Source organism: Zonotrichia leucophrys, chromosome 2 (assembly GCF_028769735.1).
Source record: "Zonotrichia leucophrys gambelii isolate GWCS_2022_RI chromosome 2, RI_Zleu_2.0, whole genome shotgun sequence".
In the NCBI taxonomy this organism is placed as follows: Eukaryota; Metazoa; Chordata; class Aves; order Passeriformes; family Passerellidae; genus Zonotrichia; species Zonotrichia leucophrys.
In genome coordinates, this window is record NC_088171.1 from 32,827,897 (window position 1) to 32,943,742 (window position 115,846).

The 115,846-nt window shown below is 40.4% G+C and overlaps 3 protein-coding genes, 1 long non-coding RNA gene, 1 other non-coding gene and 1 pseudogene across 9 annotated transcripts; 3 read left to right on the top strand and 3 right to left on the bottom strand.

Moving 5' to 3' along the window:
* Positions 1-430: 430 nt before the first annotated feature.
* On the bottom strand, positions 431-6,208 carry LOC135442900 (uncharacterized; annotated as a pseudogene).
* Positions 6,209-19,033: 12,825 nt separating this feature from the next.
* IL6 (interleukin 6) lies at positions 19,034-22,309 on the top strand. Its single transcript, XM_064703178.1, has 4 exons — positions 19,034-19,288; positions 19,387-19,500; positions 19,721-19,867; positions 22,118-22,309. The coding sequence occupies exons 1-4, from the start codon at positions 19,034-19,036 to the stop codon at positions 22,307-22,309; spliced, it is 708 nt and encodes a 235-aa protein (XP_064559248.1).
* Positions 22,310-30,317: 8,008 nt separating this feature from the next.
* On the bottom strand, positions 30,318-35,653 carry TOMM7 (translocase of outer mitochondrial membrane 7). The gene is made up of 3 exons (XM_064704464.1): positions 35,472-35,653; positions 31,744-31,792; positions 30,318-30,536 (listed from the first exon to the last, which is right to left on the bottom strand). The coding sequence occupies exons 1-3, from the start codon at positions 35,572-35,574 to the stop codon at positions 30,521-30,523; spliced, it is 168 nt and encodes a 55-aa protein (XP_064560534.1). The 5' UTR covers positions 35,575-35,653; the 3' UTR covers positions 30,318-30,520.
* Positions 35,654-35,713: 60 nt separating this feature from the next.
* LOC135443802 (uncharacterized) lies at positions 35,714-46,945 on the top strand. Of its 2 annotated transcripts, none has more exons than XR_010439116.1 (3): positions 35,714-36,058; positions 36,647-41,162; positions 42,735-46,945. It is a non-coding gene; the product is annotated as an uncharacterized LOC135443802 (long non-coding RNA). The 2 variants fall into 2 exon arrangements; XR_010439115.1 differs by having other exon boundaries at positions 41,127-41,162.
* Positions 41,423-41,510, top strand: LOC135444740 (small nucleolar RNA SNORD93). Its single transcript, XR_010439268.1, has one exon. It is a non-coding gene; the product is annotated as a small nucleolar RNA SNORD93 (small nucleolar RNA).
* A 16,336-nt stretch (positions 46,946-63,281) lies between the features above and the next one.
* HYCC1 (hyccin PI4KA lipid kinase complex subunit 1) lies at positions 63,282-106,333 on the bottom strand. 4 transcript variants are annotated; one of them, XM_064704469.1, is made up of 12 exons: positions 106,266-106,333; positions 86,797-86,876; positions 85,810-85,911; positions 82,006-82,185; positions 79,282-79,362; positions 78,638-78,753; positions 78,219-78,314; positions 76,448-76,564; positions 75,635-75,722; positions 74,984-75,143; positions 68,593-68,807; positions 67,500-67,657 (listed from the first exon to the last, which is right to left on the bottom strand). In XM_064704469.1, exons 2-12 carry the CDS (start codon positions 86,845-86,847, stop codon positions 67,643-67,645), a joined length of 1,221 nt encoding a protein of 406 aa, XP_064560539.1. In that variant the 5' UTR covers positions 86,848-86,876; positions 106,266-106,333; the 3' UTR covers positions 67,500-67,642. The 4 variants fall into 4 exon arrangements, with proteins under 4 accessions (XP_064560536.1, XP_064560537.1, XP_064560539.1 ...); XM_064704468.1 differs by having other exon boundaries at positions 67,527-67,657; positions 68,513-68,807; XM_064704466.1 differs by lacking the exon at positions 68,593-68,807 and having other exon boundaries at positions 63,282-67,657.
* Positions 106,334-115,846: the final 9,513 nt, after the last annotated feature.

Sequence of the window (115,846 nt, forward strand, 5' to 3'; positions counted from 1 at the left end):
ATTTCTCCAATGTAAGCATGAGGCAACGCATCAGAAGCACGAAGTGACACAATGGAGGATTCATCTGGCACTTGGGGTGATGTAACTGTGTCTCTGCTGGGGTGCATAAGAAGGGCAGGTCACAGCACTGTGCTCCAAACACAGGCTGTGTATTCCAGAGGTGTGCCTGGGCTACTGTGACCTTGGAAAGCTGTGAGTACCAGCTGTATTTGGCACAACTGGTCAGAAAAACAAAGAAAGGCTGTGGCAGTGCATGGCAAAGGAGGTAAATAGAGATCTGGCTCTGGGTAATTACAAGGTAGGATCCAGAGAAGTCATCACTCAGTGGAGTAAATTGGCTCAATAGAATTAGAGAATTATGGAATTAATTAAGTTGGAAAAGACCTTGACATCATCAAGTTCAGCCTACTACCAAACACTACCGTGTCAACTAGACCATGACACTAAATGCCACATCCAGTCTTTCCTTAAACACCTCCGGGGATGGTAACTCCACCACTTCCCTGAGCAACCCACTCCAATGCCCAATCACTCTTTCTGGGAAGAAACTCTTCCTAATTTCCAAACCTCTCCTAGTGCAGTTTAAGACTGTATCCTCTCCTCCTGTCGCTGGTTGCCTGGGAGAAGAGGCCAATCCCCATCTGGCTACAATCACCTTTCAGGCACTTGTAGAGAGTGATGAAGTCTCCCCTGAGTTTCCTTTTCTTCAGGCTAAACAATCCCAGCTCCCTCAGTTGCTCCTCACAGGACTTGTGTTCCAGACCCCTCACCAGTTTCGTTGCCCTTTTCTGGACAAACTGGAGCCCCAAAATGTCCTTCTTGAGTTGAATGCTCAGAACTGAACACAGGACTCAAGGTGTGGCTTCACCAGTGCCGAGTACAGAGGGACAATCACTGCCCTGGTCCTGCTGGCCACTCTGTTGCTGACACACGCCAGGATGCCATTGGCCTTCCTGGCCACCTGTTCAGCTTCTGTCAACCAGCACCCCAAGGCCCTTTTCTGCTGGGACACTTTCCAACTACTCTGTCCCCAGCCTGTAAGAACTTCATGCCCAGGATTTCCTATTTCTTAGGCAGTTCGGCCAGGATTTTCTTGCTCTGATTTATGTGTCAGAAACTTTACTAAATGTCTAATGCCTCAGCATTGCTAGTGAATTGTGACTAAAACCATTCTCAGGCACTGAAGCTCATATTCACATTATTAAAGCCTCTCACCTTCCAAACTAGATTGGGTGCTCACAAACTACCTCTTAGGAGTGGCCATGGATTGATCTTGACCCCCAAACCATGCCCAAAAACTGTTTTGGAAAGGGATATTTGTCTTAACCTGAAGTGGGGACACGTATATTCTGGTAACACAGAGGTCTGAGTGTCCTTGTCCAGGGATACCCCAGCACCTTCACCAGTAGAGATACAGCCCACCATTGATTCATTTCATTCATTTTCTTTCCCTCAGTATTTAAATCTCCCCTTCTCCTGAGCAATATTGGCCTCTCCCTATAGTAAGTGAACATCAGGAATACAACTGCCATCTGTAGAAAATATCCTTTCTTGTCAGATGTGCCTGAGGTCCCTGAGATCCATCCACCATGCAGTCCACAAGAGGCTGGTGGTGCTGCCAATGACTGATTCTTCATATAGTTCTTGAACAAAATCTCTCCCTGTTCCTGTGACCTCTCTACCAAACAGCTCCACAGTCACTTCCCATCCTTTGCTGCCTCCATACACACTAATTTCAAACACCTCCCTCTCTTCTTCTCCGTAGTGCACCAGCCATGACCCTTACCTCCTGAGGAGGCACTGGTCTTTGCAGGCACTGGAAGTCAGGTCCAGCACTGGATTCAAGTTCCTGCAGAGGAGTCCTTGATGTCCTGGAAATAGCACAGCTTTCTTTTCACTGTTTTTTGGATGTGCTGCAGTAGCACTGCCTTCAAGTGACATGGTATCCTCCACCAAGACAGACAAGCCACAGCCAGATTGTCCACCAAAAAAGGTGGATCAGATAACAGAAAGTCTTTGGGATCCAAAGCAGGAGATAGGCACAGAAACCACACAGCAGGAGTCAAACAACTGAGTAACTGAGTGCTCCTAAAGCTGAAAGGTGATGTTAGAAGGCATAGTAGCAAGAATGTATTCAAGAGGTGATTTTCACAGACCAGAAAGTTTAGAAGAGGCTGCAAATCAAATTTTCAGCCATTCAGAGTACCAATCCTACTCACTATAGCTGTGGTGAGAAAGACAGTGCATCCTGACAGGAAACATGCAGTATAAAGACATTGTCAGAGGCACAAATCTGCAGCTGATTGAGGTAATTGCTTTTGAGACAGTTACTCCTCTATGACTATAACGGAAAAGGGAAACCTGAGCATAAGAGAAATGAAAGAAAATATCTGAGAATCCCTCTTTCATACAAGCATAGACACATTTCAGTTTTCACTTGGCCTCTCTTGCCAAGCCACCACATTTCTCTGTCGTCACATCCTTGGGTGCCAGGCGATACATTCAAAAGTGGGTAATGTTTTTGCCAGAATGAAGTGATGCTTTCCCCAGCATGACACATCTTCCTTCTGCAAATGAGCTACGAAATCCTTGAGTCACTGGGGAAAAACCTGTCCATCCACTCTTGTCTGCCTCTGGGCAATGAATACAGAGTACTTCCAAACAATCAGAAACGTTCTTTTTTTCCCTGGGGAGGTTTCTGTTTCAGTTCTCAGAACTGTGTCCCTGCCCATGCTGTGCTGGGAGAGCAGGGCATCTGCCACTTCAGCAAGCAGCCCCTGTACACGCTCACACAGAACAGGTGATGTGTGCAGAGCTCCCAGGGGAGGCTGAGAGCAGCAGTACAGTACTGGTGTGTGTGCTGCCAGCTACCTGCTGAGCCACCGGGCCCCCAGGATGGGCACTGAGAGGCAGCACACTGCAGGGTGCCCCCAGAGAGAGAGCTGTGCCCTGGCTCTCGGTGCAAGGCTGAAACAACACAAAATCAGAGAAAAGCCGGGGAGAGGATGTAGAACCATATATATCTTGCATGTACAGCTGTACTGCACCTCATAAAGGCCAAGACTTGCTTGCCCGTACAAGGAGAATTGCATCATGAATTAATGAAGGTTTATACTTATATTTTGGGTCCAGAGTTTAGATTAAGCTGAGCCTTAGTACCTCTTTACAGTAGCTCAATCCAATTACCAAAAGCATATTAAATTTTTCCTTTCAGATTAAAAAAAAATGCAGTGAATAAGATAGCCTTTCACATAAAAATATCTTTTAAATTGCTTATGTTTCCCCTTGTATGTTTATTTTTTGCCTGATACTTCAATGTTAAAAAAAAGGAAAGTAATTTAAAAATTTTTCCTGGGCCTCAAATTATAATATTTCCATTTAGTTCAGAAAAGTATCAGCCCAGTACCTGCACATGTGTTTCTGTGGTAGTGACATGTCTAATCGACTAAAAGCCAAATTGCCTGCATTTATTTCAGTGGAATACATTGGTAGAAAACTGAGTTACAAACAAGAAATGGATATTTCCTACTGGTCTCAGGGATGGATGGGCCTGAAGAAACAATTGCCTCTTTCTTCTAGAGATGGTCCTACCAGCTCATATAGCTTTACTGGGGAAGACGAGGAGTTAGGGAGAGAGGGCTGAGTAAAAATGTTGTTGCTATCTCTGTCTAGGCTACAGCCCCATCTTTTACAAGCTCTGTAATTCCACCACGCAAAATAAAGACCAGGCCAATCTGCTTCCCCACTTCATTTCACTTTCTAAATGATTTAGGAGAGGCTGAACTATTGAACTTGCCAAGCAAATTCAATTTTGCAGACCTTTTCAGCTCTCATCACCTCTTTTTTCATTAAATGGCCATTCTCTGCTCTCTGGTAAAATATTATGAATTTTGTGGAACCTATATTGGGGTCTTTTGCTTCTTCCTCATGTGCTGTGGAAGGTATCTGGGAACTTTTTGTTCTAATGGAGCATGGGATCATTCAGGTAGGAGGCACCCCTGGAGGCCAGCTAGGCCATCCCATTACTGAAATATCTGTTTTGAAGTAGGATCAAGATGCTAAATTCTTTATCCAGTCAAGTTTCACACACCAAGGATGGAGGTTCAGCAGCCTCTGGGCACCTTTGCCAGTGCTTGAGCAGTCCCACTGTACAACATTTTCTGGTTAGAAAATTTGTTCCATGGCTAGGAAGCACTTTCCTACTTGAAAAAGACACATTTTTGTTCAAGGCTAGATTAGTCAGTCCCCTCAGTTTGTTGGTATCCTCTCTGGTACTTACACTGCTAATAAGAAGCAGTCTTGGTCCTCTCTGAGGCCTTCTTTCACTAGACTAAACACAGTATCCATTTCCCACTTCCTTTCCAGCACAAAGCCCTCCATCCCTCTGACCACTATTGGCATCCTTCAGTTATAGTTCATGTTTGAAAGTTCATTGCTCTATGTTTGACATAGAGCAATCAGAAGCATATGCAAAATTGAAGTGAATTCTCACAAATGTCTTTGAATTAGAGCAGGAAGATTCTCCCTTTTCTGCAGGGTATACTTCAGCAGACTACTCTAAGATCACCTTAGCAGCACACCTGCCATAGACACCACCATCCTTCCCTTCCACAGTTATTTCCATAAAGCATACTTGCTGCCTTTAGAACACCCAGCTCATTATTCCTTCCTCACCATCTGCTTATTAACACTCAGCAGCGCTCTCTCTCCCCTTCAGCCAGCTCCATACTCCATGTTTCCTTTGTGTAGGAAATAGTTTCTCAGTGAGTCTATTGGGTTGACACAATCCAACATTGCAAAGCCATGTTTAATCTTATCTACCTCCCAACCTCTATTTGCCTTTCATTCAAAATTTTCCTGAGAGCTTTGCATACTATTGCAGCCAACCACTTAAGGCTGCCTGGGTCACCTCCTCTCCCCACATTTTTGACTAAAGGGCCCAGGTTTGCTTTTCTTCATATGTGTGTTACTGTCCTTATATAAGAGGTCTGAAACTAGGAATACTTGCCACCAGAGCTGTGCTTTTATGTCCAGTCCCTGCCAAATTCAGATCACACTTTGTCTCACAATAATCCAGGAGTTTTCTGGGGAAAAAAAAATTATACATTTGCTGCATCTTGAACAGAAGTGCCAGAAAGATAACCACAGAATCTCAGAATCAGCTGAGTTGGAAGGGACCCACAGGCCTCAGTGAGTTTAAATCCTGGCCCTGCACAGCACCATCCTCAAGAATCACACCAGGTGCCCATGAGTATTGTTCAAATACTTCTTGAACTCTGTCATGCTGTTGCTGTGAACACTTCCCTGGGGAGCCCATTCCAGTGGCCAAACACTCTCTGGGTAAAGAACCTTTTCCTAATATTCCTCCTAAACCTCCCCTGAGTCAGCTTCAGGCCATTTCTTGTTGCTGGTCACTACAGAAAAGAGATCAGCATCTGCCCCCTTCTCCCCTCACAAGGAAGTTGTAACTGCAGTGAGGTCTCCCCTCAGTCTCCTCTTGCCCAAGCTGTACACACCAAGTGTCCTCAGCTGCTCCTCACACAGCTTCCCCTCAAGGCCCTTCACAACTTTGCTGCCCTCCTTTGCCTCCCTAACAGTTCAATGTCTTTCTTACATTGTGGGCCCAAAACTGCCCCCAGCACTCAAGGTGAGGCTGCCCCAGCTCAGAGCAGAATGGGACAATTCCCTCCCTTGCCCAGCTGGGGATTCTGTGTCTCATGCACCCCAGGACAGGGTTGGACCTCTGGCTGCCAGGGCACTGCTGAGTCACGTTTATCTTGCCATCTTACCTGGACCACCCAGGTCCCTTTCCACGGCACTGCTCTCCAGCTTCTCATTCCCCAGACCGTACTTACACCCAGGACTGCCCCATCCCAGGGGCGCAATCCAGCAATCCAGCACTTCCCTTGTTGCCCTTCATGTGGTTGGTGATTGCCCAGGCCTCTCATTTGTTGAGGTCTCTCTGCAGGGCCTCCCTGCCTTTGAAGCTCCTCCCAGTTTTGTATCAACTGTGAACTTCCAGTCCTGCATCCAGGCCATGAATGAAGATGTTGAAGATCACAGGGCTGAGGATGGGGCCCAGTGGAACACCACTAGTGACAGGTCCCTGGTCTGATGTCACCCCACTCCCCACAACCCTCTGCGCCCGACCCATGAGCCAGTTGCTCACCCATCGCATGACGTATTTATCCAGCTGTGTGCTGGACATTCTGTCCAGAAGGATCCTGTGAGAAACAGTATGGAAAGATTTACTGAATTCCGAAAGAATTACATCAACTGGCTCCCTTTGATCAGCCAGGTGGGTTACCTTGTCATAAAGGAAATTGGGTTTGAAAAGAAGGACTTTCCTCTTGTGAAGCTGTGCTGGCTGCAACTGATAATGAAATGATTGAGATCTAAATTTACTTATGATTAATTATGATTAATCCAAAAACATGCTACAAGACAGAAATTGTGCAATAGCTGGGACTATGTCCATAGCTGTGAAGGCAGGAACTTCTTCAACTTAGAGCTTATCTGTTAGGTTACGGAGATGCAAAATGTTGCGATAACTCTGCAGTTTCATTTTGAGTTACTAGCTGGAAAAATAATGAGAAGAGGCAAAAATAATGGGAAGAGGCAAAATCATGAATGAGGAGTTAAGCACCAGTAGGAGAGATTTCAATTTCCTTCTAATCCCTTTCTTTGCTGAGACATGATTATCCCTGTTGTATTATCCTTTTCAGTCATAATTCCCAGCAATATAATTACCAGCACTGCTTTTACAATACCCGTAACTAAAATAGTTTTGCAATATGGAGAATGTCAACAATATGCATTTTGTTGGCATCCCTTCAGTTTTATTGAGCACTTCTTGAAGTGGCAAAACTCTATCCTGTAATATTTAAAGAATCTCCATGTAGAAATACATTTTTAAAGAAGATATAATGTGATATTCTACATTTAAATAGTTTCACTTACTAAGTTCAAATAGAGTTGTGAATGAAATCCCTGATCCTCTGCTCAAAAAATACTAAGAGCATCCTAATTCTGAAATTTCATCCTAGTAATTTAAACCAGACCCAGCTCTTTCATCTGTTTAGTCCTTTACAAAACCTTTATTAAAAAAATGCCTAAAACATCACATGAGAAAAACCTGCCAACAATAACAACCTCAACTTCTGTTGCAGCTCAATGGTAACAACACTTCGCTTAAAAGCTAAATTTTGTGCGTACTCCTATTTGTTTAGGAAAAAAACTGTATCTATATTGCATGAATTGTCAAAAATTTAATCTATCAGTACTGTAAACTAACAGTAATAAATAAAATGCAAAAACCTGGAAAGTCTTACGTCAGCAGAGAGAAATTACACAAACCATTCATATGTGAGTGGTTCTTTGAAATGGGAATTAATTACATCATTTATGTAAAACAGATTATTTGCTATGCCTAAACATGTTGTTATGTGCCAAAATATTGCATGGTTTTTTCTCCTGGTGCTCTATTGCTTAGTCTTCTGAAGTTTCCATTTGTTTTCAGGAAACATTTAACATATTCCTGCCATGTTGCACAAAATTGGCAAGGAAGACAATTAGATCCGCCAGCTCCTTGTGTGCTGAAGTTAAAGGCTCCAAACAGCATTCCTTAAAAAAGCTTTGTTGGAGGACAAAGGCCCAGCAGCCATCCTCACCTGTCCCACTGCTGTGCGAATTCATAGCCACCAGCACACAGGCTGGCTCAGAGACATGGGCCTAAACACCTCTGACTGGCTCAGAGACATGGCCTAAGCACCTCTTTGGGCTGGCTCAGAGACACAGGCCTAAGAACCTCTTTAGGCTGGCTCAGAGACATGGCCTAAGAACCTCTTTAGGCTGGCTCAGAGAAATGGGCCTAAGCACCTCTTTAGGCTGGCTCAGAGACATGGCCTAAGAACCTCTTTAGGCTGGCTCAGAGACATGGCCTAAGAACCTTTTTAGGCTGGCTCAGAGACATGGCCTAAGCACCTCTTTAGGCTGGCTCAGAGACACTGGCCTAAGCACTTGTTTGCGGTTCTTCCTCCACACCTAGGATTAGCCTGTGAAAGGAGCTGGGGAAATCGATCTGCAAACAGGGACACTTCAACAGTCAGGAACAATTCCAGACCATGTGAGGAGCCTGTGGCTGCTCTGGCTCCTTTCAGAGCCAACACTAAAACACACCTTGGATACCCCATCCCTCTGCCAGAGCTTCCCCACTGCAGAGAGGAGTGTGATCGCTGTGCTCTCAGTCCCATAGCAGGGAGAGGAGCAGCTTCCTCTCGGTTTGAGTCTGTAAAACACCACATGGTGTTTATAGCAACATCACTGTAAATCAGTGAAGGAAGCTGGAACCCAAGGAGTGGGAAGGCTCTCCCCTCCCAGAGGAGGAAACACCTATGTTACTCATTATAGCTGACATACAGTACATCTCACTATACCACAGTGCAGCACAACGCTGTCTACAGAGGGGGGATCGGTCAGAGCTGAAGAAATCATGTTCCTTTTTTACATCAGGAAGAGGACAGCTCTGTCACTGAGGACGACATTGCACACGTCAGGAGCTGTGGTTCAGAAAGTCTGTTCCTGTGGCTTCTGAGTCATCTGCTTTGTGGCAGCACTTGGTGCCAACCAGGCCCTGTGGCAATGCTGGCAGTCCCTTCCACAGACATTTGTGTTTGAGGTGTAACATCATCACTGAGCTCCAGAGCAAGGGACATCATGAGCCAGTGGTCCCCTGTAGTGATCACTTACACGTCACTGCATATCCATTCAATTTGTAATTAGCCACCTCATTAAATATTTCCCATTTTAGCACCAAAAAACCCCATTCTAGATTCTCATTCCTAATTCACTTTGTGGTCAAGATAAAAAATCTGAACAGCTATCACAGCTTTCCCACAATTTGGACATACCAGGAGCCATTCCTGATTTTTTAGGTCATCCACAGATAAAAAGAAATATTTTCTGTTTCATGTAAATAACACATGATTTACTAGAAGTGTTCCAGATTACTGAGAGGAAAAAGATGAAGGCGATGAAAACTCTTGCTGATATTTCCTTTGCAAGGCTGTAGAGTAGCCTTGGCTTGCAGTAGTGTAAAGATGCTTTTCACGTGACCTTGTTCTTCAGGATAAATTCTTGGTGAGAATGACAGGCTGCAAATGCTGAAGCAAGAAGCAAAAGTGAAAACACAACAGGAGAGAGCAGAAAGTAGACTAAATATGTGCACGAGCTGCTCCAAAGGACTTCACTGGTGTTTTATCAGAAAAATAAATATTGTCTGAGGTATCTGAGGAAATTATATTCCATGGCTTTTTCAGTCCAGGTCAAAGCCTAAAATTGTCCATACTTTGTAGTGTGATGCTGTTTTAAGACTGAAAGGAAGTCTATCATATGCAATACCACAAAAAGGAACATCCTGGGCAAACGGAGATTTTGGGGAAAACACATTTGGTGAAGCTTAACCTAGGTGCAGGAAAGGGGGTTGAGGATACAAAAAATGTACATATCAGTAGGGAGCTAAAAGCAAACTTCAGAAGTATCAAAGGACTGTGGGATTACAGATTCCTACAGATGTCAGGGGGAGCTATTCAGGGAAAGGCCTTTACTGAACAAATTAGAAGTGTTACAACCTCTTTTTCAAATTAAAAAAAAAAGTAATCTATTTCAAAATTTTTAACAATAAGTATCACTTCTGGCAAGTGGCCACAGAAAATCTATTTCAAAATAAAGCTTGTTACTACAGAAAACCTGTGACTTCATTTTGGAATTATGATATGCCATGATCCCATCATGTATTTTGAAACATTTAATCTTCACGCTCTAAGAAGGAGTTACTCCAGGCTACATCAAGATTACTAGTGCTTAAGGGACCAACTTGAAGGGACAAGTGGTAGAACAGGCAGAGTGACTTTGTCATCTGGCAAAGAAGTGTCCTGCGTCAATGGCAAGCAAGGGATTTCAAACAGATGTTATCTAATATTTGCAACTAGTAATTCCTCCTTTTCTGATATCATCGGACTTATTTTCCTCCTTGTGGTATCTCAAAAAAATTAGTATATTTTTTACTATGCTAGCCTTGGATTTGATGGTGCTGCTTTTAGAAGACTTTCCTCAATACTTGCTGAGAAGGAGCTCAGGCTCAGAAGAGAGTGAACAAATTATACAGATTTTAGGAGGGAAGGTAGGAGCAATTTCCCACTTTGTTTTTCCTTTACATATAAGAGTGCCAGTTTCATAATGAATTCAATAGAAATGTTGCCATTGAGTTCACCCTCTTGCAGTAATTTTACATTGTCTTTGAGAAAGTTTTAAAACAACTTTTCCTCTTTGTGACACTGATCTTACTCTTCTGAGAAACAGATATTTTCATTACCCCTGTGACCAACTCCCTGAAATTATTTACAAAAAATTTCTCAATAGGGACAAAATAGGGAAGATACAAAATGTGGAACAAAAAGTAATGGAATTCCAGAAATGCTAAAGAAGCCTTCCAACCATTTTTTTCATCTTCATCATAAGCCAGGAAAGTCAAGTTTTGTTTTCCTGACTGTTTGCAGGCTTTTTATTCTGCAGTTGTTCTCTGTAGACCCAAGAGCATGGAGAGCTCTGGTTAAACCATATGTCCACACATCAATGCTCCTTTCAAAAACTGTGTTTCCAGGGGTTGTCAGCTCTTGAAATTTGCTGTCTGAAGGGTCTTGCAACCACATCACATTGCTTAGCAGCAAAAGTTGACAGCTGTGGACTTACCCATCCAGATGGCAAAGCATGCACTGACAATGGTCATGTAGCTGCATGACTCTCTTTGTTCTTTCATCAGGCAATTGAGGTTCTAACAAAATCAATGTTGTTATAACACCTTAAAACATGTGCAATAGCTTTCCGTGGACAAGAGCATAGAGCTGACCAAAAAGACCAGTTAGGGATTAATAATAATAATAATAATAATAATCACAACAACAACAACAACAATTTGTCCTAAGTATTGTCTGGAGTTGAAAGCAGGTGAGGAGACAAAAATCCTCATGAATTTAAATTGACTTTAGCTACTAGCTTTGTTTGTTAATAAAAAATGATGCTCACATCAATGTCTTAAAACTTTCTCCTTTTTTAATCTGTTGCACTGAGCATGCACTGCTTTGGAGGTATGAGAGGTGACATTTATTTTGAGATAAGGCATAACATTTTTCAGGCTCAAAAAAAGAACACAGTGATTTTAATTAATTTGTTGTTGATACTCTCCCAGGAGTCAGGCATTGCAGCTTGCTCCATCACACTGACACAAGTGTTCCGGCAGACAGGCAGAGTCATTCAGATCACAGACTGAAACCTAATGAAAACTAATAAAATTCCTTTGGTGTCTTATTTTCCAGCTAGATCCTCCCTCCCAGTCTGACATAATGGCTCAAACACCAGTGCTGACACGCATGGGAAGTGGTGAGAAAAGGTGACTCGTGGCAGAAGTCAGACTACAGACTGGCGGCAATACTCCTTTTTGGTAGCATCCTCCCCTCATGTGTACCCATTTGATAGCATGTCCCCACTTCCCAGGAGTTAGCAGGGCTCATTGAAAGACAGTTAAACTAAATTCTAATAATAAATAAGCCCGGGGGCAGCACATTAATGTATGATTCTATGTTTCTATATTAGCTTATAACAGTTGTGGAACTACATGCTAAATGTTACGCAGAAAGCAACAGATTTCATTTCATTTCATAGTTGTGTGCTGCCCAGGCTAAATGGGAGATTTAATGTGCAGTTGGTAACAGCATAGGAGTCTCCATGGAGTCTTCTATATGACTTTAAAAAAAAAAAAAGAGAATATCACATTTTAGAATGTAGTTATTTTGCAAAATGTATAAAGTATGCAATTTCCCACAAGAAAAATTGCGTAGACTATTGCAAATGGATAATGAAAATCGTATGAAATGAAACAGAAAAGTTGAATTTAACCTTCCTTAAAAATGCCTGTAATTCTAACCAAGCCCTTTGCTCTCTGTTCATGTTTACCAATTGTTCCTGTATTCGTAGGGAATAAAAACAATACTCCTTGATGCCTTCACATCAGCATCTTTTGAAAGTCTAGGCACCTTCAAAATACTGACAAGTTCAGACAAGGAGTATGAGGGAAAAAGTACATGATAGAAATTTCAATATTTGAGCATTTGTGAGTAACAATGAAAATCTAAGTAAGAGCAGCAGGGAGTGATGGTTGATGATGCTGAGCTAAAGTACAAAGGGAGATTTTTAACAAGTTCCCTCTCCACACCAAAACTGCCATTGTCACAGTAGCTGCAGCTGTAGCGAAGGGCTGGGGGGAAGTGGATGTTTTCCTATCAGAGCAGTTCAGCTTGACTGCTTCTGGTTTTTATTTTTAACTTCTGGTCTACATGTAATTTTAACATCAGCAGGGGAAACTGAATAAATTCTGCATTTTCGACAGGCGATACCAGGGGACTTCACAGCGAGGAGCACCTGACCCAAGAGAGCAGGCAGAGCTGTGGTGTTCCCCTGCCAGGCATGTACAGAGCCCCTGCCAAGGAAGGGGTATGTGAGAGCTGGTGTGTTGCTCTTGAGAAGCTCTTGCACCAGTACAAAAGAAACTCCAGGGAGAAGAGCTTTTTCCCCTCAGGAAGCAAGTGTGACTCCCAGATAGCCAGGACCCTTTACCAGGGAGGACCTGCCACCCAATCCTCCTCAATTTCTCCACAGGAACCAGCTCTGCCTTCCAAAAAGCAGCCCATGGAGGAAGTGAGGCCTTCACTTCTGCCCAGGCTTACTCAACAGCTCTGGGGTCATAGTGTCCCTGGAAATCACTTTCTATATCTGCCCAAGGTCTGAATTTTTTGTCCTACATATTTGAGCAAACTTCCCTTGGAATCCACTAAGGTGGCACACAGGCTCCTGATCTTCTCTTTCTGACAAAAATAAAAAAGTTCACTTTAAGAGGAGCAATAGAAAAACATCTTGGCCAACATTCTTCTTGGGAGTTGGGAGACTTTCCTGTAAAGGAGTAAAAGTGGGTTCATAATCCATTTAAATAAGGAAGGGATGTGATTCAACATCTCCCACATCCTGGTTGAGTAATCTAAACAAAAAAGCACCAGACCATCTAACTGGCCATCTGAAGGAAAAAATTAGTTGGACCTAGACCACTCAGATCCTCTGGTGATGGGACCAAAGTCTTTATAGCTAACCTGGCCCCCAGGACACTTTTGCTTCAGGAACAGCACTGTGGGAAGAGTGACTATTACAAATTCAGCACAATCTATTAACCCTCTTATAGTGTGCTAGCATGCAACTAGAAAGGGCTCCTGCTGAGGTAAGTAGGCTCCCTTTCACAAATTCAGTTTAGAAAAATTAAGAAGTTTGCTAGAAGTCACCCAGAAAGGAAGAAAGACTCAAGTACCCCAATGTGCAAGGCACCACTTTCTGAGTAGGGATACCCAGTTTTCTCAACAAAATGGTATGACCAAAGTGGAAAACTCCACAACAATTTCACTGTGTCACTTCAGGATCCTTGAGCTAGAAAACCTTTATGAAAGCACACAACACTAATTGAAGGTGCACTCTGCATTTTGGTTTTCCAGTAACCCATCTGCTAAGAGAAATTTCCAACACATGTAAAGTGCTATTGAAAAGTGATCTCCCAAAAGGAATGTACTGAAGCCTTGCATCTCATTCTGACAATACTTTTACCACTGATACTATCCGGTTTCTGTTCTCACTACAGGGAGAAACCACTGCTTTCCAGGAAATAAACATAAAATTTTCATTAAGTGACTTGGCTTATGTGTAGGTAATTTACAAAGTCACAAATGCAATCACCAGGAAAGGCAGAATGAGAACACAAGAGAATGCACAAGTAAATGTCAACCCACGTGAGACAATAATCTGATAATGAGATTATGGGCACAAAATCATTGGGCATGGACAAGGGTAAACACAGTTAGATTTACAGATGTCTCATGGAACAATGCATGAGCTTTTATTTAAGAGTAGAATAGATCCTCTTTACTGAGGTGAGCTAGAGTTGGTATGCATTTATGAGTGGGATTATAAACATTGACACCCTTGAGTTTCCCTTGGCATTGAGCAAGTTCCTTGGCGGGAAAACCCCACTTTTGAATGCTTTGTAAAACACAATCTACATCTAATGTGCCATGTTAAAAATGGTAAACAATAAAGATAAATACTTACACCATTCAGTACCTCCCATACACTCAGGCTCCTCAGTGTGCTCTTTTCAGCTCTGTCATCTTCTCTGGTGACTGAAATATCTCTCTCTTCTTCATCATATAACTTCCTTGAATTTTCATCTTTCATGCTTAGAAAGCAAGCTCAATGGGAACTAAGAAGTTCCTTAAACACAAGTGGAACTTACAGTAAATTAATTTTTAAAAACAGAGAGAGATTTCTTTCAGAAGTACAACCCTACAATACACAGTGCTGACAAAATGGGATCCCTGTCAAAACAGTGTGTTGTCCTAGTGAGTGATGCTCACAAAACAAGCCAGATGACAACATGCTGCTTGTGAAAGACCCAAGGCCATCAGTATTTCTAACTTGACCAGCTCTCTGCTCTGGTGTCTCAAGCAGCCCTAAAAGGGATACCATCCACCCCACCAGGCACACTGTGCTATGACAGAGAGAAAGCAACAGCTGCCTTCCTTCCATGAGAAAAGTTTATCAAATTGCTTCCTGATGCCATTTAACAGTGCAGTCACAGAAGCAAAGTGCTCCTACTGAAAATCAAGTTTCACGGTCAGGTGCCACAACATTCCCAATCCAGCATTAAAATCCCTGCAATCATTTTGACTTGAAGGACTTGTACCATTAGATATGTCTTGCAGCATTCAGATATTCCCCAAGAACCATTCTATCTAGGACCTCTTTCACCTGGGACTGCATGGCTGGATGTTGTTGTCTGCTGGAAGTTGGCTAAAGAAGACCATAGCATTATTTATCTTCTTGAAATTAAGCAGATAAGCTGAAAACCAGAACATAATTTAAAGGTAAGTTAAAATTTTCTCTCTAAACCTCTGATCTAGCTTAAGGCAAGGAAATTCATGGTACTTGCATATGATGCACTCAAAAAAAATTTCAAGTCTTACCACACTTCTTAGCCTTTTTAAGTAATGATGCAAGTCTTCCTTTAAGAAAGAAAAACGAGTAATCCCCAAAGTTTTCACCAAAAAATCCCCAAAAAACTTTGAAGTTACTTGGCAAAAAACCAATAGAGAAGGAAAGAACTTGCCAAGCCACAAAAGCCAACAGGCTGTTAGGCAAGTGCACCAGCGCTCTTTGGTGACATGCAGCTTGTCAAAGCAATGTTTGCTTATGAGAAACAAGAACACGGTATTACTGACCTGTTCAACCTGTTCACTTCAAATACAGCACAGGGCAGCTTGGTTTGACATTACAAAGAACTCTGACACTCTTTACAAGATCTGTAAGAATTCGAGTTCTCTTGTTAACAAGCTTTGAGGAATTCAACCAAAACTATGTCAGGGGAATCAGACATCAGCTTTCCTCCTCATTCAAACTAATTGGAAGTTATTTGCTTAGTGATTGTCATGATCGCAGTTCTGACAATTGGCATTTTCTTCCACACACAATCTAACACTTCTATAGAAGAACACCACATTTTCAGTTGTATTTCTTCTCTTACTACCAACAGTACTATTTTAAGTCATAATCCCCAAATAAACATTACTGGTTTTCTTACTACTGTAAAATAGTGGAGATTATTAGAAAGAAAGACAGTCAAACCAAACACACAGATTGGAGTGGAACTTAACTGCACCCTAGTAATTCTAATTCATTGAAAGACCTTATTTTTCCATGTAGGAATGCCATTTATGTTTGACTCACAACACTCAGCAAGCAAGGTCCCCTGCTGCTGCCAATGGCACTGGGTTTTGCCCCTGCACATGGCAGGGCTCCTTGTAGACATGTGCCTGATGGCTGACAAGAGGGAAGACAAGCTTTGACCATGACAGCTTTGGCAGTTTGTTGAATACTTCAGTGGTAATAGCGTTTCCATGTTGGTGTCATCCACCTCTCCTGAAAACAGGCTCCTTTCTCCAAATTTCCCAGGTTATCAAGAACAAAAGTGGCACAGGCTTGCTCCCAGGCAGACCAATTCTAGAAGAAAAAGAACCTTTTCCAGAATAGGTCAGTGAGTTGCACATTGATCCTAGAAAACACACATGGGATGATCCTGGATTGGCTATAACTTGACTGGAACCTGGAACAATTTTCATGTGCGACAATCAGAGAGGAGAGATTTTTTACAACGTTCAGAAATGGTCTCTGCTCCTACAGAAATGTGTGGTAGTAGTGTTCATTTGTCAGACAGAAGAAAAAGTTGGGTAAACACTGAGAATTTCTGAAATCCCACCTTAGGAAGTTTTTACATACCAGGATGCAGCCATCTTGTTGACAGTATAAATGAAAAGAAAAAGAAAAAAATTGTACAGTGAGATATAGTGCAATAGAAATAAAAGGATGCAAGAACAGTAATCTACTGTATTACAAAGATGCTATGCAGGAAAGAAATTCCTTGGCATCTAGAAACTATGCCTCAGTGTCTCAGTTATAATACTCCTACATTTTAAGTACCAGGATCTCCTGATCTGTAGGTAACTCATGAGCATGTGCTGTTTGTTCAGAGCTTATTAAATTTGGAACAACGTGACTACTGATGAATCAGTGTAATTCAGTGCAGTACAGTGCCAACTAATTAATAATACAGTGCAGATCTCCTTTAAACCCTTCCCAAAATTTAACCATTATTACAGATAGATGAGTGCAAATGTATTTCTTCTATGTACAGCACCAATTAAATAAGTGATTTTCCATAAGAAACTGTCCAAAGCAATAAAAGTATTCTAATGCTATTGTGTAAATTCCAGTTCCTTCCTCCTTTGAATGCTATGCTTTGTCCTAGATTATCAAATGGAGTTCCTAAGCCATTAATGAGTACCTTTCACTGGAGCATGTAAGTATACTTTGTACTTCTGAAAAGTCACATGGACATTCATATTAAAAAAAGTAAACAAAACCCCAAAATGAGAAAACAGTAACTGAAGGCTTAGCGACTTTTAGATGAGGAACAGTGGAAACTTGCTTTTATTTCACTCTGCAGATGCAACTACATACATCAGCAAGATTGAATAACAGTGATCAGCACAAAAATGTTCTCTGAAAATTTCTAAGGAATGGAGGCTTTCACAATACAATGAGGTATGTATAAAATAAGTTTACAAAATTAAGAATTACAGAGCTACAGAGAAGACTAAATTACAGAATGCTTGCTGAAAAGATATTAAGGAAACACAGCCTTCTACCAAGTTTTCCTCATTTTAAGAATAGTACTTTCACTTAGGTTAGGTAAAGGAAATGTTTGACAGTCTGCAGGGAACAGCCTATGAGTCGTCTGGCAGCGGAAGGAAATCCCTGAGACGTACATCCATGTGCTATTGCAAGTGGAAAAAGAGGTAGGCAGGAGTTCCCTCCCTGATGTATCTGCCTCTGATGGTTATGCAAAAGCAAATACCAAGCTTTGAGCTCATCTGGCCTGACTGTTTTAATCCTTTAGCACATTTCAGTTGGATCTTTTCATTGATAGAAGTACGATTGTCAAACGTACTGCTAGTGGCATGCTTTCTTCTATGCCTAATGCCACAGATCTGACATTACAGCAAATACTGTTATGGCAATATCCCCCTGCTGTACTCAGGGACCTGGGCAGAGATGGATTGCTGCTGTTGAAAACTGCTCTCTCACACTTGTGTTCCAGTTCTAATATCTCTCCACTGGGCAAAATTACCACAGCTGCTTTTCTGCTACTGACAGAAAGAGACATTAAATAAAAACCGGTAGTACTCTGCTTCTTTCCCGAGGCTCTCTTTTCAGGTTGTGCTTAGAAAATGAAGTATCTGGGATATTTTCAGTTTCTGTGTTGTCTCTAACACCTCTCTTATGCCCCATGTTCTGTTCTCCCAACTCTGTACTCTCCTGTTAGGAGTTCCCAATGCAGCCTCTGATCTTTCTTAAGTGAGAAAACATAACTAACTTCATACTAAAGAAAGAAAAAGAAAAAAAAAAAAAGGGAGTTTGGCCAAAATCAGTTCAAGACATTCCACAAGTTCAATGTCAGCATGCCTTAAACAGTTTGACTCAGCCTGCATGCTACAAGATTGATCCCAACAGGAACTCTTGCCCTGGGTGAAGAGTCCCCCTGAAAGATTAAAATTCCTGCAACAGCTACAGGTAGGCAGAAAGAGATAAGGCAGCAGATAACGGGGAACTTCGTGGCATTTCCTGCAGCCAGCCTCCCGCAGGAGCTGGCTTTGGTCCATTCAAAGCATTTCATGTATTTAATCCTACCCACATGTAGTTCACTCAGAGAGGCAACTTGCAACTTGTACTATCCAGCGCCTAAACAGGGGCATTTAGTTTCACATATACAAATAATAAAAATAGCTAAAATATAGGGATATTTTAACTATTTTTTTCGTATGATGTATATAGATATACATCATACGATATTGGTAAAACATTAAACCATGCTAAAATATTAAAACACACGGAAGTGTATCCCATATATAAAGTATGCGTGTATATAGGCAGGTATGCATGTATAATTTCCAGGTTTTGTGCGGCTGGAGCAGGCAGGCTCCGAGGAAAGCCGGACCGGGGGGCAGGTGAGCCGGCGGTGGATGCGGGGAGCAGCCCGGGCCTCAAGGAGTTACGGAGCACGATTACTTCATGTTCCCACCGGCTGCTTTCGGCCGCCCCCCCCGGCCCGTTTCACAATCCCGGCTCTCGAGCAGCCCTGTCAAACCCGGCGCGCTGCGAGAGCACACACCCCTCGTGTGTGTGCTTCATTTGCCGGATTTTCCCAAGGCCATGAATAATCTCGAAGCCCCCTCAATAAATACACGTTCAGAGATGCCCGGAGCTCATTCAACCCTCCAGCCTCGCCGACGACAAGGGGCCAGGGCCGGAGCCGAGAAGAAGCCGCACCATGAAGTTTCTCCGGGACTGTGGCTGCGACCGTGCCCGCGCCGGCCGCCGCCGGCCGCCCGCCCTCCGCGCCGCGCTGCTGCCGCCGCTGCTGCTGCTGCTGCTGGTGCCGCGGGCCGCCGCCGCCCCGCTGCCCAACGCGGACTCCTCGGGGGAGGCAGAGCTGGAGGAGGCGGCGGATCGGCGGGCGGCGCTGCCCAACAGCCTGAAGCTGGCGCGGCTGCTGCACGACCGGGCGACACAGCTGCAGAACGAGGTGGGTACGGCCGCACCGCGGGCAAGCACACGCTCGCTCGCTCGCTCACACGGCCGGCCTGACAAGGTGCGACCAAACCTCTCCGTGTCTCTCCCCAGATGTGCGAGAAGTTTACCGTCTGCCAGAACAGCATGGAAATGCTCCTCCACAACAACCTCAACCTCCCCAAGGTGACGGAGGAAGATGGGTGTCTGCTCGCCGGCTTTAATGAGGCAAGGAACAGCTCTCCTTTCCCATCTAACCCTGTATACCTGGGGCAGGTTCTACCTGCTCAAAAGAACTGTGGAAGTTGACCTAAAGATTTGTGCCGGCTCTAGCTGGCTTTGGCCAGACCTCCACACTACAGAAGCATCATCTGCTAACCTGCACACAGCATTGCAATCAAGGCACCTTGAACTCTAAATTGACTTTCTCACCTTTCTCTCATTTCAGGATAAATGCTTGAGAAAAATCTCCAGCGGGCTTTATACATTTCAGACATACCTCAAGTACATACAAGAAACTTTTATTAGTGAAAACCAAAATGTTGAATCGCTATCCTACAATACAGAGCACCTGGCACAAATCATAAAACAGATGGTGAGTTGGTTTTAAATTCCCTCATGATTTTTGTGGCTTAATACTGATGTGAAGTCAGAAATAGAAGATGCTATGTGAAACAGAGGATGCTATGTTTCAGTTCCTTGAAAAAATAGGTGACAGTTCCTTATGGTCAGATCTTACCCTTATGACTTAGAGGTTTTACCAAGTTTTGCTTTCTTTTCTTAAAGAAACAACTCTTCTTCCTGCTTTCTATTGGTAGTTGTAATTTCCAAACCACCTAAATCCATCATTGTTTTAAGAACAAATATACTAAACCAGCTGATAGAAATAAGATTTCTCAGAGAGCTTGTTTATAATTGCAGAACTGCAATTCAGCCTGTACTAATGTTGGAACTCACTGAGAAATAGAAGTCAGCAACTTTTTTTTTAAAGCCCACATTAAAAAAAAAAAGAAAAAGAAAGAAAGAAAGAAAAGAAAAAGCCAAGTGTATTTTTACAATGTTATTTCTCTTTAAAACTCTCCAAACCAAACTTCTAAGCCAAGCTGTATGGTATACTGAGATATTGCTGTCAGTATATCAGATAGCTCCCTACTGAAAAACACATATTTTGCTTACAAATGATCTTTCACAAAAATACCAATTTCTCTCTTGATCTGGTAAACTTCAAATGCTATTAATTTCTGACAGACATTTTCCATGTTTTGGAGAGCTTTGAAAGATCACACTTCAAAACTTTACTTAATTCATGTAGTTCTTGCTCATTTTAATAATCCTTAATATGAACACATCCCTTTGTCTTTGGTGAAAGCATTTGCCTGATAAAAAATCACCCAGGTAAGGACTGCAGAAGTCTTGGGGCATTATTTCCTTCTAGGTAATTTTCAGCATGTGAAAAGCCTATTGTGCATTGTGTGTTTGCCATACCTTTCCTAACATATTTACTTATGCCCATCATTCTTTATGTGAAAGGAAGCTGAACTGCTTTTTTCACACTGTGCTAGCTGAGAATAATAGTCCTGTCATAAGACAGCAACTGATTACTGGCTTCCAGCTTGATACACGAGTTTGCAGAAAGTTTGTTTCATAACTGAGAGAGACTAGGTTTGTTGGGTTTAGGGCTTTAGTTTTGTTTTGGTTTTTTTTTTTTGACCAAGGTAATCAAAACAGGCAGAATTAAACACAGTGACCAAAACCAAAACTTGCACTTGCAGAAACTGTGGAGTTTTTGAGAAAAGGCCTTGAACTTCAGGTTGGAAATTTTTCTTTGTGAGAGAAAAAGCTGCTATTTAAGGACAGCAAAGCCAGAATCCACCACTTGTGGTTAAACAGATCCATCAGCATGATACCTGTCTGGATATCCAGATACAAACTTTACCAGTGCACAAGCAGCTGGGCATACCAGGAAAAGTGGGTGTGATCAGAACACACTCGCAAGTAGTCTGGATAGGAAGAATATTTCTCTCTTATATTTCACAAAAAAGATATTCCAAAAGGAGGTTGCATCTTTTTTGCCACTTGTTAAAGGGTAGGAGAGATCCTAAACACAGGATTAAGCAGATACTTGCTAGAACTTTGGACTCCAAATCACCTAAAACAGCTCCATGATTTGGGTGTGTAATTCCCGTTTTCAAAAGTCCCACTTCTTGGGACAAGTTCTTCAAAGGCCTTTAGGTACTGGGTGCACAGTGCTGTGAGTCAGCATTAGATAAATAACTCATTAGATAAATAACTTTTACTCATCTTGTAGTTACGGTCCCACATATCAGTGAAAGTTGGTGGCACTTAGTCTCATATGTGACTAAATGCCTGGAAAGTAAGAATTAAGCAGCTAAACAAGTCTGACATCTTTGGAAACTTGTTAATCTGCTAAAAAACGTGAGAGTACTCCAATGTCAGCCGATTAACTTGTGACTCAGGATGGAGCAGTGCAGGTTAGAACAAACCATGATCAGCATCCCCCTACCTAACCAGCCATGTGACTGCCAAAAAGCAGGAGGAGTGTATTGATCTGCTCAGAGCCTGTTGGACCACGATGCCACAGGCTGCATTCAAACCAAAACACTACAGCCCAGATTTCCACACAGCAGTCGTAGCAGGCACCAGCATTCCTCACACCTCTGCACAGAAACAGGGCTGGGGGAAAGCACAGTCCCAGGAAGTGCTGTTGACTGCAGTACAGAAAAAGTAGAAAAATGCAGCAGGCTGGGAAAACACAAATGGATGCTCTCCAAGAGGCTCAGTGACAGTGCTTTAACCAAGGCTCCCAATATTGTCCTTCTCACAGGTGATCAATCCTGAAGAAGTGATCATCCCAGATGCAGCTACCCAGGAATCCCTCCACACAAAGCTGAAGTCCACTAAGGCCTGGACAGAGAAAATCACCATCCATCTCATCCTCCGAGACTTTACTTCATTTATGGAGAAGACAGTGAGGGCCGTGCGCTATTTGAAAAACACCAGGAGTTTCAGTGCTTGAATGTTTTAGTTCAGGCACAATCCTTTGGTTACAAATCTGTCAGGTGGCAGATAACAGTGTTGTTCTGTTTTAAGAACTAGAAATAGTAACAATGGTTAGCATCTATATACATTCCCATTTCCTTTTAGGAACTTATTTATTGTATTTAAGATATTTATTAGTTTTTAATATTTCTTATTTATATTTTCAATATTTAGAAATAATTTAAACAAATTATGTATTTTATTTCCTGTCTAATGGTACTATTCAGATATAAACTTATTTAATATGTATTAAAAAAAAACATTTTCAGAACCCAGAAAAATTTTTGTATAACTTATGTTTTTTATACATTTGAGAAATGATATTTATGACTTTTTTACCTTTTTAAGACAAATAAAAGCTGATTTTTAAGAAAAAGCCTGTATAATCCCTGTGAACTTTAAATAAGACTAAAGCACTCTAATACATCCAGCTTCTAATACCTGCAATTATCAGAATAACCACTTTCAAGAACATCCCTGTGTGATTAGGCCAGTTCTCTACATAGCACATATGTACACACATAGACAACTTGATTACCATACAATTCTTAAAATGGGATATAAAGGAAGCAGATGCACTGAAAAGGACACTTAAGAATGAACAAGTTAAACCATCAATGCTCCAGAGAAACAAATGGACAAGTGCCTTATATTTAATAAGAACACCCAATAAAATTGTTTGTAAGGATCTTCTTACAAGTCAAATAGTCTCTTTTAAATAAAGTGGTGAGACAACCACATTAACCACTTTGACATGAATACTATCCTCTGATTAGTTTTATTGCTGCCATCCAAGGGAATTTTCCAAGTTTGGTTAAACATTTCTGGCCCCTACTGCAAGAAGTAGAAAAAAAGAAATTTAGGTTATTTCCTTAAGCAACATAAATCAACATATTGCTGCTGAGCAATGCAGCAACATGCATTTGTCTTTTATCATTTATATTTCACTAGTATGGACAAGCCACATACCATGAATGCATATTCTTGTGTGGAAAAAAAACCCCAACAAAACAGAACAGGACTTAGCCTGAGTACCAAACCACTGAAACTTTCCTTGGCTGCATCATCTGCAGCACTGTAGCTGTGCAGGCACCTCATATACCCAAACTCAGAGGAACCACACAGGGGATGCAGGCAGAAGTCCCTCAAGCTTTGCCCCTACAAATGGTAGATTATGAATTACCCTCACTTTTCCTTCTGGCACAGTGGTGAAGATGCACAGATGAAAGGCATGCCTTGGAATGTGGATAAGGATGTCAGCAAACTCTCCTCTTCCTCTGAGTGATGTGATTGTCCACATATGCATTCCACCACTGGGGATGCCAAAACAGTGACCAGTCCACCCACTGCTCACATCTCAGATGCTCAAAACAAAACAAACCACTGCTTTGCCCAATATGGTAAAACTGTCATCTCAAGTTGAGCAACATCTGGAGAAGGAATGAGGAGATCTCAAGGAGCTCTTGAAAGATGTCTGTGGTGAATGGGTTTTCTAACAACATGTAAGATCCTACTTTAACTGTCCTGGCACATGCTCAGGAAACATAGGAAAGCCTGGCTTGACCTTTTCACTGCTTATATTCACAGGAATTTGCTTTTAGTGACCATTTGTTCAGAGACTTTTCTGGCCTTTACTATGTCAATAATAGCTAAAAGACCCAAAGTGGATCCCACACTGGACCTAACATGTGAGAACAGAGGGGGTAAAAAAAAAAAAGGGAAACCATCTCCTAGTTTCACTTCTCCCAGCAGAGAGTGGCTTCCTGAGATCACCATTAGTTACTATATACACTCCATATAAACACACTCACACTGATCTCCTGAAACACCAAAACTCGTGTAAGAATTGGAGTGCTGAAACCCCTTGCAACTGACAGACAAGCACCGACACTTCCACCCGCATCCTGCAGCTGATGGCTACGCAGGCTGTCTGCAATTCCAGTGAATATGTAAATGCTGCCATGTTTTAGGGTGCAGAAGATGAGCAAAGATTACCACTTGTTGGGTGAGGAGGTCAACTTTCAAGTCCTTCCTGGAGCAGTGTTATTCCTGATGATGTCACTGAGCTGCCATTGTTTCACCTATGGCTCCTCCACAGCTCTCAGGGCCCTTCAGTGCAGCAGCTGCTTTGCTGGCCATCAACCTCCTGTCACAGCAGCAACTTCAGGGACTGCTCCCAGGATCAGCACCACTTGCTGAAACCAACACTCACTGCTGCTTTTGACACACAAATATTTCCAGCAGGGAATTGAGATGAAATCAGAGAAGACCTAAACACTGCTGAGCATGTTACAGGGCCTCTCAAATGAACCAACATCATTCTTTTTCCAGTTTGCTGTGTAGAAACTATTTTACATCAGTAAAACACACAAAGGCATTTATTTTAGTTGGCAGACCAGCACAAACACATAAAAAACCTAGAACAATTGTAAAAAGTGAGCAATCCTAACCACACTCAGCAACAATGCCTCAACACTTCTATTGAAGAGAACTCATCCCAACTGACAGCCAACTCATTGAGCAAAGAAAACTCAAAAAAACCAAAACAACAAAAAAACCTCCCACTAACAAAACCCAAATAAAAAAAGACCTGCTAATAATGACCTAGAAAAATAGGAAATTACCCACCAAAGCAGCATTTTGGCTGCTGCTGTACAGGACCAGCCTCGCCCTGCACATCCCAGCTAGCCTTTCCCCACATTTCCATTCATCCTCAGTCGTTAACCTCACACTGAGATTCTGGAATGCTTCACAGATGACCAGTTCCCTTCATCCTGATTTTAAATTCCCAAAGAAGGAAGAAGGTAAAGCTATGTTGAAAAGCATGCATACATTATACAGTATGCAAGAAAAGCCCACAGTATTCAGAAACACTGTTTAAGATGAGAAACAAAATATCCCTAAGAGGAGCTGCTGTAACACCAGAATGCTGGACAAGAGAGAAAAAAACCAAAACAACCCCCCAAAAAACAGAATGCAACCTAAAATTAAAGTCATCTGTAAGAGAAAACTGGGGGGGTGGGGGTAAGAGATAGTCTCTGAAGTACCATTTTTCAATTTTTTAACCATACTTCACTGTGTAAGAAACTTCTAAGGAAAAAAAAAAAAAAAGAAGAAAACTTTTCAGCCTGACCAGCCTCCCAGGTTGCAGTACCATTCCCTACCTGCTATTGGTGTAAACACTAAATTTAGGCAGAGATAACAACTTGAATGAGACTGCATGCATCTCTAGTGCCTCCACAGATTTTATCAACAGCTGATGGTGAGATTAGCTAAACCAGGCTGAAGCTACAAGAGATGGAAGAGTTACACCACCAGCAAAGCATGGCAGCAGCATCCCTTTTCAGCAGTAATGAGTCAATAGGTCGGCTTAGCTTGATGGCAAACTTCCCCCTATGTTTGCCATTGTTATTTGTAACTAATAGTATTTTCCAATTTCCATTTCAAAGATTAAATGATGGAAAAGTAGGTATGCAGTAGTATACATCAAAGTCCTCACGGTCAAGGTATTAGCAAAAAAAACCCCAACCACATACATATATATATATATATGTGTGTGTGTGTGTGTGTGTATATATATATAACTAGAAACCTAGTGATTAAGCCCTTGCTTTTCAAGTCAAATGATTAGATAACAATTTCTGATCTCTTTCAATGAATTTCTTTCCTCTTCTTGATAAGGGGAAAACCAAAACCCACCTACTCCCTTACTCTCAAAAAATGCAACCTCTGTAGGCTTCATCCTTGAAGTAATACCTCCATGAATTACTAGCAAAATCAACCAATTTCTGTAACTAATCAGATTAAAGCGAATCCTCCTATATTTTCAAGACTGATTTTGGCAGTCAGCAGAAAATACTCTACAGAAATTTTGCAATCTGGATTTCTATTTAGTGACCAGAATCTAAGATTGCCTTTCCTGAGAAAGTGATTCCTGAGAAAATGTTAAAAAAAACAAACAAACATTCACCATCAGAATCAAAACAGTGAGATTTGATTTGCCCTGCCATATTCTTTTCCACACAGCAGATAAACATTCCCTCCATCTAACCCATCCTCTAATTCTGAATTAACATAATTATGACCAAGAAACAATGTATGTAACTCACAAGCTTAACCAAGAAATGGCTATTGCATCAAACACCATCATGGAAAAGTACTTAGAAATTGCAATTAAGACATTATTTGTAAAAAATAAGTAAGTCATATGACATTTAACAGGATGTGGTCTCTCCTCCTGTGGTGAAAACAGCTGTAATGAGCTTTAATTTCCACATATCATCAGTACCATCATAGCTTAAATTCCAAGACTGTAAGAAAATATTTCCAAAAGCATCCAGGGTATATACAGTTTGATTTAGCAATTCTCCTGATAAAAAACCATTATGTTGGATGTGTGTTTCATTTACCACACAATGCAAGAAGATGAGATCTTCAGCAGCTCTTAGTCATCTATACCCATTTTGGAAGACAGCCGTACAAAGTAGCAAAAGACAAGTTTTATACTTCACCAAAATGGGCCTGTTGTGACAAAATTCTGAACATTGATTCAGTCTGCACACTTTATGTGTTTAAGTGTTGAATGTGTTATAGTTCAGCTAATAGGAGCTTTGTTGGTGAATTCGTTCAAGGAAAAAAAAACCACACAGGCTCTGTTTTTTATCTGTGAGATACAGCACAGTTACTTTGTACCAGTTGTGTCTACACCAGGAATTTGTAGCAAAATTAAAAAACCTGTTACAAATTCCCCATCACCTTAATTTTGCCTCACAACTGGTCAGGCCTTAAAAAGTTTATGGAGCACACAGATAGGTTCCTTTGTAGATTAAATTATTAAGAATAAAATTATACTGAAAGCCAGATTTTTTTTACCCTTTAGTGATGACACTAAACTGACTGTCCTTTTTCTACTCTCCTAAGCAGGATGTCCACAGTCCATGTACCAAGATCAAGAAAACCACCAAACTCACAAGACTCCCTCTCTGTCCCTTGCACAACTGCTTGTCACCAGGTACAACAGGCTCCAGTGACAGATGGCATTTCCCTGACACTGAGGCAACCACAAGCACACTCCACATCCCTCCACTTAGAAGGCAAAAAATAAAAAGCCAAACAATCCCTATCTCCAGGCTATGATCAACATGATACCTCAAAGTCTGTACAATCTCCATCCAACTCAGGAAGGCATCAATGATTTTTATTTCACATATCTACACTGCAGCCTTGAGCTCAGCTGTGGCAGCCAGAGCCCATTTTTCAGTAAACTATGCTCACTGGCTTTATTCCAACACTAAGAGTTCACAGGACTCCATCACAAACCCCATCACAGAAAATAATCTACACCTGGCTGCAGAAGGCACTGATTCAGTGACAGAGATCAATACAGTCAAGCAGGAAAACTTCTTCTTTTCTAGGTGTCTCCTATGTGTCAGTAAAATAAAATTTTCTCAAGTTCTATTGGAAGAAAATCAGAAAGGAAAAAACCAGCTTAGAACACTTGAAATTAATAATAACTAATTAAAGTCCCCAGCCTTGACTAACATGAGAGTTCTTCCACCTTACCCCTTAGACCTGGCTCTCTTCTCCCTAGCACCACCAAAAAATCTCTAGTCTTGCTGAAACAAGCATATTTCTGACCTTTCTTAAGGGAATTAACATTCTTCACAGGAATCTCTTTAAAGTAAAACTTCCCAAACCAATAATCTGCTCTTACAAACACATCAAAATTTTGTGAAAATGACAAAAACTGCAAAGTAACTTCACAACATCCATACTAAAGATTTCTTCATTTTCAAACTTGAAGAAAAGTACCTCCTTTTTTTTTGCTACCATACAATTAATTACCAAGATTTAATGATTAATACTTGTTCTTTTCATCTTTTTTTTTTCCACCAGGGAAGAATATAAATATTCATTTAAGGAGAAGTTTCACTCACCTTTAACTACAGTAAGAACGCTATTTGAAATGAAAGTCTGGACACATAAACAAAAAACATTATACTACATACTGGCATTCAATTTAACCTGACTTGAAGGTAGTATAAAAGACTTTTACCCCTCCTCAATCTGAAAACCCAAGAATTCTATGCTAATAACTTTCCTGAAACATACTTCAGTAGCAGTGAATTACCAAAAATTTCCTATCCAATGTGCTCAAAGTAAGAATTTCATAAGCAATATTTATCCAGGAATTCCAAGTTCCAAAAAATCTGAAACGAAACTATTTTTAAGACAAACTTTCAGCATGGACACGTCACAGAATCTGGCCTGTGCTTGACATATGCATGCCTTTGTAAAACTTTTAATGAAAGAGGAAACACTTCCCTATTTCTCTGCCTCTTGCCAAATACTATAATTCTTGGAAAGCAGCCAGAGCAACCATGTGGTGGTTACCACCCACAAACCACATCCCCAAATGTCAGACACACAAGGCACATGAAATACACTCTGCAGGTGTTTGGGTCCATCCACCCACTGCTGCATTTTGGGTATTGTACACCCCTGTGAAATGTAAAATCTGATTGAGAAATATGAGTTACTTCACACCAAATACTGTATCTCTTAGTATTGAACATCTCAGGTTACTGCACAAAATTCAACAGAAGAAAAATGTTTGTAATCGTGATTAAAGCCACTACCAAGTACCAACAGATTATTTCATTAATATTACCATTAGGATTAGTCAAGAAAAATAATCAAAAATTTAATTTCTTTAATAACTTGAGACTGTGAGCAGTTGGATTAATCTCAAGTTACTGTAAGAGAAAAGGCACTAGGAAGGCTACACTAGCAGAAGGATACACGGTCACGAGACACGGTTCTGCATTCAGCCCTTGCACTGTTCCACTGTCAGCAGTCTATCACCATTAGCCATGCCAGTATTTCATGGCATTTGACTGAGTTATCATGATTAATGGAATTTTAAAGAACATGCTGGTTTGCACTAGTTCTCATACACATTTTCACTTTTTTCTTTCCATTTCTTGTCCTTCCTTTTAAGTTTTTTCACTTGGCTCATTTCTCTCTGTTTCTCCAATCAGAGCCCTTAAACACAGTAACACTTTACCGTGAATTGTCATGGCAGATTAAAACTGAGGAATCTCCTATTCTCAAACATTTAATTAATGTAAAAAAAGCCTGAAAAATCCATGGGATTAAAAAAAAAAGCCATGCCAAAATCTAGAATACCTTTGTTGCAATGATAATTTGGAGAAAATAAACATTATTTTTAAAAAATCACTGCAGAGATACAAACTACCCTGCACAGCTCTGGAAGGGAGAGCAATCTACCCAAAACAGCTTCTATTTAACAGAAACCAAATAGTCACCATTTAAGTGCTTGAACTTCAGTGTTAAAAGGGAGAAAACTAATTGAAACCAAAACAACCATGGTCCAAAGACCAAGACTTTAGCATAAAAATGAAGCACATACCTTGTTTAGTGTACTTGTTTTCTTCCTTCAGTTATACATTAGTAACTTTCTCTTACAGTATGAGCAATTTATACACATACACACAGAGCACTCAACTGTTGTGTCCTCCCACCCCATCCTAAATCCCAGAAAACATAGATCATTTAAAGGTAAGTTTAGCAAGAAAGTATACTTTTTTTAGTTATCTGACTGTGCTAGAAAATACAAACATACATATCCCTCAATCCTTACTGTATCCACAGATAAAAGAATCCAGAAAAAGATAAAAAACCTGAAGTGGATCAGCACAGTAACCATCCACAGAGGCTTACCAACATTTGGGCGAGGAACTTCTGAGGAATACTGAAGTATTTAAAACGTTAGCTCAATTTTCTGGTTACTGTGAAAGTAAAGAGGAATCTTACCCAAAAGGCAATCGTTAACAGGGACAAGTATGGGAGTTATATATCACCATATTTTGGAAAAAACACAACAAAACAAAACCCCCACCACAGCTTTCTGTAATAAATATACCACTATATTATATTATGTAAAGACTTAAAAACAATATGCATCCATTCAAACAGTATTTATTTAATTACACCGTAATGCAAATAAGTTAGGTCCATATAAATTCCATTTTGTTGTATGTACAACCTATGGCATTAGCAAGCTGATTGAGCCAGCTGGTCTAAGTGTTGGCCTCATCCTCTGGAATGTACGCATCTTCTGACACTCTGTCCATCGGCTGCCTCTACAACAGGACCACCACAGCCTTCAGCCCCAAAGTAGACTGAAAGGGGAGGGGGGAGGAAATCAGAGTCAGATTTGCAGCAGGTACTTATCTTTAAAGATCTATATTTGTAAAACACAAGTCTAGAGAAACAGCCCTACAAATGTACAGAATAAACACTAGCCCCCAAAATACTGAAATAATGCCACCTTTAAAGTAAAACTTAAGGCTAGAGAGCACCAACATGTGCTCACAAAAACGAGCATCTGTAAGCCTCAGATTAGACAAAACATCTGTTCATTGTATCTATGAATATATATTCTGGTACAAAACACAGCTTTTACACTGTACAGATGCACACCCAAAAAAGAAGTCTCAAACCACTGGTGAAGCTCAACATAGAAACACTGTCAGCAAGCAAACAACTGCAGCAACTTGGTTATTAAGACAACACTAAATTCCACTGAAATTGTAATACGATCTTACTACTATTTTCCCATATTTTCTACTGTTTCTACTGAATCACTGAATCCTAAAAACTGAATTTCTATACACTGTAACTATGTAAATCAAGAAGAGTTAATCTATGACTTTGCAAACAATACAGTCCATCAATTATTTGTTTTAGGAATGCCTGCTCCTGCACAGGAATCAAAGGCATTTCTTGAAAAACAGGAGAACCATCCTTTCTCCAAAACTTTAATTAGTTAGACCTAAGGAAACCCTTCAATAAAACTTAAATGTCACTAGAATGTAAGCAGTACTAATTACATAACATTGCAGCATAATAAAGAGTCCCACAAGAAAGAGGCAACATGAGCCAAATCCACTTTGCTTCATGATAGTGACTAATACTGAAGGAGACAGCCCTTTATTTCATGCACCTTTTATTATGCAGTGTTACTCCCACATTTGCCAAGGCAGAAAGAGATTGGATTTTGGTTTCAATTTGTGCTAGAAATCTGAGAAGTTATTGTTCAGTGCAGAAACTTGCACAAACTAGCTCTACAACAGATTAGAAGGGCAGCTGTCATGGAAAATACACAGGAAGTTCCATATCTTAAAAACTATGCAAGATTAAGAGAAAGGTCTTCCCAAGAACTAGAACTTTGCTGACTTGTCATGTGAATTTCCAAAGAAACAAGAACCACAACAATTAAAAACAAGGGATGGAAGCATCATTCACAACTGTTACTGTCCAGAAATAACACCCAAACCAGTAACTATCTGCACTGGGTTTGTACGTACATTTGGAACCAATACATACCTCCAGATAGTTGGCTCAGGCATTCCAGGATCTGCACCTCTTTTAAAACCTGAAGTGAAACATACATTACATACATATATAAAAATAAACAAGTATGTAGAGATTCCCACACAGTTAAATCTCTGTGAAGTTATTCCAGCCCGTTAAATAGCAATAAAAATGAAAACTACTGAACATAGACTTGTGATTCATGAAGCTGTGCACTACCCTGAATAAAAACTGCACATTCTTACAAGGGTTAGAAAGCAAGAAAATAAATACCAATGTAAACTTTTCTTTTTTTAAAAAGTCTTACCTGCATCTTTACCTGACCTAAAATTCAGGATCAACTAACTGTGTGAGATGAAGAAAGACATCTATGCCAGAGATCAAGACATTCATACTTTTACACACACAAACCCACAGATGTTAAATGTTGTCCAGAAAGCAACCTAGCAGGGCTCTACCAACAAAGATACCTAAAACTGGTGTAGAATAAGCACCTTGAAGCTTAACAGGCAATTCTCCAATGACATCTGACACACACCTTAAAAGCAGTATTTCAGTAACAGTTCACTCAGTTCAGCATGACAGAATGCTGAATGTTAAATCAATTTAACCTCAAATCTTCTATTCTGATTGGCACTTTTTGGATAAAGTTACACACTACTAAAGGTTGCAAACCAACAAGCTGTTCTCTAATACCCAGGAAAATGAAATGAAAGTTAACTACAAAGAGTTCATCCCCAGCCCCCAATAACTCAAATACACCAACTGACTAAAGTATATGTATACTAGGGAAGCAGCTGAAGGTTTGGAATATGAAGTATCTTTGTTCTCTGGACTGTGATATAAAAGTCTTGAAACAGAATCATGCAAAAAAAATCAGGCACTGTTCAATACTTGACTGGCTATCTAGAAATGAAGGTTTCATGAAAATTATATTATTTCCCTCGTTTACAGAAAATAAATAATTAATGTCATGTTGCCTGAAACACAGGCCACAAAGGTTAATGGAAAAATTTCCATTAACTTCACAGGCACTGGAAAAGCTCTTTGAAGATAACGTTGGATGACTTGAGACTATTAGACATCCTGACCCAAGTTATTTGGCTGCCATACTGTTCAGCAACACAGCTTAAAAATTCATGAATTGCAGCCACGGGGTGTGTGTGGATGTTTCTGCCTCCTCCCCTCAACCCCAGATTTTTAAATAAGCAAATCAGGTTTAACAAAACTGCATTGGTCTAATTTACTGACTTAAAACCAGGGCAGCCACTTTAAAGAAAGTTTAAAATAATACAACAAAACCCCACCAATGACCAATAACTGCACATTCTCATACTGGGCTCCTCATACATGCCCTGAGCTAGAAAGCCTTACAGAGAAAGTTACAGGCTCAGATTTGCTGATCATTTCCTTGCCTATTTTTAGTTCAGCATGTATTTGATACCTATGGGGTCACACATTCCCTCCCAGAGTCAAAAGTAATCCTAGTAGAGAAGAGGTTCTTCCAATCCTGCAGACTTTGGGTACATGCCACCTCCAAATGTCTATGGCAATCAAGGTGGCATCTGCTCTTCCCCCTCCCATCTGCTTATACTTTCATTACTGCAGATAAATGCATAAGAAGGCAATGTAAATGTGGTACAACACACTTATTTTCTGGAGATATGAACCTAAACTACTACAACTTAAATTTCTCACTGCTACGTAACAAAAAATATACTACACACCCCGATGTTAGTGCAACTGTAAATACAGTAAGGTGGCTTTATACAATTTGAAGTAACCTATTTAATGTCACCAATGTAACTTATTACTGTCACTAATGTGACACTCTGATGTCACTAAGAAGAAAGATCATCTTTCCGACATCCACAGACACTGTCAGGGAAGTAAAATCTAAACAAAACTTCAACAACAAATTAGGTTACGAATCACTGTTGAAATTCCCACCCAAAACTTATTAATTTAAAAGAATTTATAAACTAAAAATGGAAATGCAATGGAAAAGCAGACCTAATAACGGTAATTATTTTTTCCATAGTTTTTGAAGTGACTTCTTTTGCTTGCATTTGTTAAACACTTCTGTAACAGCTGACAAGAACAAGGTTTTCCTGGTTGTTATTTATAAACAATCAAAGCCCTTCAAACCAGGCACTGCACTCCCTTCAATTAATCAAAACAACCTCTCAGATTTGACTGGAAACACATCAAGCTCCCAGCCCTCCTTCATGTTTGCATTCAATGCAAAGATGCCTGTCTGGTTTAGGTGCTTTTCCCAAAAAGCCCAACAGTTTGGGCAGAAAGTAAGCCAAATGAATTGCAGGGATCAGCCTTCCTGGGCCCCTCTGTTATAAAAGAAGTGAATAAAAGTGTCCAGCCTCTCTTAAACAAGGACAGCTGATGGCATACAGCTCTAACTCAGCAGGAGAAATATTGTGTGGTAGTGATGCCTGGCTAGCCTGATGACAGGAGCAAGCAGAATATATCCAGGGCACCACGCACTATAGCAAGGCATCCCCTTAACATTCCACTGCAGCTTGGAAACAGGAGCCACACCATGTTTGGTGGGACACAGACTGTAACCTGTATGCCTGTTGCTGGAAATTTAATCTCAGCCGGAGGCTGGCAATGTCCCCAGTGCCATGAAGCAGGGCTCCCAGCGTTCTGCTCACCAGACTCCCAGGAGCACAAAGCACAGCCCTGTTACAGCAGGCAGTCACTGACACAGGGTTAAATCACAGCCCCATTTGCTGTTCCGCTGCTTCGGTGCTCTGCCCACTCCCCAGAGGGGCCCTCACACAGTATTAGCCTCCAGGGAGAAAAAGGGGCAAAAACCTCTTTATTACAGAACCACAGGATTGTCAGGGTTGGAAGGGACCTCTAGAGATGCCCTAGTCCACTCCCTGACAAGGCAGGGTCACCTAGAGCAAGTGACACAGGAATATGCTCAGCTGGGTTTTGAATGTCTTCCCAGAGGGAGACTCCATGACCTCCCTGCACAGCCTATTCCAGGGCTTTGCCACTCTCAACGTGAAGAATTTCTTCCTCATGTTCAGGTGAAACTTCTTGTGTTCTAGTTTATGGCCGTTACTCCCCATCCTGTACCTGGGCACTACTGAAGAGTCTGGGTCCAATATCTTAGCCCTTGCCTTTAAGACATTTGTATACTTTAAGGAGATCTCCTCCCAGTCTTCTCTTCTCTGGACAAAACTGGCCCAGCACTGGCCCAATCTCTGCTCATAAGAGAGATGCTTCAGTCCCTTTAATCATCTTCGTGGCCTTGTGCTGGACCGTCTCCAGCAGCTCCTCGTCCTTCCTGTACTGAGGAGCCCAGAACACGACACAGCACTCCACATGTGGCCTCGCTAGGGCCGAGTAGATTGGGAAGATCACATACTTCTTCTTTACAAAAAAAGGGGGGGGGGGGGAACAAACAAAAACCATACAAACATACAAACAAAAAACCCAACTATAACGAAAAGCCTCCCCGTCTCAGTTCTGCCAAGGGCAACCCCGCCCTCCCCATCGCACATGCGCGGCCATGGCCGCGGGCGGCGGGGGCAGCGCGGCGGGGCGGCCCTGGGCCCACCCCCCCCCGGGCCCTTCTCTCGGCCCCGCCGCTCCCCGGCAGCGTCCGGACGGGCCGAGGGGCGGAGAGCGGCCATCGGAGCCGGCCGCCCCACACCCGGCCTCGGCAATGGCCGCCGAGGGCCCCCGCGCGTCCCCCGCCCGGCACTGACCGAGATAGAGCACTACGGGGATGAAGCCCCAGCGGATGGCGAACTGGCCGCCCTTGAAGAGCTGCTGTAGCCGCTGCTTGGCCTCCTTGCTAAGCTTCGGCATCCCGGCGGCGGGGCAGAGAGGAGGAGGAGGAAGAGGAGGAGAAGAAGGAGGAGCGCAGCCGCTCTCGTAACAGCGCCGTGCGCTGGGCGGGACCCATCGCTCGGCTGCGGGGCGGGGAGCGGGGCCGGACCTCGGGCGGCCGAGGAAATGGCGGCGCCGGGGTGCCCTGCGTCCGCCGGGTGTGCTCCGTCCCTCGGGTGGCCTCTGCCCGCCATGTGTTCTGTGCCCCCTGCGTGTTCTCTGCCTGCTACAATCCCGACGGGCTTGTCCCGGCCGCCGTCCAGCGCCGCAGGCTGGGGGATCGCCCCCGGGATCGGGATGGGCCCAGTGGGGCTGGCGGCTGTGAGGGGGCGCGGGGGCTGCGAACGCTGTGGGTTTCCCTGCCCGCCTTGGCTCCTGAACTGCCGCACTCCTGTGCTTGTTCTTCCCGGAGCTCTCGAGGTGTTGCTCACACGCCGCCTCTGCAGGGTAGGAAGTGCCTTTGGTAAGTGAAGGGTAGAGATGGAGTGATAAGGAAAAGTGTTCCTGGAGGAAACTGGAAATGCGGCTCCATGACGCTGTGTCAAGGGAGGTTTAGGCTTGATATTAAATGGAAAATAATATGAAAAAATTATTCACCCGGGGGTGGTTGGGCGCTGGAACAGGTTCCCCAGGGAGTTGGTCACAGCACCAACCTGACAGAGCTCAAGAAGTGTTTGGGCAATGCTCTCAGGCACATGGTGTGACTCTTGGCATGTGCTGTACAGGGCCAGGAGATGGCCCTTGTGGGTCCTTTCCAGCTCAGAATACCAGGCTGTGTGATGTATCCAGTCTATGGAAACAAGGAGTTGAGGGAGTGAAACTGGTAGTACAGCATTTGGATTTTGTTGTCCTTAAAAACCTCAGAGCCCAGATAAGCACTGAGGCATTTTGTTTTTTGACTAATAAATGAGTGGCCTTTGTCCTTGCAGTGCCCTAACCACCAAGCTGCTCTTTATTTGACACAACTTACATGACATCTTGCTGTGTGGTGTCTATGCCTTTGAATCAATCATTTATATCATGTTTTTACCATGTTTTCATTCTTTCTCAGGTAGCCTCCTGCCTTTTGCTGTAATGCCAGATCCAAGCCAGATGCAGGTCTTCAGGTTCTGCTATTACTAATGCAGCTGCAGCAGTTAACACCACCAGGCTGTATCATGTCTGCTACCTATAGCAAAGCTCTGCATGTTATATATTCATTTGCCTACAGCACTTGAACTTCTGTAGCCACCTTGTCACGTTAAGAAAAACAGCAAGTCAGTGCTTTTTAGAGACAAGAAAGAATCCAGGGTTAAAATAAATCTTACTTATTCAGATATACCATTTACTCTTCCAGTGTATGCATGCCTGTCCAGTGTATGAATCCCTGTTCTGCCATTTCAAGATGATAAAAACAGGAGCTTTTAGCTCACTACTTCCTCTCCAGGTACAGGCAGGTAGCAAGCTGCAGGCAACATGAGAGGTTCTGGCAGCTCATGGCTTGCTTTTGCCATGGTCTGTGAGTTATGAAAGAATATTTTGGTGAGGTCCTGGCACAGATGTGCAGTCATGTTACAGGATGCACATGCCTTTCTTGCTCTACACCAGTCCCAGTGCCCTGTGCTTCCATACACATTAAACGTGGGATACACCACTATTTCTAGTCATAGGACTGACACACATTTAATGATACCTGACAAATAAAGTAGAGGCATAGAGTTACTGAGTGTCTCCTTTATACTGAATAGCTTATCCCTATGGAGAGGTTAGGCACCAGTGGTGTCTATGTATTCATGAACATCAGTATGAAGTTAACAAGACTTAGCGTACGCCTTTCCCAAAAGAGTATGCCTTTGGGGGGGGAAATTCTGGGAATTCTATCTGAAAATTGAGAGAACAAGTCTTTCTATCCCTAGGTTTGTGTTGGGTTTCAATTTTTTTTCGTATATCGCTTGTCAAACGTTTCAGATTAGAACGCGTAAGTAGAATTGTACCAACATTCAAAATTACAAATTTACTCTTCTTGTGAGCCAGTGTAGTGCAAGAGGCACATTCATTAATCAGTAATGGATTATTACACTCAAAAGAGAACTCAAACCATTGAACCTCTTTTTTTTACTTCCAGGAACCTGTTTTTGAGCAGTTTGTATTAAATTGGTTTTCCTTTGTAGATGAGGCCGAGTAAGATCTGTTTTCAAGCTGTGGTTACTGTTACAGCTTGTTCTTTCTAAACATACAAAACCAACTGTTCATTAGCACACAGCTTGTTAATAATCTCTTACAAAGTATGGCAATAAAATATGACCCACGGTGGTGGAATGAAATCCAAAAGGTATTTTTCCTTCCTGTAAATTTAGTGCAAGTGGGATTTAGAAGGTCGAATGTACAGATCACCTGATAGGAAGAGTTGAACAATTTCTCTGTCTCCTTTGAGAATTGGTTTAACAGCATCACATGTGATACAGTGTTTATAATGTTATTGTGGGTGTTCTTGAGAAAGAGTGCTAACCAAAGAGTGCCACATGTACCAGATCTTCCCTTCTTCCCTTTACATATTGAGTCAAGGAGTAATTTTCAGAGCACAGAAACATGTTAGCCTTCATTTCTCATGTCTGTTAATATGAATGTTTGACTAAAAGCTTGCAGGTTATTTCATTAATTTAACTACAGAAGCCAGGATATTAATAGTAAGAAAGTTAGTATTACTTTGCCAGATTTCTCGCAAACAAAATCAGTGCTAGAAGAGCACAAGGGCGTGTGTTGGTATGCAGATAAACCAGTGTTGATTCTGTATAGTTACTGCTCAAGATCTACATAATCTTGCATACTGAAGCTCTGAAAGGATGTCTGTAAACTAAGAATTGTGACTGGACAAGAGCACTTGTTTCATCATAACACATATTCATAGTCTCCAACTGTCCAACATATCATATTTGCATTAAAAGACCTTATCTAGCCAGCCAACCAACCAACAAACCCACACAACCTCCGCAAGAACAACAAAAACCAATAAATGGTTGTGCTGACTCCAGAAGTTTTCCATGCCTTTGTTTGGCTCCTGTGTCACCTGGGATGTTAGAGGGTCTAAGAGCTCAGCAGTCCTTTGGTGATCTGCTGACTCAGACAAAGGGGGAAGGAGAGCAGCAGTCATCCTCCCTGCAAGTTCATGGGACAGCACTAGTCACATAAATATTGGCAATTAGCCTCTAAAAGCAAATGTGCCTGTGATGGGGCATGAAACAATGAGCTGTTTTGAAGTGAGAAAACCTTATGCACAGATGGGTATTGTAAGATGGAGGTGACTCTGCCTGGAGAAGATGGAAGTAGGATTTATGAGTGTGCTGTGAGTTTGTAAGTTATTGTGGTAATACTTCTATGAAGGATTTTGATTTTATTTGATTTTTTTTTTCTTGTGGCTGATAATGAAGACAAAGCTGCTTGGAATGCTGTATTCATTAACTAAGGAGAACAAGAGCCCCAATTGCTAGAGTGACAAAAGAAAATTAGTGATACCATAGATGTTGAAAGTCTTTTGTTGCAAAGAAAGAAATAAATCTCTTTGGATTTCTTCTGCCTTGTACCTTCATGTGATCAGCAATAGCAATAAAGTCAGAAACAAAATTGCAGAGGTTTCAACTGGGACAACAAGAATATGAATCCCTATTGTTTTATTGACTCGATTAGCAATAATTCCACATATGTTTTCACAGCAAATAAATATCACTAGTACTCATGGTAAAATGGCCAAATGTTTCCATTTTTATCGGTAAATGAGGGAATTGAGATTCTTACAGACATGATTGAATTGCTGAAGTGTCAGATTCAAGAAGTAATGTCTCTTGATCAGATGGTTTTAACTCATCTTTTTGAGTGCAAAGTGTACCTTTCAGGTTAAAGAATTCCAGACCTCTAAAAGATTTATCTCAGCAAACCACAAAGTAAAGCCATGCAACAGTACATGTAACTCAGATGCTGATGAAGGAGACAAAGTGCAGTGACACATTGACATTTGTGAAAAATCACTGTAAACTTGGTAGAAAATCCCTGCAGGCCTCCGTTGTGCAGTCTGCAATCTCACTTTTGAGATTTTCCCAATTTACTGACAAAAAGCTGCATTAAATTCATCTACTTGGGAACAAAGTTTGAGTTTTACCCTATTTAGGAGGAACTTAGATTTCAAAGACGCTATGGTGGATGTTTCTTACTTCAGGATTATACCAGAAATCAGTATAAATAGCACAAGAACATAAGGAAGAGCTCTTCAACAGATTTCCACTTCAGGCTGAATCTTTATGATGTCAGTAAAAGCAGTAGTATATTATGACTAGACATTCTATTTCACTTCATTGTTACGACTAAGCTTCCTATTTTTATTGTGCCCTAATAATTATGTTCCTTCTATTCCATTTTAGTATTCCTATTCATTTAGTCTAATAAATCCCTGCTTCTCTGCAGTACCACTGATCTGGGAAATATTCCTTTTCATTTCACAAAGACAAGAAAGGACAGAGACAAAGGGAAATGGAAAGTACTATGGTCAAAAGAGCAAAGGCTTAGGCTGTCCAATTAGGTCATGTGCAAAGTAACCAGAATTCTAAACTGTCTTCTGAATGTTATTGAGACCTAGATTAGTTTGGGGTGAGTATATTTGAGTTCTTACATTTGGCATAGTTTCCAAACACGCTTGAAATGCAGAGCTGTAATGCATATAAAAAATTTCTGTCCAAATTAAAATCTTCATACGAATTTCTGTATGATACTTGTTGGATATACTGTGGTCACTGCCTGATATGGAATATTTCCAAGAAAAGTGATATTGCCAGTCACTGTGTGGGTTTCAGCTGGGGTGGAGTTAATTTTCTTCATGGTGGCTGGTATGGGGCTGTATTTTATACTTGTGTTGAACACAGGATTGATAATATAGAGAAGTTTTGGTACTGCTGAGCAGGGCTTACGCAGAGGCCTTTTGTCCTGCCATGCTGGTGAGGCTGGGGGTGCATGAGAGGCTGAGGGGAGACACTGCCAGGACCGGTGACCCCAACTGACCAAAGGGGTATTCCAGACCATGGGATATGCTCTGTAATAAAGTGGGGGGAAGAAGGAGGAAGGGGAGACATTTGGGGTGATGGTGTTTGTCTTCCCAAGTAACTGTTAGATGTGATGGGGCCCTGCTCTCCTGGGGATGGCTGAACTCCTGCCTGCCCATGGGCAGCAATGAATTAGTTCCTTGTTTTGCTTTGCTTGAGGGCACAGCTTTTGCTTTCCCGGTTAAATTGTCTTTATCTCAACCCATGAGTTTTCTGGCTTTCACCTTTCTGATTTTCTCTCTGGTCCCAGTGTTTGTGAGGCATAGTGAGCAGGTGGCTGTGTGGGGCTTGGCTGCTGGCTGAAAATTGCTGACAATTAGCAGAATGATCAGAGTGGCAGGAACAAACAGCAAAGTGTAGTAATTTTGTATATTAAATACAGTAATTGTACTATTTATTCACTTTAAAACAAACCAAAGCTGAGTGGTGACATGGAGTTAACAATCTCATTGTTTTTCATTACAGCTCCTGAGGCCAGGGAAGGAGAAACAGCAGTCTGAGGTGAGACAGCATTGAAAGAACCTCATCAAAAGCTTTTAGAGACCTCTGAGAACTGTTGATGTGCTTAAAAATTGAATATTAATATTACCTGCTTCACAACTGTAGCGTTCTTTGAAGCATGCCTTTCCCATTCTGCACTTTGTCTTTGCTTAATACTGAAAATTAAATGTTACACTTAGGCATGCTGCTGCCTTTTGCCATAGATCGTTTTTCTAAAAGTGCAACAGTTCTTCAATGCATGTTTTTATAATTGCAATATTTGGCCAAGGATGAAAACAATAATCTGATTCCTTATATACATTTGGTGATACGCAAAAATCTGATGGATAAAAGGATTTTCTGAGGCCAAAACTAATACCCATATTTTTTAAAATTGTTTTTTCATGAAGCTTTTTTTTAAGCAGCTGAGCAGCAAAGGTTTTGGTAACTCTAGGAGGATTTTCCTCTAAAGATATTTTATTAATGTAAACTTTTTCTTTGTAGACAGATCTCAAATAGATTTTTGTTGTGTAAGAATATGTTGTTTTAACAGCACATATATATAAATATTTTAAAGGACTTAAAATATGCTTATTTAGGCAAATTTTTGCCTAAATGTTTTAAACAAGGTGAGGAAAACAAATAATATATTCTGATTTTCCAAAGTCTTTGCTTGTATACTTGCCTTTATACCAATTCCAACCTTAGTAAATTGTAAAGTGGCGGGACAACCATGAAACTGATAACATAAGTCTTTGCAGAGAAAAATGAAATGTTTCTCTCTGATACAGGACATAGAATTGCAGCATTTGAAAAATAATAATTCTAACAATAAGTCATATTCTGCTTTCTCTCTTCAATGTTAATAGTCTTTCTTAGCATCCAACTACAAAAAAGTGCTGCTGAAACAACTTTTTCTGACAGTGAAATATTTTAAAATGTAACTGATTGATGCACAGCACTTGCTTCACTGATTTACAATAGAGCTTTCATATGCATGCTCAGATTTTGCAAGCTAAAGGTATACAACAAGCTACAATTAACTCTGGTTATAAGCTAAGAGAAAACATGTAGTAAAGCAAAAAGAGGAACTCTGAGTTGAAATATGCCTGGTAAACCTGAAACAGGTTGGTGTGGTTTTTTTGCCAGTTTGTTGTGGGTTTTGTCTTAAGTCCCAGTAAAACAAATGACATGTAATTTCAGTTACTGTATATATCCTTAAGTATATTTTTTTTGTTGTAACTTCCAAAACAAGAAGGGTGTTTGTTGAAACTAAGATTTTTTTTAAAAGTATAAATTAAAGTTTAATTCAGTACAGCTTTAATTTCAATAGAATTAAAAGCATAGCAGAATCTAGGTTTTAGTGCTGTCATTATTATAGTTTTAACAACCTGTAATGCAAATTACAGAGTCCATATCATAAAAGGAAAGGTAAAAATATGTGTGTTTTCAGATCCTGAATAAGACTGCCCAGTCAACAAAGGAAATGTGTCATGTACATGAACAAATGGAATAATTTGTAGTAAATGTAAAAGTTGAACTAATTATTTTAACTGAACATAGGTATTAATTTGTCTTCATTGTTTACTTTAGGTGAATTGACTTCAGAAACTTAAGGACAAACCTGTTGTCATATTCCTAATTCAGCAGGGCCTAACCATGACCAGCAAGGTGAGGAGCAGTTCACACACCCCCTGGCAGAGTCTCCATCAGCGTGTGCTGCCTGAGCTTCCTGCTGAGGGTGAACCTCAGCAAGAGCTCCCCTTCAGAATTTGGAAATTCAACAGTGCAGATGAAAGTATCCACGTTTATGTCTGTCTTTAGTTTTTGCATTTCAGTAGTTCAGATTTCACTGCAAATTCTTTGAGATCGTCAGCACATGGAAGATTAGAATCAGTATTTTAGTATCATAATGAAGAGTAATTAAGGCCTTTCCTAGATACCAGAAGGCAATCTACCAGAAGGAAAGCTCTTTTCTTTCTTTCCAAGTCTCATCTGGTGCTATCAAGATTAAATGAAGCGCAACTCATGGTTAATGAAGTTTTTACTCTTCTACTAAAATAAAATTTAGTCTCTTAAAATACTTCCCTTTTGCCTTTCATACACAATTTCTGTCCATACTTTGTCTATTTTAGTGGAGTCATATGCCATATTTAGCCCAGACAAATTTTTTTAGAGTTTACTAATTTCGAAACATTGTCAAGTAGACACACTAGTATGTTTTCTCTATATACTGTCAGCCTGATTCATGTGCCTGTAAGTTCATCTAACACTCTTTCCACTGTTGCACAGAAAACAAATGACCTTTCAGGGAAATACCTATCAATGTTTCAATCACTGCTGCTGCTTTTCAGTTAGTATTATTAAAAATCTCAAACTTTATTCTCTTAGAAGTGCAGAACAGCTGCATTTTAGTCATTTTAGATGCTGGAGTTCAGTTGAAGAGGGTGATGTGTAGCAGTAGGCACTACAGTGATTAATGAGATTTCGGTAGCTTTTCCATAGCTTCCTGCCTAGAGCAAAAAAACAAAACAAAACAGAAAATCAACAAACAAACAAAAAAACCAACCCCAAACCCATAACAGCAGATTAGTTGTGTGCCTTTCACTGCTTCTTGTAAAATGTTAATGGACTCCTAAAGGTTGCATTTTTGAATGAGAACCATTTCAGCAAGAATTTTAGCAGATGCAGAGGACATACAAGGAACTTTTGAAAATTCCTTATGTTCTACTTTATAAAGTCTATTAGGCACATTTGGCACAAGCTGGGAATCTGACACTGATTTCCAAGCATTTAAACGGTCCAAATAAAATGCCATTTCTGTAATACTTTTATATTTTCCTTTTTTTTCAAGTGTATATAAAGTACACATCTGAATAAACAATATTGTACTCCTTTATTTTAGATGTAGGTAGCAGTCACAAGAGATTAAATGCTGCTATGTGTAACGAAGCATGAAGATGACAAGATATTTGAACCAGAGGCTTTTCAGCTCAATCACATCATCCAGCACATAATTATACAGATTTTGTATTTCAGACACCAATGTCACCTTAGGGTTGAAATCATTCTAGATGAATCGGTGTAAGTATAAATAAGATAGTTCCCCACACCCCAGTTACTTTCCTACTTTAAAAATAGAAAGGAAAATGAGTCGTCCTGAGTTTAGGGATGAGTTATTTGTGTGTGGTATTTGTGATGGAAAATTCTTTCTAAAATAAACACAGTAATAATTAATGGTCTTCTTTTTTCCTCTCATATTTTAAGGCGACAGCCTGCTTCTAGTGCCAGAGTACTAGACTAGATATATCCTGGTCTCTTTTAGTACTTGACTAATACATACAGCACTATCTATTAGAGTCATTAGTTGTATCAAGCAAAATATTTTTCTGTAGTTTTTCTATTAAATTTCTTTAAAGCCACATGTAGAATGTTACCTCCCATGCTGTACTTTAGTTCCAGCGACTCTAATATGGATGATACCCTGATGGGCTTTTGAAATCCTGAAAAACATGAATGTGACAGGGAGCCTAGACGGGACTTTAAAAAATACTACAAATCATTTAACTACTATGACAAAATTTTTATAAATGCTGAATAAAGGTGAAAATTAATAAATGTATCAGCCTCTATTAATTTAGTTCCTTCTCTTCATTACAGAAAGACACTATTGATCCAAAATTTATTAGCAATGTTCTGCTAGAGCCAGCGGAGGGCAGACTTGAACTGGAAACTCTTTTTGCTACTGTAGTTACTTGAAGTTAAAATACCAGATATATCATGTCTTGAGCTCAAAGTCTCATCACTTCTCTACTATTCTAATTACACTTGTGCTGGATAAAAGCCTCTTTGCAATTGCTGTTTGACAAAATGAGTGTTTTGCAAATGTTTAAATAAAGATGCTAATATGAAAGTGAATAAGTCAGTGTGTTAGCAGCTGTGTGTTACTCATCAGGGATAATCCACACTGCTTAATCCTTAACCATGTATATCTTGAAATGTTTGTTAAAAGCTAGTGAATATAATTATCTCCATTTTACAAATGAAGAAACTGAGGAATAGAGTGGTAACCTTGCAGATTACCCATCTGGGTGACCTACAGAAACAAGAATGAAGTCCAGTTTTTTGAGATCTAATCCAGTGCTTTGCAACATAAACTATTTTAACTCTTGCAAACATTATGGAAATTTTTGCTAGCAGCCCAAATTGTGGATCTTTCACTGAGGAGCTTACACTGATGAAATAGCAGGCAACCTGACAGTGAGGTTGTAGATCTTAAGAAGAATATTCTTCCCAAGAAGATGGGTGGCAGTCAGATCAAAGGCCTAAAGATCCACTTTAAAGTAGCATTTTATTATTAAAACAAGTACTTCACATTTTTAGGCATATTTTTTATTCATTAGGTTAGGTTGGAGTCTTTCTGAAAGCCTTTATGATAGCCTGTGTCTGACTCTTGTTGTGTATAATGTGTTGTGGCTTCACACATTTTTAAGTGCTGTGTGAAGGTCTGTAAGAATATATTATAAAACAGGCCACTTGGAGCTTCTTGGTCATTTCTCCTTGTACCTTGTGCAACTGTACCTCGTGCAATTGTACCTCACAAAGAGTTGTCACCTCCAAATTGTCATCACTTTCCATAACTCACAGAGGCCTGAAAATGCAATTATCTCAAAAGGGAAAAGATTCATTTACTCTTCTGCAGAACATAAACTCTCCTTGAAATAACCACTAATTGAAGGCATTTGTACAAAGGCTCATTTTATAGTAAACCACTGGATGCCTCAGGTCAAGAAGCAGCAAGAAAGATAACAATTCAATTAATGAAAACTGCAGCTTTGAGAAATGTGGTTTCCAGTCTCAAAGTTATTTTATTTATCCCTAATTATACATTGCTGAAAACTGTTAACCATTATTAGGGGCAGATAAGTCTGAGGTTTGGGGATATGGCTGGTTTTGCCTGTTGTAAGCTTCACAGGTTTACACATCCACCTCCATAACAATCTTTTCTTTCACTAATCCTAGTTGGTGTGCATTTTTTTTGTACCCAACTTTCCCTTTTATTTGTAAATATGTGTGAAATGTTCAAAACATTAGTGATTTAAGAGCAGTTAAGGTATTACTTCCTCAGAAACACATCATTGTTACATACAGTTGTGTTTGTTGTGCTGAGCAGGCCCGGCTGAGTTACAGATAAGGCAAAATAACTGTATGAGAGCAGGTTGGCCAAAGGCTTGTCCCTGTATTTCTTTACATGGAAAATAAAGGATAGATGTATGTACTGTCTGAATAGAGAGCATGATGATGTTGTGTGCCTGTGCCAAAATTAATACAATAGTATTTTATTGGAAAAATAAACTTAGTTTTGGATTTAAAAAATTGTAATATGCCATGTATAAAATACATATTTGATCAAGATCAGTTCTGCTAATGTTCCTTCAGAGGTGAGGGTTTATAATGACTAGGAAAAGATACTTCTACATCTATGGAAGTTTAAGCCTGCTGCTGTCAAGTGGCCAGGACCCTTAAGTGTGTGTTGAAGTGTCCTACTCTTAGTAAATCAGAAATGTTTATACTTGCTGTCTCAAGTAGTAGAAAGAACACTAGCAACTTCTTCCATGTTTAGAATTCTGTGGAGTCTGCTACCTGTGAGCAGACTCCACTTAAATAAAGTCTCTGGAACTACTAATTGCTAACCTCATTCTTGACATAGTTCAGCCTCCAACAGCCTGCTGCAACTTCTGTTACACCTTCTGGGAGTCTATCTATAGCAATTGCTTTCTCTGCCCAGTTGGCTCCAAGCCAGAAATATATCCATTTGCACAAATGCTTCTTAACCTTGTTCACACTGGGGTGGGGGGGAAAGGGGGGAGTCATATTTTTTCTTTCTGCTTGTGTGGTTGGTGGATACTTTTGTAGTAAATTCAGTACTTGCCATGTTCACTGTGTAATGCACAAGTGGTTACAATGCCTTTTCTAAGGTACTCTTTGTTTCACTTTAAGTGTACTGAATAAAACTATTTCTCCATGGCCATTTCATGGGCATCTTACTGTAACATGGGAGTCTTAAGCAAGTACATTTAATCACTTTTCTGATAAGGCTGTGTTCTTCCCTCTCAGTAGGGCATTCTCAGTTGACAGAGAAAGCCTTCAAGACTTGCAGATTAACCAGCACTTCTGAAGGCTGAAGAAAACACTAACATTTCTGACCAGCTACCTGGCGAGTTCCAGTGTCCCTGTCATGAAGAAATAGGTTTATAACTGATAGGGAAGATTGTGCTTACCACAGGAATGCTACTGGTACCCAAACTAGCTTGTCTTCATTCTCAAAAAGCTGCAGCTCACACACATACATGTACAGCATCCAGCTCTGGAGTCCTCCATGCGGGAAGGACACACATCTGTTAGAGCAAGTCCAGAGGAGGCACCAAGAAAATTAGAGGGACAGAACACATCTTTTCCAAGGAAAGGTTGAGAGAATTGGGATTGTTCAGCCTAGAGAAGAGAAGGCTTCAGGGTGGCCTAATTGTGGCCTTTCAGCTCCTGAAGGGAGTCTGTAGTGACAGGACAAGGGGTAATAGATTCAAACTGACAGAGTAGGGTTACATTAGATATTAGGAAAAAATTCTTTATTGTGAGGATGGTGAGGCACTGGAACAGTGTGCCCAGAGAAGTTGTGGATGCCCCATCCCTGGAAGTGTTTAAGACCAGGCTGGGTGGGGTTCTGAGCAACCTGGTCTAGTGAAAGGTGTCTGCCCATGGCAGGGGGCTTGGAACAAGATGGGCTTTAAGGTCCCTTCCTACCCAGGCAATTCTATGATTCTATGTACCTGTGTATAGACACTTCTGCATTATATGTATGTAAATGTTTATACATTTACAGAATTGCAGGTTTATCAGAATCAATTGAAAATGAGCCAGCTTGGATATCAATTCCAGCACCATTTCTGAGGATATATGTATAGACATGTATAGCAAACTCAAACTGCAGCTTTGAAGTCCTCAGTGTTTCAGCTACCTAGAAGTACGTATGCAAATATTTGACATTAGAAAATTAGGAGCACTTTGATTGGAGTAATTATGTTGATATATAGGAGTTCTGTGGTACGGGCAGGAACAGATGGTCCTGATTTTTCTGACTCAAATTTCCGCCAAGATTTTTTTTTAATGTTTTCATGCATTTCTGTACAGTTGTGGTGAATGCTGTACCAGAGTCCAGTCCAAGCTCTGAGAAAGACAAAAAGGGTGTGGTTACAAAAATAGTCACAGACCACAGCTCTGTGTTTGCATGCTAGATCATGAACAAGGATTCTGCATTAAGATGTACATAGGACAGTGTGTGGCATCTCTCACTTTCTTCTGTGGCATCTTAACCACATTTCACTTCCATTTTTATTAGATCTCAATGTTAGGGGGAAAAAATGCAAGTTCTAGCTTGTGCAAAATTTTATTTATTTCCAGCTCTAATAAATCCAGCCTTGCAACTTCCAGTCCTCTCAGGTGTCCAAACACCTGTCCCATTCCTCTGCATTAGAACTCGTAGGGTAAACTGCTGGACCAGTAAAGTTCTGTTCTCTCTAAGGTACTGCATCATGCATTTGCAATTTTGTTCTCCCCTTAATGCAGCTGGAGTTTCAGACTATCCCATTTAACTGCATATGTGTCACAAGTCACTGACATCAGAAACACATTTTAGCCTTCATGTCACAAATTAATTGAGTTGCAGAAAGAAGAATAAGGTTATTAAACGAACAGGTTTTAAGATTCTACTTTCAAATAATAGTGAGTAGCTAAAAAACCCTAAAGCCAGGAGCATGCAAGCTCCTACTGGTCAGTTTTGAGTTGATCAGCTTTTAATAGCTACCTGCAAAAGACTAATTAGTGACTTCAGTGTGCTATCCTACATTTCAAAGTGTCTAATTGCTGTCATGTAGCTGCACACCTAACACTGCTAACTCGACTTCATACCCAGCGCTGGTCAGCACTAGCAAACCTCAGCTTCAAGGTTAAGGTAGAATCAGCATTTTGCCTCCTGTCGGCAATAATCTATAACTTCCATTGCTGGGAACAAGCAAAAAGATATTAAACCAGGAATGGTTTGGTTTTCTCCTACTAACAGTAAATTTAGAGCAGTAACTTCATGACATCAGTGGGAGCAGTCTGTTCAAATCTTCCACCGCGTCATGGGAAATATAGACTATCAATTTTCCATTCCTATTTTGGCAAGCGTAATTTTGTTATTTTTAAAGTTGTTGATATTGGCCACCTCAGTGTTTTCATTATTTCACACATATTTTGGCATTTCAAGAAGTCTCTGCTTCAGCAGATATAGGGGATAGAATGTGTGTGTCCCAAAATTTAGAGTTTCTTTCACCAAGTATGATATATTACATTTACAAGCTTCATTTACACTTCAACAGAGCATTCATCTGTGTGCTGTCAAAGGCTGGGGGGGGGCATTAAATTAGATATTTTAGAGAGATTATGAATTCTAATAAAAGGGCTGTCTACAGCAGTTGGAGTGATCTGTAACAGCAAAGCAAAGGAAGATGGGAGTTAAGAATGAATGAAAAGGTGTGAAAGCAGCAGCAGAACAGAGGGTTAAAAGGATGGACACTTGTTGACACAGAAAACCATGCCCAGCAGAAAAGTTAAGGAATTGCTCTGTTTATGTCAAGGCCAAGGACCTGCATTTGAAAACAGCCACAACACAGATGACCTGTCAGCAAAAAACCCAGGATCCTGATCCCAGGAGGATGGTACCAAGGCTGCAGTGTCAGACACCCCTTGCCTTTCCTGTTATCCTGCCTGGAAAACACGTGTTGAAAACAGGGAAAAACAGGCAATGGGCAGCATCCTGGCCTATCATTTGTGCAGAACAAAGTAAACAGGATTTTGAGGTAAAAGATATCAGCTTATGCCTCCTAAAGGAAATGACAGAACTGTCCAGAAATCACTTTGTTGTCCCTAGTCAAGGCCTTGTAGTGAGGGCATGGCAGCAGCACCCCCATTCCTTTGTGTCAAGCTCCAGGGATCCTGGCCAGGCCACTGGGACTCTCTGAGTGGGGGATCAAGAATATTCGAGTGTCAGAGTGTCAGAGAATTAACTCTACAGCAGAACGAGTGTGAGTGCCTACAATCAACTTGCTTAAAGATTTGCAAATAAATACCTTTCATAAGATCTCACACTGAACTTACAGTAATTCCTGTGTTACAGCAATTTCCCACTGTTACATAAATGAAGTCATGCTTGCTGAGGACCATATCACAATTCCCCAACAGACAGAGGGACAGAGATGCTCATGACTTGCTCTAATTCTTGCATTCCTTCCTGATGTGGCATAGTAACAAATTCTGTGGCAATTTCTCTACAAGTACATAGATTATAATTTCCTCTTAGAGCTTTTCCAGAAGGTTGGTTTGTCCAACACAGATGGATTTTGTACAGCATTTCAATGACATGGAATTTAAGCTTCTTTGTGGGAACCCATGCACTACTGGAGTAAAAAAATCATTGAATCATAGCTGAGTAGTTATTGATAAAAAACAAATTACTCCACAGAAAGCTACATGAAGAGCACAGGCTTGGAAAGAAAATGAAGGAGGAAGGCTGAAAAAGTGTGCTGTAACACCTGAAACAATAAAAATGAGGAAATAATGTGTTGGCCTCATACAAGGACAATATGGACTTAGCCAGAGTCATAGTATTACTCAGAGCTGGTAGGACATGTGAATAATGCCTTCCAACACCCCACACTACTCTGGATCTGTAGTGCCAGAAAAGGAGACTCCTAGAAGGACTCAGTTACAACAAGGCTGGGCTGTAGCATGCAGAAAGGGAGTTTAGTATTTGTTTTCTTTCACAAGCTTTGATAGGGTTCACATATCTATCAACTTCTGTAAACAATGAGATTAGGGCAGCAGACTGCATGGCCCTTTGCAGCTCCCAGTAAAAACCTCATGGAGAAATAAATATCTTTGGCCTTCTCCCTCACCATAGTAACACTAAAATAAGCTACAATATGTGTGTCCATTTACCTTGTCAGCCAGTTGTCAGTGAGGCTCAAAGTCCTTGTGTTAAGTACTGCAAAAGTCTTTTCCCAGAGAACTAATCAGATGTTACCTGGGAACTGGCTGGTTTTGATCTTAGACATGTATCATGTTTGTTCTGACTCAATTATATATTTATTGTTGCAAATTTCTTTTGCAGAAAGTAGAAAGTGTACTGGTAGCTCATCAGCCAGTTGGCCCCTGCTGTAACCTTGAGCTGATCCTTCTAAATGTACTGAGAATGTTCCAGCTGCTAATTTAGCAAGGACTGGTGGCATGCTCAGGGCTGCATGAAAGAGCTGCTCCGTCACAGCAGCTGGAGGGAAAGAGGACAGGTGTTGTGAGGAACTGATGCTACTTAGAGATCAATGCCTGGCAATGCTAACCTGTAAGTGTGAAATCTTTGAGATACTAAGTTTGTGTCCAAACATTCAAACGTTTTATCATTATTGACATCACAAACAGGATTTTCTACCCAAGTAAAAGGTCTTAAATCCAGCAGTCTCATAATTGTCCTGTCTGGAGTGCCTCTAGATCTATAGAGCCCAAGAGCAGAAATTCTCTCTGTATTTCTTCTCTTACAATCCATCCTAGAAGCTTGCCAAGCTTCTGCCTTCATCCATATTTGGCACTCAAATCAAAACATGAGCTCTGGAGAGGGGGAAAGCCTGGTTGCTAAGAACTGTGTCTGCCACACAATAAACCATGTATTTGAGGGGTGAAAAAAGAGATGTGCAAAAATAAGTTTAAACTCAATTTGCTCCCTCACACAGCTGGACCAGGGCAGGTGACCTGAGGGATAGTCTCAGTTGACTACCATGACCTGCTGGAGGAAGGAGATGACCTGACTGGAAGATGTCCATCCTAGCCTGTGGTGGCAACGAAAGCTGCCTCACTGGGGGTACCCAGGACTTCCATGCTCATAGCTGACAACATCAACTTCTGACTTGTCAGGCAAGACGGGTCACCAGAGCCCAGAACAATGAGTAATCCACTTGCTAGATCATCTTCAAGGATAAAGAGTCTTAATTCGGGCATTATTAAATTACAGAGCTTCAAAATTACACTGCTGAAATTTAATTAGTCTGTGAAAGCAGCCAGGCACTGGTACTGACAGTAATTCAGCCATGCCACAAGCACTCAGTCTCAGTTCTGCTGCAGCTCCATAGTAGGCAGCAAGGCAATAACCAGGAGATTGAAAAGAGAGGTGCATCAGCCACTGCCAAAATGCAATGAGCTCTCATTCAGCTGGTAACAGCTGTTTTGAGGGCATTACATAAGCATTTTCATTAAAATATAAAGCAGTTCATTGGAAAACCCTAAAAAATAAAACAGCTCTTGAACCTGCCTCATAGAAGCACAATGTAAAGAGGCTGGCCAAGGCATCACTTGCAAATGAAGCTCAGACTATCAAATCTCCAAGAAGATGAGGCACGTGCTGAAGAAGAGATTTGGTGTGTTACTCTGGCTACAGAGGGACAGGGTGCTCTATCATCTGCTGGTAGGTACATGATAAATGCTGCTTTGGTTTTAATTAACTGCAAGAGAGAAATCTGAGGGGAGCTGACTGAAAGGCTGGCACCTCTGACAGTTGTCTTGTAGAGTTTATGTGACAGTGATACAAAACCAGTCATGGGCAGATCTTTGACCATGAGGGCAGAATTCAGCTGCGTGCACAGTCTTTGGAAGCCATCAGGAGTAGGCAGGAGATGGAATAGGATCATAGAATCATAGAACAGTTTAGTTTGGAAGGAACCTTATAGATTTCCTAGTTCCTACTTCTCTGCCATAGGCAGGGATGCCTTCCACTAGACCAGGCTCCTCCAAGTCCCATCCACCCTTGCTGAGATAATTTCCTACTATATATTTTATATACAACACATAAACAAACAATGAAAAAGACATATACAAGGGCTTCTGACATGCCTTCCTTGTAGAAGTCCCATTTAAGAACAGAGCATTCTAAAATGCTGGCATTTCTATTTAAGAAGATCTCATGCTCCCTCCCAGCCCTGTATAGATGTGTTTCTCTGATTGCAAAGTCATGATTAGGTCTAGGAAGTGAAATACATATCATTAGAAAAATCACAGTGCTGTTCAACAAGCAAATCTGTCTGCCCTGACCAGTCCAGTGAAAAGACACTGAAATTATGGAATAAATGCCTTGACACCTAAACTACAGAATACCTTTAAACAGTGGGATAGGTTGCCTTCCTCTAGAGGCAGGTTTGCACTACTGTCAGAAACTCTGGTTTGTTCTCACTCACCTCAGGGCAGCTGAGTTTCTGTTAACTCAGAGGAAAGGTGAAAAGTCTGATAATCAGTGTTAGAAGACCATCTTATCTGAAAACATGCAGTCCATCCTGCAAGGAGGACAAATTCCATTTACCTCAAGCTGTAATACTTTGCTGTCTGTCTAGGCTGCCAGTGGTATCAGTGCTGTCAGGTCTTTTTTGGCTTTTTGGTGGAGATATTCCATTTTCCTCCTTCACAGGAATCAGAAATGGTAGCTGTTCCCTATGCAGAAGGACTCCTTGTTTCTTACACTGCAAAACACCCTTTGAGAAAAAGGGAGAAGATGGAATGGTATTTTTGTTTCTGCCTGAAAAAGCAGATCCATACCATAACTACACAGACACATGCAGGAAGTGGGATGTTATAAACACTTACATTTTCTACTCAAATGCCAACATTTCTGGGCATGCTGCCCCAAACAGTCTGGTGTTTGAGTAGACACCAGCTCTTGGGTAGATTTCTGCACTTTGGGAAGTAAAAGTGCCTCTCAGAAATGCCATTCATCTTGGCCTTTTGGAGCAGAAAGACCCAGAATGACATCCACTTGCTTCTCTGCTCATAAGAGGGCCAAGGTGAGAGGGAGAAACCCAAGGTTTGGACAAATTAGAGAGGGCTCTTATGCCACAGAGGCACACATGGCAGATACACCTTTCGAGCAGACACCACATGTATGACTGAAAGATGACCCCCAGGGATGCTCCAAAACCAGCACCACAGCACTAAAGACCTGAGACCAAGCAGACCAAGCCACCACAGAAGCTCAGAGCTTGTGTGTTGAACACTCTGGTTCCATGAGGTATCTCAGTGTTGGCCTGGAAAAACAAATTTGAAAGCCATTGACTTTCAAGTAATAATCTGCATACAAGTGGTGGGTTCTGGGTTCTTCTAGGAAACTGTGGACATGAAAAAGAAGGTTTAAGATAGGTGCAATAAAAGCACAGTCTAAGATGAAGGAGGGCATTCTTCTCCCACAGGCATCAACACTGCCACTCTTACTGAATTTAAAAGTCAAGATGTTTGCTGCTAGAATACAGAACATCCACCCTCATTCCAGGCAAGTGGAAATATTTTGAAAGGATGCTTGAGCCTCCCATGAGGAGCTGTGAATAGTGACAGAAGAAAGCAGTACTGTAGCTGATCTACTGAAATCAGATCAATGCTGTGCTCTCCTTTTGGAGCAAGCCTTTCTGGCTACAGCTGTCACGAGGAGGAGGTGACATCAAAGGCTCTAGTCTAAATGGGCAAAACATTCATTACCCTCTAATCTTCCTTTAATTATTTATCCATGCTTTGGAGTCCCCAGTGTAAGTGCATGCAGATATTCAGACAGATGCCCAAGTCCCTGTTTTCCAGACACAGGTGATTAAATGAAGGTTTAAGTAGCGTGCTTTCTCCCATAGGTGAGGGAACTGGATACTTTCTCACCTTCAAACAACTAAATGTTGTAAAGATTAAACTCCCTTTTTCAACACGTTTCTCACTTTTTTTTTGTTTTTAATGTTATTAGGGAAGAAAAATGATTAAACACACGGGCTAATGCACAGTCTAATAAACTGGACTAATAATGGTTTTCCTGCCATCAAAGAAGATGATATTTTTCCATCCCATTTTCTATCCTGAAGCAGAATGGAAGAGATAATCAATCTGTGTTGGAAAGTGCCTCCCTTTCACTGTTGGCCAGACCAGCTTCGTTAAGCCACCTTCTCTACCGTGCTGAATTGCTCTTCTTACCTCACACACATTGTTAGATTCTGCCTGATCCTCACAGATAAAAAGTGCTTACTCAGGGGAAACTTTGAAGAATATTTGGCAATGTATTGTAGTGCATATTATCTTACCATATTGTAGTGCTTATTACCATTTTAAAATTGTAATTGTAATTTTAAATTTAAAATTAATTATATCATCATCTCCAGTTCCAGGGGCTGCAGGTTACAGCTTTGGGCTCTACTGTACCCAACACTCAGCCTCTGAGGTTTAAGGCTTTGTCTTCATTCCCACAGTAATTTTTAGTATCTGTATCTACACAGGCCAATCCTCAAGCCTGAAAATCCATCAGGACAGGAGAGACAGAGGATCAGTTTCTATAGGACACTAATTTGAAAGCCATGCTTGGTTTCTAAGCAGTGTTTTAGAGCAGGCACAAGTAAACTATCAAATGGACAATAAACTTTTGAGAAAAACAGTCCTTTAGACAACTCTCTGTTTTTTAGTGGACAACCAAAGCTGTTATAGATTAAAAGTAGTCAATTTCCAGATAGCCAGGAACCTTAGATCAATTTTGGGCAGCTTTGCTTAGTTTCAAGGAGTCTACAGAAAAATTGCCCTTGACAATAGCACCCTTCTCAGTAATTCTGTGCCCGGTCCTAGGAGATCCTTCTGCCACTTCATCTATTTTATTTTGGTTTTTGGTCCAAAGAAGGGCAGTGAAGCTGGTAAGATGTCTAGGACACAAATCTCACAAGGAGCAGCTGAGGGAGATGGGGGTTTTTACCCTGGAGAAAATGAAGCTCAGAGGGGACCTTATTGCCCTCCAGAGTGAAGGTGGGGGCCAGTCTCTTCTCTCAGGTGACAAGTGACAGGACAAGAGGAAATGGCCTCAGGCTGTGTCAGGGGAGGTGTGGATAGGATATTAGAAAAAAATCCTTTCCTGAGAGGGCTGTCAAGCATTGGAACAGGCTGCACAGGGAAGTGGTGGAGTCACCATCCCTGGAGGTACTTAAAAGATATATAGATGTGGCACCTGGGAATGTGGTTTGGTGGTGGGCTTGGCAGTGTTAGGTTAAGGTTTGGATTCAATGATCTGATTCTTTCCAATCTCAATGATTCTTTGATTTTTTTACATCTATTCACCATTCAAAAATCAGACTAATACGATGTACCATGCATGTGTTAGATTCTGGTTGGATATGCAGCCTAATTTTAATTCCTACAATTTGAATGAAGATTAATTTTATGCAACACTGAAAGCAGTCATCTCTCTGTAAGGCATTTAGCACAGGGGTACAGCAGCTCCAGCTCCTCCAGTGCAGTGATCAATAGCAGTGACACGTTACTCTTATGCCACAGCAAGTGACATATGGCCATGTAGCTGCACATTATAATTAACCACTGATTAACAACAGAAAGAGGATTGACTGTTACATTCAATTAACTTGCCTTCCTTTCAGCTGACAAGCAGCTGAGTGCTGAACATTTAATATACTTTTTGCAAATTTCCTTCTCTGCAAGTATTATAATTGCAGTAATTAGCACAGATCGCCTATGACAGCAAAACTCTCATTTCATCTATACAATGCAGTAGCTTAGAAAAAGTTAGGTTTTATCTGTTTTATTAATTAACTAACCAGTATTTCTCTTCTACCACAAACTCTCATAGAATTCCATGTAGTTTTGCAGATAATTCAGTCAACTTCTAAATAACTCTACAGAAAATTTTCCCAAGAGATATGATCGGGGTTGTCATCAGTTGATGACAGTCACATGCACATCTACAAAGAGGTACGTCTGTGTATCTGTGTGAAAAATGATCCAGGTGTCTCACATTTGCTGTTAAATGAGTTGGTATTTTCTTTCATGCTGTTTCCTTTCCTTTGGACTGTATATTAGTCCATAGGGAAAAGCTGCCAAGGCACCCTGAACCTCCTTTTTTACTTTCTTCTGTTTTCCATATGGTGGCCTGCTCATATTCCCTAATAGGGTCTTGATGTTTTATTTGACTTGACATTTTGATTTGCCTGTCAGAATGGGGTAGAGGTTAGAAGAAATGACTGGCAAGACTGAGAGGAGTTTATGCTGGCTAATAACCTGCCCACTGAGCAGATATTGAGAAATTTGAGCAAAAGTTGTCAAGCCAGATCACACTTCTGACAAAAGGACCCACAAAGTGCCTTCAGGACTGCAACCCTGCTGAGCTTCATGTCATCCATTCAGGCAAGGAAAGGCACAAAACAAAAGGTTAATGCCAGTGCTTTGTATAGCACAGTCCCACAATCCTCAAGGAAATGTTATCAGCTGTGATAACTGAGAGCAGATCAGGCACTGACCTTGTGAGTCACTGGGTTGTTCCTGCTGGCATTACAAGTCCCCTCTGTTCAGAGGGTACCACGCAAGGGCAGCTGTGGGGTCACCAGGGAATGATGCTCAGCTCAGGCTGTGCCTGTGCAAGGAATGATGCCCAGCTCAGGCTGTGCCTGCACAGGGTGCCCAATGGTCTGACCAGGGAATGATGCCCAGCTCAGGCTGTGCCTGTGCAGGGAATGATGCTCAGCTCAGGCTGTGCCTGTGCAAGGAATGATGCCCAGCTCAGGCTGTGCCTGCACAGGGTGCCCAATGGTCTGACCAGGGAACGATGCCCAGCTCAGGCTGGGCGCTGCCCCGGGTGCCCAAACTCCCGCAGGCATTCCCAGCAGGAGGAGCAGCGTGAGTGACACCAACCACAGAAGACCTTTGCCTTTAGATGTGCATCACTCTGTCCTTGTACTGACTGGCCATGGGGTGGCAATGTCAATCTTCTAGAAAATACTTTCTTGCACTTGCTTCCTGCTCGTCCCCCTTTGTTTTTTGCCTTGTTCTCTTTTTATAGTGAAGGAAGCTGTACTTAAATTTTCATTTCCTTGCAGAAGCTGAATTCTGCTTTTTCTTCTAGCAATAGTTCACCACAAAGACTTTCTGATCCCACTAGGCTGAGCATTCTCTTCTGCTCCTTCTTCATTCAGTTTCTTGCAGGTGCTCAAGTATATTCCTTAAATTAATTTTATGTAAAATGCCAACTTTCCACAAAATTACCCTCTCATTCTTAAAGTGGCAAATGCCAGAGACTCTATCCTTTGGCTAAATATTCTTTGAGAATTTCATTTTATGTTTTCCAAAAGGTACCAGCATTTCTTGACAGCAAAGCATGGCAAGAAAATCAGCAGCACTTAAACTTATGTAGAAGAGTGCAGCCACCACTGCTGCCCACACGTGTTCTAGTCCCATGGTAGGTTGTTTCAGGAGTTAATTCCCTGTATTTGTTGCTGTGGTAGTTCAGCACTTTGCTCCCTCTCCAAGAAGGAAGCAGAGGCAGGGAAGGGGCAGAATGCCATGGCACAAGTTCTGCCTCATGGGAAGATGCCTGCCCTTGCAGTCAGCTGGGAGCCAGGGGAGAAGAGATTTCTTCCAAGAGCTCTCAGCTTTATGTGTGTCTCATTTTGTGCAGTTTCTTCATTCATACAAAAGTGCCCCCAGAAACAGACAGAGAGGAAGTGACATTTTGAGCTGCTCTTAAGGCTTCTGGTTTTGCCTCCCATTCACCTCTTTTCCCACAGCTCAGTACAAAGTGTGCTTTGTATGACACGTTCCTCCTTTCAAGCATGAAACAGAACTGTCCCTCAGCCCCTGTGCTGTACACTGCCTACTCTTGTTGGAGTAGGAAGGAATAATTACAGGGATTATGAACATGGTACTGAATGTCAAGGCATGTTAAAACTGTTCTGTATCTCAGGAGCGAATCAAGATTCGTCCAAGGGGCTGCTTTTCTGCCTGAAATTGAATTACAGCATCGAGTACCTTATAAGTAGATCTACCTAGTAACTAATTTTGTTGGTGTATTTAAGTTACTCATCTCACCATTACCAGAGTGCATCAGAACTCTTTGTGCTCCCCAACATCACCATTTCTCATCTAGTATGATTCCTCAGGTACAGGAACACCCTGTCACTCTTGGGAATGGGGCACACATGTTGTGCTGCAATCTGTATCACACGCGCCAGGCTTTATAAAAAAGGCGGCTCATACAGCCTGGATCTTGGAGAAATCCATTGCTCAGCAATTCCTTATTCGTCCATAAGCACATTTTATTTTGTGCAATGATGCCAAAGCAGAGACCTAGCAGGAATTGTTCAGTGTTTTTGTAGCATGGTTTCCTATGCTGGCAGCAGGAAAAAGCAACTTCTCACAGATAACCAAGGAAGCTTAAAGATATGAATTTGATACACTATGCAAGACAGTCAAGGAACTCTTTCCCAACTGAAAGAATTTAGAATGAAGATTTGTCAGAGGACTCAGCTTGAGCTGAACATGTATCATCCACTTACAAGGAAGCTTTAACAGCCTTGCTGCTATTCCACCTTAAAATTCAAAAGCTGGTAAAGGTATTGCATACTTCTAAGTGAGATCATAAAGCAATAGCTTTATGAGAAATGAGAATGAAATAAAGAAATGAGAATGACAGAGATTTGTGCTCTATTTCTTTCCTCCTTCGCTACTTTAGACATTTGAAAATGGTTGAAAATGCAACTGCTTCGTGATTAGTCATATAATCTGAACAGATGCAGTTTGAATCTTAAATCCCAGCACCTGTCCACATTATTTCAAGCTGATCTTTACAGCGTGGCCAGAGAACCACCAAAGCAGATCTATTCTTCCTAGACATCTGCCTGCTTGTGAGGCCTTTAGCAAAGGGGACAGCTGCTGACATTCAGAGCTCTGCTGAAGCCACTGATCCTGTGCTAAAGCTTCTTTGGGCTTAATTCAGCAAGAAAGGGAATGTAGGGATTCAATTCAGTCAGAATCAGAAGGAAAGCAGCAATGCTAAGCCAGTTGTTCAGGGTGAAAAGGGAGGAAGACATGGGATAAACACCTTGTGGGTGTCAGAAAGGATTTTCCTAGCTCAGGATGTCCTGAATCGGTTTGACAGTGCCTGTATCTTTCTCAAGTCAGTACAGGGAGAGATGAAATCAGTAGTTTTGCTAAAGAGCAGTTGGATTGGTATTTTCTAATGGCTGAAATGAGGAATATAAATCCCAATGAACTGACAAGTAAATGAGTAAACTAAATGTTACCTTGCGAAAGCAGTTCTACTGATTTATTGTAACACATTTCTTACACACCAGCATTAGAGGGGCAAGACAGTCTGCTCAAAGATGACATTTCGTATGACAGTTGGTTCACAAAATGTTATCATATATGATACTATCCTGATTCCCTCCCAATTATTAATGAAGTCTGAAATGCAGGTTGTTAACAATAATGAAAACACAATGCATTTTACCAACTAAAAAAGCAAAAGGAAAAAAAAGGAGTATGGTGATTTTTTAAAAAAGAAAACATCTTTAAGGAGTAACTTCAAGAGCCTTTACAATTTATACTCAAATCAATTTACTGCTGGCAGATAAAACCACAAGGAAAATACTCGAGTGACAATACAACCTTTCACTGCCTAGCTACATCTGCTTTAGGTGGTATCCTAGGTCATTGACACCAGTGCTGGTCCAAGGTTTTGCCACCTCCAGCAGTCTCCATGGCAGTACTACAATCTCCACACCTTGACAGCTGAAGAGGAAAACAATATGTGTAAAATACACACACACACGTTTTATATGTAATTTTTAAATTAGTGATTCACTGGAATCAAAGATGATGTACAAGAGATTGTAGTGACATGACAAGGGGTAATGGACTCAAACTGAGAGTAAGTTTACATTAGGAAAAAATTCTTTACTGTGAGAGTGGTGAGGAACTGGAACAGGTTGCCCCAAGAAGCTGTAGATGCCTCATCCCTGGAAGTGTTCAAGGCCAGGTTAGATGGAGCTCTGAGCAACCTGGTCTAGCGAGTGGCATCCCTGGCCATGGCAAGGGAACTGAAACCAGATGATCTTTAAGGTTCTTTCCAACCCAAACCACTTTGTGATTCCATTATTTCATACATGAATAAAGTGTCTTTGCAGAGAAAGCACTGAACATTCATTATTCTGGTTGACAATTTGTATTGCAGAAGTGCCATCCACACCAAGAACTCCTTACACCAATAAGCGACACACCTTCATTTGCTTTGTTTTGTGCTGTGGAGGCAGAAGCTGACATTTCTTATCCCCTCTGAAATGTGCCCTCTCACAGCACAAAGCCTACCCTCAGACTCCAGACCAAGCAAGTCTGTGTGGGGGACTGCCAGGATTAGTCAGCACTAGTGATGAGAACAACAAGCAGGCAGCTTGTCAGAAGTGCTGTGTGACTCAGAGCGACTCCCAGAGTCCTTCCGCACCGTTACATTTCTGCATTGTCCCTGCACATGCAGAGTAACAGATGACTCAACACCACCTTATTTTGGGAATCAAGCTAACCAAGCGAGCGCTCTGTGATGTGAGGGCTTGTTTCACAAAGGCTGCTGGAGTTTCATAGTGACATTCTTCCCACTACCTGGAATTAGCAGGTGTATTTATTACCTGGCAGCTGTGGGCTGGGAGAAAACCCCCATACTGAAGTCATCTTTCATACAGAGCCTGATTAACATAAAACATGAAAAACAACTATTACAAGCTCAGTGCAGGCAACCAGCTGTGAAGTCTGTAGGAACAAATATAATTTCTGTAACTTGTTACTAATTGCCTGTAATACCTTCATAAACCCCTTTCCCTGTGAATTGTCCAGCAGGCTCTCAATTATGTTCTCATCATTCAAATACAGGCCGTATTTTGGAGTACCACATTTTGGGAAGAGAAAAAGTGTTGAATTTCATGTTGTTTTTCACTAATCAATAGCTATTCGACCCTGAAACGACGTAAGAGCCAGTTTTAAGCACTGCCTTTCACTCACTGTAACTGAAATTGCAAATCCTACACACTTACAGGACAATCACAGCACCAAGTCTAATTTGTACCTTTTGCAAAGGAAAACTTTCACCTACTCCAGTGCTTGAAATCCGATTTCCCTTCTCACCCATTTAAAGGATGGGAAATGGAGTTTTGTCCTTTCAAAAGACACTGTTAAACACTGATATCCAAAAAATAGGAAACCATGCAGTGAGATCTCCCACTGCTGCCCTCCACTACAGCTCTTTCCTTCATCCAGGTTTCTCTGCAGCATTGCACTAAAGATTACATTTGTAAGGGCAAAGGAAAAAAAACCTGAACTAAATGTAGGATCACAACCCTGGAGCTACAGAACAGAGCTTGCCTTGCACAGGAATCTCTCTGCAGATGGCCATGGGAGACCATCCTAGAGAAAGAGGCCCGGGAGAGCTGGAGGATTTTCAAGAACCATCTCTTGCAGGTTAATGAATGGTCTACAGCTACACACAGAAAAGCAAGCAGAGGTGGCAGAAGGCATGGAAGCATGAAGCAGGAGCTCCTGACTGGACATGAAAAAGCAGCATACAAGAGGTGGAAGCAAGAGCAGGCAACCTGGGGAGATGCACCATCCAAGCATGCACAGGTGGGGACAGGAAAGACAAAGCCCAAATGAAGTGGAATATGGAAGGTGGAAGGCAAGGGAAGAAAACGATTTAGCAGAGAGATCATCAGCAACAGAAGGACTAGGGGGAAAAAAGGCACTGCAGCTGAGAGGGGCAGAGGAGCTGCTGACAGAAAATGCCAAGGTACTGACTGCCACCTTTGCTTCTGCTGTTACCAGCAAGAACAGCCCCCAGAGCTACCCTGGGCACAGTGCAGATAATGTTGTGTATCAAAGCACTGTTAATATTCACACCACCAAAAGCACCAATCTGCCCAGGTAACGCTGCTTCACTGACAGGATCACCATCTGCTTCTGCCAATTTGCAACTCATCTGCCTGGACTCGCCCTTCACCCATCAGCGTTTCTCAGCCATGGTGTCCCTCCTGACAGGGCTGCATTTGCAGACCCTGTGTTGTATAAAATAGGTATTCAGCATATTTTAAGTAATGCAGTCAACCTTACTATGACTTCTGGATGTGCAGAATGAAAACTGATCAAATATGTAGCTATGTAATGTGTATTTCAACAAAGTCTGTAAAGAGGCAAAATCTTCTGCTGTACAAAGTATTTACAAAAGCATACAACTTCAAAAAAACAAATTTATTTTACTGCCAAAATTATTAAACACTAAAAAGACAATCTGGTAGCCTATACATTAGGAATGTAAGTTTTCATGTACAATCAAGAGAACACTTCACTGCAAAAAAGGTGAAAAACTGTGTTTCTAAAACAGTGTCACATAATGAGCTGAAGAAAATGAATGGAAGTGTGGCATTTGCTTAAATTCAGGTTCTCATGTGAAAGACATACATCCATAGACTGATGCAGACGTTCCACAGACTTCAGGGAATATCAAATGTGCACATCTAGTCTTAGAAGTAGAATTATACAAATACAAAAGGCAATATATTATACATCTATATACAGCACAGTAAGTCTCAAAGACCAACAAAAGGTACTGGACAATTACATTAGAAATTTCTAGAATTTCTCATAGGAAACCTCCTTAGAGAGAAGTGTGGCTAAAATAGCTCTATTTCTGTACCTTTCAAATTTGTTAGGTAATCAAGGCAATTCAAGACATTTAAATCCATTCAAAAAAGTCACTGCAGCGCTACAGCAAGTGGTTAGAGGCCATACACTTCTTGCACAAATGGTACATATTCTCACAACAAAAATAATTCTTCTCAGCTTCAATGAGTTCTGCAAGTGTTGCTGTTCAAAGCCATCCTTGGAAACAGTGGCCTCTGATTTGGAACAGTAAGGTCAGTTATAAACGTCAGCAGTGAAACAACTTCTCTTTTACAATGTGAGATGATTCACTCCTACATAACATTTTCCCTGCAGAATGGTGCAGCTGTGCATGTTTGGAAGGTATTCATCAGAACTACCCACTCCTGGGCAGACTGTAATATGTGGTGTCTTAATGGGTTTCCTTTACACTGTTAGAAGACATCTACTTTAACAAAGATTTTCCACCTGACAGTCTGAAGTGATTGGATAATGCTCAAACCCCCAGAGTTTGACAATTTTAGAAATATCTGCTTCCTGCCCTACTTCCCTCATCACTCTTCCCACCCTCTCCTAATCCTGCACCATGGATATTGGTCAACAAACAATTTTGCCTCACTCTCCCTTGTGCTTTTCTTTTTTTAACCTTTCAATTTTTAAGAAAATAAAGAAGCACAACTCAAAGTTTTGGTACTCAGGAAAGAAATTCTTTAGACTCAATCAGTATGAAGGTGAGATGTCAGCTCACAAAAACACACTCCTCACTGGGTGGGTGACTCCAGAGACCAATACAAACATGTTTATATGAAGCCACATATCTATGGACAGAACAGTCTTTAGTACCAGAACCTTTCCTTTTACCATTTTCTCAAAAAAGTATGAAGATTTATGTTACTTCAGTTGTACCAATAAGAGCCTAGGTCTTGGGTTCAAGCCAGACCAGCTGGATAAAATAAAAGGACAAACAAACTTCACTTCAACACCATTTGGCTTGTAGCCAAGAGTACTGGAAACATTTGGTTACATATCTACACTTTATGGCATTTTAGATACTAATATGAAATCCTAATTATTTAGAGCTAAATCTTCCCAGTATAATAAATATTTTTTATACCAACACCCAGCTTGAAAGAGTGTCTACCATGGAGGTAACAAACAATTATTAATTAAATGAAACAAAGCAAAACCAGCAGAATTCTCAAAAATTCTAGCCCCTCAACACTACCTCGCAACTAATACCATAACAACAAATATTTGTCTACTGAAATTTTATCTATTCTAGTTTTATGTCAATTTAAATTACTGCACTACTGTGTTCTTTAGATCCTACAATGCAAAAGTGGATTAGGAAACTGCTGTTAAATTTTGCAGGTTATTTCTCTGCAACATGTAGATCAAATTTCAAGGGAAGGAAGAGCTCTACATTCACTGTGTGTAGAGACAACCAATGCCAACTATCAGTGCTAAACATCCTGCTGCTGCTGGTGGTTATGCATGTCCAGCAGCCACATGCATTGGTCAATGTGTAACAAATGTCCTAATATGTATTGCAGAAAAGCCTATAAAAAAGAGGCTAAATTTTCTGCTGTGGAAAGTATTTACAAAAGCAACCTCAAAGAACCAGTTTTTCTCACTGGTCAGTATTAAACAATAAACAGGGCAAATTTGTAGTTGATCCATTAGGAATATAAGTTTTCATGTAAAATTAGGAAAACACTTCACTGTAAAAAGGTCAAGTACTGCATTACTAGAATAGAATGGTGTCACAAAACAAAATGAAGAATGAGAAATTGTGGCATACTCCTTTAAATTCAGGCTCTTGGGTAAATATGAACACCTACAGACTGATGGGGTTCATATTCAGAACCTGCATACTTTGGTGCATTCTCAGGAATGTACAAATCCAGTCTGTTGTCTTATTAGTACAACTATAAAACTTACTCTTTTCATTAATTAATAAACTTATTAATTGCAATAAACCTGAATAACATTAGCTGTTTAAAAGTTACTTGTGCTTCAGTTTAAGTCAAAAGTATCTATACTTATCTCCAAGCAAATGGGAAAGTCTACCAGAATTTTAGTGTTTGTTTTTTTCACAATGGTCTTGACAATAATGGATTAACAGCTGCAGAAATCTGGACAGTTGGGAGCAACTATGCCTTAGATCTTCATCCTACTTCTCCACTCATGATAATAAATTGTCTGTTCATCAGCTAATAACTGCTATTGGAGTGGCTTTGTCAGCAACTGCTTCTTCAGATTTCTGCATAATAAGTTTTACTATCCATTTTTAATTAAAATCTTAACATTATAAAAGTTGTTGTCAAACTCACTGAAGGCTAAAGGTTAGGTAAAACCTTGAATAGGTTGCTGGTTTAGACTTTTGAACTAGAAAAATAATAGCTATAAAAAACCTTAGGAATTACAGTGCTACTGATATTTACATTATAGTTCCCATTTGTGCTTGCAAGTTACTGAAAGTACACATCCTTTGGTAGTATTCTCTTATTCTCAAGCATGAGATTCCTGTTAAGCACATTCACACTCCTGATTTGCTTGCATCAGTGCAAAGGGCTCATATTTCTACATAACATTGGTACACAAGCACATCTCTTCCCCACACACAATAAAAATACTGATGATGGCTTTTCAGTGAGTAGTTTTGGAACTGATATTTAAGAAACCTAAAAAAAGAGTCTGTCACATAATTTTTAAGAGTGACTATTACAGCAATTGATAACAATTCCCAGCCACAAGCTCTGCTACTGTATTACTTTAGGCCCAGTTTCAAGACATACAGATAAACCAAAATGCATCTAAAATTGGACTTATACAGGCATAAAGAAGTCTGAACATTGCTACATGTACTACACTACCAATACAAAAGCCACCAGAACACCAAACAATGAAGTGATGCTTCTAGTTTATATTTACATGTAAGCACAGCTCACATGTAAGAAAATGTCTGTTCTTACAATGCTCTTCCAAAATTGCATGACAATACTGCAAGACTCCTTCTAAAAAAACCCTAAGTACTTGTAGTTTTGCCTATGCCAAGTGGAAGACAAAAAGCAGAATCTGGGAGAGACACTCTATTTGTTCCCACATTGTACATCTGTAAGAATCCACACACCTTGGCAAGTGACACCCAACCAATTAACACTTGTTCAGCTGGTGAAGGTATAAACTTTCCATGAAGCTGTAAAGATATCAGAAGCTGACTCAAAATAATTATAACTGTTTTCTATTCACTATTACTGTCAAACATGAGCCAAGTAAGAATTTACTTGGATTTGAGACTTAAGGAAGTAACGTATGGCATATTAAGAGCTTAATGTACCAATATCAGGATAAAGTCTCAGTAATTTCTCTTTTATACTGGCCAATTTAATGTCAATCTGTTGACAAAGTTATGCTAATACTGGGAGGTCGCTGCTGATTAGGTTGTTTGCTTAAAATAGGAAGATCTGTTCTTTCTGTCCCATATATCAATTTTTCCTCCTGAAGACTGCAAGCTGAATACCTGTTTGCCTCTGTACCAGAGACACCACCACGATTATTTGGAACTGGGACACCACTGACCTGTTCAAAGGATTTACTAAACACAGTGGTGGTCGTTCGGGCCAGGCTATGGCTGCCAGGCTTAGGCAGGGACTGACTGGTTGTCAGTGTCAGTCTCTTCAGAGAGACAAGCTCTAGATTCTCACTCATGGCTCTCTGAGTTTGTTTCCGTGACAAATGCTCTCGGCAGGTTTCCCCTTCTTTTTCTTTTCCTCCAGATTTGCTTCCTCCAGACCTTCGTAGGCTCTTCCCTAAGAGGCTCTTGCTGCTCATGGTGCTGCTGTTAGATAGGGCAGACTGACTTGTTCCAGAAGTAGCCCTAGAGTAAAACCCTTCATCGGTTTCAGATACTTCTATCAGTTCTTCTTCAATTGCTAAGTCAGAATTATCTGCATGATAGAAACAGAAATAAAAAATTAGCAATTGACTGTCTCACATTCATTGATTCTACATATTGTTTAATTTTGATATTTACAAGCATGAAGCCACAAAGCCGTAGAACAGAGAAGACAATGCTTACCTATTCCATGACATTTTGGAATTAAGGTTCATTAGGACATAGAGTTACAGCAAGTAATGTCACATTACATCAAAAGGCATGCCCCCAATCTCATTTTGTTGTGATTTTGAAGGAAAAAAAAATGCAGTCTTGTTAATTCATGCAAGAAATTAGAAACTTAGAGATTAGAAAGTACCATACAGAACAAAACAGAAGTGTAAATCTTATTTTGAGCAAGTGATCCACTACAGGACTTGGCAAAGCTTGTCAATTACAGAGGTATGTGATCAATGCCCCAGGACACCCTATGGCACCTGCATGTTTAGCAACCCAAGAATGCTTTAGGACTGAAAGGTCACTTTCTGCATCACAGGTCTGGTGGTAAGAGTTGGAAACTCAAGCACAACATGAGATAGGCAATATACCATGAAAGGCAGAATTTGGGAAGTCTGAGTTCCAGAGCAAGATACTTTTAATATCCATTTTGATGGATTTTTCATACCATTGATCACTGGATTTTGTAAACTCTCATAAATATGCTTAATGAACTCAAAAGTATGTTGTATTTTCTCCAGATTAACTAGTAGATCTCCAGATCTACTTGTAAGTACGTCCTCATTGTATGTGGGCACAGACAAAGCTGTGTGCAATACATGCAACTGTGTTATTACACATGCAAATATATTAACTGCATACTTTAATTCTTGAAACATGCAGCAGTGACCCTTTCAATCAACAGAGGTACCTTACAGTGCAGCTACAAGTGCTCTGCTAAAACTGCACTCTGCCAGATGAGTTTATTCCATCCTCCATCATTTTTCTTACAGATTTTTGCCTCCTGATTTCTGGCAGGCCTTTGCTGTCAGTTTTAGGTTCTGTAGCTGTTTCCTGTACACCCTGTAAATGCTGAACATCATTCTCTGCTAGAGCTCTGCTCTTTTCCCCATTCCCGGTCCTCTCTCCAGCCACACTTGTGACACTAATCTCAGGTATGATAAAGTTGCCCAATTCAGTAGCATCACTACCATTCTCTGGTTGTTCTAGAATTAAAGATGGATAAGAAAAAAAAAAAACAAACAAACAAAAAATGTCTGAAACAAAACATGAAACAAAAGCCAATAGATACAGATGACTTAAGCATTATAAATTAAAGCAGATGTACACATATTAACCTCTTGTTAATTAGCAACATTAGCAGGTATGGAATTTTGCTTTATTTCTAAAATGGCAGTCTTCAATCTTCCAGTTATTGGCCTGAGTCACATACTGGAAAGGCCCATGCTTGATCTTTCAAAACTGAAATTTCTGAGGATCATGAAACACATTATCAGAAACAAAAGAACAGTTCACAACTCCCTTTTACGACTGTATTCTCTATATCACCATGCTACAGTGCAAATTACTTTTACAATGAAATGGCTTATCAACTTCACATATTATCACTCAAGACTAGAAAATCTTCACATACAATGTCATGATGCTGCACCTTGGTCAGCCTGAAAGTTAAGAGTGAAACAACAAAGTCAACTCAAGCACACTTTGATATCCATTTTCTTCCTTCATTTCAAAAAGCTGTTTTCAACTGGAAAGGTATTTCTGGATACCCCAGAAAAACTAGTGGAGAAGAGCACTGTGGCACAGAAACTTGACAAGACTAAAAATGCACTAAAAGCACAGCTCAGAATAAATCTCAAGTGAGTCCCTATTTTATTTGTAATGCAGCTCTTCCATTACAAATTCCATTACAAACATAGAGGATTAAGCAAGGACCACCCAGACCATACTGCCAGTCTGCTGCTGCACATGACAGAGCTGGCAGCACTCTGAACTGACAGTATGAAGTCCAAAACCAGAGGAATTTACAATGAGATGATTTTTCACAGTGGCAGCTCTAACGCTCTTTAATTCAAGGGGATCCCCTCTTTCTCCTGTCCCCTCCATGAAGACTCTCACGCAGGCACAGTGCACTTCTAGGTCAGGTGGCTCCAGCACTGAGCTTTTCTCTACCATTTGTGCTGTCTGCACTGATCACAGCTGAGCCAGAAGGTTATTCTGGCAGGGATGGACATCAGTGTCTCCTGGTGTAAGAGCTATCCCTTATTTTACCTGAAAATTCTAATCACCCTAAGTCTTTCTAACTAATCAATGACCAAACAAAGTATCTGTTTACAAGCTGCACCACCCAAAGGAAATGGCATTAATAACTGATGCTATTCCTCACTGAATTCCTGATATTTGGACAAAACTCAGAACCACTGACTTATAACAGCACTTTCTGCAAAAGTCTTCTACTTCCAGCAGCAAAAGTGGCAAAAAGCTCCATGAGCTGCAATAGTGATAACAATAAATAAACAATTGTGATAATGAAAGCACCACCAAGTATAGCCCTTTTTTTGCCTAAAAACACAGAAACAGAAAGAAGACCAATGCTCTGACTGGCCTCAGTGCTCTAATTTCACTGGAGTGAGGAGCTTGTGCCTCTCCAATGGCAATCTCTGAAACTCCCTCCTGCTGCCCCAGAGAGAGAAAAGGACAGAACAGAGCTTAACTGTCAGAAAGCACTAATTATCCAACTCCAAAGAAAGAAGACTCAAAGTACACAGCAGAAATCAGAAAAACAGGGGAAGATTTTTTTGGGGGTAAAAGATTCTGTACAAAAGCATTACCCAATTATGGTTATTTGGTGGTGAGCACTTCTAAATGTAACATCCAGCTGTGATATCAGCACTTCACCCACAGCTGAGTAACCATTACTACAATGAACTGAGGGAAAAAAAATCCAAAAAAGTTAAGAGCTTTACTCATTATAATTATGCCTAAAGGAAATATACCTTTCTCTGAATTTAACTGACTACAGAAGGAAACTAATGCAAAAAAGGGGATACACGGTATCTCAATTCCCATTAACACTGCCTACCATAGCAGCTACAGGCTTGGGACAGGGATAAGACTACACAATCCACACCCTCCATAGCAGCACACCCTCCTTATTTTACAGCTTTTAAGGACACCCAAACCTTCAGCTTCATGGTGCTTGGTGGTGAAGATAATACTGCTTTCAAGCTGGACAGCTCTGGGGGTCTAGCCTTTGAGAGAGAGCTATTAATGCCCAGTGCACCAGGTAATGTAACAAAAGAGAAAACCAAGGACACTGCTGATCAGTGTAGAACTGATGAAAATGAATAATTACATCAGTTTGATTGTTAACATAGATATACCCACAGCAGTTGAAGGAAAATGTATTTGGTGTCACATTTCTGAATGCTTTGAGTAGTACAACCAACTCTGATAAATGCATTTCATGTTTAGTAATTGCTAAAACTTAATTCAAAATTATAATCTACCTTATTACAGTTGCCTAGATAATTTACCTCAGACTGCACAGGCAAACTGACCATTCAAAATGCAATTCAATTTTAACCCCCACAAGCTCAAGCTGCATGTCCTGCACAACTGTGTTAGCATATTTAATTAGTCATAAAAGGACCATACTTATACCCTCAGATTAGCATTAACTTCAGATTCTTGTAAGTTACAATTATTTCAGGAATTAATACTGTTACAAGAGTAAGAAAATTCAAAGACTAGTACTTCTAAACCTTGTGTACTACATAAAAGGCAATTTTTGCAGCAAAGAAAAAAGTAACTTTCTGTCCCTCCTTGCTAGTTGATGTCTTTTTTCTTGTGTTGTGTGTCTTACCAACATCTGGTCAGCTCTTCTCAGTCTGTTACATCAAAGTATTTCTGATTACACACACCTCTACATACATGAGCTAATGCTCCCCTCCAGGTGTGATAATATGCAGGCAATCTAATCCAACAGCACTAAATAATTTATTGCTAAGTAGTAGCTAGTATCAGCTCACTCAATAAACAATACCAATTTGTGATTAGATGGATCTGTTTTGCAAACCAACCTCATATTTAGAACCTCTAAAGTACCTATCTGTGAAGTCCAAATTCACAGATTACTAATTGAATTTACTAACTGAATTACTAATTGAATTTTAAAAGTCCTTCTAAGTAACTGCTCCTAATGAACAAATTGCAAGAAGATTCAATGTTAAGTCAACCTTTATTAAAAACTGACTTCAATCTAGAGTTCAAGCAAAGGCTAGCAAGATCTAATGTCTGAAAACTCTATAGTAAAATGAATTGTTTAAAACATAAAGAAAATAAAGCCCATGCTTCTCAGCTGGATATGTGATTCACTGGGGTTCTTCTATTTTACTTTACACATATAAGTAGTGACTGAAAGTTGCTGCCCTTGCTTCCCCAAGAGATAATTTGCTTCATCAGTCTATGTAATGTATAACATCAAATACCTCTCAGCTGTCTCCTCTGACTTCCGTATCCATTTACACTAATTTTTATTATAATGAAAATAAAAATAACCCCCCAAATACTATTTTTCCTCTTACACTATGTGAGAGAGAGAGAGAGAGAGAATAATGGTCAAGACGTATGAGGTTTATCATCTAATTTCTACCAATTCCAATATTCATTTTAATTCGAACAAGCATGTCTAAGCACAAAACTTGTTATTCTTTCTGCATGCCAATTGTGAAGAGGTATTTCATATCTTTCTGTCCTCAGGAACTGTGTGGCACTGAATTAGTTTAGTAAGAATTTTGAAAATGGGAGACCATCCACTCCTGCTTTAAAAAGGCTGTCCAAGTCACATACAAAAGGTTTGTTAGGGTTTTATAATGAGAATTTTGAGGAGATTAGCCAAAGTGATTTATGTATGGAATATTTACCTTTTAAAATAACACAATTGGCAGTCACTCAGCTAGATACCACAGGTTCAGCTTTGGACTCTTAATCAGCCTAGTCTTTGCATAGCCTTCAAATTTACAATTACTCCCACAACCTGCGATGTATTCCACTCCAACCCACCTTACACTGTGTGATTTTCTTCCTCTTCATTAAATCCTGTACTGTTGAGACAAATCCAACATTTTCACAGAAACCCAAACAAAATGTTGGCATAAGCTGTTTTGAAAAAGTCCTTAATTTTTCAGTCTTTATCTCTGAATACTGACTACTCACTCCTCGCTTGGATTGCACTCACTAGATTATTGCTGTTTCTCTCAATTTGTCCTACTTTATAAGACTTTCATAAAATATAGCATTCCACTCCACTTCTGAGTTCAACTGGTATTTTCATTTCCCTTTCACCTTACTGTTCTCTGCTGCAGGGCACACCTGTCACACACTTTTTTCCTTGAACTTCACCAAGCCAGACTCCCTGCAAGGAGGCAATAACTGTAGAAACTTCTCTATTTCTGTATTTGCTGAAAACTTTGCATTCTTATAAGGATGTATCCAATACTCATTTTGGACGCTTGTACTTTCCTGTAAACACAAAGGGAATGTTTATTTTAATACACTTTCAATTTCTCTAGATGACCTAGCACTAAGTATCCTTGATCTGTATTACTCTCCACCATCTCATTTGAACAAGCATCAAAACCACTCAAAAATAATAGCTAACAAAATTGCCAGGCTTCAGAGGGTTTTTGTCCATTTAAAAGCTAAGATATAATACAGTTTTCTTGCATCTGGTCAATAATCCATGCTTAATAACTTTAAGGCTGAAGAAGGAAAGCAGCCTTGAGATGTCAGTAATGACTTGCTACTCCATTTCACTAAAGACACTAATGCTTTGCTCCTCGGGTTTGTCTGATGGTTTTAAGTAGTTTTTAATCAACTGAAATGAAATTTGGTTGTTTCACCTTTCTTCTCTGTCCTTCACCCTCTCTGGCAGCTCAATATTGGTACTAGAACCACAAATGTGTTCTACCACCAAGTGTTTCTCAACACTTACCTGAATTACCTCTAGGCCAATTTATGACAAGTAACTTAGCAAAATTTTTCTAACTGTCCATGTACTACAAAAAACTCACTTAGTAACGTCCTACAGAAATTTTAATGGTACTACAAAATCTTCAGTGAACCTATTAGAAAAGCACTCTACCCTACACTCCTGCTCTTAGCCTGTTTAGAGCCAGGATTACAATCCCAACAGAAAAACTGCCAATTCTGATTGCTGGTCCAGTGGCTCTTCCCTCATCTGAACATGGCAAAGGTGAAGGAATACAACATTTAGACTCACAGAATCTCTTGCTGGTACCGCTACTTCTGCAGTACATTTGGCATCAATTTTTCCTACTTTTCATCCCAGACTTGTGTTCTGCTTTGTGGAAGCCCTTAAACTAGTCTGCCCAAATCTACAGGCTTTGGCTGGAACAGAGACAATTTTCTTCACAGCAGCTGATATGGGGCTATGTTTTGGATTTGGGGTCGAAATGATGTTGGTATTTTGTTGATACAGGGGTATTTTTGTTACTGCTGAGCACTGCTTGCACAGAGCAAAGGCCTTTTCTGCTCCTCAGCCCACCCCACCAGCCAGCAGGCTGGGGGTGCACAAACAGCTGGGAGGGGACACAGCTGGGACAGGGGCCATCCCAGACCATGTAACATCACACTCAGTACACACAGCTGGGAGAAGAAGGAGGAACAGGGGGAGTTATTTGCTGTTTGCCCTCCCAAGTAACTGTTACATATGACGAGCTATGCTTTCCTGGGCATGGCTGAACTCCTGCCTGCCCATAGGAAGTGCTGAATGAATTCCCTGCTTTGCTTTGCTTGCAGGCACAGCTTTTGCTGTATGTCATTAACTGGCTTTATTTCAACAAGATTTCTCACTTTTACTCTTCCAGTTCTCTCCTCCATCCCACTGTAGGGAGTGTGTAAGCAGCTGTATGGGGCTTACTTGTTGTGTGGGCTTAAACCAGAACACCAAAACATAGCAGTTTACCCCTCTATCCTTAAATCCAATTTTTATTTAAGTACTTTAGGACAGATGAGGTTCTGTGGTAAAGTCCTTAAATATTTCTTTTGCTTCAGGAACTAGAAATTAGTTTTCAGAAGAAAGCAGGAACATAATTTTCAGAGGAAGCACTAACTGTGTACACCTCCCTTTAAAAAAAAAGGGTTTGCGTGTGGTGCGTTTTTTTAAAAACATGGTTAAGGAAATAAATAATATACTTCATCTGAACTGTGTTGAGATTCTCATTCACCACTCAAGAAAATAATAACCTCCAAATTGCTGCTTGCCTATAAGAAATAAATATGTGAAATAATAAAATTCTCAATATTATTTTTAAAACATGGAAAAAGCTAAGAATTCATTGCAAAATGTGTTTCTTACCACGCCTTTTCCATCTATGCCCTCTTATAGACATGCTAGTCACAGCATTCCTTGATATTCTGGATGAAGTAGGTGTAATCTCAACCTGAATGCATCTTGTACCTTCTTTACTAGATTTCATGGCACCCTGAGGCAATGAAGCTTTTATTGCATTAGCAACCTAGAACAGAAGAGATGCACTTAAGTTCTTATCACAAAGATATAAATTTTAGAAGAATTCTGTCAGGGATTCTTCCTATTTCAAGAGGAATACTGCGTACAATTCCAATTTCTGGTCAAAAAGCACACCACCTTTTTGCATGGCCTATAAAGAACGCTGGCTGCAATTTGCTCTCAGAACTTCTACTTGCCACTTCCTTAAAGTTTCCAGTTTCAAGATGTGGCTATTCCTTCTGCTGCACCATTAGCTTAGTTCTGAAGACTCAGAAGTGTTCTGCTGAAAACAGCTTGGTCACAAGGAAACGTGACACCACGACTGAGGGCAGTGAAAGCCCTGTGTAGTGTGTGCACCTGCAGACTGAGCTGTTTGCACAAGCACGCACACAGCTTCAGGCTCCTGCTATCATCCTGTATCATGCATGCTCACAGCAAGGATTTCCCAGGCTAAAAATTCTACTCAACAAAGTATTCAGTAGAAAATAAAATACCTACCAGCAGAGGTTCTGGATACAGCTCAAGCTGTGCTCTATACAAAACATCATCCATTGCTTTTCGAGCCAGATCCCATTCTCCATTATAACTGCAAAGGTAAAAGTATATGGAATAATGAGCATCATGTCAAAAGATGAACCTTCTTGGTCACCTAACCTTCACAGCTCTGGTGTTCCTTGAGATTCAGTTTAGCGAATTGGAACTCGTTGTGTTTGTTAGCAGTAAGCCTGCTAATTAAAGAACTTTGAAGTAGAATCTATGGAGACAAAGTTTCATTTTCACTGGCCACCCCAAGCAGTTTAAAAATTGTATCATTAGCTGTTGATCAACTAGTCACAAAATATTCTGAAATACAATCAAGATTTTTTAATATTACTCCATCTTTTGAGTATTCCTGTATTACTAGTCTCCAATTATTTCAGTTACTAAGCTTCACACATTAACATGACTTTCCAATGGTAGATGACACCAGCATTTCAGACAAAAAATATAACCTCTTTTCCTTAACTAGACTGATGTCAAAACTAACCATGCAAAAATGTGAACAGCAGACAATGCTGGAAAAGAGTTTTTACAGTATTTTTTTCCCATCAGCAGTTACACCTATCAAGTGCTGCTCCAGTCCTCTTTCCCCAGTATGGCACAGGTAACTTCATCAACTGCTTGGAGAACTGTCCCTTCCCAAGGAGCCCTTATTGCTACACACAACATGTGCTCACAGAAAATGAAATGCCTCCAAGGTAGTGTGTCTGAACAAGTACACAAATTAGGCTGGCATTTTGTTTGCATATTAGAAAAAAAAAAACAACTTACAAGGCATAATAGATCCCTGTTAGCATTTGGACCATGAATTCAGATGAAACTGGAATCCTACTGTTGACTCCCTTGTACTTTCTCACTTGTTGGCGAGGATATCCACAGACACAAATTCTGAAGAAATCATACATTTGTCATTGGTAAATAATGGGGAACCACCCTTGTAGGTTATAGACTTGCAATACTTCACCACTACTGATCAGTTTTTAGAAGCCTTGAGTTACTTCTTCTAAAAATGCAAGAATGACATCTGAGTAAGGTAACATGCTTATGAAGAGAGACTTAGTAACTGCCCAGATGCAAAAAACCTGGATTTACAACTTGAGATCAACACAAAATATTTTGTGCCGTAATTTTCATATTTACAATCCATATTTGTAATTTAAGAAAGTGATAAAAATTGAATTAGACTTACTAGAAGAAAACACATTTATTGTAGAGCCTAAAGAAAACCCCCTAAATTCCCCATTGCTCAAACCAATTAAAGGAGTTATTCTATATATCCAAATAGCAGAATATAGATTCCACCACATCCAAACAGGACATTGAAAGATATTCAGGGCTTCTGACAAATATTCCCAGTACTCTAACATGCTGTCAATTCTAAATTGCTGTCAGGGTAAGATTTTCAGTAAGCAGATGAATGACAAAACCAGTCAGGAATGAAGAAAAATGAAGAAGTTAAATTGTACAGCATTAAATGATTCAGGATCCAGACACTGAACATTTTGAAGTAGATTTTGAAGTAGATTTTACAAACATTTTGTTTGTACCTACTGGTAACTTGCTTGGGGTTTTTTTGGACGCTTTAAATATTATTTATTCCACATACAATCAGAACAAGCAACATCAGTCTCCTTTCCACAATCCTTAGCTTCTAAGTATTTTTACCTCATATATTAAAGCAGTTTATCTAACACAGATCTTGTAATTACTCTGGTAAATATTGCCAAGTGCTTCAAACTCCGAAGTCTCCTGCCTCCTTTGAAGAGAAGGAAATCTTACAGCATCCATTATCATGCTTTAGTTGTGAGGGAAGCCTAGGAACTAGGCTAGAAAAAAGCTGCTGAGGGTGACTTCTTGGTCTCTTGGGTTTCCTGGGTTAAGGACAGCATTCTAATTTTCCCCTTAACATACAGTCCACTTTTGAAAATCCAGAGACAAACATGTTTACTATCCATTTCTCTTCTTTGAAAAAAGATATTGATAAAAAAATAAACACTAAAATTAAAGCTGAGGTAGGCTTTGTTTTGTTTTGAGGTCAGGAGGGGCATGTTGGCATTGTTATTTTGTTTTTTTGAAGCAACAGCTGGTTTTGGAAATGCTCAATGTATCCATAAAAATGAATGTATGCCTAGTTTCAACGTACTATAATTACAAGTTTAAACCTGCACAGCCCCTGAATTTATTTAGTAAACCTGCAATGCAAAATACACCACACTTCCAAAAGACACTTCTGGTTTTTCTTTAGTTAACACAACTACAGTTACTGTTTTTAAAAACAAACAGTTCCCTTTGACTTCTCTTAAAAGAGAAGCTTAACCTGCATATAAGCCAGGTTATTGTTTCCCATTTTGAGATCTCAACCCAAAGTTCTATAAAAGATAAATTAAAAGCAAATATTGCAGCTGTAAACAGCTATGAGAAGAAGTCAAGTTTAAAAGCGACCTTTGGGAACTCAAAGCTTGTTTTTGAGAAAAAAAGTCCAACCTGACTGCACTTCAGTTTAGTAATGGCATTTCAAGAGTAAACAACCTACAGAAATTACCTTGAAGAAATTTGACACAATGACTGAAGAGACATTGCAGGCATGTAGCTTAAGGCAGCATTGTAACAGAGCAGAAGGAAAGTCAACACTTCAAACCTGGGATTTGAAAGAAACATTGCAATTCCATTACCAACTTTAGTTTTTAAAAGAAAACAAATTTACAGGGAAATTTTTAAGAATTATTTGAACAGATCTGGCATTGTATTTCAATTTAATCAACAGCTGAGTAAGCTTTTCCCCTCCATGTACTAATATGCCCTGCTGATTTTTCTGCATCTCCATTTACACGTGTTTAAAAGAAAAAACCACATGACAAAACACAACATACACCTATCCTCCTTCAGTCAGCAACTACACTAAAAATTAGAAGCTCAGATCTATTAGGGACTCTCAAGCAAAATCCCATGATACAATTTCACCTGTTCTGGGCTGTCAGCATCTCCCTCTGAGGATGAGGTCCACTGTACACAACCCTGGACAAACCGTGCTGCGACAAAGCTCCTTCAGTGAGAGCCATGGAGCCAATGCTAGAAGGCTGAAGGAAAAAAGGGTCATTCAGAGCATGTCCACCTCAAATCCTGCTGTAATTCAAGTGGAAATAGACAACAATAAGCATCACCATGTTTATATATGAATTTTCAACAGACTTAATGTTATCTGACTGTTTAGATGTTATCTGTTCATTTTACACAAAATAAGGCACATGGCTTCAGAAAAGAAAAAAAAAATACATAGTTGCTGCATGGGTATTATGCAATTATGACTATTCCAACTTCAAAAGTCCTCAGAGTACTCTGAAATCTCAGAAGTATATTCGTAGGTCATCATACAACAAGTTAAAACTTCTTTTTCCTTTTGTTCTTAGCAAACAGGCCCCCAAAGCATTTGGGCATTTCAAAGTCCCAGTCTGCATGCTCTCATTGGTTTGAACTCCATGCCCCTCCAGGTTCTGGCCACTGAGATGCCCACAGCCTTGGGAGATACTTGATTGGCCAAGACCCCTGACAATCATGGTAACTTTGCCCTTCTCAATCAGGAACTTCACTTTGTAGCTGTCACTTACTTCATGATAGACAGAAGGTTTGGACAAAGATGGAATTGTGAAACTCAGCACTTTGTTATGTCCCTCTTTGTCAACTATCTCCTGAAAAAGACAAAACATATCAATGGTTACACTGTACTACAGAAAACAGACATCTTAAAGTGTTAAAAACTATTTATTATAGGGACTGATAGGGATACTATAACAATCCAAGCTGCAAGCTAGAAATTATCTCTCTATTTGCTTTCTATCACAGCACATTTTGTTTGTTTATGAAAATTCTTCAAATAACTTAGCCAAGAGCACATCCATTTGCATACATAACCCACATTAAAAACACTAAGAGGAAACATCATGTTTCAAACAACATTATCTCTTTTAATTATACACTGTTTGCTAATTGTGAAGGTTAACAATCAATAATTCTGTTCTGAAAACTATTAACCATCAAGTAAGCACTCAACAAGTAATTTGTTTTGGAAACATTACAGCTCTGGAATGACTGCAGCCTCATAAGGTTTGACAGCAGCAGACCACAGCACTTGCAAAAGCCCAAGTCTGATAATTGACTGTAAGGAATTAAAAGAAGCATGGATGCAAAGCTTTAGAGAAGCTACTTTCCCAAAAGATACCACCACAGCAGTAGCTGGCAGACTTCTTGCTCCTGTAAGCTAACAGAAGACTAATGGGTAAGGCAAAACAAGATGTGGTTTTGTACCACAGAAGAGCACTGGAGTATTTCAAATGAAAAAATGTTAAAAATCCAAAGCAGACTTGACCAAAACAAACACCACACACTAGATTTTACTTCCCTCTTTTCTAAATTTCAGCAGCTGATTTCATATACCCAGAAGTAATAATTAGAGACAAGTTTCAGTGTCTCCTAACACCCATGTGTTGGAAGGCTGAAGTCTAACTTCACATAGTAATTATTAAAACTCCTGTCTTAAAATAAAAGACAAAGCAGTAAAGGAAGACTGAAAAGGATCAAAAGGGCACACAGAGCTGCTCCTTCGGAAAAGCTGCACAGCTTCTCCACTCTCCACATAAACCACTGATACTTTAATTTTTAATATTGCTCCTGGATAAATGTGGAAAACATGTTCCTCAATATTTAGGAGAAAGGGAAAGAAAATGGCTACATCCAAACTTCTAAATTCTAAAAATATTACTATTTGTATTCTTCATTATAATCAGATTTTTAATTAAGTTTCAGGAGTACATTTCAAGATGTATTTGTAGTGTATGATGTGTATTAAAATATTTGAAGTATTACAAACACACTCTGATAACTATAGCTAGGAAAGCAAAAAACTTCAACTGCATGCATTACCACTGTACATCCCTACGCTGAATGTAGAACAATCCAGTTCATGATCTCAAGGTTCAGCCACAATAATTACACATCCCTCACAATGTAGCCAATTTAAAATTATTCTGAGCAAAATTTTTCATTTTTCATTTTCCTTCAGTAAGAAACTGCAGAACTCCTACTGAACATGTTAAGTTTCCAAGAGTCCACTCTATATATTTACATTGGAATTACTTTTATATTAGGCTTTGTATTTCCTCTTGGTTTTGAATACATAAAGTTGTTGGTTAAAGAGAAAGTAAGTATCTAAGCAGGTGACCTACTACCTTTTTAACCTGTACACTAAAGAACAATACCATCTTGATTGTTCCAGTTATAAATTTTATGCAGCAGCAGGGAAGAAGTCAGTGTGAGTACAAGGCACTGCTTTACCATAAGCATTTATGTCTTGAAGCAAAACAGGGAAAAAAGTTCCCACAAGTCATGCTGATCTACAGCTCCCTACAGAAGCTTGCTGTGAAATTCTTATGACCCCAGGCAGCTGGAGATGGAAAGCCAGGTTACTAATTGAGAAAGAAACTCTTCACAGCTAAGGGAGGATGTTATCAGACCAGTTTCAAGCTTAACTTAAATGTAATCTCTTCTGGGAGAAAAACAAGTGATTACAGCCACATCCATGAACCACCCTAAATTACTTCATCATGCATAGAAAGGAGTGAATTGCCTTAAGGCAGAAGATAAGAGCAAATGCTTTTCAGGAATGTTCTTCTTGTCAGATACAACTAAGCATACAGAAAAGGCAGGAAGCTTGTACTCTGCCTCAGGAGGAGTGGAACATAAGGGCTCGGGTCTCTTAAATTAGACTCCTGGGTGAAAAAGATATTTCCATTTGCTTGGTGAAGACACCTATGATTATTTCCAGGAGATGGATACCAGCTGCCTTCTCCAGATTTTTAGATGAAGAGACTTGACATCACTATTTTGCTTCATAAAAGGCCTTCCTAAAACAACCAGAACAAACTACACAGACAAGAATCCCAATAGACATAAAAAACCACTAAGTATTTCAAAATAGCCATAAAAAGACTAAAATATGGTGCTTTTAAGGGTTCCTTATTAATTCTGTTCTTCAAAGCACAGATAGAGCAACAGTCAAGTATTAGTTGAAAGTAATTTTTTTGTGGTTTTAGTCCAGATAGTCAAAATAGAGGCAACAATTTCCAAAGCAGTGCCTCGAAAAGTCCTCAAGCAGAATGTGAGTTCAATCACAAGAAATAAGTAACAAAAAATTCAAGAACCACAGAAAGAGCAGAGAAAATATTGACCAAAGAATGAAAGTCCATGTTGTAATTTCTGACAGACACTGATTTGAAGAGTTGGGACTGAAATAATCAATTCATTTTAATTCCAAAACAAAATGTTGAAATACAAACCAAGTTATAAACTCCTAGGAGAAGAGCCTCTATGCATCCACTGCTCTGCAAATCCCTGCTGGCTGAGACAGCAAGATAGCACCACATCAATTCTGGCAGGAACTGCAGCGTAAAGCGCAGCAAGTGCTCCTCACCGCTGCGGTAGAACTCAAAGAGCTGGTGGCAAACTGGCTCCAGAAGCTGAAATACAATTCACAATCATGAATGAATAAAACATCACAAAAATCTGCAACTTTGTCTGGAACAACCCTTTAGCCAAAACTGTAAACTGATAAAAATGGCATTTTAGTTATCAGGGCATGACTGATGCAGTAACTGCTCAAGTCACCTTACACACCTTCATGCCTATAACATACTTTTGTATGATGAATAAAAAATTCCAATGGCTGCTTTGCCTTGGTTTTGGCTCACTTCCTCCAGCCTCAAAGGCAAAAAATGTGATAACTATCACATCCCTCATACTTTTCAGTATCTCTAATATACAGGCAAAGTACCTGAAAAAAAAGTCTTGTTATTCTACAACTCCAAAAGCATACACAAAATGAAGCTAGAAGCTTTACCCACCTAGTGAGAAGAGCTGTATGACACTTATATTCCAAGTATTACAAAAACTTAGTACACAATAGAATAAGTTTATTTCCTCACTCTCATTATAAGCTTCTAGAAGCTTCAATGTATTTATACACTTAAGACAGAAATGGAAAGCCTCAGGAGTAATTTTAGAATCAAATTTGTTAAGCTGATACAAATGGATGTAAAACACTGAACTGGAAGTAATACACTGAGCTAGATCAAGTCAAAAAAGATTTTAAAACAATGAAGTTATCAGCCTGCCTGGGTTCCTGGATTTAATGTGCCTTCTTTTGCTACCACCTACCTCTGATATAAGGATGAAACACTGCTAAGCACCACCTGTCAATGTATGGAAATTAGGAGATTTCCTAATTTTCTCCAATTAGAAAATATTGTCAAAAACCGCAGGCACTTTCAAAGCAAGCTGAACTACTAAATTCAGTCCTGCTATTTATCTAGATCCCAACTTGAGTTTTAGTAGAGTAAATTTTCAGAAAAATAAGGAAGGCAATTCTATATTCTTCCCTTTATTGAAGCAAAGGAGGCAAAATCACCAGGGAAACCACGCTAGAAAAATACCTGCTTGCTTTCCTAAGCTTTTCCTCCTGAACATGGAAAAAAAGTCAAGTCAACATTTCTTACCTCCCAAAGCTACTTCTGAAACTGAAAGATCTTAGCAGATTTGAGTTCTTTTTTAAGAAGTAATCTGGGACAATCTGATCCATTCTAAAAAAGAGGAACTTTTAGCTTGTGAGAGATATAGCCTCACTCTGGAAATATCATCCCTGAAAATTCTACAGTAAAGGCAAAAAAGCCATGCCAAGCTAAACTAGTCATCAGTTTTAAGAGCAGTACAGCAAAGATCCTTCTAGAAAACCTTACCAGCAGAACTGTGCTCCATATTCAGCTTATATTTTTTACACAATTCACATCCTTCCCATAATGAAGTACCAGTTCTGAATGATGTGTTTGAACTTTAAAAGGCCCATAAATAGCTGTGACAGGTATCCATGTTTACATCGTTATCTCACTTCAGGCAGCTTTGTATCAGCACATTGAGATGCATAATCAGTACAAAACAGATTTTCTTCCTCAAAATGCCACCAGATGCTACAACCTAATATCAAAACGCACTAATGACTGTTGCTGTTTCAAGATATCATTTTGAACTAAGCAGTTCTAAAAGAACTAGACTGAGATGTTTCTTAATGCTGGAACAGAACAATGTCCAAGCAATTTCATCCCTGTTCCTTTTAAGCTGCACCCAAATATGTTAGACACTCCAAACACTTGCTATTTTCTAATGCAAATGCCTGTTTGGCTCCTATCTAAAAAGACAGCAAGAGTGTTTTAAGTAAAAAGCAAAAGAACTTCAATCTTTAAAAAAAAAACCATCACATATTCATTTAATTATTTTTGACCACTGAAAGTCTTTAGTGAATTTTAAGTCCTTTAAATCTACACATCTTCTGTACTCCTCTTTCATGGAACTACATTTTTCACCTAGCAAGTGGCTCAGGAATCTCAAAAGTACTAACAAAGTCTTTACTAACACAGCTACTATGAAGTGTATGTTAAACAAGTACTCCATTTATCTTACAAATGGCTACTTAATTTTTTGGAAAAGCAAATGAAAACAACCCATATAAAAAGCAAATATGAACCAGCAGGAAAATGCAGTTACAGATGCCCATACCCATGATTACTTTTCAAATGCTTAAAAAAAACCCTCATCCATCCTGCAAAATAAGATTAATCACAATTTTATGGTACTCATAATTATTATAAGTGCATACATTCAAAGGTGTACAGATGGGGCTGTTTGTCCATTTTTAAACTCTGCAGTATTTGTGGTGTTCATGCATTAACGCTCCCTTTGCATGACACCCTTGAGATAAGAGAGGACAGCACATACCCTCCACCCTCAGCAAGCTGACATTACACAATGCAGCCAACAGATCTCAAACAGCAATTGGAAGATATGTAACTATTTTCACAATGTGGAAAGCTCCAAGTGGTCTCTCCCACAAAGCAATGGCTGCTTGGAGAACAGTCCAAAAAAGATTTTAGGACCTTTTCTCAAGGCAGCACAACACTCAGTGTCAGCACTAGCTTTTAATTTCAATTCAAAGTCTCACTAACAGGGAAATCTTCAATACCTTGCCCTTGGAATTATGCCAACAACCTTTACAAGCAAAAGTTGCAGCAGCACCCTGCTACTAAGGCCCCTGAGAAACCTAGTGATAGTCAGAAGTAGTAAGAAATCAAAGAGCTTATGAAAGTATTAATTGGGCTATCAACAGGGAGACTCATCAGATGAATTTACATTTTGATACGAATTCTGAAGACCAGACAGGCTTGACTCAGTAGTTGGAATGACTCACAATGCCTTTCTGAGCAGCAAATTAAAAGTACATTTGTTCTTTGCTGGACAACCTGGGGGCTTCACTACCAGCATTCTCTCTAAAAGCATATATATAAAAGCTTTTTATCTTCTGACCTTTAGTACTGCCATAATCTCAAACTTCGGGAAGCTGCCTTATTTCTGGGTCTTTTCAGAAGAATTAAGGATTTGGTGCAGTATTAAAATAATGCACAAAATGATTTCCAGATGGTACAAGGCAGTTGACAACACACAATTAAACCCAGATCAGGATGTTCTGAACATACCTGGACATTTTGAAACAAGGGCAGTCATGGGATAAAGAACCTCCTTAGTACAGGTACTGAGAAAACCTGCCCCTCCTTTCCCACAATTTTTTTCACATTTTCCCCTCATTTCTGTATGGGTACATTCACTGTATAAATCCATGTCTTTATATCATACGCACTTCAAACAACAAAAAAACCTTAAAAAACCTAAGCAACAATTTAAAAAAGATGGCTAACCTAACTTGTTCTCTTTCATTATACAGACAAGCTTCTGACACCAAGAGATTCACATTCAAGTTTTAATTCCAGAAAGAATTCTGTCAGACATAAACATCTTTTCAATTCCTTAATGCATTTCTCAATTCTACATCCAAGTCCTGAAGCCCATGAATGCGACCTACAAGCTTAACTATGATCAGTAGGTTACAAAACTTACAATTTCTTTCCCATGATAGTATGTCATGGCTAAGAACAACTTTTTGAAGGAGACTCTTCATCAATTACCTAGCATGCAAGGTCTTGGTTTCATTCTGCCAGTGTTATGTCAGACATTTTGGGTGAGAGATCCAAAATACTCACTTCACTCTGTGGCTCCTGAATTACTTTGTAAAGAGATGAAATCAAAGCAGTCTTGTCTTTCAAGCTGGTAGCATAGCTGGATATGGATGCTTCTGGCAGTGTCTGAAATAAAAAATATTGTAAGCAATTTCTATCATTAAATATAACAGCTATTTCAACAATTTTCCATTACAAGTCACTGTTTATCAGAGTTTATAGTAAACTGTTTATCAGAGTTTACTATAAACTAAACTTTGTTTCACAAAGAAATCCTCACATTTTCAGAGTGTTGCCAGAAGATATACTGAACTCTGTCACTTTGCAATTTCATAGGGAATGTAACAACAGCAGACAGGAAATTGATTTTTAAAAAGTTACAAAAATGCAACAGCCACTGAAATTTCACTGTGAGATGTCAGTCCTGCGAAACTTTTACAGCTTCAGATCCATACTTCAAGGAGTTTTCAAGACCAACTCTACACAGGTAGTAAACATTAATACCAGATACAGAATTACTGTGGAAAAGCACAAATTCCAGTAAATGCAAATTCCAACTCTTCTCTAACACTAAACATATTTTCTGCCAATACTTAAGAAGGTAAAAATCTAATGTTTTTAACAACTCTTCTAGAAGATGTATGTTTAAATGTGTGCAAGTCTTACAGTAATTCTTATCTCCAGTCCTTGAAAGGACTCCACTCCACAGACAGGAAAACATATTTCCAGTGTATCTAAGCAGAGCAGGAGCAAAACCTACAGTCATGTCTGGTACTCAAACCAATACAATCATTCATCTATGATATACATTTTCACTGCTCTCTGTCAGGAAGTATGCAGCCCCAAAGAGGCAAGGAAAAAAACCCTTTCATGGAGATATTTGCATTTATCACATAATCTCAGCAAAACCCAAGGTTACTATCTTTCTTTTTCTAGAGGATGCAAGCACATCCTGCACACTTCACCAGCAGTGATTCAACACTTCTGGCTACATATTGGAGAGTGTATTACCTTGAACTCTGATAACCACTCCTCCACAACCCCAGTATCCACAGCTAACATCTTCCAACATCTGCTTCAAAAGCTTCAGCCTGAAAGAATAAGCAAACACAGTTTGTGAATACTACATTAAGCATATGATGAAAATTAGGTCTCTGTGAATATTTAAAGAATCTAATCATGCTTTTACTTGTCAACATTTTTACATGCTGACATTACTTTGAACTTTTATTGTACCTCACTTATGCATGCTGCTGGAAACATTAAGCACAGGAGTCTTCACATACAGCAGTTTAATAAATTCCAACTATGTATTGCGTGGGAAGCAAGTCTAAGATTTTCAGAAATGGCATTCTGAAAACAGAAAATATTACCCTCCTCAATTTCAATTTATTTTTCAGCTTACAAGACTCAAGAGGAAACTGTATGGATTCACTGAAGAGAAATGACTGTTTAGGATTTTCCAAGTCAACTGCAATTCCCAGCTTGGAAAAGGTCACTGAAATAAAGGTGGATGGAAAACCTTTCAGTCCTCCCCCACCATGGCAACTGCAGGACAATGAGCCTGCTGCCTCTGCACAGACTCCCCAGCCCAACATTCTGCCCAGTCTCAGACAGAGAGATCATCAGCAACAGGACTTGAACACAAGAGATGCAGAATGGCTACTAAATAAATTCCTGATTTCTCCTCAATTATGAGAAACCACTTAAAAACAACTGTCCCTTGGAGCACCTTATTCTGACACAAAAGACCAATATATCATTAAGATACAAAAGTACTAGAAGTTAAAAGAGCATGCTGTTAGCTTATCCAAATTGTGCCCATGGATTTCAACCAGTGACAAAATTAAATACTCATCTGAGGAAAAAATTAACACTGTCTTTCTTGGTGAAATGTTTAGTCATGGGAGATATCCCACCAAGTTTTACTTCGCCAGTTTAAAATTAGTTTTGAAGTAATGACATCCAATTATGGGCTTGTCTGGGAAAGACAAGGAAGGAAAAGATGGAGGTAAGAATTTCCTTTTATAACACAAATACAGGTATTTTATTCTGAAATCCAGGCTGTACTAAAGCATATACAGACTATATACAGTGTATTTTAAGAAGCCTCAAGGGAGAAGAACCAGACATGATAATAGCAAGAGCTCACTATAACCCTCCAAGCAGGGGGAATGGAGAAATCTCAAAGTTAAATAAAGCTTTGAGTAGTGACCAAGATACAGACAGGGTTGTGAGGAAATTACTGTTCAGACATGAATGGCAAAAGGAATAAAATAGAACAGGCTGTCCAGCAATTTCATTTTCATTTCATTTCATTGTAATACACAATAATAACATAAGGCAACCAGAGACTTCTGTGCCCCTTCTCCTCAGTTGCATGATCATTAAATAATGGACTGGGACAGGTGAAACCCCAGGGCAGCAGCTGTGGCAATGTCCTCTCCAACCCTACAAAGGCATACAAGTCTGCACAAAGCTTACAAAACACTGCCTTTGGAGGATGAAAGGACAACAGGGAAGGGCCAAGGAAGATTTCATTTTTGGAGACCATTCCACTGCCGTGGCTGGATATGGGCTCCTCAAGGCCTGTAGGGGAGGAAAGCTGCCCTGTGTTGGGAGAGCAGCAGGGACACATGGAGCTCAGCCCTGCTGTGGACAATGGGACAGCTGGGAGCTTATGGGTCACATATGAGAGGGCAGAACAACATGGGTGACACTACTGTAGGTGTTCGCTACTCATCACCTGAGCAAGACAAAACACAGGAATTCCTTTAAATACACAGCAGAAGAAGCCTCACATTACAGGCACCTGGTCCTCACTTGGAACATGAACTACCCTCTTATCTCTTGGAAGGGAAACAGAAGAGGTGCACTGATTATTACCTCCTGAAACAGGGGACTGAGGAGCCAAAGGCAGGCCCTCTGCTAAACATGGGAAACTACAAACATGGAAAAAGTGGCTAATGGGGTCAAGGTCAGGGCAGACACCGTGACCGTGACAAAGTAGATCGCAGGATCCCAGTAAGAAGGATCAAAGCAAGAAGGAGGATCAAGAATGTTCTAGAATGGTTCCTGGGCTTTTGCAAAAATAGCAACAGGAAAGCTAGGGATCCATGACTGAATCAGCAGGGGATCTGCTGAGAGAAGATACAGGAAAGGCCAAGGTACTCACTGTCACTTTCAGTTCTGCTGTTGCCAGCAAGAGCATCCCCCAGGAACCCTGGATGTCAGAGCACAGAGAATTGCCTCAAGTGCCAGAGCGGCTGAGGAGTCTCCAATCAGAGACAGTGAAAAACCAGTCTGATAAGATCTTGAGCAGCCAGACAGACACCTGTTCCAATTTTCACTACTTTGAGCAAAGGAGGCTGGACTTCATGATCACCAAAGATCCATTTAAACCTCATCCATTCTTTCATCCTGTATCAACAAAGAAATGGGAAGGACTACCATGTATATTAATTTATAGCTAAATATCAAATCTTTCTGATCAGCACTGACAGTCCTTGAAGGTGTAACAATGAAAATACAGAGGAGCAGCCCCTGACTGCTCAGCATAGGTTGTGTGTGACACCTTGCTGTGAAGTAATACCGTGTGCTAACAAACACAAAGACTAGTCCTACTACAATTATTGAAGCAACCACCCTGCCAGTTCCTACAGAATCCCACAACCTCCCAGCCCTACTTTCATTCCTATGAAGGTGGACAAAGGCTTTTGCAGGGTCCAATGCCTCAGCACTGCTGACAATAGTAACCATCCCCTACTGAGCCCCACTAATAGCACAAATACCTGTCCTAATATTGCTCAGAGCAAAAGTTCATTATTTAAGAGAGCCAAGGAGTCCTGCATACACCAAGTCCATAGCTGATACATATTTCCAAGAGATTCAATTTTTTCTCACCCTTCTCTAGTGATCCATCAAGCATTATTTTCAAATTAAAGGTTCCCAGAGAAGAGAAGTTTCATTTGACCAGTAAAAAAAGTAAGAGCATCCTTGGCTGGCATTAGCCATTGGAAAAATACTTTAAGTTTTTATGACTAATTTTATGACTCAGTATTTAAAGATGACTCTTTTTTTTTTTTTTTTGCAACAACATGAACTTTTGAAATGACATTTGTAGAAAAGAAATAGGACAAAGTTTTTGCTGATCAGATCTTTTATATTTATTTTTAAAGTAGCAGAGACATTCCACTCAGAGTTAAGGCAGTAGAAACATACAGGGTGTCCTTATTTTACCTTATACTTTAAAAAATTCATACATATCTGCTTAAACCACAACAATACACATTTGAGTATCACAAATAAGAACTCTTAACTTTACAATTATTTTCCTTGATGACATGGATTATGTGTTCAATTGATGTCCCCCAGAAAGAAAAAAAAGCTTTAATTCCATATATCAGCCGTGTGGGATCTATTTAAACAGGCAGACAACCTACTGTTTTACTGAGGATTGCCTCATTTTGTTCCAGTTACATAACTGATCAAGTTGGACTGGCACAATATTTGGACAGAGTTGGAAAACCCAAGACTGTTCCAAAAGAAGGATTAACAAGTTTCAGTTAACATCACAATTTTTTCCTGAAGCCCACAAAAAGTTCTTAAAAGGTAACTCTAAAATGGGATTTTTAACACTAAGTGCACCAAAATAAGGCTTCATTTGTACCATCTGTTAAACTTCTACAGAAAAAAAAAAGACCCAGAGGATTAAAAAAGCATGCCTTAATTACAGCTTTGTTTCAGAGGATACAACTGCAAGATATAGGGCACTGGAAGCATGAGAAGTCCCAGCCACTACAGAATTAAAGCAACATAAAGTGGATAAAGTAAATACCTGCTACTATGAGAATTAAAAAAAAAGGAGGGGAAAAAAAGTGTAAAATTGCATTAAGAATGTACTTTATAAATACCAAAACTGTAATGGAAGTTCAAATAATACAACAAACACTACAAAGCATTTTTCCCAAAAAAGTCTTGTTTTAAGGTACATCAGCCTGTAATTCTCTTTAAATTATTATTTTTCTTGGTCTCTTCCTACTAACTCCCTGCAAAGACTTCAAATGAGTGGAATTTGAGAATTTCTTTGAAAACAACTTTTGTCACCACAAACCCAACAATACTTTGATTTAATGTGAAAAGCAGCTTCAAATGTCCCCATGGTCCTTGTTCATCTGGATGTCCTGATGAAGATTTTTATAGGAAAGGGAAGTCTCAATTATTTAAATACCACAAAGCTACTTGTGATGGAGCTCAGTAACAGCCAGGTGGCTCAGGACTGTTGGATTTTTATCAGACAATATATGTAATCTTTGTTTATCTGACACATGAAGTAAATCCACTTTAGGTAATACTCTTGCATTGCAGGTCTTATCTTCATATTTGCCACATGAAAGCAGGCATAGGTTATGCAGACTAGCTAACACATGGCTAATTGTCTATATTGATATGGCTAATATAACCTGCACTTTCATGCCTTGTGAGTTAAAAGCATTTTGGAGTATTTTCCACAAGACTCTCAATTTGGATTAGCAGCCAAAGACAGGATTTATAATAAATAATAATTAACAAGTTCCCAAGTCCTAAGCAGCCTCTGACAGCTGTTAATTGGTCTTGCTCTATCCTAATGCAGTAATGTAAGTCTCCTTCCTTTGGAGATACCAATTTTTCTATTGTTTCAGGTGAGTAGCGTAACTTGAATAAAATACCAAAGGAGTTTATCGGAGAAAACCAAGTCTCATTTAGAATAGACTTCTACAAAGTCCCTAATTAGGTAATTTTCCCTTCCTCACCCTTTAAAGCACAAATACATCAGGAACTTACTGAATTTCCTGTCTTTAATAGAGGAGGGAGAAAAAGTTACATGCACCGAGTTGGTGGAGGGCCAGTCATGACAAATTAATACATATTCTCTGGCAAACTTACTAATGCATCCATGTACTTAAATGGCTTTGGATTTCCATACTTGTCACACAAGACTTTAATATAATAATATCAAATTATGTTTTTGAATGAAATCACAGACAACACGTGCACAGGTTTTTCTTTAAAAAGAAGTTCTCCCAATAGGTGGCTTTCTTGCTCTTTACAGCTACCTAGCATTGGTGGAATTCATCCACAGAATGCACGTGTGTAAATGCAATTTGGATTAAGTACAAGGAGGCTGGACTTGGATAAAGAACGAATGCTTGAGTTCTGCAGAACTGACCTTCTGAAACCACAGTATTACATATTTGCTAGGGAAAGTCAGGGCTGGAAAAAACAAAAACAGGAGCCAAAAACTGCTCAAGCCTCATCCTCTGGGAATTGCTGGAAGAGGAGAATAAGCATATACTTCATCTTTACCTAATCTGTAAAGTATCTGCTTGGAAGTCTGAATTATTTACTAAAAAATAAAATAAAATTTAAAAAAAAGCTTAAAAGGGAAACATGGAGCAGAAAGTTAAGCTGTTTATGAACCATCAGCCAAATCTGTCAATTCACCCCAGAATAGGAACAAAGTAAACTTGTGAGCATTCCATTAGGATGCATCAGGCCCATAAGAGATCAAGCCCCTAGTAAATGTTCATCTTCTGTTCTATAGTAGTTTGCACACACAAGTAGGGATGGGCCAATTAGGACTCAATTTTTCTTCCCTTTTGAAGTGATACAAGAAATATTAAAAACCTCTTGGTCAGCTCTTACTTGATTCATCAAGCTCATTTAAAAGACTACAGTCTACATGTAAAATTCACATTGCTGAACCCTTTCTTCTCCCTCACTTCAGAGACAAAGACACAATCCTTGGTAAGCCACAGAACAGTAAAGAACACTCAGGCAAGTGTATTCTTCATTCAATTGCCAAAGAACAGATGTATTTTCCTGATGCTAATGCACAACTCATTTTAGTGATACAGTGATCTGTTAATCTTCTATACAATTTTGAACATGGCCAAGCTGTTCTGTTCAGATACTTGTATGTGCAATAATGGGCAGCAAAACACTTGAAGTCTCTTGAGAAAAGAGCCAGATGCCACTGTGGACTCCAAAAGCCACTCTAACAGGTTTCAGAAACCACAAAAGTCAGGTCTGACTTCTTGATTTTTTCAAACTTTCACAAAGAAACAAACACCTCATTGTGCTAAGCCTGAAATAGTCACATGTTCTATTCAAATATACAACTGCAAACAGTGCTCAAAGGCTCTGTATTAAATATTCTCTGATAATTGCCATCTTCAGCTTAAAACAGCTATGGTGCACCAAGCATCACTGACTTAGGCTCAGGCAAATTGCTAAAACGACAGATGGTTATTCAGCATCTTCTAACAAGAGAAATAACAAGTTGTAGGTGACACTAGAGGTGGAAGGCTCAAAACAAACAAGAATTACCAAAAACAATGTAGGAAGGAAGAATGCACTGAGGTCCAGGTACATGAACTTTACATAAATGCACAGAAAAAAACCCCACTGGGACATATGCATGGAAAAATCTACCCAGAGCCACTAAATATACAAACACTTCTAGTTCAGAAAGCTGGAGTCAAAGGTTGCTCCCCCAGCGCACTCTTCTAGTTTTCTCTCAGTTCCTTTCTTGGCCTCTATTAACAGCCACTGCTAGACAATAAGGTTTCAGAAATTCTCATCTGGTTCACTATGGTCATTCTATAGTCTTCTGCACAATAAAGTAGTGAACACACAAAAATAACTGTTCTGAACATTTGTTTCCAGTGGTTTGTAAAGATTACTGAACCTTAGGAAGTGAAACTGCAGTCAATTTTAATTTTATCTTGCCAAAGGCATTATTCAGTTTTCCCCTCCCCTCTGTCAGCAATAGAAGCAACCATAGATAGACACTCTTATCCAGAGCTTACACTTTGTATCACAATGTGGAACATCAGCCTTAAAGAGTCAGGAGTCAGTGGACTCTTCCATTATACAGATTTGAAAAAGACTTCCAGATCCTGTGCACATATGCTTCTCCAACAATTTAACACTTGGAATATGACAAAGTGATAGATATTTGCCCACCAAATGGAAAAGTTCTCCTGAATGATACCCATTACAATTTTTAAAAATTTACATTCAGCCACAGATGACAGACCTCAATTCAGTTTTGGTGCCAGCAATTAAGGAAAAAACAGTCTACAGAAAGCAACCATACATCAGCTAGACCATACAGAAACTATAAGTAACTGTCTTAAATGCAATTGTTTCTTGTGCAAAGTATCCAGTACCAGAAAATACTGTTTGGAGGTTTCTGGGCTGTAAAGCATCAAATACTTAAAGTATCAAACTGTACCTCAGTCTTTTACAACCTTTCAATTCTGTCAAGAGGGGAAAAAAAACAAACAAAAACCAACAAACCTGTGGGTGAGGTCATGAAACCACAAGGCCATTTGCATTGCTGGTAAACAGTCACAAAGGCACACATGACCCAAAACATTCATGATTAAAGATTTCTAAAAAGTCTCAAGCAGAAGGTAAGACTCCTAACAGTACAGGAGAAAGATAGGGATTAAAATTGAAGATTTTAATCCCTATCTTTGACTCCTGGCAAATTTATTTGCTCAATTTCAGATTAGCAATCAATTACAAACCACATTTGTACTCAACTAACCTTGTATTCACCCTTTACTACCAAGGGGAATTGTCTTCCAAAACAACCAAATTACTCATGCCAGTCAAACAAGTCACCAGGACAGAGATAAGAGACTACAAGCACTGATATATTCACTTGAATTTATACAAGCCATAGTAAATCAGATCTATATTGTTTGAGCAGGACAAAAGCAGCCCTAACAGTACAGCGCCAAAATGAAGTAAGAGGAAATAACCTCCACAGCTTGAATTTTATTTTCTCATTGTCCTCTATTACTTCTTCCTAGCTACCTTTTTAAATCCTGATTTACTATTTCTCCCCTGTAGACTACTGCACAAATGCACACTCTAAGTACATCTGCCATGCTGAAAACCAGAGTCAGCCAAAACTGACCACCTGTAAGTCAACTTACACCAGGTACACCCCATTCCCTGGCATGCAGAATCCCTACTCTTTCAAGCTATTTCATCTGGGGTATATCCTCAAACATTAGCTTTGCTATCATCTGTAATTCATCAATAGTTTCAGTATAGAGAAATAAAGTAAGATTTACTACTTTCAAAGCAGTTTTTTAGCAGCTAAAATATACTTGCTTCCACTTTTATTTCATGCAAACATTTCTGTTTACATCTTATTGACTCTAAGAAAGAACAGATATATAAACAGCATAATCTTAGACAGAATAAAACACACATAATTGAAAAATCTTGTCTTAATTGTCCTTATGTTTTCTGGATTAATATAGTTAACTCTTCCAACACATACAAAGAAAAATCAATATAACTATATGCATCATACAGAAATAGAATTCAAATTAAGTCACATTAAAATGAGTACAACCATAAGCTTAACCAAATAAATGAATTAGAAAGCTTTAGAAATCTTGTCTGTTTTCTGTGTGTCAAGACTTCCATAACTCGTGTTGAGAACATCAGTGAACTGGCATTTAATTCCAAAGTACATGACACAGTGCTCTCATCACTTCTGCAAGAGAAAGCAGTGCTGCACAAGTTCACCCCCTACAAGAAACATTCTGTACAGAACCCCAAACATACTGTTCTTTTACACCTTAGCTCCCTAAGCCCAAAGTACACTACATCCCTATGAAGTCACCCAAAGGCAAATTTAAAACAGTGAAATATAATAAACTATAGAGAGAATAACTGTGTTACAGTTTTGATGTTAGTATTGCATTTAAGCCTTGAACTTACCAGTGGCCTTCTCACAAGCATTATTTTGGTAGCAATGCTGTGACATGCAGCTCCTTGCCTCCTCAACCTTCAATACTACCACAGTATTATCTTTACAGGCAGTTATACACTTAATCTATTTGTGAAGTCAACTTGCTGCAAGCTAATTTTAAAAACCAAGTTTTGTTTTCTAAGTGAAAATTGCAAGTCATCTCATGTTAGAGTTTGTTCAGTACATTCAGCCATATGAAAAGAAAGGTGTTGGGTAATCCAGCTGCTGAAAAGCTCTCAGTGTAAAGCATGCACAGGCAGATGCTGCACAATAGCTTGAGTATGACTAAAAAGCATGTGGAGAACTGAGCAGGGCCTGTGCCTCATCTCTGAGCATTGACTGTAAAAGACACAATTTTAACACCTTCTACCATTACAGCACATAGTTTCAGGTAGTACAAATCCAGAAGCATTCATCTGGCAAGTAGTTTAGCAGTGACCTACAAGAAGGAAAAAGATGCAGTTCACAAAGCAGGACAGAGGTTTGAGAGACTCTTCAGCTGCTTTTTAGCAGCAACATTTAAAATGCAAGACTTTTGACTAAACTTCCCAATTCTGCTGGCTAAGAATGAGATTTTAGGAGACTGCCTATTTCCAACCCTACTCTAGGTATCTGCACCTCATTCAATTTGGAAAACAGAGATGTCTACCTCTAAAACCATGGCAACCTGCAAGCCAGACACTAACTTTAGAATATACTTCACAAGCCACATGAGGAAGAAATTTTGTAGCAGCTCTTGGGACTTCATTTCAACTCAATCGCCCTTCTGCCTCCATAAAATGTAAGGAGCTCCACGAACTGAGAATTGGGCAGCAAAAGTCCCAGGTGCTTCAGAAGTGACTTATGACAGGATCAGGCCAGGACAGGGTTAATTTTTGCAGCAGCAAGGAAGGGCATAGTGAGAATCCAGATGCTATTCTCTCATCATTGCCAGGGGAAGCACTCTGGGTAGCCAGTTCTGCATGGTGAGCAATCATGTGTGAATTGTTTGCCTATTTTGTACAGTTTGTTATTGATATTGTAGCTGTTACTGTTCACTTTCTTATTCAATTTCTGTTTCCAGTAAATTGTTCTTATCTCAACCTGTAATCTTTACTTTTTGTGTCCCTAATTTTCTTCTCCATCCCTACTGCAGGGGAGAGGGGAAAAGGAGACTGAGTGAGTAGTTGTGGTTTGGAAGGTTTCAGTGGGAACATTAAATTGGGGAGCACTATTCCTGTGCCAGGACAGCCTTATCTGGTGAAGCACGGGCCTCTCTTTCAGGCCAAACCCATTCCAAGGCACCCTTCACAAAGAAAAGGGAACTCTCCCCAGGCTCCCACTGACTTCCCTGGATTGGCGGCGTCACCACACTGGGCTACCCAGGGCAGATCTACAATATAGCATAATATCAGACATGATCCAATACAACTGCAATGGAAAGGTTTCCTTTTCACTCCAGAACCTTTATTTGAAATAAATGCTATGATACATTCCATCACCCTAACCCTACCAATGCAGCAGCATCAGCATTCCTGATGGCTTTCCATCTGCAAAATATTTTCTCCAGTGTACCATTCTACCATATCCTAAAGATCATGAAAGTAAAGCAGGAACCTTGCTATCAGGAATACATCCCAGATTTTATAGCAAAAAGAGATCTATGATAGTCTACTGACAGGTGTTTTAGTAGCTCATTTTCACAGGGGGAAAAACCCCAAGAAACTATACAAAAGTACATTTTCCAGAGGAGGGGTGCATCAATACTGCAGATAACCTTAGGACTTAGTTTTAGCGCTTGATAACTGCTCCCTGTTAAATTACAGAATTAAAATTATCAATATATGCATGCAATGCATGTATCTAGCTGTGTTAAACAGTTTCAGGAGAAACATGCTTTATCTCTTCATGACAGTTCTCTCATTCTTCCCCATCCCTCCACATTCTCCCACCCCCACAACAGCCCATCCACATACACTCACAAGACTAGACACATTCAGCTGAAAAACATTTCAGAGCAACTAAGAACAATTTTGTGGGTTTTTACATACTTTACAAGCTACAGAAGAACATGACTTCTCAACTAAAATTTTTAGAGGAAGGACCCACGCTTCTGTCTCATTCAGAAGATACATCCAATACATTAAATGTTCTACTGTCACATAAAAATGCTGTAGTAGAGACAAAATATATGCAACTCAAAGTCTCAAGAGAATTTACTACCCTGTATGTCTTGCTCTGCATTGTAATTTTTTTTTTAAAGTCAAATCCCAAAAGCATAATACTGTCAAAGCAGAAAAGGATAATAATTCTCTTATGTTAAGAGATGTATTAATTTAGATTGAATTTGAGTTAGATGAAAAAGCTTTTAAAATAAAAGTTCCCATTTCATGAAAGCACCTAAAGGTCAGAATATTAATTACTCTAAGAAATAGAAAGCTAATAAAACTCAAATTATACAGGTTCTGGAAGGACTCTTTATTTGAGTTCAGATTTCCAAGTTAATTGGTATTATCAAGTAATCTGCCATTATTCCAAAGTCACAACAACAGAAAGCTTCTACAGAATTTATTGTTACCACTTTAGTAGCAGAAAACAGTTAAAGATTTAAAATAACAGAGCATACATTCATTTTCTTTTTCTCTTTCTACTACTTGCATTCTCATTAAATCACACAATGTCTTCTGCTCAGGACAGGCCTGACTTTTAAGGGCATTATTACATATCCTACATATCTAGTAGTCCTAGAAGAAGTGAGTGGTGCTTCCATAATCAGTCATTAATTCAGAGTACTGGCTTAGAGCACAGATGTGATGATTTAGAGCCAGGCAAATATTTCTGTAGCTTAACTACAAAGTGGTCAAAATTTATTTCTATAATAATCTCAGGTCTGTGAACTTGAGAACTTGTTTTAGAGTATTGTGCTTACAAGCAGTATCTGAGAAGTCACTTGAATGGCAGGCACAGTTGTGACAATACATGGAAATTGGTCATTGATTGCACATGTACTTGGGGTGTAGTGGACTGGATGAACCAGAGCCAAAGGACATCAATACAGCCAAACAACCCTTGGACACAACATGTCCTGCTTGTAAAAGCTGTCATAAGCACATGAAAGAAGCGCTGCAGTGAACCCAGAGCAAAGCAACCTCCATCACACTGGATTAAAAAAACCCAAATATAATTGAAGTGAATGGGCACTTTTCAAACAATATGACATTTGAGAGTTAATCAGACAAAACAAAAAGATCATACTCTGATTTAACATCTATAGACACATTTAAGGAACTTCTTCAAGGGCGTGGCATCGTTTGGTTCCTGTTTCATCACTTGGTTGACTTTCTATTCCTACTTTTGTCAGTTCCCCTATTTACTGTACAAGCAGGACCTTCATCTAGGTGCTCCTTCTTCCCTTGACACCCAAAGTGTCCACATCCTGCTCCACCTACTGAATTTATACAGGACTTTTATTCTACCACACCAAGAAGCAGCTGTAAATGGTTAAGGCAATTCCTGCCACTGTTTCACAGGATTGGAGTGGCTTTGTGAGCACAGGTGAACTAGCATCCACTTCTTTACCAAAACAGGACAAAACATAAGCCACTTTTGAATACCACTAAAATAGCAATGAACCAAAGATTTCCATTACTTCCTTAAGGAATGAATGAATGTATGTGTGCACTATGTATGCAGGGGAACAGCACAGTTTAGAGATCTCCTCTGATTATGTTGTTTTAGGTGGAAAGTCATTATCATTCTTCCCTGTGCAGCTACAGTTTTCTAGTAACAGTCTGGGAGAAAATATCACTGCACAAATAACCATTCCATTCCAGTAAAAACCCTTGGTAACCAATGCAAATGCATATGCTTCAGATACTCTTAAATTTCAGTCTAAGAACAAAGAGAATGATATTGAAAATACATATACCAAACTAAAGCAAGGCAGCAAAAGAATTAAAAGTGGCAGAGACTGCAAATTTACTCAGTCAATCCCCAGCATGATGCAGAAGTGCTGGAAGAGTAGTTCTGCTATATTTGTACACATCACTGAAAAGTCAACAAAACTTCAACCAATTCCAGCTGAGACAACAGAATCCTGTTACTCCAAGCTGTATCATTACAGACTAAGCAAAACAGATGTTTCCTTTTTTGTGTTTCACTGAGTAACAGAAGAAATTTGATTGTCTGAAGTGTCTCATCACAACAAGACTGTTGTGAAAATGCCCCTTATTTACAGTGCCAACACATAATGCTGCTGAGAATACAGGGAGAGGGGTAAAGAAACTCAAAGTTTTTTGCTCAGCTTTACAATTAAATATAAATCATGCTCTCTTAAGACAGGCAGAAATTGGTAAATATTATACCAGCACTCACAAAGCTGCAGATGCACATGTAAGCAGATGTGCAGAATTACTGTCACAAGCCTCTCAGCTGCTCCTCTGGCTGCTGCACTGGGAATTTAGTTCAAAGCAGGGAAAAAAATGCAGGAGCCTATTAGTCTTTCTACACCTGACATACGGAGTCAATACAATTAGGAACATAAGAGATGTGAGTGGAAAGACTGCAGCTCATTGAGCCTAAAAGCTGTAACTGAGTAAAAACAGTAGCACAGCTGCAGCATGTGACAGACATGAAGCAGGCAGGTATTTTGGCACAGCCTAAAGGAAGTCAATAAGAAATACATTCTTTTAACTGAGTGTATAATAATTGGTTTAACCAGATGTGCTATTAACCACAAACTGTAGGATAATACTCAGCATTTCACTGGCAAAATGAGTCTAAATTAGCTGTAAGGAACACAAAATTGTTGCTTTAGCACCAAGTACCAAGAGCTAAGGAACTCCTCAACCCTGCTCCTTCCCCTACTTTGATCACACTGTTCTCCCCTTCATCAGCCTAACACCAAATACACGATGCTGCAGTCTACCTATTTCCAATCTGGAAGAAACACAATTTCCTTCAGCCAGCAAATCATGCAAAGGAGTAAAAAAAAGGGAAAATAAAGAATAATTTTTATACCTGAAGATCCTTTCGTCTGCTTCCTCAGGTAGAGATGTGACTGTAGCATACCTGACATGTTTTACACAGTACACTGAAAATATTCATAGTATCCTGACAGAGAAGGTAGCCGGTGTTAAAAACTTGTCAAATGCAATTTTAAAAAATTTACTAGGTCAACTTAATGCTTTTACACATTTTCCAGTCGTCTCCTTTAATACAGTAAATAGTATTAAAGGATTGAAAAAAATTAATAGAAAACAATTACTTTTACAAATCACTACACAGTACAGTCTTGTCCATTAACCAGATGCTCATGGAGACCTTATATTATCCAGCACTAGCTATTGTACAATACTCAGACTACTAGACAGGTTAATTGTTGAGTATTAGATATAATTCCCTACCACATATTTAAAGTGTAATGGGATTTTTTCCCTCCTTTCCTAAAAAAAAAATCCACAATAAAATATAGCAAAAGGAGTGAATCATGGTGTTTAGCATTAGCAAAATATTAAAGTTGTATGCACTGTTCGTCAGGTTGAAATTAATGCCTTGCTGAAGCATAAATATTTATCCAGTGCAAACAGCAGGAAACCTTAGGAGACAGCATGGCTTTAAGCACTGAAGTGTATTAATTAGTACCCAGTGCAGCTTCAGAGCATGCTATGCTATTTTTAAATAAAGGTTAGATTCCAAATAGACAAAAGTAAAGGTATGAGATAAGATAGCCTAAGAAAGCTGTCTTTAATAGCTATCAAAAGTGCCCCAAGTACACTTTTTTTTTCCACAAAGTTTAGAATGAGAGCTCTTGTGCCAATCAGGATGGAATACAGACATTTAGCAACTTTTGCATCAGCAATAAGCATGTTTTACTAGTATTACTTTCACCTACATTTCTTTGCTATGCTTCAGTTGCTACACAGCATTTCATATCATCAGAGGTTAGAGATGGAAAAACAAAAACATACATCTGTTTTGTAGAGATAACCATTTCTAAGTCTTAATCTCAACACTCAGATGATTCTTCAGCACTGCCAGTTATTTATAAATTAAGAAACATTTCATGCACATCCTCACTTTCCATGGCATTCTCCATATACAAGAGTGATGATAATTAAATATCTGTCCAAATTCCATGTCCTTTACTGATTCCAGTTCTAATAAATAATGCTACCAACAACCACAGTTTATTGAACCCATCTATTTTACATTTGCACACCATTTAGAAGTTAAACTGAAGCCTTATAAACAGAACCCTTAATTCATCACACAAACACCTACACCAACATCCTCCCCTTTCTGGCACTACAAGACGAAACAGGGTCACATTCAGACAATTTCAGGACTCACTTGGCTGTAAGTTAGACTGCTTGCACTCACAGTCTTTCCGAAAGTTGTTAGCAAAGCATGCAAGTTCATGTGGGGATGTGACCAAAGAAATTGCCATAAATAACAGCTGCCCTCACAGACTCGGCCAAGATGCTATTTTTATTCTGCGCCTCTTGAACGTGGTCCTGATTAGGGCAAAGGCTTCAAAACAGTTTCACCACAAGTAGAAGAAAATACTTCATATCCATTTAGAAATGCTATCAGCTGAAAACTATTACAGTTATTAGATCTTTCAGATGTTTTTTTTTGGTGTTTCGGATTTTTTCTTTCTATCTAATACAAGAGTATTTGAGTTTTCATGCTAGAAAAGTTCTAACACAAATTCTGATAGAAATCTGATTTCCAGAAAGAACAAATGCAGAAGCATTTCACCTGTCAGCCTTGAGCAAAACTTTTTAAATGCTTTCAGATAACTTTAAGTAATTCAAGTGTCAGTTTAGAGAAAATCTCAAGTTCATGCAGAAGTACTTAATCTAAAAAGTGTGGGCATACACTTACACATTATAGAGGAAAGAGTCTGGCCATTGCAGGAATAAACATTTTAATGGCATGCAGAGCTGGAGCAGCAACTTTAAACACAGACTAGCAGTAATATGCAGTTGCTACACATTAGAAACATTTTCATACTTTAGTACTCCTTGTCTTCAACAACACCGACACAGGTTTCTGTCCTTATTCTGACACCTTGTTGCTGCCTTCCAAGATTATCTCACAAAGCATTTCAAGTAAACTAATCCAATTTAAGTTTCTAAATAACTGATGCTAATAAAAAATACTTGAATTCCAACACATTCTCCACTTCCAAATGTGCATTTCATACGTCACCATTTCAATTCTAGCAACTGAGTACAGCAAATGCCAAAAGGGCTTTTTTTCCTGGAACAGAAAGAAATCACAGATTTAAAGAAAATATCTCAGGCCTAAAATTTTAATTTAAGAGGTCTTTTTTACATATATATACTAGCATAATTATAACAGAACAGCATTAACAAAACAAAAGCTATAATTCTCCTAAGCAGGAAAACGACAAGATTCCAGTAAATCAACAACCTCTCTCAACTACATCCTACCAAGTATAAGCCAACACAGTGAAAGACACTGCATATAAACTGCAGGTTTTAAGCATGCTGTATTTCCATAATCCCATGGAAGTCTCAGAGATTAGACAGGGTCACTCCAGTCAAACTATTTAACCTCAGAATATAATTACAGATGGGCAGGCTTCAGTTCTTCTGAAGTATACAAGATTTGGTCTCTAGTTCTCTTCAAAGAAAACAGAGTATGCAGGCAGGGAAGGTCAGACTGTCAGGCTGCTCATTTCCTACACAGCAAGATCAGATCTCCTGCCTGAATTTCATGCACCTTGCTCTCGGAAGACTGACTGCTTGCTAACACTGGACGTAACACACGTGAGTGCGGTGATTCACAGGTGTAACTTCCACTTCTGCTAACAGAACTGCCCACACAGCCCTATGGGAGACCTCAGGACAGATCAGCTTTGCACCCAGTCTTCCATTTGTGAGAGAGGAAGCGTGCTGGGTTATGCAGAGAGCACATCTGTCAGAGGGGAGGGCTGGCAATGAAACCTGACCTGGCAATTCACCTAACGGATTTAAGCCTAAGCTCTTCCCCATGCAGACTTTGTATGTTTGCTGAGTGCACAGGTGATCTTTGTTAAGAGCCCAAGAGCCACTACATTTTAATATTCTCACCAACATACACATTTATTCCTCATGAAAGTTTCATCCTAAAGCCTCAGATATTCCACAAGTTCTTAGTCCCAAAGGGAAACCTGGGAACTGTGACTTTTCTCTAAGAAATCGTTCTGCAAACCATGCATTCTCCATACAACCTGAAAAAGACTCAGTGTCACATCAGACCATTTATTTTCTAATTAAAATAACCAGACATCAGCCAACACTTTATAACTAATAATTTAAACCTCCAGAATGAACAAGGTGATTTTAATATTGCATGCATTAAAGTCAGTGACAGGTTAAGATGCCAATCTAGTATGTACCTTAAGGTAGGCTTCAATGAAAAATCCATTTCCTGACATGAACATGAGGAAGGTTCAAGATATTGAGTTTTAGAGGAATGTGTACTATGAATGAGACTTCAACTCAGTGACTTACTATTAGGTTTGACCCAGTCACATGCATCAGGAAATGGGCTTGTCTCCCAGCCTAGAGCCAGCCCCACTGTGCTAAGTGAAACACAGATGACACACATCAGTTGAAGTGCCCAGCCCTACAGTATCTCACACACAGGCCTGTGATACAAGTCCTCACAAAATTAGAATCCAAGTGACTTAACTACCCAGCTGTGCCTGGGAACACGTCTCCCATGGCCTCTCTCAAGTGAAAGCAAACCCACCCAGCAGAATTCCAATGTGATCCCCTGACAGTCTTTTTCCTTGGAAGAAGCTTTCTGATTAAATATAACACGTCCCTTTAAAACAGCTCACTGCTGCAAGGAAGTGAATTGCTACAGTTAATAAATCATCCCAAGTAGTACAGAACTTCCTCAAAATTATTATCCCTCTGATAAAAGCCCTATTACAAGTGCCTTGCCTCACAAAGAGATTATCACAGAAGAGAAGCAGACAGGTTTTGTATTTCAGAATTAGTGGGTTTATACTTTTTTCCAACTCTAGAGGAAAAAATACATCCAAAAACACTGCCAGAAGGATCTAAAATTCAACTTCAAAGTATACTACTTTTACCAAAACTATTTCACTGATGAAACTACAACAGATTGCAAATTAATTTGACCACATTATACAACATTACTTAGTTTTTGCAACATAAAAGAACTTGCTGAAAGGTGGAGAGAACAAAAGCAAGACGCCATTAGAGGTATGAAACTATATGATCTTTAAGGTCCCTTCTAACCCCAACCTTTCAATGATTCTGTGGAAAGCACAAACTTCTGAAAAACCACTGTAGCATGTAAGTCCATCACTGGAGGGGAAAACTGCAGAGAGGCCTTTCAGATACCACAAAATGCAGTCACCAATGTCACTCTGTGCTTTGCTCCACAACACTGCTTCTTGCCTCTCTGCAGTGCAATTTGCTCAGCTTGCCTTAAAAAAATGCCACTAAATCTGAATTTGCAGCTAAGGACCCTAACACCAACCCTGTAGTAGAAGTTTTAATATTTGGCTCATCTACAGTCATTTCCTCACACCCCGGCAGTGCATGTTAAAACTCCTGAAAGGTCCATCCTAGCAGGACTTGATAATCTTCGAGTACACAAATCCGCTCCCTGCGAACCTAAGGCTGGGGAGCTTTTTCGGCAAAGAGCTAGAATTCAATTGGACGGGAAACAAACGTGATGGCTGTCGGGATTACATGGGACAAGACAAATCCAGGGGCACTATCTCTGCTTCCATCCTTACCTCTGACACACCAAGCACAAGGAAGGACACTTCAATCGGACGCGCTCCAGTGGAAGCACGAAGCCCGTGGAGGCACCAGCCCTGCAGCCGCGGCACTGCCCGCCCAGGTTCCCAACTCCGCGGCTCGAACTGTTGCTGCCGCCTCCCGCATCCCCGCGGCGGGCACACCGCTCGCGGCGGCGGCGGCACCGCCGAACGCAGCCCGGGACGGGTCCGCAGCACGGAGCCGCTCCTCAGCACGCCGCCCAACTCTGCCCCAGCCTCCCCCCGAGGGTCCGCGGCGGCACCGAGCCCGCTGCCAGGCACCGCGCTGCCCGCCCCGCTCCGGGGACGCGGCGGGAGCAGCTCCTTTGTCTCTCCCGCAGCCCCGGCCGCCTTCTCCCGGCGGCACAAGGCGCCGCTGCCCCGCCGGCCCCCAGACGTCCCGGCGATGCCCGCCGTGCCCCGCCGCGGCTGGACCGGGTGCGGGCGGTGCGCGGCGAGCGGGCGGCCAGACGCGGCCGGGATGCCGGCGGGGCGCTGGGAGGACCCGCAGGACCGGGGGAAGCCGCAACCGGTGCCCGGAGCGCCGCCCCGCCGCCCCGCACCGGGGGCAGGGTGCCGCCCTGCCCGTCCATCGCCCCCGGGCACCGGCCCTGCCCCCGGCAACTCCACCGCCCCCTCCCGGCCTCCTCCCCGCGCCCTGCACCCCCCGCCGCCCCGGCGAGCCACGGCCGCCCCAGCCGCGCGCCGCCGGCTGCCCCAGGGTGGGGCGCGGGACCCGCAGCCTGGGGGGGGCTCCGCTCGGGCGGCCGCGAGTTGCCCGACGGCCGCGGCCGCCCCGTCGGGATGCGCCAGCCCCGCGCGGGAAAAAAAGTTGTCCCCGCGGGAGCGACCGGGAAGCGAACTCACCCTCCCGCCCGGCGGCTCCGCCGCGGCCGCGACTCAAACTCACCCTCCCGCCGGGAGCGGCAGCGGCGGGCGGACCCCGCCCGGCCCCGCCGCTGCCTGGCGGCGGCCGCAGCCAACCGGAGCGCGCTGCGCGGTCACGCCAGCCAATGGCGGGGCAGAGCGGGCCGTGCGCGCGCCCCGCTCCCCGAGGGGCGGGGCCGGCCCGCTCCGAGGCCGGGCGGGAGCGGGGGACGCGCTGTGAGGGCGCCCCGGGGCGGGCACGGAAACCGGACCAGTCGCGGGCTCCGGGCTGCGGCCGGGCCGGGAGCCTGGCCGTGAGGGAAGCTTAGGCGGTGTCCGGAGCGCCGGGCAGGGTCGTGCCCCGCGGGGAGATGCGCCCTTCGGGGCAGCGCCCGCTCCCGAAACTGCCCCGCGAGCGCGGGTGGCAGCGGGGGTCGGGACAAGACGGGCGGCAGCGCTTGGGACGGGCTCGAGGGAGCAGCACCGGAGCTGCGAGTGCTCTGCCGCTGTCCCGAGTCACACGTCCCCCGGCCTGTCACTGGGAAATAAAGACGGACCCGGAGGCAGGCAGGTCTGGCAGTGCCCCAGCCCAACAAAGGTACCTCGGCCGGAGATGCTTACAGGCACCCCGATGGGAATGACGCGGAACTGAATGCCTCTTAATTTTCATCAGGAGTGTCTTAATCATTGTTTAGATACTGGATTCTTACCAGCCCTCTCCAAGTGAAGTAATTGTGGGCAATTCTCATTCCACAGCACTCCAAGGCCTTTCCAAATACAAGTACTTTTTTTTCCCCTATTTTTTTTTCTACTGACGTCCTTGGACTGCTCTAAAGAACAATTTTGAAATAAAACTGCATGTCCAACAAACAGCTAATTTTTATTTTTACATTTTTTTGTTACCACCAGAGTTTCTTTTTTAAGTATGCTTTCAGGATGAAAGTTTTATTCCTCAGAAGCACGCACTTCTGGTAAACCACTGGATTAATAAAGATTAAGTTAATCAGTAGTCTAATTGCTGTGTGGTGAAATCAAGGCAAGGAGGCTGTGATTTGATCTGTGTCAAATATCATATAATGGCAGAGCCTGAATTAACACCACCAACACTGTCACAAAGTGCTGTCCCATATGAATACTCATTTAAAAGCCATGGTCCTCTATGCCTGGCACAAGTTATTTTCCTCAATTACTCAGTAGAGGTAGATAATGTGCTATCACACAAGTTTATTGACTTCTCTGGAGCCTTGAACCTGAGAAAATACCAGGTTAAAGGCACTTCTTCTTTCTTGGCCATCCTGCATACGGACATACATCAGTACCATTCTGTCTGAGCTGTTTCTAGACTTGTGCTGTTGTACCATTCATTTCCATAGGTATACACTACACTAATTTGTTGACGATAAAATATGTGTTATTTTCAAGGACCTTGAATAATATAAACCATAATACATACAAATTGCTTTTAGAATATAAATGTCTTACTAAGGCATTTGTCTTTAGAATACTCCCACTGTGTTATGGTCTAAATTCATTCTGTCATCAGTTTCTATGACACTGGATAAAATAGGTCTGTTTTCCTGACAAGATAGTTATTAATTCCAACAAAGGTTTATAAAAGCTTTATTATTTCACTAAGATGAAGAGAGACAGTTAAATGCCATGATCTTAGGAACAACCAAATGGAACCTTTAAAGGGAGATAATAAACTTCTACCTTTGAAATAATACACATCTGTGTCACAGTCAGAATACTTAACAGTTTGGGGGTTTTGGTTTTTAAAGGCTCTTTGCCTGACTGACTTTCTCTGCACTCCCATCACTCTTTCTGCCAACAGCACTGCAGGCATACACAGCCTCCATCACAGGGCCTTTCCCACCTGCTGCCTGTAGCTATTCCTGAGACCCTCCTGGATTTTGGGACCCAATAGCTACAAAAAAAGGCCAAGAGAAGAGAACCAAGTAGAAAAATCCAAGTATTTTCAAACACAATTCTGTCCCCTGAGCTGGTTTACTGCTGGTCCTGCAGTTCTGAGAGGACCAAAGAACAAGCAGTGGAAGCAGAGATGCAGCAGTGCAAGAGGAGTTTATCAGCCTGCATGCCCAGACCCAATGTCAGGAGGGAGACTGCCTACTGATGTGGCTTGTGCCATACTAAGTGACCCTGATAATTGCAAACAGAGGAACTGAGATCATGCTATCATTAGTTATTAATTTTACTGTTATTAATGTGTTATACCACTAAAGATTATCAAAAGTAATGAATCATCTGCAAACAAAAGGCAGGCAGATTATTTTCAGGCAGCAGATAACTAGATAACTGTCTTTCAAGGTCAGGTCACATTAGCAAAAGAAAATAGTTCAGCTTATAATGCTTCAACAGATTTTATTTTTTTAACTCCTATATTATTTTAGTGTTTCAGTCATTCTTAGCACATTAGCCTTAAATATTCTAGATGCACAAAAATTATGCAATAAATTTTGGGTTTAATGTGTTTAGATTTTTGTGCAGAGATGTACACGTCACTTACTGCAGTTTAGTCTGAGTTTTTGCCATTAGCAATCCATTTCAAACTGCCCTCTCAGAGGAAGGCCACGTGGAATCAGAAGTTTTGTTCCACTTTCACAGAAGTCAGGACTGCTCCGTGCTCTTTCACAAACAGTATTTCCAGGAAGAAGATGTCTTCAGATTTCATAAACATTCTCATTTCTCAGAAATATAATTTGGAACCCAGAGCTTCTGCCTGCTTCATAATTTTCAATCTCTGCCTATTCATTACAAGTTCTTATATTTAGATATATAATGGAGTTGTAAGCTTCTTTAAAAATAGAAATCCTTGATAAATAAATACTTAACAACCTTAATCTCTGTCATATGACCATGTTCTTAAAGCTCAATTCAACACAGAGACCATTTTTAAAGCATAATGCATCTGGACCCTGGGAATAAAATATTAGTTATTTCCAGTCATCTGATCTCAGATCAGATCTGTAGCCTATGGGACACCAAGAAGGGCATGTTTAGGGAGAGAGGCAGAATTCCAGAAGGGACAATTGCTTGGTCCTGTGTCCTGGTGGCAGCCTAGGCCAGGCTGGCTGTGACCACAGTAACAGCACAGGCTGCTCCATGGATGAGGAGCAGCCCTTCCATTGTGGTTAGGATGGAGCAACACTCGCTGCAGAATTCAGAGCAGTCGGCGCTCTTGATTAGAAATTCAGCTAAGATTTTCAAAGATGCCCAGAACTCACACTGCATTCCTACAGAGCCTTTGATTAACTCCCCTAATTGGGAAGCATCGAGTCATTCTTCACATCAGCAGAGGTCCAAGAGATTTGTATCAAATGCAGAAGGCTCTGGAGATTCCTGGTCTGGAATTCTTCATGAAAACAGTTTCGGTAACCAAAGCATGTAAAAAGTCAGGGAGAAAAAAAGTAAGAAAATCATGCTGAACTAGGAAGCAAAAACAGATACTCTGAATTTCCCCTTCTAAAACAAATAGGATAACAGCACTTTTTGTAAAAAATCCCCACAAATTCTGAAATTTTTATTTTAGGGCCTCTGAAACCACTGGCTATGATGTTTTGACAGAGTCAGATGTTCAGTTTTGACTTATGGTTTTCTTCTTTATACTCTTGTTTCAACCATAAATAAAATATTTCTATAGCTTTTTCTTGAAAGCATAAAAGAAATCAATATCTTCCTACAAAATGTTATATTTTATCAAATCCATGTTTTGACAGAAAATTGCTCTAGCAGAAAGCTCTTTACCAGATCTTTCCAGAAAGTGAAAAATCACTAGCTAACATCTCTGACTCTGAAACACTGAATATCTCACAGTCGCAGATTTCTCATATTATCACAAAGCATTTTAAAGGAAACTGTTTGAGAAGGAAGGATTCTATAACCATTTTGTTGGTCAATTTTTTGAATAAAGTCCTTTTATTAGAACTTCAAATTAAAAATAAAAATCATGCAGTAGCATAGAACTATACAGAGGTATCCTGAACCTATAATTTGTGGTAAGTTTTATGCATTCTAAATAAAGATAGCTTTTATCTGACACTTCTTACTAGCTTGTAGCTCTCCTTACTTCACTTTTCATGACAAAGCTTACGCACAGGCACAACGCAACTATGGCTTGATTTGCTAATATTGCAAATAAATATTTATCACAAAACCACCACAGTAGAATCAAAACCAAAAGAGTTAATTTATTGTACTATGCAAGGGCTTTCCAAAAGTTTAAATTCACGTAACTCAAATTTAAAACTGCGTCTGTCTTGCTGTTGAAGGTCAGTTATCTAAACAGTATGTTCCATACCAATATTTTGCACTAAGAGATGATACTTCCAATACCTGAAAATGCAACATAATAGATTCTGATTTTTATTAAATTTTGAGAAGAAAATACTAAAAGGATTTGATAACAGAAAAAGCTTTTTCTTACTATACCACTAACATAAGGCAATATTTTAAAACATAGCAACCAAATCAACATAAACATAAATAATATATAGACTATCCTCACTACACAAGAGCTAGATTATCCATTACTTTTTCTTCCTCACACTTAAAAAGCAGAGGTTAAAAGCATGTATGTATGTTTTTAAGCACAGTAGTTCACAAGACTAATTGAGTAGAAAGGCACAAGCATTGCATCAAAGCCTGCGAGGACCAAAATTTTAGAAATGAGCCCTCAAGGTAAGGGAGGGGAAGGAGGAGCAATGTGGAGATTGTTGTTATGAGAAGTCAAACACAGAGAGAACTGGCAGCAGGAGAGGCCGTCTTTGGGAGGGGGAAGCTGGAAGGGAGAGATAAGGATCCACCACAGCAGAGCACCTCCGGTGAGTGCTGTGGCACACTGCCCACGCACTCAGCACCGCAGTCCTTCCTGCTCAGCCAAGGACTGAGAGAAAAGCTGCTACCCACGGGTCTTCTCTGCAACACCTCTGCCGTGGTATTAGCAGCTCAATTAAAGTATCACAGTTATCCTAATTATCACGGCTCAGCTGGCTTTCCTCTCCCAAACCACAACGACTGGGGTCTGCTCCTCGCTGTACACACAGGGAGGGCTGGTGAGGATGCTGTGAGAGACATGAGGAAAAATGCTGCAAAGCAACTCAAGGATGTTTGAGTTTTCATGGTTCTTCAGATGTTTGCTAATTGTTACTCCTACAGAAAATTCCTCTCCCGCCCCTGTGCGCCTGGGCACGTTGGCAGTACCCTGAATGCGTGTATTTGTTATCTTGCTGCTGGACTACAGAAAATTAGCAGCTCGGTTCACAAGGGCGGTCAGACACCCTGGCCAGGCCAGGAGCGGCATGTTCCTTTCGAGAGAGCCTTGCAGCCGTGGGGCGAGGGCAGGGAGGGGGCCCAGCCGTGCCCCGGCCATGCCGGCGGTGTGCGAGGCTGCCCGGCCGCGCCCGCCACTTCCTCCCGCCCCGCTGAGCTCATGCAGGGGCTGCGGCTGTGCTCCGAGCTACCAGCTGACATTTCACTGCTTCCTCTTGGGCCACGCTTGTCAGCTGCGCCTTTGAATCTCAAGAGTTGGAAATACATGCACACGTTTTTATGTAGGAAGCTCTCCCTTCTGATGTAAGCCCGTTAGCCCCAAAGTTAGGGTGCTAGAGCCAAGCCTGCAAAGTTCAGAGGTCCTCTGCCAATCCAGAGGAGCAGCCTGGACACCGTGTCACCCAGCCAGTGTTAGGAAGTCCTCAGGCCATGTAATGTGTTTGGCTCCACACAGAACTGTGGAAGCAGCCCTGAAAAGCAGCATCAGTGTGTCTGCACAGAAGCATCTTTTTGGTCTGACCCGTGGCCACTGCCATGGCCACATCCTCCTGTCAGCTGTAGCTCTCCCAGTGTACAAGAACCAGCCCTGGCTTAGAGACTCGCATTTCAAGCAATTCCCCCCGGAAAAGTTAAGGCTTCAATTACATTACTAAGTTTCATAATCCTGAGAGAGATTAATGTTTATTTTAAAGCAGATAGGATGACAAATTGCAAGCTAAGCTGCGAGGGAGACAGAAGGTTGGAATTAGGAAATCATAGAATCATAGAACAGTTTGGATTGGAAGGGACCTTTAAAGGTCATTTGTCCAACAGCCCTGCAGCCAGCAGGGACATCTGCAGCTAGGTCGGGGTGCTCAGAGTCCCATCCAACCTGACCCTGAATGTCTCCAGGGATGGGATGTCCACCACCTCTCTGAGCAGTCAGTTCCAGTGCTTAACCACAATCATTGTAAGAAATTTCTTCCTTACATCTAGTCTCAATCACACTCTTTTACTGTAAACCATTATGCTTTGCCTTATCACTACAGGCCTTAATAAAAAGTTTGTCTCCATATTTCCTATGTTCCTGCTCTAACTGTACTGATAGCACTGCAGCTGCTGATCCCTGGAGAAAAACGTGGAATTACCATCAGCTCAAGTTTTTAAGAAGAGTTTGGACATATTTGACCCTGCTCAGAGAGAGATACAGAGAACTGAGTGATGTCTCTTTATGATTACCTTCCAGAGCTTCTGGGCTTTTATCTGTGATGCTTATTCTCTCCTCTCTAAGCAGTGAGTTAGAGACTGAATATTTTAAGATTTAAGTGAAATTAAATTACAGTGCTATAAAATGCTTTTAGAAAAAGTATGAGAACACTGCTAATGGGAACATAAATATTCTTAAATGGGACAATATATCTAAAAAATATCTCAAATATTTGAAGCAAAATCCAAAGTGAACATGAGCTAGGTCATTATTTTTGTTGCCTTTTCTGACAGATTATAGCTAAGTTTGTCTCCTGTTTTTATAGTTAATAGCTATATCTTCACAGTTCTTAAAATGTTACTGTAGGGGTTTTTTACAGTTTGCTTTCACTGTTAACTTTGATAATATAACATCCTATATTTCCTGAGGACAAAAGAGATACTTTTTTTTCTCATGTTCTTTGACAGTGCCCAGATGAGGTGATAACTTATAAACAAGTGCATTCTTTGCTACCCTTTCATTACCCCATTTATTTTAATAGAACCTTATGAGGCTTTTCTGCTATTTTTGCTTACTCAGAACAGCCAGACAGATGTCTGCTCTTGTTCTGTCAAAAGCATCAGTTGCTTTGTTTTTATTAAATACATTGTTCTCCTGCCAGCAGAGAGCCTTTCCACTTGGTCAAGGACAAAATTCCAGCCAACATTTTTTTTAAGAATGTGAACAATGACAAAAATCTTGCCAATAAGAATTGCTTTCCTCTTAGTGTTGAGAGGTCACAAATTTGTTTTAGTTATCTGGCCATTTCTGGCAGAATTTATGTTAGTCACAGAGATTTGCTTCAGTCTCAAAGACTGGAGTATGGAGGAGAAGCAGACTCTTAAGTTAATCAGGCCTTTAGTGCTCTGCTTTCTTGCTTTCTGCTTCCCCAAAGCCTGCCATTTTGCAAACTAAAACCTCGTTATTCATAGGGCTATTATCAAGACAAAAGAGACCATTCAAATTATGTACTTATTATTTGATATAGCTGCACCCTGTTGATTTTTAGAAAGTCACATTTCATCTCAGCAGCTTGTTTCACTCAGCTCAGCTTGTGCTCTATTTTATCTGATGACATCTTACATATTGTCAGTCTGTCATGAAGAACACAGGCGTAGCAGTGGCTAAAATTAGAAAGGGACAACATCACTAAATACATATCACACGTTCAAACAAAGCTGTTGGGACTTCCAAGGTGGAGAAAGGGGACTGATATTTTTTTCTAATCCTGAACTTCATGACCTTTGTGAGAAAATCAGATCAACTATTGAACAATAGTTAGCATATTTTCAATCATTCCGTATGTGTTCAATATGTTTTTCAAACTATATAGATGTGTTTGTTGGAGCCTTGCAGCCCTTGTGCAGGTAAAACCACCAGTGACTGACTTGTCTCTTGGCTTTTCTGGGGATTTGTTCTCTGTTGGAGAGATTAAAATTATACCTGGTAATAATACAGGGTTGTGGATTTACTCCCTGCTCAACAACCCACTGAGGCAGCTACAAACCTTACAGCTGGCTGGGCACCCAGCAGCTTGGGTGGTGATGGGTGTGGAGAGATTCACTCAGGGTAAAAATGAAATAGGAGGGTCTGGGCTTTCCTTTGGAGAAATTATTTCTAGAGGATTAGGGCAGGGAGAGGGGAAGTAGAACAGAAAGGATATGATGGCTTTGAGCAGGACAGGTCACTGTATGCACACAAGAAAACTGAATAGTTGTGGGGAAAAAAAAAAAAACAAAATCAAAGAATATACAAACTGAGTATTGCACGTGCATTTCTTCCCAAATACATCTGTACCTACAACCATCCTCAGAGCATATAGACACCACTGCCATGGACCACGGCCTGGTGTTTTACTACTGAACATGGTTTTCTTTATAGAAAGGAAAAGCTCTCCATAAATGCAAAGCTTTGAGAGAATTATCTTGTTTTGACAGAAACAAAGTCTATTACTGCAAAGCTTTCTTGCTGCCTTGGCAAAGGAGATCTCGTTCCCAGTATCCCCGGCAGTATTCTCCATTGCCACGATGACATCTACTGGAGGGGATAGGGCTGAACAAGGATTTTGCTGTCCCAGTGTGAAGGCTTCTAACATCAGCAGGGTTGGTGTAATTTCACTCACTGGGAGCTGCTACAGTAATGAAACTTGTGAAGAGCAACATGACAATGTTTGGGTTCCAGGTATTTTAAATTGCAACTCCCTGAAGAGACACATGAGAAAAAAGGATTAGAAGAAACAATTCAAGCCTCATCTAATACGGGTAAATAAAACTGGCCCATCCAGATAATTTTAAATTAAAATATGAAAAGAAACTTCTTAAATATCTCTTGAAAGATTCAAATATGAATTAACTGTAAAATAATATGTATTATTGTGCACTCCAAAAATATGCTAACCTAAAGCACAGGTTTGCTAAAACAAAGGAGATATTAAAAAGCAGTTATACAGAACAGTATAAATTAAAAAGAAAATATATGCAATGCTTTGCATATGAGGTTTTTTGTTTTCTCCACAATAAAAATACCAGATGTTGGCCAGAATAAATACTGTATATTCTTGCTACATTTTCACTTCATATTTGCAAATGCAAATAGATCTTCACAATAACTGAAAAGGAGTTACTCAGGAGAATAACTGAAAAGGAGAATGAATATGTTTTCTGAAGAATCATATCTAACTTCTTTTGTTGGAAATGAGTTCTGCAATTTGTTTGAATGAAACTGAAGTCACTACTCATTGTAGATGTTTTCTCAAAATAAAATTTTGCAGGGAAGCACACTTATTTTCCTTTAAACCCTTTCCACTGCCAGACTATGGCTGCACCTTGGCTGCCTCCTTCCAGCCTCCAGAGGTCCACCACCTGCAAGAGGGGTGACATGTGCCAAGTCATTCTGTTGTCCTTTTGTTCACTCTGTTCTGTTCCTTTTCCATGGACAGGAGCAGAGAATAATGATGTGGGGCAGAGGCTGTGTGAGAGCAGGTGGTGTCTGCAGGCTCAGCCTGTCTGGAATGGAGAGGCTGTGTGTGGATTCTGGCTCTTGCTTCTGAGTAGGTTTATGGAGTAAT

Bases quoted from the DNA above. Each gene is read 5' to 3' on its own strand.
- HYCC1 (XM_064704466.1), bottom strand. From the start codon at position 86,847: ATGTTAGCTGTGGATACTGGGGTTGTGGAGGAGTGGTTATCAGAGTTC. The intron at 75,723-76,447 runs GTAAGTTGTTTT...TTACCTTTGCAG, and splicing joins ACAGGGATCTATTATGCCTT to TTATAATGGAGAATGGGATC. The intron at 67,658-74,983 runs GTAAGAAACACA...TCTATCATGCAG, and splicing joins GCATAGATGGAAAAGGCGTG to ATAATTCTGACTTAGCAATT.
- IL6 (XM_064703178.1), top strand. From the start codon at position 19,034: ATGAAGTTTCTCCGGGACTGTGGCTGCGACCGTGCCCGCGCCGGCCGC. The intron at 19,289-19,386 runs GTGGGTACGGCC...GTCTCTCCCCAG, and splicing joins CGACACAGCTGCAGAACGAG to ATGTGCGAGAAGTTTACCGT. The intron at 19,868-22,117 runs GTGAGTTGGTTT...TCCTTCTCACAG, and splicing joins CACAAATCATAAAACAGATG to GTGATCAATCCTGAAGAAGT.
- TOMM7 (XM_064704464.1), bottom strand. From the start codon at position 35,574: ATGCCGAAGCTTAGCAAGGAGGCCAAGCAGCGGCTACAGCAGCTCTTC. The intron at 31,793-35,471 runs GTCAGTGCCGGG...GTTTCACTTCAG, and splicing joins CCCCGTAGTGCTCTATCTCG to GTTTTAAAAGAGGTGCAGAT.